We start from the raw sequence: 144,179 nt of genomic DNA on the forward strand, positions 1-144,179 counted from the left end.
TGTTATATTAGCCACACAGTGAATTAGTTCTTAGCACTCAGTGTACATCGCGGGAACTGGAAGTTGCATCTAAGCCTTGGCGACCACTCGGCCGGCCCGCGCCGAAATTTTCGCCAGCCTGCACTTCCTGCGCCGCGCGCCCTTCGTGCTTGAATCATTTACTCCACTGCATATTCGGCTCTTTCTCCGCTGGAGCATCAGGAAGACCCGTGGTCTTCACTTCCAGTGATGATTTTGGCTACTCAGTCTGGACTCCGCTTCTCCTACTTTTCATCTCCTCTTCTACGACAAGCATCGGTCGGGAGTAATTCATCATCATCTACTCCTATACTGGCTACTCTAATTTGTCTCTCACTTCCATCCACAAACAACTGTAAAATTAGCGGTAAGCATCAGATTTTATTTTTTCAGACGATGAATTAATAACTCCCCGAGAGGTCCCTCTGGATACCATTGTGATTTTAGTAATATCTTCACAGGAAATAAATAAAATATACCCCACGAAATGATCGATTTTTAAGGCCTGCTAGGGAAATGTCGACCGTAGGTCCGTCCATTAACAAGGCTGCTTCACTTACATCGTTAAGATTCTGGCTTTATTTTAGGGTATTGTCTCATCTTAAGATAGTTTAGAGAGTTGGGTATAGGTGGCGATGCTTCCACTGCAATGGTTCCGACTCCACCCGAGGGTAGCCGATCATACTTCGGAAGCTCATTTGTATTAAATACATCAATTTTATGCCCCTTCAGAATAACTCATAGACTAAAGCAGAATGCATATGTGTCCAATAAGTCTTTTATTTTACTTTTAACTTCTTGTTATCTTGAATGGATGAAGGAATTATTTAAGCTTGCCGTACTAAATATATTTAATACCGAATGAGAATACTTAAACTAGTAATCCCAGACATTTAAAAAAAAATTGAAGAATTTATAGTTAGTTGAATGTTAGATACATATTTGGCCGCAATAATTTCACAGACGAAAAAACTTTTGACCTAATGATATGAGCTCACATTAAAATGTATTTAAAAAAAATCAATTGGCATATGTAAAATGTACTTTTGCGAAACCACTACCAATTTCTTCGATTTTTAAAAATTGATAAAATAATCTTCTCAATTTCTAAAAATTGATAAAATAAGTCGGTACTATTTTGGTATCTACGATATTATTGTAAAAAATAATTAAGTTTACTGATGATATTTTGTGAATTTTCTGTAAATTTATTTAATAAGTTCCATATCTCAAAATTGCACCATATAAATATGTGATTCTTGTAATATTTTGAAATTATTACTTTATAAGTAAAGAAAATATACTTATTATTACTTCGTGAGTTTGCAAAGAAATTTCAATGGAGATTCCTTTATTAAATAATCCGCTGTGTACATTTTGCGGCGAAGGCAATTTGGAAACTGCGCCCTGGATAGCACTAAACTAAAACATGAATGAATGGCGCAAGTTTTAACTGCAAAGTCGAGATTGCCAATTACCTTAAGATTAACAAAGTTGTAGGAAGCATGGTAACAACACTGTTTGCTGGGATGTGTGGCTATAAATATTGAAACGTAAGAGTTAAGTGCATTTCAGCTCGTACTTGATTCAGACCTTATCACTTGTGAATTATATATATATGTTATTTCGAATATGAATCTGGATCAAATGTATAGTAATAAAAATACACAACCAACCATTTTTTATTACGTCAGTATATTTTATTTTATTTTATTTCATTTCATTAAACTAAATCATATTTTATAAAAAAAACATACTTCTAATGTGTAAATATAAAAAAGAAACATGAAATTCGATAAAAACGTCGCTAAGCACCTAGTGTTTTTGAGTTACTGAGGGCCAACAGAAGACTGTGGGAGGGGTTTCAAAAATTTTAAGGCATATAAAAAATTGTACATATTATATAATGTTACATCTCATAAGAGTTCTCGGTCTAAACTGTGCAAAGCCAATAATACTTGGTGTGAAAATAAATACACAGCAACCACAAATAATGAAACCTTGGGGGCATTCTTTGTTGAGTTTATATTAAAAAATGAGTTAGAAATATTATTTTACATTGACATGAGTCATACATAATGTCTGGGCTGGTGTCAAATAAATCTAGTCATAAACCAGCGTTATTACTAACGACAATTAATAATTGAAATTACGTAATGGGCAATTAATTTCCCCAAATTCATTAATTTAGACATTCGATTGTTTGGATAGTATCATATCGTTGACAGATCGAACTTCCTTTGCCCTGTCAAACATTGATAAAAAATGTTCGCTTTGTTTATTGAGCTATTAACGACTCCTGGCATAACGACAGATCAAATATTGACCACTTATCTTTGACTGAAACGACGAACCCTCGTTGAACAGTTTGATATTTCTTAGGTTTTCAATATTATCTATGTCTTTCAATGCCAAGAGATTTTTTTTTGTAAAATGTTATTTTATTAGGTGCTGTTAAAACCATTGAATATAGAATAATAGAGGAAGTAACCGAATATCATGGAGAGAGAAAACAAATAAATTATTTGCACAGTTGCACTCTCTTCTTGCCATCGCGCATACCTTGATAGACAGATACTATGTAGAATAGTTTAATCGCCAATTTTTTCCACCATCCAAGTTCTTTGTTAAAAACTACATCATCAAATTCCAATCGTCTGTCTAGTATTACGTGTGCCGCCATTGTTGACAGTTCATTACATTTAAACTGTCAGTCGGCTAGTTAGAAAATAGTAGCTTAAAACAGTATAAAGTTTATTAAATAATTAGTCAAGATGCCCTGAAATTGTTAAGCCAAAGAAAGTAAAAATGTTTCGAATAAAAAAAATGGCAGGAACATCATATCACAGGATAGTGAAAGTCAAGAAAACCATTCTGGTCAAATTTTTTTTTTTATAAGTTTTTTTTAAATATAATAGTAATCCAGCGTTGGGCCCCACGTTAGGCGCCAGTACGGCAGGAACATCATTTCACAGGATAGTGAAAGTCAAGAACACCATTCCGGTGAAAGACTTTATTTTCTATTAAGTTTTTTTCGACATAAGTAGTAGTTGGGCCCCCATGTGAGGCGCCAGTGCAATATAAACAGGCCCCCGTATAAGGGTGCCAGTGCAATAATACAGTGTGATGTTCGTAGGATTTAGAACGTAAATAGGTCGACATAGTTGGCATCAGGAGTCATGTCCGTGAGCATTACCTTGGACTAGCTCTACAAAGGCATGATTTCGATTCTCACTCAAGGCGTGGAGCCAGCAATCAGCTTCTGCTACCATCATTCAGAGAGAGACAGGGGTTTAGTAAAGACAAAATATTTAGGTTTCAACGTTATATTATAGCAAAGGGCCACGTTAAAACATACAAAGGGCTCCTCACAAAGATCACATCTTATACATATGGGTAGAAAGGTCAAGTTTACATAGTTTCTTCTATCGGTGATGCGTACGTACGGTGGCCATTGCCCACGTTTAGGGAGCGCGTCGGAACACGAGTGAATAAGGTTAGGTTCTCTGAGAAATCTGGCGAGGGATTTATACTATATTCCTGGTCAAAAGGTAAAGATTTTAGGGTGATTATCTAGACGTTAGTTTGAATATTCTTCTGTAAACGGATTTGGTTTCCGGAGGCCGAGTCGCGACTTCGGGACGACGTGTTGACGCGCAGAGGGCAGAATCTGGAGAGGGCGAGGCCGACGAGCGTTGGGAACTGCCGGGCGGTTAGTTCCGTGATTTGCCGCGAGGACGCTGATGGCGATCATTTAGGGTCGGCAGGTGCTGCTCTTTGCAGCGATCGCAAGATCTAGCGTGTGGCATCTTCGATTATTAATATTATTTCGTATTATTTAAACCGCCATGTAACAATGCGTAAGCGTGCAATATTTGAGTAATTTATTAGTTAATATTGTAATTACTGAGGATATTGTATTTATTCTTAATAACAATAAATCCGATCAAATATTACATTTTATCATTTAAGCTGGCAGCCGTCTTACAAATATTTGCATTGCAAAATAAAAAGACAGAGGCTCAGCAAAAATACGGTTTAATTATGGTTTTACAATAATTTATATTTAATTATATCATTGATAGTATTTATCATAACACCTTTATATTTACATTCATAGAAATATTTATTGAACACCTTTCAATGATTACCTTATTCCAGCAATTAATATTTAAACTGTTCTGCAAAAGATTAAGTTTAGCAAAAAAAATCTTTATTACACTTTAACAAAGGAATATTAGGAAATAACTATTCCAACTCTTATCTAAAGTTCCTACCCAAGTTGCGTTACGATTTGTTTTGTTCAGTGCTTTCCATTTTCATATATTTATATATATATGGTGACCGGATAAATCATCACAATGATAATTCATCACATCTTTAAAAAGTTATATAAAGTCATGGAAAGTGATGAAACAAAAACTATATTAACTGGGTTAAGTAGGTTAGGTTAGGTAAGGTTTAAATTTTTTTTTCGTCGTTTCTAATGACTTTATATCACTTTTTAAAAGTGTGTTGAATTGTCACTGTGTTGAGTTATCATGGAACCTATATATATATATATATATATATATATATATAGGTTCTATATATATATATATATATATATATGAATAAAATATTTGTGATATAAGTGAACTTTTCAGGTTTCCAAGCGGTGACCGGAGTAGTGAAAAAAATGTGTTTCAAAGCTATGCGACCTGAGGGTTGGAAGTCAATGAAGAACTCTTCTGTGTTCAAAACATTTTGAAAAATGTTTCGTCAACATAACATTGAATGTAACATGATGGATGTGTAATGGCTTTCATTACATCCCATTTACAATGCTCTTCCATGCACATTTAAGAAGTTGAAAATAGCATATATTTAGTTATTTTTCATGGTATTGTTTCGTCTTTTTGAAGTACTCCTCTCCATTTTCAATATCGTTGAAGTACTAGAGCTACGCTAGTCTCCCTTCTTAGCTATGTATTTAGTGACGTTAACGTTGTGGTACGTCATCCCTTCAATGTAATCGAATTAATCGGTCACGTTGTGTTATTTTGTTTGTTTCGACCATATGTAAATTCATCGAAGAGTGGTTCGTGGTAACTTTGTTTTTTTAAGATGAACGCGTATAACAAACTGTACGGTTTATGAATAAGACAATGGCTGATTCCCTTGATTCACTCTTTGGTATTCCATTTAGTCGTTGGTTAAAACTACCTTTTTATTCAATGTTTTATAGATATACGGTAACTGTGGTAGACACAAAGAAAAATAACAGAGTTTAATCTCTGATGAACATATAAGTCGAAAATAAATCGAAGTCACGGCGTCAATCGATAATTGGCGCCGAGCAATTCAACGAGCGCAGTATGTAAATTCAATTAGGTTATTTAAAAAAAAAGATTATTCGTTCCGTTTTAGTGTGCAAGAATCAAACTGCAATTGAATGCGTATTTAGGAAAACAAACAGTTAATATATTAATACTTCCTAGAAAATTAGTTAGTTATGAGACTAATTAGAAAATTATCTGACGGATATATTTTTTGAAAGTATTATCTGATTCCCAATATTAAGTTTTTAATTTTCTTTTCATACTTCAGTAAATTGTTTATTAGTTATTGAGGATGTTTAGACCACTAATCGTTACTAGCGTTGTGGTGGTTGATTACACATAAAGTACATTAAAGGAATATATCTAGAATCGAATATTGAATAAATTTAAAGAAATATAGAAAGTATACAATATAAAAGAGAATAAGGAGTATACTTGTATTATTTGAAGAAGTATTTTTACAATAACCATGTAAACATTTTAATATATTTTAAAGATATCAAAATCCTACCTGAAGGAATAAAAATAATTAGGGCATCGAACTATTTTATCCTTCATGGTTTAAAACCAAAAACCGTTGAAACGCCAAGTGTTTTTCTGGAGATAAATTTTACAGCCTCATAAAGTTGATGTTCCCTTTACATTCCCTTGAAGGAAAATATGAAGGCCGTCGGCTATTACAAGATTTTATGTATGCCAATGTAAACGGCATGTTTTGGAAACCTAAGGTTTAAATGAAGCAGCAAACCTTAAAAGGCAGTACGTACCAACGCATTTCCAAAAAATGTTTTTACAAATCGTTATATTTTTAATAAATTACAAAAATATATTTGAAACGTAGGAATTACTATAAATCTAGGATGTGCTGTATGTGGATTGTTTAAAACTGAGTGGTAATCAACAAATGTACCAAGAAAAAAAAAGAAAAAAAATATATGTGATTAATTATTCTTCCACTTTTATTTGGGCATTCACGGTTTTCCGGCCTCTGAAAAATAAATTTAAGTGTCATAGAAATTAAAATTAATAAAATCTTTAGACTAAATTCACACAAAAGTGGTTATACTATGTCATTCTCCTACAACTATAATTTTAGTTGTAATTGACGTTCAAAGAACACTCGATTGCAATTATTCCAGATCTCAAATTAACATGACCATAGAATAGAAATGTTATAAGTATTTAAGGTTAAATTTAGTTGCTGAATAAATTCTGCTTAACTTACCAATTGAATAGTTATGCATATGGGCTTATAGGTTAACCAACATAGGTAAATAAAGTTCCTAATGCATATCAGCATGACATATTTTGAATTCCACCACAATAGGAATGTGCGAGAAATAAATATATATTCGTAATAAAGTAGAATTTTCAAATTAAATAATTTATGTATCACGCCAAATTAATGGTCGGTGAAAAACAGGCATTACTGTTTTCGTAAAAAAATATGTTATATATATCAAAAATAAAGAGGTTCTGATTTTCGAGCGAGCTTTAAAATCAGTTTATTCCCGAAATGTTAAAATAACTCTTCGGGGTAAAGTAATGTCATGAATAATTCTCCGCCTAACGCCATTAAAAATGTGTGAAAGAGCTCAGTTTACAGAACAAGAAACACATTACACAATAATATTGTTACGTTTCAACTCGCAATACGAAAGGTTTACGGCTTTTTGTGAAGCCGAAGAAGCAAATTAACATTTGGAAGTTATAAGCTCTTATGCTGTGCCCTTTAAAATACAAGCTCAAATAAAATGTTTCGGGAATATAAAAAAAACCTGGAAAAACGAGATTCTTTTCACCTTCACCACGATGTGACGTTTGTTAATTTTACATAATAATATTTTTTATTCTAGGATATGGGAAGGTTGGTTCAATCCCACACGTCCCATACAGAACAATATATTTTCTTGTACAATATATATGTGAGAATTGCAATTAAGGACACCTATTTAGGGCGTGGTCGTGAGTGAACTTGGGCCCAGCGTTCACTCAGGAGTGGCGTTTGGTGTTGGTAGGCCGCGGTCACCACCGTGTTAGTGTAGGCCATTAGCCGCTTCCTGGTTCCAGTGACCCGTTGTCTCATCAGGCCGGCAAATCATTTTAGTCCTAATTCCGTGAATATTTTCGATGCGCTGCTGTATCTTCCGTATCAAAATATGATTCTCACAACGGTACTACCAAGGACTGTTATCTATGTGAGGATATTGTGTCAGCTCTTTATTAGCAGCAAACACATGTCAGCGCTTTATTAGCAGCTGACATATACCTGGACGGATGACGAACCTCTTGCTGGCACTGTTGGTGGATGCGGTGGACTCTCTCCCTGCAGCAGCTGGTCCAGTTTCTTCACAACCTAGGATTTTTGCTGCAGAGTCTCCGTTTTCTATCTTCGTCGAACGTCACAGCGGTGCTGCCAAGGTCTGTTATCTATGTGAGGATATTTTGTCAGCTCTTTATTAGCAGCAGACACATACCTGGACGGATGACGAACCTCGTGCCGGCACTGTTGGTGGATGCGGTAGTCTCTCTCGCTGCAGCAGCTGTTCCAGTTTCTTCACCACCTAGGATTCTTGCTGCATAGTCTCCATCTTCTATCTTCTATCTTCGTGTCACCTGTTCCTGTTCTTCATTTTACTTTACTTAACTTCACTTTATTTTGGTAATATTTATAATTTTTGTAATACCTGCATCAACTGTAAAGCGCCCCTGAGGTGATAACTCACAAAAGCGGCGCTATAAAAATTGTCCAATATTATTATTATTATTATTACAGGCGTCATTATATTGAATTCGGAGTCGTTCCATCTAACAAGTTCGGTAGTGACACAATGTCTCACACGTATACAGGCCGATACGGAATGCGTTGCCAATAGTATTGCTGTATTTGCAACATAAGTACTGACGATAATGATTTAATTAGAACGAATGCTAAATGTAATAAATTATATAATTTACACCTACTCCAAATTGATCTCCTCTTCAAATGAATCTCACCGTACACACAGCATCTCCAAAGATGAAATACATATCAGATCCGGGTATGATTTGAGATTTTTACAGCCAAAAGTATAATAGTGATTTGATAGTGATTTAAGATGTATAATCTGATTAGATTACACATCTGCCCTGATGATACACTGCAATGCTGTACGAAACTTCGACTAAAGAAGGAGGTAGCGCAACACGGCATAATACCCCAAAAACAAATCACTATAATATCAGATCCCCTTTCATATAAATATTTAAAATAACGTTTTACAAAAAATTCGAAAATCTTGTTAGATTTTTGCCAGCAAAATAATTTTGAATATTTTAATCAGTAAATGTCGGTTCGCACATTTGCTAAGTTTTCCTCAAATATTTTAACTCTAAGTACTTTCATACTCTGAAAGCACGTAGATCGATTGTATGGATTCTTATTCTGTCCACTTTCTAAATTCGTTCCACAAATTTCAAAGTACAAACGTAATTTGGGCAAAGTTTCTCACGTGTACAACACAGGCACATTTGTTGCAGAGTTCCACCTCGTAAAAAAGTCCGAAATGGGAAAGTTAAAGTAGTTAGCAGTGAAAAGGGTGAAATCTGAGTTTGTTGTTTTCAATGAAATTATGTTGGACCAAAAAGCTGCCACATTAACCCACAAGGGGGCCGTAAAAAGTTCAAATCTGTTTGTTTCGTCCGGACATTCTGAAAGAAAGTTTTGCAGGTACTTCGTTTAAAACACTCTTGCTCAATTAAACAAGGTATTCTATGTAGCTTTGAAGGTAACTGGATTATATAATTTACTTTAAGGCTAATATGAAAGGATTAATGGACTTTATATATATTCAGCGGAAAGATTAAAACCAAATTAAGCGAATTAGTGTTATTATTAAAAGCATCCATATTCCAGCAAATAGTTATCGTAATAACGTTACTATGTTTTTAGCGAACATTATATAAATATTATCCTATTATGATGTATATATTAAGTAAGCTTTTGAATTATGTGCCGTAAGTGTTGTGTCTATATAAATATATTAAAATCTACGGAATTATAAGTTACCGGTTTAAAAATAATTCTTGCCAATTGTATGCCATTCACGGCAGTTTTTTAATTTTATTTTGTTACTGTACTTATTTCTTATTACTATTATATGCACTCTATATTTTAATTTTACATTACATGCTTATTTTTTTAATCAAAATTTAATATATGCATACAAATGCCATGCAAGTAATGTAATAAAATAGAAAATGTGGCGTAAATGAAAAAAAATCTCACCTTTCAGGTGGATATGTTTCAAAATAATTGAAATGATGTTTAATTGTCGGTAATTGTAATCACTATTATTTGTTCTTATTCAACATAGCAACGAGATAACAAAAAAAAAAGAGAATAAACATGGAATATGGGATGGATCCCGTGAGATTTCTTTAACCACAATGCTTCCTAATCCTGCATTTTTAGACAATACTATGCTACTAAATAGTCTACACTCTCTTATGACCTCCCATACTTCTTCTCCATAAAACATTGTTTTTTACATTTTGATAAAAATATAAACGAGTTCCCCTTAAATGCTAAAGATACGTTTTCGAAGAGAACCAAATAAGGGGTATTTATAAACCGGAAAAGCCTTTATGCTTGAATAAAGTAATATGTATGTAGTCGGCTTCAGTGGCGGCCGGTGGTCAAAATATGTGGGGGTTCACCGGATTACAACAGTAAGTCATAAAATAAATTAAATAAAGGTACATACCTATTTATAAAGAAGTTCTATTCTCTGTTCATTTTGTTTAGCAAAGACCTCTATCAATGCTTAACACTGATAGTGCGTTCAGTCTGTCCTGGCTCAACGTGTTAAAAGATTGTATTCTTTTTAACGTTGAGAAACATCTTTAGCTTTCAACTGAGGTCATTCCAAAGGTCACGAATGGTGCACAAAAGTTTTAGTAATTTCACAGTCTCGGGAAAGTCTTCTAATAAACAAGTACTATAAAAAAGTTGTAAAATTGATAAAGCGCCGTTAGCTTTTGAAAAATCGTCGCGGGCGTAAATTGCACAGAGTTTACCTTTTAGGTACTGAACTTTATTTAGGAAGTCATACGTTTTAAGCGTCACATTGAAATCATGTTCTGGGAAATTTGACCTGTATCGATTTTTATTAAATAGCTCATTATGGTGTTTACCTTAGGCACGGTAGCCTGAATCCAATTGCATTCTGATGTCAACTTTTCCTAAAACCTTTAAGCTCAAAACTTTTTGTAAATGTAAATGATAAGAATTATGTTTTTTGATTTTTTCAGAAAGGTGAGTTACATCAGTAACACCGCTGATTGTCCAAACTGAATCAACATCGTAAATTAAACACGTAAAACAAAATAAACTATTCAATTGATCACATGCACAGAGCTACAAGCTTTGTTATACATTGTTTTGTTAAATGATCGAGTAAACTCCTTCGATCCAGATTTGCACTCTTATTTTATTATCAGTTCAGGTTTTAGGTGGACCGGCATTTTTTATTATCACTTTGTTTTCAAAACTCGACCTATTATTCTTAATGTATTCCACATTCAAACTCATTCTTAATTTATACGTTGAACAAACACAAAAGTAATCATAAATTAGTATAACATGCAATTGATATGCCTTATTAATAATTGATATACAAGATCGATATAACCTGCAATTAAACTTCAAAACTTTCTCAGAGTAAGAAAAGTTTTAAATTCAAGAGACAATGCCTGGCAACGGCGAGTACTGACTGAACTGATAATAAGTAATCTGACCATCACTCATCTCTTAATGACAAGTTTTATCCTGTATGCTTGTATCGAAGAAGCGTAACATTCGCTGAAAAATAGCAGATGGTAAATTGAAACAACGATATCGACAATAATATCAAACATACGCGTTTTAGTTTAACTTTCTACTGAATAAACCGTTCCTTCTGATGTGGTGGTAAAACTCCGAACGCCGTTCTTGATATGGTATTATTTGCAAAGAATAGTATGTAATGGTATGGACCCACGCTTTCGACTGTTCCACAGAATATGCGACAAAGCAGTTAAATTTTGGATCGCAATCGAAAACGAACTGCTACGAACATAGGCACAAGTCAAAGTCGGTCTGCAAGTTAAGCGCGCTTAATAAGTAGGTACCTTTTGAATGAGATATTATAACCGAACCGAGTTTCGTATTGTGATTAGCCATGTCGGAAATCTTGTTGGTTGTTCGGCGCTCGGGAGCACATATTAGCTGGCCGCCACTGGTCGGCTTCCGTACCTACCTAATATAATGAATATGGAGCCATTCGCGGAAATCTCATTTGCGATACACACCTTCCCTTCCAGCGGAGGTTTCAGCTACCCTATCCCAACAACCCTCATCCCTTCGGGGGAAAGATTTCGGAAACAACATGTTAAATTAAACTGCATGCATTCGTTCACCGACCTCGGCTGAATTCAAATTACACAATTGCGCAAGATGGAAAAATAATGCCAGTACCTACCCTGGTAACACGATATAGTATGAAATTATAATTGCATTTTATTTATTGTTTCAACCACTCAATTAAACTGCATTCAGACTCATGAGTCTGCATGTAGCAATGCAACATGCATTGCAACATGTAATGCAACACGAAATAAAATTGTTCGAGTTGCATAATATAATATGATAAATTAATTACGTTAGAACTATAAAATTATGTTTTCTTGTACCTTGGCTATTTTTAACAAAGGTTTTTATTAGATTACTAATTAGTGTAATAAAATTCTGATTAGTCCGACACTCAACCTAATGGACGTCCACACGAAATAACCGTCATAAACGTTTTGACGGTCTCTATGGTCAACGGGTTAGGCTCTCGAGCAATCAGGAAGTAGCGGTTCAAATCTTTGATTAATTTGTCTTATTTCACAATTTATTCACATTAAGGCTATGCCATACGTAGTAAGGCAAAATCACGTGTTTTTGGTTTAAAAATTTGGTCGCCTAGAAATGTTTCAGATGCTTTAATTAAATATTGCTAGTAGAATACATCTTGGCCTTTGAAATAATCGAGTATTTTTTAGATAAGTCTTTTGGTAAGCCCAGAAAAAAATAGTGTAAAGGCCTATGAAAACTGCTTTAAAGATTAAAATCTCCTCGTTACGAACCCATTTTCGGTTATGATTTTATTGTATAATGTAGCAAATTAAGTTATTTATAAAATGATCAAAAAAAAAAAAAATTATGCCTCAACATCCACATTTGCGTCTCTGTATGAGGGAAGCGTTGCATGTGTTAGGGTAAACGGTGGTTTTACGGGGTGGTTTGATATCACAAAAGGTGTTAAACAAGGCTGCGTAATGTCACCGTGGTTATTCAATCTATACATGGATAATTGTATGCAAGAATTGAAAGAGGTGGGATTGGGCGCGAATTTGAATAATTAGAAAGTATGTTGCGTGTTGTATGCTGATGATGCGGTGCTGATTGCTAATAGTATAGATGATCTACAGTCTCTCGTGTCTAGGATGAACGAAGTATGCGTGAAGAATGAGTTAATGATGAATGTAAGTAAGTCTAAAGTAATGGTGTTTGAAAGAGAAAGTACGAAAACAGTGTGCAATATAGCTGTGAATGAGGAATACTTGGAGCAGGTGGATGAATTTGTGTATTTAGGAAGCATGTTTACGAGAGATGGGAAGGCTGACAGAGATATTGAAAGAAGGGTAAATGCAGGTAATTCCGTTAATGGAGGACTGAACGCCGTCGGCGCCAACAAAAAATTGTCCAAAGAAGCGAAGTTAGCAGTCCACAACGGAGTGCTGGTACCTACCTTGATGTATGGAAGTGAGGCATGGAACTGGCAAAGAAAGGATGAAAGTAGATTAAATGCTGTTGAAATGAGATCCCTGAGGCGTATGTGTGGTAAAACCATGTTTGATCGTGTGAGGAATGTGGAGATCCGCAAAGAGTGCAAGGCTGATGTAAGCGTAATGAGTAAGATTAAGAAAGGGACGCTTAGATGGTTTGGGCATGTAGAGCGAATGAGCGAAGATAGGAGTGTAAGGAGGATATATGATGCAAATGTGAATGGTAGCAGAAGTCGGGGACGCCCGAGGAAGACATGGCACGATCAAGTGAATTAGATACTCGAGTCGGGCCATGTCAAGAGTCAGAATAATAGAAGAGTATGTATGAGACGATGTATGAATGTGAATGAGGCAAGGAGTGTGTGCCAAGACCGAGTTGTTTGGCGGTCCGTCCTCTCTGCCTACCCCTGCGGGGAAACGGCGTGATGGTTAGTTAGTTAGTTAGTTAACATCCACAAAATGAAATAAAATGCCATTTTTAGCCATGTTATTATCTTGTATAAATCAAAACAGGCGGATGTTTTTAAGCGGGAATTTAAACCTTATCGCCATCTACGTAAGGGTTGTTATTGATAGCAACTCAATTTTAAATATTACACGACGTAGTGCATCGCCTTAAAAATACTTTGTTCGAATCTCGAATGAATTTATCGCCGACTCGCTTCTTAACTTGAAGTTGTTAATAAGTATGTGTATTTATCTTTGTTATTTGTGAAGGTCGTCGAATTTTAGTTTCAAGATTGTGAGTTCCATCCCACGGCAGCACAAAAACATATAAATATTTTTTTGTATTGATCTTGTCAGTTAGGTTGTTTTCATATTGATGTTAAACTTCAAATTAGAATTTATTTTGCAAAAAATGTTTCTAGAAAAACCAAACACTTTATATTCATTTTGAATTTCACCTTATTTGTTATTTTGCTAACAATTATTTACTTATTATTAGTGCAAACCTGTGAAAAATCACCTGATATAAAGTTTTAACAAAAAATGTGTTCATAAAATAAGTTGAAAAAAGTTTATTTAAGTATCTACCTACATAAAAATTTTAAATTTAAAAAAATATACCACGTCTGGGAATCGAACCCCAATCAACTGCTTGGAAGGCGACTATGCTGACTATTTATTATACCACCAATTCTCGTAAGAATGGCGGCATAAATTAAGTGTATATACTGAAAATAAGAATTCAAAATGTTACATGCTCACTTTAGTTGAAATCTTAACCGAAATTCACAGACATAGGAATTAATAGACGAGAAGATAATGGCGAGGGGTAAAATCAACTGTTGAAGAACGAAGGGAGTGAAGCTGACTGTGATTCGTCAATAAATCAATCTGACAGTAAATAGGCATATCGCATTATAATATCACCATTTACTTCTTAAAAGTAAAATCTGCTTTGGAATGAATAGACATTTTTACATGGGAGCGCAAATTACTCGCCACGTTATGAACAAATTTGCGAAGTCCAAATTCGGCAAAAAAATTCGGTTCATTATCAGAGTCGAATATTTCGTTTAAGTATTTAGTTAAGACACTTTTATAAATGTTCATAATTTACTTCCCAGCAACCAACCAGCTTTGTGTTTCGCGTCCAGACGTTTCTCGATGTGATAGTAACAACTGATTCATATTATACGATGTGAATATGCTTAAAATAAAGTAAAATAATGCTTATATATGGAATGTAATACGACAATTGGGTTTATTCTCTTTTTCACATCTATTTTTACAAGTTTTCATAGTACAAGTCAACATTTTGCCGTGTTATTTCGTAAAATGAACCGATGATGCCTCGACCATAGTTCGCACAAGAATGATGACGTCACGTTTTCAAATTTCACTTGAGGCCATACGCCAGCACAGCCGGCTCCAATGGAACCGGTATGGGGAGTGGGGATAATACGTTTTTAATCACTTAGGGCAGGTCTACTAATATTCATATGTCTATGCCGAAATTACATTTTTTATTGCATTTTGAACGGAAAATGAAATCGATTCATATTGTATTGTCGAAGTTTGTACCTTTTGTTACCAAACTTTATTATCCACGGCATATACAAGTTCACGAGGTTGGGTGAAAAGTAATGTTAATCCTACAGAGGAGATTCAAAGATAATAACATAATATTGTGCAAATTAAAGGGAATAGTTTCAAATGTATAGTTTCCACGTAAGTATATTGTTTAGATTAATCCACACTTCCAAATATTATTTTGTTGCATTCTTTCCTTTAATTAAGAAGAAAAAATGCAGAGGTAAAAATCGGTAATGAATATAGCTTGAAATTATGATTGGTACTTCTACGTGATCAAACAGATAAAATTAAACGAAAAAACGGTTGATGTGCGGTATTAATCAATTGTAGCATAATGAATAAAAATATTTATTGATTTGTCCCACTATGGTAGAAATCAACTGTGGTATAATTAATAAAAATATTCATGATCTGCTTTTTTACACTGTGCTATAAATCAATTATAGTATTATGAATATAAATTTGTGTAACTTTCCACTCGGTAGAAATCAATTATAGTACCTACCTATCTATATAAATAAAAATGTAAATTTTTGTTTGTTCAAAATCTTATATCTTTGAAAGTTCTACACCGATTGCTTTGAAATTTTGACACAAAATTGCATTAAAAAATTGCGTGTTTTTTTCGCTTATTCGCTATATTATATAGATGTCACCTGTGAGAGGTAAAAACATTTTTTTAAAAGCTCCTCATGTTGGTCAAACATCTTTTCTTTAAAGAGCGCCATCTGTTGGACGTAAAAGCACCACAAGCTATTGTTTCTTTATCTGCACAGACAGATTCAGCCACAGCAAAGAGTGGTGGGGTACAGCTAGTAATGAATAAATTCCATATAAATTTTTTCTGCCTTTGGTGCTGGATCGGATTAATTGTATAACAGGCATCTTCTTGTTGGTAGCAACTCCATCTCGGTGCAGTGCCGGCCCTGTGCCAACGCGGCACCTGGCGCGAGTAAATTTTGACGCCCCTTGTCAAAATCCGTAGACGCCTCAGCCCTTGATGATCAGTAATATAAGTATGATTTATATTTCTGTGTAGCGCCATGTGTGAAAAGTAATCTCAATGGCGATGTGTTGGGACTGTTAGGTGTAAGGTATTATCAGTGCCTTGGCGCTTTGACAAACGTTGCCCGGAGCGGGCTGCTGCAATTGCGCCCGCCTAGGGCCGGCCCCGTCTCACTGATAATAACAATCACAGAATAATTAATAAAATAGTTATTATTTTTTGGGTTACTATGCAGTGTTACGCTTCTTCTTTCTTTAGCCAACGTTCGGACAGCGTTACAGTGTCCATCATCAGTTTATTAATCACCATGATATTTTTGACCTTGCAAATCTAAAATCATATTATTCAATAGAAACTTTGTTTTATCCGAATATTAAAATATTCTGGCATGATAGTTATTTATTTTTGGGGTATTATGCCATGTTGCGTTACCTTCTTTAGCCAATGTTGCGTACAACATTACAGTGTTAGACATCTGCCTTGATGAAGCAACACGGTATAATTCCCCAAAAACAAATCATTTTTCACCGTGAAAATCTCAACTAATATCATCCTAGCATGAGTTTAAAATAAACGTAGTATAAACAAATTATGAAGAAAAGGTCTCAAGTTAATGAGAGGTCAACATAAATGATTTTATGGTTTTTATTTTTGTTTTCATAAAGGTATAAAAACAGTTAATTAAGAAAATATTTTTTTTTTTACTTGGCTATAAATAAGAATTCCGTAAATATAAAATTATGTTTACATTGAACATTTGTATAGTATTTAAATTAAAAGCAAAGATATATTAAAGTAATGTGTTACGTAGCATTCGTAATCAAATGACATAAATGATAACTAACTTAAATGTGCAACGAAATATTTTTTTAATAACACAACTAAAGAGGAATGAAAAACCAGTAACAAGAAAACGCCTTTATGCGTACAACCTGATATCATACAACCAAAGAAAAAAGCCATATTTTTTATCGTTTCAAATTGGATTTATTCAAGTATAAAGCCTCCACTACCCTTAAAAATGTCAAGTAAATACCAGCAGTAAGCACCTACTTATCCCGTAAACAATGTACCCCGCAGGCTGTGTGAGGTTTTATAGCGTATACCTACTTCCTACGCTGCATGTATAACTACGAGCTATATGTGTCTATGCACCGAGTCTCCAGCGTTTGGGGCCCAACGGGTCTCAGGGGGGTAGTTAGTGGGCGGCACGGACCGCGAGGGGCGGCTAATGTTTTCACGGTTGCCGCCCAAGCCCGCCGCCTACCGCACAGGGTGTTACATTTTTTATAACTTTGAATTAACTGAAAGAATCTAGCGTGCTAATTTTAAAAGGGTTGGCTTTAAATGATTTAAAATTAATTTGTTTCACTCTGTGGATTTTCGAAGGGAGAAATTGAGAATGTAAATATTATTGTAATGTTACTCACGCATACACATTTAAACTAACACAAAAAATTACAATAAATTCATTTTGGAAACAGGAAGCATTTAGAAATAATAAGTAATATTTTTGAGGATGTAATCAGTACATCTGCCAAGATAACAAAATGAATCGAAAAATCACTTCTAGGTGTGGTCTTACTCAACAAGCCAAGCCCAGCTGGGCGTGAAATCTAATAAAATAAAAATTATTAATTAAATTATTTAGTATTTATTTAATGGAAAATTTGTATAGCGCCGATTTTGCGAGATATCACCTCAGGGGCGCTGGATTATGTATTTTTCATGCAATTAATGTCAAGGCTTTACTTAAAATTATAATCATTTCAATCTTTATTTTGATAAGAAAAATATATTTATAAAGATAATAAAAAGTCTTATCAGCAAATCAAAAAAAATCTTATCAACATAATAACTAATGATTTTGTCTTGTATTCAAAAAGCATGTAATCTGTTGCATATAAACAAAAAATCAGGTTGTTTTCTTCAATAATTAAAAGGTTTTCGGAATTCGGAAGGTTAAATTAAGGGTTGTCCCAATAATTTAGTAAATTATCATTTCACACTCTACTTCAACACTTAAAGCAATAAAAGTTTTTGACAATAAACAGACAAAACATACAATTTTATTCATTAACTTCAATAAGAAGCACTCCTTTTCACTTTTATCCATTTGCCCCTACTCTACTCTACCCTATTTGTCCGTACTCTACTCTACCCCTATTTGCAACCACTTGAGCAATAGCTACCAAATTTAGCTTATAAATTTTAGGTTTTTTGGCATTTAAAACCAAAAAATATGGGATAAATGGTAAAATCTAGAATGGCTTTTAACCTCACTGAGCTGTTTATGTATTTCTGCATTAATATTTTGAGGTATGGCATTAATTCATTCGAATGGTCGTATCGAAAACCCAAAACCTGGAAATCTCCTTCCCTCGAGTGGATAAATATGTTAACATTATATTTCACTTATTTTTTCATACTTATTAAAGAACCTCACAAAACAGTAAGGTTTACAAGAAAAACACTCTTTTCAAAGCTATCAATTTGGATTCCACATGAGTAAGCAAGATGTTTTTTTAGGATAGAGATGGAAGCCCTAACAGCCGCCTTTGATAGCTGCCCCAGTTTGATGCACATCGGAGGAATCTCAATCTCACACCGGAGATTGGACTAAGATAGAATCTTCGTGAGAATAATATGACCGAGGCTGTAATAACATTGTGAACCGAGCGATATTATTCTTCGTCATTTTTTGAAATATAAAGAAAATGACCAAAATGATTCTTATATCACCCAACAAAATTGGAAAGGAAGCAAGTTTCCGAACGTAATATTCAAAAGGGTGTACGGAACATACACTTAACATTTTGTTTGTTTAAATATGCTATTTATCGATTTAAATATCAAATCTGAGATAGTAAAGCGCCATCAGCAGAACACAAGTCAAAAACTTTTTTGTATTTTGTACGGTCGGTCAAAATCGGGCGGCGTGGATTTGATTTGTATACATATCTACACTTTTATACAGAGGTTGATGAAAATTAGCACACTTAACATAATAGGTACAATTAACCTCAGTTTCTAGGTCTGATTTTGAAAAACTCTGCGTGAAGCCCGAGCAACGTTGGGAGCCAGTCTTTTATAAAATACTGCTTTCGTGGTGGTTGCTTTGCAAAAATGTGGTAATTCTTCTTTTTTTACTTTCTAGGTATGTAATAGATGGTAATATACTTAATATTAATGTTATAATTTATTAAAAGACCATTTTAAAAGATGTAGGTATATTTATATTATAACTTTTTATTTTTTTTTGCTATTAAAATTTGATATTAATCAAATTAAGTAAGAAAGAATAATATAATACCATTGTCCTTCCTTGATAAAAATTGTAAAATTAGTACTATTTGTGTTTCATTTAAACAAAACCTTGGGAGTTCTCCAGTGAATTCTTAAGAAAACTGTGTTTATATTGGAATTACAAAAAATAACTTTTTGGCGTTATTCAAGGTGCAAAGAGCGTCTGCGAAAATTTCTACGGTTTTAACAATAAACAACGCTCTTAACAGTAAAAAGTGCCTTTGAAGAGAGAAGATAGTACGGAGTTTCCCTTTGAAACCCCCTCCCCTTTTGAACTAGATTTTTTGTAAAAGGTAATTGGGGGCTTTTTATGGCAATCACGGTAAATATAGAGCCTTTGTGATTTAGAAGCATTGTTAAAAAAACTCATTTCGGATATTGCCACTACCTATACAAATTGCCCAATTTAATCCGTTTCGCCTCTAGGAAAGGAGTATAAAAGTCAAGATTCAATATTTACGATGGACAACCTTCGGAGGGTCGCGACTGATGCGGTAATTCAAAAACAAAACATTGTCAAGGGTCCGTAATCCGTAGCCCCTAGTCGGGAGCCTATATTTGATTATGTACTTTCGTGTAAACTATAGTCGGTCTAGACAAGTAGACCTTATTTATGATTAAGATTTTTTATAATTTGCCAGAAAAAATACCCTTTGAAAAACGCGACTTTGTTCTTGTGGAAGTTTCGGATGTGGAGTCGTGGTTCGCAAGAATACTTACTCGGTGCTGCGGGGTCATTGATTCGGAGTAATGAAAGAAATTTCCACGTTTAATAATTTACTAACCAGAAGGTTACGAATAACATTTTAGAGCGAAAGTGATTTGAATGGATAACAACGTGTTGGTCATACGACGCTCAAGAACAGAATGGCGCTCGAGTCGCCGGCGTGTCCGCTCGGTGACTCGAGCGGCCGGTGTTGTCATTTTATAACGGGTGACCATCTTCTGAATAATTAGCAAAATATTGGGGTGCTTTCTTAGATCACGAAATTCTTATATTTTTATAATCACTTGGCTGATTTTTGTAGTAATTTTTTTTGAAAAATCATACAAGGCTGCTGGTTTTTTTTATGTTCGCTAAACTGTCCCAATTGCTCCATCCGGTATGGCATCCCCATCTGGAGTATTTTGGGAGACTGAAGGTAGTGAGAGATGAAGTATAAATTATTTTTTTTTAAATTATCATATCAGATAGTATATTTCATTACACGTGGAGATCAGGAAGGTTTTGAAATCAAGAAATATAATACGGAATGCTTATAATTATAAATGACCGTTAGTACATATTTTAAAATAATTTATAACACGCTGAAAAAACTACTAAATTAGTTTTGTATGTTACCAAGGAATGATGAAAAATGTCTAAGGATGGGGTATTTCACAGATTTGAATAATTCATAAAATTTCAAAGTTAATTTTCAAATTCTGTGAAAGTTCTACTCAAGTTCTGTTTTTATATCATTATCGGCCAGCTACTTCACAGAACTGAAATAATAACAGATATAGCATATAACTCACACAGGGGCGTAGTTTTCCTGGTACGCCTCGTTGGACTTTTGAATCTATGGCGCATTCGGGTCTATTATTTTATTACTCGTATTAAGCGGATTATGGGGAAATAATAGATCTGATAATTTTTGGTAAAATTAACACATTATGTGTAGCTTTGTTGTTTGTAGATGGGGAGGAACCTGGCTATTCAGATCTGATCACCAAATTCGGCTAAGCCATTTCAAGCAGCGTTTCGATTGTTAATGGTGATATTTCATCATGGGAGTACTGAAAGTATCTTCCACTCTGGTACGAGCCACATATATGTAGTATATTTTTCAAATAAATAAATTGTATAATAACACAAATTAACCAAATAAGATTTAAGTAAAGCTAGAAAAAATGTAAATAATAGTAAAACACATACAAAAACTGTGAAAAGTTGTATTTTTATAGACTTTTTTAATTTAATTAACATGCTTTTTCACTAGGCATCATTTGTTTTGTAAAGGTAGTAAGCCGGTACCACAGAGATTATCAATCTACATCAGTCTGTCTACATAACGAAAATGATTTTTTTTGTTTCACCCAATAAAAGTGTTTGGTTTAAAAGGTGGTTAAATCGGTTGTTAAAGTTAAGTAAAAGTCAGGGCAATATTGATTAGAATCATTTTCTGCCATTATTTTCATTCTACCGTCCTTAACTGGCCTAGCAATCTTCAAAATTTTGATAAATCCTTTAAAACAGCAAGTAGCCTGAACATTTTTTGATCTTAAATGATTTGTTTTTTGTTTAATGTCAGAGGTCGCTTTATTTCAGGCAAAGTATACAATTATTGTTTGGTGTTTTCTTATTTCATCCCCTACATTATTCCCTGAAGACCATCGCTCGGCGTCCCTTGTGCCTTTGGCCTTTCCAACCCTTGAGTTGCGGTTGGCAATCAAAAGTTGGAGGCGGTGGAAAATTTCGTCATTTTTAATAAAACACCATTTCAACCCTTTCATCTTCTAAACCCATGTCTTAACTCTAACATAAAACTTACCTTTAACCTATTTCAATGGTATACAAAATAGAGTATAGGAAGGCTCGGTTATACTGGCATTTAGAGCGTATATATAATAATAAGAATCTAATAAAAGGAGAAATGCTGGAAGAATTTCGGAAAGATGCAGTGAATGTTTGCGTGGCCATGTTGACATTTCTAGGATTAAGGATAATGAAAGTAGATATAAAATGGTATTTTTATCCTTATCAAAAGAACGCTTATGTTAGAACTCGTATAAGGGTTACCAAATTTTCCTAAGACATTCCTAAAGCAAAATTACCTACGTATTTATCAAGGATGTCTTGCAAAAATTTTCTTAGATTCAATATAATTTTTTGGGGAACAACTAAGTTGTTTCGGGTTTCGGTAGAGTCCTTTTTGAGTAATCAGTGTAAAATCAATGAGGATTTAAGATAAGGTAAGGTCGACCGGTCGGTGGCTGAGTTTACATCGCGTTTGGGTCCAACCCAGGCGTAGTGTGTTCAATTCCTCGGCTGGCTAAGTTCTTCATCACAACACAAGAAACATTTTCCGCTTACTGTGGTTGTAGTAGAAGATTTTCAAATATTGTCAAGTTATTCGTAACCCGGGAATGTTAGTTTGTCTTTCTTTTAAAATATAAAAAAAAACATTTGTTTTGGTATATGTGCAAAATATATCACAATATGAGTACAAAATTTTAATTTATTAACTGGCAGCATTTTCAGCAGATGAAAACAAAAAAGTTAAAATCCGTAATGATTTCCACCTTCAATCCGCTTTTTTTATTTCTGGTAAATCTTTTTAAAGAAATAATAAGACGTCAAATAAGTTTACTTTATTCGTGCATTCAAAAATCAATATTGTATTATTAATATGTCAAGATCATGTTTAACAATTATTGTAATTCTAGATGCCGTACAAAGCGGCGGACTAAATGATTTAACTTACAATATAGTCTAATAAACCCTTGTTCAAAATTCTCACACATCAAAGTTAATAACATGCAAGCTATTAACTATTTGATCCAACGATATTCTTGCAATGGAGGTGCAAGTGATTTCAACAAATTTATAATTACATCTGTTCGTGAAAGTTATAATTTGCGAAATTACCAATTTCTACACCACCAAAAATAATAAACTATTTATAATTTATTAAAAATAGTTTTTGAAAATTTTAGAAAAACTGTCTTCTTTTATCTTCAAACACTCGGTTACAGTTCCTCAGAAATATCTTAGTCGTGTGTGTTGAATTAAGCGACCAAAACCCACTGATTATGATAATGGCCCGACGTACAACTACATTGTAATAATGTTTGATCTGTCATCCGATCCGCTCTTTGAGCTCCTGAAGGACACATCAGTCGGAATGCCCCGGAAGGGGTCCTGTAACCCGGAATCCCGCCCGGCACCCGGTAGAAGGTAGCAGGTACGGTTTAACCGGGAATTTAATTGGCGGTTGTGAGACTGCGAGGATTAACACTAGAATCCCATATAAACATGGCTTTCATAGAACTACCGCAGGGTAAGTATTTATTTATTAACATTATTGTCTAAAAGAGGTAGTATTGCCAGAGAGCAATTTAATCAAATCATTCCTACATAACAAACTGTAAATTCTTACTTAATACGCTTAAAACACATACCCTAGCCCCAAAAAATAGAATTAAAATAAATTACTTAACTTTTTTGTTTACTATTAATCATTCCAAACTAGACTGCATCTCGTCGACTTTAAAGTACCAAATCGAGCAATTAGGCAAAATATATTTTTCTACAACAATAATTCTGGGTCTAACTATCACAAACACACACATTTATCTCGCCTCAAATAAAACTAACTAACTAACCATCACACCGTTTCCCCGCGGGGGTAGACACAGAGGATGGACCGCCAACATATTTAATATATGCTTACCATTATATAAGATCATGAATCATGACTTTATGTAGCATTATATTATAAGTATTTGTAGCATTATATTAAGAGCCATTACATTTTTTTTATTTCAAAACTTTTTATTGTAAATTATTTGTATTCACTTGTAAATTACGAATTATCAACCTGTAATTTTATTTTATTGCATCTGCACTTTTAAAACTTTTTTTTATTTTTTTTCTTTTCTTTGTTGTTTTATTATATTATGTACATTTAAACGGAAAATTATATGTACTATTTATTATGTTAATTTCTATGAGTTTTACCTATTTTTGTTATTTAAATATTAAAAAATTCTGTTGTTACTGCATTATGCAGTAAATCTTGTGAAATATACTTCATGTAAAAGCCTATCAGGTTGCTTATAAATAATATTAATATTTTATTTTTTTATTTTTTTTATTATCAATATAAAGTTTTTTTACAGGTTTTTTTTTTCGAAGTCTTTCTCACTAGGATAAACCTGTGTCGAGACAGACGTATTTGATACATGAATTAATGTTTACATATTTTTTGATACATAAAATATTTCATTACATTAAATGACATTGTGAAAAAGATACAAAATAATAAATAATAATAATAAATGATAAATTTGTTAATCAGCATCTAGTTCGAGTGCATACTTATGTAGGGATTTTTATAAAATTTTTGATCATGGATCTGTCTTGGCTGATGATCCAAGACTTGATGTCTGTTTTATATTTAAAAAAAAAATTCGTTCAGTCTAATGGCTAGTGGGAGAGCATTATATAGTAAGGTGGAGCGGTCTAGTATGGAGAATTTTTTTTTTTCGTAATATAGAATTCGGCATACGCGGGATTGGTGCTCCGTTATGTACTTATCTTAAATAAAAAATATTTATTTATAATTACGACATCGCCACCACTTTGAATTTTTGATAAAAACACTGAAAACACCAATAATGTTCTCCCGATTCGTAGAAATGTTAATTATTATGTAAAAAATATTGAGTGTATATTTATTACCTATGATATAATTACATTATTATTTTATAATATACCTAATTATAAAGTGGTACTGTAGGAACAGTTAAACTATTCCCACACAGCAACGAATCCTTCTACCCTTGAAGTGTATCGCGTATCATCTTGGCGAAGTTTCCGATCCGCTAGACATTATCTAGTAGATCGGGTACTGACGCTATTCCTTCTTGTAGTTTAAACTTTAGACTCTCAAAAAAATGTGCTTCGTCTTCAATTCCTCAAGAAATAATGCAAAGTGAAGCACAACCAAATAACTCTCACCATGAGGTGAAAGACTTCCCTGTGGTGGCCAGAACATTAGACAGATATTGTATTTCAGATCAAGCAGGAGCTGCAATTGTCTTCGCTGTATTACAAGATATTGGCTTAATTTCACAGAACGATACATCGCGCGTTGTGGATAGGAGTAAAATTCGTCGAGCTCGAATGAAGAAAATAACTGCCCTTACTAGTAAGCCGTTAGTAATCGATTCCAATGAATTTGGTTTATACTTCGACGGACGGAAGGACAAAACTTTAAGCATGGAGGACAACCGGCGAAAAATAATAACTGAAGAACACGTTAGTTTAGTAAAAGAACCAGGTAGCGAGTACATGGGACAAATTTAATTAAATCTGAAGCAATAAGTAATGGAATTATTTCATATCTATCTTCGAAAGATATTGCTATGGAAAAAATTGTTGCAATTGGATGCGACGGAACTGCAGTTAATATGGGGTACAAAGGAGGTATTATTCGGCGCCTTGAATCACATCTCAAACGGCCTTTACAGTGGATTGTCTGTCAATTACAAGCAAACAAACTCATTTTGCTACATCTCTTTGAGAACATCGACGGAACCACGACCGGACCGCAAAGTTTTACTAGAATTATTGGTAAATCTTTAAATAAGTGTGAACAACTTCCTGTCGTGAAATTTAAAATCATTCAATGTTCAATACCAAGTATGACAAATACACAGGATTTAAGTACAGGTCAGCTGTGTCTACTGAAAATGTGTAGAACTATTGACTCCGGATTCTGCAATGAAAATTTATCAAAAAAAATCCCGGTAAAATTGTAAAATCCAGGTGGGTGATTACAGCGAATCGGATTCTTCGGCTTTTCATTTTTACCTTAAAACCATAAAAAAATATGGTAACTTTAACGACATTTGTATTTACAGTTTACGCACCTACGTGGTTCAACATTAAGACCAAACCATTGTGTCTTTCCGGTGCAAGGCATTTACACGAAACAATAGTGCTTTCACTGTATTTGCCCAGTGATTTAAAAGATATTATTGATCCAGTAATCCAGCGTAATGGCTTTTTTAGGAATCACGAAAATATATTGTTAGCCATGTTAAACGACAACCGAAAATACGTAAGAGAGTTGGCGTTGAGAAGAATATTGAAAGCTCGGCAAATGAAAATGCAATCAGACTTTATTCGTACCTTCAAAGTGCCTGTTTTTGATTTTTCAGCAGATGATTATATTGATGTTATAAAGTGGAAAAATATAACCGAGCCACCACTAACCAAATTTGTAAGTGACGAGACAATTTTACAAGCCATTACCGATCACACGATAATTGAGGATGTCATACTACCAATGATAAAGAATTATCAAGCTACAGAGAGATGTGTGAAAATTGTAACAGAAGCCTCAGCCGCTGTTTGTGGACCCTTGAGGCGAGATGGATTAATAAAAACAAGGTTATAGAGTCACGACACCTTATGCCTATTTTAAACACCAAAATGCAGTACCGTTCATAGGAACTCTTGTAATTTTCAAGTTTTTCAATGCGGTAAATAATATATGTACATTTTTTATTTCCACTATTTGTTCCATTCTAACAATAAACGAATGTATTATCTGTAAAATAAATGGTAAAATACAAATTTTATGTGTGTTTTATTTCGCGTATATGAGCTATAAATACTTAGGTAAAATCGTGAAAATGATAAAATATAAAGCTTTGGCGATATCCAGGTATTGTGAATATATTTTTTTTATTATTTTTGTTGTAATTTTTAATATATGGAGCATCTTTCCCAACTATGTCGATTTCGAAATTCTCAAAAAAAAAATTTCACTCCACCTTATTATATATAGCCTTGTTGCAAAATATCTAAAATTTCTCTGGCCAAAAGTTGTTTTAGCGAAAGGGAATATTAAAACATTATCTTTCTACCCGTCTCAAGAAACATTAAAAAAAATATTTATTATTTTTATTATTTTATTAATTAACGCCCTTTGTAGGGGCATTTACATGAGAATATTAAGAAATATACATTTTTATTGTACCCAACTGAATTACTTCATTAACAACATTTTATATTGGTTTAAATATAAATTGAAGATGTCCACTGACTTGGTATAATTGTTTCCCTCTATTAGTGATCTGGGCAAAGAGGAATACATATGGTAGTTAGTCCCAGAATTTTTGCACTGAAATAAATCCTGACTTCTAGTATTAAGTTGTGGAATCCGGAAGCTTATAAATTCTAGCAATACAGGACTATCAACTTAGTTATTTGCAATTTTATATAGAAATATAAATTCAGTGAAAATTCTTCTGTCTGACAATTTGAGCATATTCATATATTTGTTGTGTTGTAGTTCAACATAATTGCAAGAATACCCGTTTTAAAATTTATAAAACGTAAGATTTAGTTTTGTATTCTTTCAAAAGCTTGTACATGTATAGTATAATGTGGGTTCCCGACAGGAGAATTGTACTCAAGTTGACTTCTTTTTCTGGCAAAATATACCAATTTAATATACTTAAATTGCTAAAATTTCTGATTATCCTAGTTATAAATCTAATGAACACAGCAACAACAACATCACTATTGCATAACAAATTATGGTTTATTTTTACGAACAAATTTAAACTTCATAAACTATGAAAAAATTATGTTCAAGAAGTAAGTAAATGATTAAGCTGTACCAGGCAGAAAACGTTGTGCTCATTTTGAATAAATTTTTCGATTCCTCATGGTAAGCTTTCTAAAAAGATATATATATATATATATTAGGGTGTCCCAGGACATAAGGAAGAATTTTTCTTTCATGAATTTAAATATGCATACCCTCTTATTTTATTTCATTTGATCCCAATAACTCATATAATAAATATTATTTTGATTAAACACCGGCAACCCGTGCCGACTTGATGCCAAACATATGGTACAGAGTTAATATGGAAGGATTTTCAACTTTCATTTTTGTCGGATAAATAAAATTTAAAAATGCACAAATGTTCAATTATGTAGTATTTTAAATTTTTTCTTCGTAGTTTGTTTTTTACAGTCAGGATAAATCTTCCGGTGGTCCTGAAAACGAGGAAACAAAAATTATTTTTGTTTCCTCTTCGACCGTGAGATTAAGCCATGAAAATCTTGTATTAACTTAACAGTTATTTCAGCTGTATCATTCACTACCCTCAGCGGCGACACCTTCTTTCTGACTTCTTGATACGAAGCATTATTTGACCACATCGTAGGGAATTCGTTAAGAAAACTGGCATCTGTGTTCAGACGATCAAACAACTACTTGCTCTTGACTGAAATGAAGTCGTAAAGTCGTTTGAAATGAAGTCGTTTTCGTGTCGCGTCGTGAAATGAAGTCGTTTTCTCTGAAACGAAAGTCAGTAAATTATAATATGAACAAAAACCTCAATACAAAACATAATTTAAACTACTTAATAAACTTACCATACAATTTACCATCAAGATCTTCCTTCGATTGGATGTAACGTTTGTCATGGGTTGATAAATTATTTTTTTTGATACTTCGAGCATTTTTATTTTAGTTGTTTGATCCACAGCGTCGTCAAACAGCGATAAAATAGATCCTTCATCGGTCAAATACCATAACTGCTTACTGAGCAGAAATAAAGCTGCCATTGAGATGTTTTCATCAATTTTTTCTTAAGCCTTCAGCGATTTCAAAAAGCACAAGTCCTGGTAAGGTGCTTTAACTGCTATAATACATTGTTACCATGGCTTGACATAGGATGTTACTATGAACAGGCAAACGTCTAAAAGTGCCGCCTTATCCTTACCGGTAATTTTAAATTGCGCACAAATTAATGATATTTTCAAAGAATAAAGCGCCTTTGTCATCCATCGAGCACCTGGAGGCCGAATCTTAAATTTTCTCGCTGTATCTCCTCCTAAAACTATCACACAGAGCTCTAAAAACTCTCAATAGTCATCTCCAAGTATTTTTGTTGTTAGTGCAGTACGGTAAAATTCAAGCAAATCATCGATTTCGGAAGCGGTTAGGCGCAATGTGAGATTTTTTCTGTAGCACTGAATTTTATCGGGATCAACATTTTTACAGTTATCTAGAAACTTTTTGAAGAGTGGTATGTCAGGGCTTGTAGTCACTTGACTGATTTTTACTTCAAACACAGCTTTTAATACCAACTATGGCTATATTTGGTATATATTGACAGTTAAATTCACTTTCCGGATATTGTAGGACAAAACTTCAAGAACTTGTCCATTAGATGGCACTTTAGAACCCAATATTTGGTGTTTTACGACTCCTATTAAAAATATACTCTTTTTAGAAGTGCGTAAATCTAACAACATCTTGTCTGAACGAGTGATTTTCGTTTACTAACAAAATAGCAAGTTACTACAAGCTCATCAACACGTTTGCTCGCTGGCGTCTTAATGTAGAAGTACTGACATCTTTCGATGCAAGTCGGCACGGGTTGCAGTTGTCCAAAGAAAACGAAAAAAAATTTATAATTGTTTTGTCATTATTAAAACAAAATTAGAGGGTATGCGTTCAAAAATAACAACTTTAATTTTTTTGGGACACCCTAATATATATAAAGAATAATCACACTAAGCACGAAAACATCACTATATGATTCGATATTTTTTTAATGGGTAGCTAGGTAAGCTGAAAAAAAATTGAAGTAAAATTCCACAGCAAAAACATACATGCATCGTTAATTTTTTTACTAGAGAGACATGACATATTTTTGGATGCATAGTTTAATGGACAAGATATTTATTTTAAGAGCCAAAATTCCCTTTCAGCATTGTACGTGTTCTGTGTGTTGTGATATGTGATTCGTGAAATATTATTACCAAAGCCACCGTGTGTGGTCGCTCACTGTAACATGATTTGGCCCGTGTTTAATTGAACGGAGACTGATCGTAATCAAAGGCGTAACACCCGATTTGGTCTGCTCTATTATTTATCTAGTGTGGATCAGATAGGCACAGTTATATTCCGGAATACTGAAATCACAAATAATGATATTCCCAAATGAGCCACATCCTGAATGACCAGCATTTTGCTACCCGACTGGTTGCATTTATTTAAAGAAAATATAGTTAATTACTGCTACTCAAATACAAAAATCATTTCTAGAGAGTTAAGAATAATATGGAAACATTTTACTAATTGAATTTTTATATTTTTCCTCACTGAATAAATATACTTGAAAGTGAGATTTAAACGGATTTGAAAGAAAACTGATGTAACCAATTTACATAAAACTGGACTCCCAGGAAAAAAGGAAAGATATGCAAAATAAAATGATTTCGATATTTAAAAGACTTAATTTCAGTCCAAGTAACAGGTGGGGCAAAAATAATGTCGTAATGTGAATGTGCTATAGGTTTGCAAATGGCGTCAAATATCATCTGTTTCGCCTTTTTACATTTCACGGTTATTTTTATATTTTCTAGTTAAATTAATTAAATTCTTATTAATTTTAGTGTGTAATCAATACGAATATATAGAATAGAGATATTATTAAAATTTGTTATAAACTATTTTTGTTATTAGATCACGTCTAATAAATGTTATGCTTGTGTCTGAAGAAGAGTCTCCAGCGACAATATTATCACAAAGTCGAATCAAATGTTTGTGCAAACAAAAATATTGGGTCCGGGCAGCAACCTTTATTTGTTTGAAAAAAAAGCATTGTGGTCCTGCACCAAATATGTTTCATGTTTGCACAAACATTTTATTCAATATTAGAAGAAAGAAATTCGGGGTATAGAATTTCGTGATTTTAGTTTTCATAATTTCAGACTAGCAGCATATTATACGTCATGTGAATTGAACGCTTGAAAGCATACTTTTCACCCTTTTACCAATTTATTGAAGACTCACGAACGTGATTTTGGAAAGTAAGCTGACATTGCTACGAATTCGTCCATATAACCCTGAAATGCCAATTGATGGCGGCTATAATCCCACATCTGTAGCAATAAAGTGCGTCAAGCTACCGCCTACCACAGTGGCGGCGCTCGATCGGTTTTAAGCTGCGATTTCATCAAATCACTTAGAAGGATGATAACTTCATAACTGGTTTATTATGTGGCTTTTATTAGATAAAAATTCCTTTTTATTAGGAGCCGCATATTTTTACTCTTTTAAGACAAAGTGTTAATAACGAATTATCAGAGAAAATTAGAAGAAAACATAAACAAACGTAATGCCTATTTATTTATGCGTGGGTTATGATTTGCCACCTAGCAGAAATGGAATCGAAGAAAGGTTTTAGGTTGCAATGGCAATACTTCTGCATATTCATCAAATAAGGAAATACGTAACCGAAATATTAGTTGCCTCAACTTGTGTTTGAATCATTAGTAAGAAACCCATCTTGAAAATGGTCTTGAACCGAAACAGCTTTCACAATAGTAAAAAATACTACAACACTTACTATTACATTATTAAATTTAAATAACATTAAATTAAAAAAAAAATAATAATCAGTTATATACAGATTTACGGACTATAAATTGACATTCTTCTACATAACAAGTTAACAAGAGTTTAAAAAGTAAAACTTAAGATGAACTAAAATTAAACTAAAGTTAAACTATTGATAAACTTAAGTGTCGCAAATACGTGAATGATCTTCAGAAAAAAATAAGATTATTTAAATATAAATCTTTGTAGATTGTATTACGACACGGGTAACTTTGTATATATTTAAAAAAAGTACAGCTAATTCATTATTTACTATTTGCGAAGTATTTTCTACATATTTAATTTGATTAATTATAAAGAATTGTAAATGTGCGCTCATTGCAAGAGTGATTATTCAAATCAAAGCCAGATTCTGTATGGCCCAAAGATCGAAAAGGTTCTCTCTGAGTACTACGACACCATGAAGCCATTTAGATTTTAAGAACCATGGTAATAACGTAGAAAACATAAGAAGGGTAAAAAAACTTACTTAACCAGAATTCATGAAAAAGAAAATATTTTAAAAACTTAGGCGCCATGTAATAAACTGAGCGTAATATTCGTTTATTATTTTATTTTACAAACAAGCTTTATTAGCTTAACATATTAGCCCTAAGAATTAAATTCTATATAAAATTTATGCAAAACACGAATCATATAATTTTTAATAATAAAACGTATGCATCTCCAAAGAATGTAAAATTCTTTAAAATAATATAGTTCCTCAGACATGATAGGTTGCATCGTCTCATGGAAGCCGATATAACATGGCAGTAAAAAAAGAGTGCAAAAATATTTCCAACGCTAAATTTTGCATCTTCATAAAACCTTGTGGGTATATCGTAAGCAAGATTTTATCTGAATTTCATCTGAAAATATTATTTTCTTGTTCAGCTTGCGATTTTCTCCATCCCGTGGTGGGGGAGCGAATGGGTGGTCATGAAAAAAAATCATAACATTTTTTCAGGCCGGCTCTGAAATTCTATTAGGTTTTATGTGCACCGCAATCATTGACACGGAGCGTGCTAGGCTGACCTTTAAATTGTAAAATTTACCCTCATAAATAATGTATGGCATAAAAACCCATTTTTTTTAAATAATATGATCATTATTGGTTGAATCAAATAAAGTTATTTTTTAATATATATTTGAAATAAAATAGATATAAGTAAATATAGAGTAAAGCTTTAATTTCTACCGAATTATTAATTTGGTGGACACAGTTGTACTTATTTTTTGGACATACCATTGTTTCCAAAGTTTATATGATTATTAAATTAAGATTTCCAAAATTGATAAAGATACCTTATCTTTTATTTTTCAACTAGGAACGCTCGGTGGCTGCAAACTAAATAATATATCAACAAGCAGAGGATGTCTTCGAAAATGCTGAAAATATCACGCCTCGGCTCGTCCGCCATTAATCATCTCGTTTTATGAATTTATTAATCCTTTACAGATTTATTGATTCTATTACAATACCCGTGCAGTAATTTATATAACTTAAGAACAAAAATATGAAATAATAATATGTTTTACAGTTCTTGCCTAATATTCCTGAAATCTTCAAGGCCAATGTTTGAAATGTCAAGAGATCTCGAGGTACCATTTAGCAGCACCTCTTCTCGTGCTATGTCTGGTCAGCACGTCGCGACGCGTCGTTTCAACAATTCGAAATACATAACAGGTCGCGGTGTCGACCCTGGCAGTAAATTTTCTGTACGAATAATTTATATCATTCATGCTATGCATGGGCTATGGGCGATGAAATAGATAATTTTTTTTAATGCCAATTTTTAATTTCATAAAAAAAATCTATGTAATGCGTGAATAACGGGTAATCACCATGAATTTTCATAAAATAAATTACAATAAATTTTTTTTGGTTCCGTTCTTTCATTACTTCATTTCCTTTAATAATTAGTCACTAAAGATTGTTATTTTTCATTTCTTAAGATTTGAAAAAAGTATAACTATAAATAAAGATTTGAAATTCTACTTTATCTTAGGCTTGTGCGGTTTTTTATAGGCGGAGGGCTCATCTAGTATATTATATATGTATCATACTGTTCAATGGATTTACCCGCCCCTCACTGTTAGTACTGTATGTTTGTAGGTACGCCCATGGCAGGAAAATTGACATTTTGGGCTTACTCCAAAACCATGCACTGGAAAAACGTGCAAAGAAGGCGCAAGCAGTAAACAATGTATATGGACAGGATGTCGTGCGTGGGACCTGGGGTGCCCTGACTTTCCCTCGGCCAGCTCAGAGCGGGGCATGAGACGTCTCTCTCATAGTCAGGGTTCGGGGTCAGCGCGAGGCTCAAGAATCCATATCCCACCGTCTACACAAAACACTCCCATACGACTGCTATTCCCAAATGAAAGAGGTTAGGTTTTTTATGAATCAACATTGTATTTGAGCGGCAAAATGGACATTACATGGGTGAATAACAATAGAATACAGGTTGTTACATCCTAACTGGAATTATCATCAAAGGGTTCCCTAATCTCTCTCTGGGGAGTAATTAACAGCTCTCTCTCTCTAGACCGACAGGCAGCGTGGACGAATTTAGGTTATTAGTGGACACATTCAAGGGGTAATAGGAAGCGTAAGAAACTCACAGCGTGGCGTGGTCTGGACATGGGAGTCCTCGGGGCATCCTGTTGATTGTAGGGCTGAGCGCCGTGTTTCAAACAAGCGGTGCCAGCCTGCCGATGTTCAAAGCGCGCCATTCTCGTACATTATGCTTTTCGACCGTGCGGTGCAAAATTGGGAACGCGGGGCCGGAACGCGCACACGTCCAGCTAGGTCAGAGGTCGGGGCGTAAGAGGGGACGAGGCGCTTGGTCGCCGGGGGTGGGGGGAACTCTAGCGGATCTTTTGTGCGTTTTCAACTCCGTTTGGCCCAGCAACCAACCTGATAGTTCCCGCTACTCAGGCTAGCAACTGTAGGATCTTCGCGCCTAAAATCTGTTATATGACACCTCCCCCCGCGCTCGTAAAAAAGGCGACGTGGCAATGGAGCATCAGGGTTAAAAGATCCTCTATATGCCTCCCTTGGGGTTTTTTGACAAAACAAAAGTTGCCCTTAGTTTGAGAGACTTGGATGGCCAGAGAGATGCCTAGCTAAAACATAATGACTAGCTTATGCCATAGGCTAGGTAACAATATTTGTGGGGAGAAATGAGGAAGGGTACATAGCATGTTTGGAGCAAATAATTTTGGGGAGAGAGCAGGTGTGGAAACAACAAGTAAAATTATGCAATTAGAAAACAATAGACATGGTTATGCAATTGAAAGACAAAAGACAAAATTATGCAATTGAAAGACAAAAGACAAAATTATGCAATTGAAAGACAAAAGGGCGTGGTTATGCAATTGAAAAAACAATAGACAACATTATACAATTGAAAAAAAACAAAAGAGCATGGTTATGCAATTGAAAAAACAATAGACAACATTATACAATTGAAAAACAAAAGACGGAATGTTAAGGTGTGATTTTAGGGTTTCATTGGTCTGGAAGCTAAGTTTGCGTTGCGTTGGTTTTTTGGTTTCGAAGAGTTGCGAAGGAAAAGAGATTTCACTGACTCTAAAAGATTACATTATCACTGTAATCTGACCCATTGAGATAACACTCAGGAGTACACTTAGGCCTTGGAAAAACACTTTGCTTCGTTGTGGGCGTTGATGTTTGCGAAGTGGGGCTGTGGTTTGCGGGGCTGCGGCTATGGTTACAGTGGTCATTGGAGAGAGTAGTCCAGGTTCCGTAGTTATGCCAGTACGAGTCCTATGTGCTATTATGGTGGGCACGGATCGTATGTGTTGGTTATCGGAGCATAATGTAGCTCAGGATAACTTTTTAGAGATGCGCAGTTTGTGTTTACTGGAGGGGCAAAGGGTAATTATGTTTCACCCATGACCTGGTATGCGTCACTGCATGACAGAGCAAGAGACGGTATAACTGGCATTGGCATTGAGGGCAAGAATTTGAACTCCGGGACTAGCGTGTCCGAAAGGTAGTTCAGAGTGTCATAAAGTATAGTGAGACAACTCAGCTTGCAGTAGTGCGACAAACGTCATACATATGAGTGGTATGGTCTGTGCTTTCAGGAACAAGATGGAACAAGTGTGTAGCGAGTAGTAGTCGAGGGACCTTTGTAACCACAGCGCAGGCTGCTAGGAGGTGAGGCTCAGCTTGGCTGCCGGAGATGGCATCCGCCTGGGCTTCTTTTTAAATCCGGGGGGAATTATTATTAAAGCAAATTTCTTGAAGTTTACCTGCCTAGGGACCAATGAAGAAAAGTTTGGAGAGAAACAAAATGTGTCCAGAAAAATAAACAAACGAGGTTTAGCTGCCGGTCCAGAGAGTGACGAAGAGTGTGAGAGAGAGGTAGAGAGAGCTTCCTAACTAGTTTTGATTACATAAACATTATCCTTTATTAGGATGACTTGGCGTTTGCCGAATGACAAACTGTCTTGGTTGAAAAAACAACCGGCCTTCCTTGGCCTATGTTAACATACAGGTGGTAACATTTTCGTAGGATTTCAAAGAACAAGACAAAAAATTCGTGAACGAGTCACGGCAACAGCAGGGAAACTAATTCATGAATAAAGGTTGTCAGAAGAGACAGACGATACGCTAAGTGCGTATCATACATATTCAAAATTCATGAATGTGTTTCGTTGAGGAGAGAAAAAAATGACAACATACGTGAAAGGTGAGGTAGGAAGTCTGTTGGTGACCGGAACAATTACCGATTCGAACTCGAAGTGAGGGCGAAATATGGTCGACAACAGATTTTCCACTTCATACATATGCCTGAGGGCATGGGGGTAGGGAGGGGGAGGAAAAAGGACGGGAATTGAGTTACGAAATTTGCTAGAGACTGGACTAATTTCCAATTCAACCTCTATGTGAGAGTGAAACATATTCAACCAGCAGATTTCCTGACTCTTTACATTTTAATAAAGTGGATTAATTTTAAACAGCATTTGAATACACATTGTACTAAAGAGGCTAATCTTTTGCGTGTATTTGGCAAAAGATTAGGGGTCGTTTTAAACTTCTACATGATTGTGAGAAAAGACAGACCCTAGTTCCAATTTCACAAACCTGGGATTCTTCTTATTCGTTTCCCAGACGACGAGTTTAGTGGTTTTGTGCCCATCGATTAACTCCTGCGGCACTATGCCCCATAATTGACAGTGAAGCTGAAAACTAGTCCTTTTGGGATAGTAGATATTCCTGGGCTTCTTTTCTTTTTGGAAAGCAGCAAAAACAGGAAGTCCACGGGCATTGGCGTTGAACAAAGGGGTTTCTGTGAAATACTTACGTAGTTCACATATAAAGGTTTGATATTATTTCGTTCGCACGATTCATGGTGAGTATTGTAACGTCTTCACGTATAGTGTACAAGTATGCAGTATATGCAAGGTACAACTCAATTATAGACAGAAGTCAAAGAGTGTAAAAACAGTTCCTTAAAGGAGATGACGATGTCGATATTATGTCGTTCACACGAATCACGGTAAGTATTATTATTACGTCTCCACGTCTCGTGTACAGGGTTGTACACAATTATACACAAAAGCGGTTCTCATGACATGTTAATGACACACGACCAAATTATACACAAGGGCGGTACTCATGGCAAATTAATGTCACACGACCAAATTATACACAAGGGCGGTACTCATGGCAAATTAATGTCACACGACCAAATTATACACAAGGGCGGTACTCATGGCAAATTAATGTCACACGACCAAATTATAACACATGGTTATAAGTATTAAGTAATTGTAACGAACTTCTCGTGTAGTGGTGGATTTTTTAAGGATCTCTCCTATCGCGTGACAATTTTTACATTTAAATATAATTCAACAAAAGCTAGCAGTATCATTTGATACTGTTTGCAAAGATTTGTTAGATTGACTAACTCCGTAGCCTGGAGAGGCGTACGATGGAACAATAGAGAAGATAAACAATTTTAATGTTACTTCATGTGTTACAAGGTGCAAGATGATGGTAGAAGGTATTTCTACTTACATCGTGCGATGGGTGAGAACATGCCTATAATGGCTTTACATACTGTTCATTGTGGCGTGCAATTGGGTTGCAAACACTTGGTTAAATGGTGAGACAAAGGTTGGGTGTTTATATTATGCAACGATGATCGAACAAAGTCCTGTTGATTTACGTTGTGATATAATTATTTGCGTTCGAAGATCAGGATAACCGTAAGGTTTTACTAACCTGTCCCGTAGGGTTGAAACGTGAGGTACGAGACATACGTGATGTAACAGTAGAGAAAAGAAATCGAGATTTCGTCATACAATAAAAGACCTTAATGGGTTTTACATACTTTTAGTTGAAGCGAGTCCAGTTATTTGTATGTGGTTTTATAGGACCGACATTTGGTTTTCTTTTATAAATACAATTTCCCAAAATGGATGTGTCAAAATCCAATTTTTGGTAAATGTGAGCTTGGGTAGGACGCCATCAATTTTTGAAAGGAAAGAATTGAAAAAAAATGAAAAAATTATATACATACAAAGAGGGCAATTATGTGATTAATTGCTACTTGGTTCTTGCCTTTGAGACCACTATAGGGTTTTACATACTCAAGGTAACGTTGAATTGGACAAGAAAGAATTAATGGCTGTACTTGATAGGTTTTCTTTTTTTTAAAAAAAGGGGTCGGTATTTAACACTTTGGAATTTTACAAAATCCGCACTCTTTTGGATGGCACTCTTATGAGTGATTACCAATCGTTATTTTACAAGGACAAAAACAAAAGTGGGGTGGTTCTTTCTAACACGACGAAGGGAACAAAATGAAACGAAAATGGGGTGACATGACATAAACATTGCATAGTGTAGAAGTTGAGAAGCAAAAGCGGGTTCGCGACTTCCCGGCGATTGTAACTCGAAAACGTGTCTCTATTCTAAAATGATCAGTTTCAGAACAGGTGAGAAAATAAAAGGTAAAAAGGGAGAAAACGATTGTCGTGAGGGAAAGAACGTTATTACAGGAATAATACTTCATGGTCATAATATGTTAATATACATTTATTTACAAAGGTAGGTTAAACTCGTTTTTGACGAATAGGTTGACATGTAGTTGACACTTTACACGCTTAATTATGGTAAGACTTCATAAGCTTACAATAGTTTGTGATAATACACAATGGGTTAGTTTAAAGTTGCTGGGGTGGTGGGGCAGTTTCAACTGTCTCCTCACTTCCAGACTTTACAATGTCCTTAATATGGTAATTACCAGTATGTTTGCCAGAGGAGTCGGACAGGTAGTAAACTAAGTCCGATATTTTTCTTACAACCTTGGCCTTGACAAAACGGGGTGCCAGCTTGGCAGAGAAGTACAGGGCTCCTTGAGAGAGGGTGTTATTCCTTCTCCAGACAACATCGCCTACATTAAAAGTGATGTGTTTCCTACGTAGGTTATATCTGTCCGCACTTTTTTGGTGGGCCAGCAATAGGGCATCAGTAACTTCACTATAAATGGCAGTAAGTTCTTCCAAACGATGAGCGTAATCAACGGCAGGATTGCTTGTGGAGGTGGTTGACGTGGGGAAATTCGTGTTCCAGTGCAATGAACCATGTACCACCTGTTCCATACCGTGTTTTAAAAAGAAGGGGGTGTAACCAGTGGTTAAGTTAACAGTGTTATTCATGGCAGCTTGAATTTTATCTAAATTCTTACACCAATTACGTTGGTCTTTGTCAACCAAAATGGCCAGAGCTGTGTTAATAGTCTGGTTATACCTTTCGACAGTGTTATTTTGGGGAGTGTACAAGGTATTATAATAAATATCTTTAATCCCGTATTTAGCAAGGAAATCTTTAAATTCTTGTGCTATAAACTGTTTTCCGTTGTCAACTATTACGGTTTTGGGTGTTCCGTAGGGTATGAAAATGTGTTTTTCCACAAGTTTGACAATGGCGGCGGCGTTGGCTCTTTTTAAGGGGAAGATCCAACAAAATTTGGTAAAGATATCCACAATGCTGAGTATATGCATGTGTCCAGAATAACTTCTGGGAAAAGGTCCGACGAGGTCCATAGATAACGATTGGAGGGGTCTATCAGCACGTTTGGGTTTTCCCATTAGGCCGGCAGGGGGTGCCGTACTGTGTTTGTAAGCTTTACATGTTTCACATTTGGAGATGTAGTTGCGAACTTGCTTGAAAAGACCAGGCCAGTAATACTTCAAGGAAATCTTTTTATACGTCTTGAAGGTTCCTGGGTGTATAGAGTCGGGAGCACTATGATTGTCGATGATTACTTGTTTTCTCTTTTCGAGGGGCACAACGAGTTTCCAAGAGTAGTCTTCAATGATGGACAGTGGGGCCTTACAATTGCGATATAGTTGTCCTTCTTTTATAATAAAATTGGGAAACTTTTGTTGATTGTTTTTGCACAGTTCATAGATTTTAAGATACCATTCATCTTTTGTGGATGGGGTAGAGGCAATTGTATCGATGTTTAATGTGGCAAGTTCAATTCTTGACAGGGCATCTGGGACAATATTGTCCGCACCTTTACGGTGGATGACATCGAAAGTGTATTGGGACAAACGAGAAGCCCAGCGAGCGAGTCTGCCGGAGGGATTACTTAGAGAGATCAACCATTTCAAACTACTATGGTCTGTGACTACAGTAAATTTGCTACCGTCTATGTAACCGCGAAAATGGTGAACAGAATCCAATACTGCCAGTAACTCTTTTTCGGTGATTCCGTAATTTTTCTCGTGTTTATTCAAGGTGCGGGAAAAATAGGCTACAGGGTGTTCGCCATCGGGGAATTCCTGAGTTAGGACTCCACCGATCCCTACGTTAGAAGCATCCGTATGTAGGGTAAAAGGTAGTTCAAAATTAGGACAATTTAGGACAGGGGCTGTTTGAAGAGCATTTTTTAAAGTCGTAAAAGCTTCTTCGGCTTCAGTGGACCAACGAAAGTTGCTGATACCTTTACGGATACCAGTAATTTTGTTTAATGGGGCCGAAATAGTGGAAAAGTCTTTAATGAATCTCCTATAGTAACCTGTAAGTCCAAGGAAACCTTTGACTTCTTTCGCGTTCTTGGGTCGGGGGAAATTTGCCATTGCTTCCACCTTAGTAGGATCTGTTCTCAGACCTTTTTCGTCGACAATGAATCCCAAATAACGCAGGCGAGACTTACAAAATTCAGACTTCTTTAAATTGATGGTTAAACCAGCAAATTTAAGTTGTTGAAAAACTTTTTCCAGCATTAACAGGTGTTTTTCGAAGGTGTCACTAACGATGATGAGATCATCAAGGTAGCAGAATAGGTTGTTGTCAACTTCAGGGCCGAATAGTTTGTCCATCAGCCTCTGTAGTTCGGCGGGGCTATTTTTTAGACCAAAAGGTAGCCTTTTAAAGTGGAACATTCCCCTACCAGGTACAACAAAAGCAGTTTTTTCGCAGGATTCCGCATCTAAAGGTATTTGCCAGAAAGCTTTGCTTAGATCAATGGAAGAAATGAATTTGGCGTTGCGTAATTTGTCTAAAGTTGCGTGAACGAAAGGCAGCGGGTACGCGTCGGCTTCAGTGCAAGAGTTTAAACGTCTGCTGTCGAGGCAAAAGCGTGCAGAGCCGTCTTTTTTGGAAACCAAGAGGGTTGGGTTGGTCCAAGCACTTCTGCTGGGAACTACCACTCCCATTTTCAACATTTCATCAAGTTCATTTTCTAAAAGTTTCAATTTTTGGGGGGCTAAATTGTAGTAGCGTTGCTTGATTGGTGGGCCGTTGGTTTTAATGTGGTGTTTTACCAAATTAGTTAAACCCAGTCCGCATTTTTCGAAAGATATTGATTCAAATTTATTGATCATTTCCTTTAATTGGAGAGCCTGGTCAGTGCTTAGGTTTTCGTGAGGTATTATTGTACGAATCTCACCAACTTGAGCGACCGGAGGTTTTTGGCCAAGAGTATTAAATACTTGTGGAGCAACGTTAAAAGCCTTCCAGAAGTCAACGCCAAGGATGAAATTCTGGCATATAGAGGGTACTATTAGAAAGTTAATTGTAACTGTGTTATTGTTACATTTAATTGGTAATGACAGAGTACCGATGACTGTCTGGGGAGCATTGTCCGCAGTTGTCACGAGTGTAGGTTTGGAAAAAACTTTAAAACCGTTGTTAACAAAAGGCAGGTGGGCATTGTTGCCAAGGCAACTAACAGATGCACCACTATCCAGTAGTCCAGAGAAGGGGACATTGTTAACGGAGAAAAGGGCATAAGGTCTTCCATCTTTAGCCTGTTTGCAACAAACCGAAGAAACATTTAAGGTCTGGTTAAAATATTTAATGTGTGATAACCAATCAGTCCATTCCTTAGACCTTGGTACAGAATGAATACCTGAGAGGTTATTATTTAGTTTTTTGGTTTTCTCGCATGAAAATTCGGTGGGGGTTTAGAGAAATCCACTTGAGGTTTAACAAAGTGAGGGTCTTGCAACCTTTCCATGTTATTTCTTGATCTTTTGAAAATTTCACGCAGTTCGTTGCGTGGAGGAGAACGATCCCTGGAGCGATGCCTCTTTAAGGTTCTGGGTTCTTTAGCTTCCAGAAATTTGGCCTGCTTGAAACAAGTGGTAGCTAGGTGACCTACTTTTTTGCAAAAGGAGCAAACTTTTTTGTTGTCAAATTCTGGTTTTAATCCAGAAGGACGGCTTGGTACAGTGATATTGTCCGTGGTGGTTTTGTTGTTTTTCCTGTCTTGGTGGGATTCCAAAATGAGGCAAACTTCGTTTAAATGGGCCAACAACACAATTTTCTGTGAGGTGATAATGTTTTCATATCTTTGTAGGAGGCCATCAGTTATAACTGGTAATAATTCGGCTTCCGAGACAGGGTGGGAAAGTTTGATGTTGATGGACTCGGCCCTCTCTATGAATGTTGCCACAGTTTCGTTTACTAATTGTTTAATGGATAGTAACGATAATTTAATTCTGTGTTGGGCCTCTGATTTGCCGAAGCTAGTGATCAGGGCTGATCTGAGTTTATTCCAGTCCTTGCATTTTGATTTTTGTATTCGGTGCCACGGGATTAATTCTGGAGATATTAGTTCTATAAAGTTTTTCTGCAGCACGTCAAATGGAACATTTTTAATTGAGGCCGTTTCATCGATTCGGTCAATGAAATCCAGTACATCAGAAACACCGTTATATTTGATCCTCCAAGGAGTGAGATCGTATGTTTTTTCTTGTGCCGTGATGGGTGCATTGTCTTGTTTTACTGTAGCATGTGTCCTGGTTTCTTTGTTAGAAACGGGGATTTCCAAAACTGGGGTATTGGGTGCCTTGTCTTCACTTGCAACGGATAGGTTTATTTTCCTGATGAACTTCTTGTTGAATAACAAAGCGTATGCTTTCAATGCTGACTTTGATTTGTTTAGTGGTGATATTCCTCTGTCTTTTAAGACGGCTTGTAGGTGCACTTTGGATAAGTTGTGTACATTGGGAATGACACCCATGTCCAAAGATGTAGCCATTTGATTGGAATTCATTGTTAAAAATGGTTTAAAAAGGGAAAAAAAAACTCCGAAATTCTTCTAAGTCTTTTTGAAGAAAAATTGGCCAGGGGGACACTTTAGGATTTGCATTATTTAATTTTTGTGGGCACTATTCGCACTTATATTCACTTCACTTGAGGAAAGGCACGAAAAAAGGCACAAAAAACAGCACTTCAGAAGCGAAAAAACACTTTTGATGGAAAGATTTTATATTTGCTTCATTTACTGGCACTAAATCGTGAGATTGAACACACGTTCTTATTATTGCGTCGAGAAAGCACTTCTTTGCAAAAAAAAACACTGCACTTCTGAAGTTAATTTGAAACAATTCACTTAAAATCACTTTTATAACAGTCAATGCTGAAAAAAACAAGAATATGGACAAACACCGTACCTATATAATTAATCGGGATAAAGAATTATTTGTGTTTTACAGGTTGTAGCTGATATACTTTTTAGAAATCAGCTTCGATGGGCCGTTGGGTGTATTGTGCTTTTTTTAAAAAAAGTCACTTCCGGTGTAAAAATTGGCTTCACAGTTCTAAATCCTGACTGTTATTATTACGGTGCAATTTATGCCGAAATTAAAACAGTGGGTTTGTTTTGTTAAACAAAGAACACAGAATCTAGGTTATTGAAACAAAACATTATGTTCGAACTTTCGTTATCACAGCATTTGGCGGGAATTTCGCGCGTCTCTTTTATTCGTTCGAGAGAATTCCTACCGTTATTTTTTCGCGGCAAAATGCGCTTGGCAACAAGGTCACGACGGGATTGCGTGCGTTTCTTATTTATTCGAGAAGCTTCCACCGTAGTTTTCGCGGCAAAAATGCTCTTGGCACAAAATTGCGCGCTTTGTGTGGACAAAATTGCATAGTACATGTTTTCAAATTGGGGGCAATCGTAAAGATAATTCTGTGCAGTCGGGAAGGATATGTTTAAAAAAAATTCTGCCCCATGTTGGTCGACAGTGTCGCGCGTGGGACCTGGGGTGCCCTGACTTTCCCTCGGCCAGCTCAGAGCGGGGCATGAGACGTCTCTCTCATAGTCAGGGTTCGGGGTCAGCGCGAGGCTCAAGAATCCATATCCCACCGTCTACACAAAACACTCCCATACGACTGCTATTCCCAAATGAAAGAGGTTAGGTTTTTTATGAATCAACATTGTATTTGAGCGGAAAAATGGACATTACATGGGTGAATAACAATAGAATACAGGTTGTTACATCCTAACTGGAATTATCATCAAAGGGTTCCCTAATCTCTCTCTGGGGAGTAATTAACAGCTCTCTCTCTCTAGACCGACAGGCAGCGTGGACGAATTTAGGTTATTAGTGGACACATTCAAGGGGTAATAGGAAGCGTAAGAAACTCACAGCGTGGCGTGGTCGGGACATGGGAGTCCTCGGGGCATCCTGTTGATTGTAGGGCTGAGCGCCGTGTTTCAAACAAGCGGTGCCAGCCTGCCGATGTTCAAAGCGCGCCATTCTCGTACATTATGCTTTTCGACCGTGCGGTGCGAAATTGGGAACGCGGGGCCGGAACGCGCACACGTCCAGCTAGGTCAGAGGTCGGGGCGTAAGAGGGGACGAGGCGCTTGGTCGCCGGGGGTGGGGGGAACTCTAGCGGATCTTTTGTGCGTTTTCAACTCCGTTTGGCCCAGCAACCAACCTGATAGTTCCCGCTACTCAGGCTAGCAACTGTAGGATCTTCGCGCCTAAAATCTGTTATATGACAAGGAATAGTGCATTGTATCATGTTGTTTTGTAGAAATAGCAATGCACTGCTTTACCCACTCATCCCGTAAAAGGCAAATTAAATTAAAGTCTATTTTATTATTCTTAGTACAAAGATAAAACACAATCCGACGTATGTTAACGCTAAAAACAAGAAATCAAAAACTCACTAATTTTCAAACTTTGAATTTTTGTGACCTTAAAATAAAGCAACTTAAATCAAAATATTAGTTTAGCAAGGGGTGCAAAAGAACAAAAAAACACAAAAAAACATTGTTGTTACACACAATTGGTAATTAAGTAATTGTAGGTTTGTAGATCATAAAAAAATATGTTTTAATTTTACACTATAAAACCTTTTGTCTAAAATCTACAATATACTTATTTCGGTTGTCGGTGCGTGAAGTGAAATAGTCATGTGTGAAATTATTCACATTCAATGAACTCAAATTCTATTCGAAATTTATAAACTTGGAAATGATTGTGCGAATTTATATAAGCTATAAACTAAGTATCCATCTACGTATAATCAGAAAACTATTTTATTTTCATAGGTAAATTTCTGGTCATCTCAACTAATAATAATAATAATTGGATTACTTGTATTGCGGCTGTTTTGTGAAAAATTGCCTCAGAGGCACCTTACAAATATGTCTTCCTAGACTCCATCTAATTATTTACAGATACACGACACATGCTTACCTCGCAGGTCACTTAAGATGAACACAATTATTTTTATTAGAAAGTAAAAGGAAAAGATTCGAATTTGCTCGCAGACGAAGCTACATAAAATAACTCAAAAGTTTTGCATGATCTACAGTTGCTATTTTATCTTGCATTACTATTGATATAAAGTTCATTAAATCTCTCTAACTTGTCTAAAACAAAAGATTTAATTAGGTATGTTGTAAAGAAAATTGAAAATATTGGTTATTGAAAGGTAATAAGTGAGGCAAATATTTTACAAATGCAAAGCTTCACAAAGCCCACAATTATAATTCAGCTTTTTACTTGTTTGTAAATTGGGGATAATCCTACTGGCTCCTGTCTGAATCTTTGGAATTCTTATGCGGCATCAAATTAAAGAAAAAGTAATTTGTAAAAATGTCATCATTTTTTGCTAACAGTGTTAAAATGATGATATGTAGATAATCTTGATTCCGTCTAATACTAAACTTATCTTATGCACAGTATTTTGACTGGTGTAAAGTTAAATAAGCCTAGTGTACAAAACTAATAATAAAAATAGGTTGGATAGAATACACGGCACAGTTAACACCGCAAAACAATTTCCTCTGGAGACTCAAACATCATAAATACGTTGTTCTACCAGCCAACAGCTACCAGCCAGGAGTTGATACTCTGAGAGATGGGGCTGCGCAGTGCGGCACCCTATTGCTGGCAGACCCATAACAGGCTGCTGCGCCTAAGAAACAAACAGGGGCTGCGTAACTGGGGAGATTGCGAGCCAACGATGGGATATAATAAAATTATGACAACAAAACATTCACTATATTTAAAAATAAAGATTCGAAATTTTAAAATTGGAAAATCATATGTCATACGGCATATATTCTGGTCTAGTAATGTGTAATTTCCATCACCCAAGAAATTCTAAAAATATAGTACTATAGGATTTATATGTCTTATACTGATTTATAAATGTGGAAATTCTAACTATGCAATTGTAAATGTTCTCCAAAATGCCCTGGAAAGAATCTCAGACTTGTGATGTCCCGAAAGAAACCATTCATCTGTTCTGAATGCAATTACTAATGTTATCCAAATTGACCCTGGTAATAAATTACATCTTTGCAATTCTTTCAAGGATAAAAAAACCACCCTGTCACTTCGAATGCAATCAAAAATGTTCTCAAAATTTGTTTTGACAGCATCGCCATTCCATTGTAAGAATATTATGTACTAAATACACAATTTGGCTGTCCTGAAACGGGAATCCTTCCCAGTTGGACAGACAAAGGTTCATTTTGTTTTGTATTGTTTGTAATTTATATATACATATATAAAATAAATTAATGTGCCCAATACTTTTCTCGATCATGTTCAATTCGAAATTTTTAGGACTATGCCCTCTTAAGCTAAAATTGTGTTGTTTTTTTTATTATTCTTTTAATGATAGTGCGATTGTATTCTACAACGGAATGCCACGTAATTGACAAATGTTTCACATTAACTAGAGCACGGAAGGACAGAATTTAATTTTTTTTGGAAAATTCCTAATTGTTCAGAAGTTATAAGCCGTCGAAATGCCGGCTGAAAGGCGTGGGGTGGGATATCACGGTACAAACGTGGCAGTACTGCAGCACTGATTATTATGATGTCAAGAGACACAATTGCATACATTTTACCAATATTAACTTAACAAACTCAAAACTTTGTCACTTTGGAGATATCGAATACAAATTTTACAGACGTTATTAGTTTTTAAATATAACACATTTTCAAAAAAATAGGGGACGGCCTCATTTCCTTCAGGGTCTATGTCATGAAAACAAGAAGTAATCCTGGGTCTCGAATAGAACGTGTTTGCAGGACGAGGGAAACATAGGCGCCGGCGAATCATTTCACAGCCATCATTATTGCAGTAAGTATGTAAAAATAGTTCTTCCTGGTTATCGAGAAATAAATGTTAATAATTATGCATTTCCACAGCGTGAAAATTGACCGTGCGGCCACTATATTGACTCAAATTCAAATGTGTGTATCACTTCACATTGTAGATCGTCAAAGAGTCTCAACTTAATATCGATTTGTCCATTTAGATCTTAAGAAAATGAGATTCGAATGTGCATACGCACATCGATCCAGAGTAAGTAACCACCATTAAAAACAAAAAGTTGGTTGTATAGAACTCTTACCCATAATATTTTCAAGCAATGAGCAATAGGGTGATTTCATCTATAAATTTAACCAACATTATAAATATTGAATCTTATTTGTTCTTTCATCGTTACCATGACCCCACTGACACTCCCGCTGTACTTTGTACCGTGCCACTGTGAATGACAGAAGAACATTTTATGCGCTGCAGACGTGCAATTGTTTCTCGTGTTGTATTGGATATTCAGGGAGTCTGTTGGAAATTTGCGATATCTTCCGAGCACGTTATTTATTATGCTGTTTCATATTCTAAGGCTAGGGTCTTCGCAGTCATGGGAAAAGGGAGTAGAAAAGTCCATTGTTTAAAAATGTTTTGAGATTTACATTCATTTTATATTAGTTTTTTATTTATTGAGGAAACAAACATTCATTTATATATTTATTATAAACAGCAATTATTTACAAAATTAGACCAATAAAGTTCCATTTATTCTAGTCGTTGATTCAATGTTTGCACCTATACAATATATTTATAAATGACAAAGAAATATAAAATATAAACATTATATTATAAGGAATTACAAAATTTTATAAAAAAATCAAATACAGTTAGTAGTATTACAGTTATTGCATGATTATAATAAAAACAATAAAATAAACTAAAATGATAGGATTATTTCAAAAAATAAAATTTTAAGTTATCAGTTTGGTAAGTTGTATTTTACATGTTTTCAAGATACAGTTGAAAATGTCTACATCTTTAGAGACATTGTGAGTTTTACAGATACGTCATATTGAAGAGTTTTGCACATATTTGGCTTTACAGTGTAGTGTTCCAAATAAGTCGTTCGATCTGGTGTTGTGTTCAGGGCAATGAAATGCAATTTTTTCTAGCAGATATGATGAAACAACAAGATTGTTAATGATTTTGTATAAGAATAGTTTTGTACGAATCATCATATGATTTATATTTTTTAAATCGATATTTAAGCGCTAACAATAGACTCGATTAATTGTGCCTACCCTAAGAAAACAAAATATAAAAATACATTTTTTGTAAGAAATGCATTTGTGCATAGTGACATATGATAATAAAAAGCCAAAAGCAAATATTCAATGCATAGTATTCATACCTAAAATTGAAAAATAAATAAACCTACCTTTGGTGAACCCATATGAATGCTTTTTTTATAATCAGGCACCTAATTGTCGAATATGTAAATACTGTTAGGTAGGTATCCTATCGTGGTTATTTATCGATGTCTATTAGAAAAAAAAACGTCAGGCATTATTAATTTTTCAATCTTGTGTCAGAATTTTTTTTCAAGATCCACATAATTAATTTGTGCTCCCAACATTGTTTTCACGACCTACTATGTTTTGTAAATCCACTTAACTGTCAACAAAACAAGGCATTAAATTTTTTGTTTCATATTTTCAATGATAAAATATTTTCATAAAAAGAGTGTTGAAACTCGGGAAAATCTGGGTGGTGAATCAAGTATTGTAATATTAAATGATAAAGTGTATGACTTCCTACAAAATATTACAAATTTGATTATGGTACCAAAAAAATTTCAGGGAAATCAACGTGTAAGCTCAAGAGCTAGCTCGCAGCTAGCAGTAACGCCGCTCGCGACTTCGATAATTCAATCCGAATCTTATGGTGCTACAAAGGAAAAATGGGTATAATAAAAGGGGATTGGTATTTGGTACATTGTAATAAATACGTTGGCAATTACCCACTGCCAATATAAACAACCGTAAAAGGAAATACACCCTTCACTTCATTACGGCGCAGAGCGGCGTGTTGTATGGGAGGTGAAATGATCCGCTCTATAATAATATGAGTGTCGTTCCGCGGGATGAAGTTGTGCAGCAACTATAAAAATCGGCATTGGCATTAACAGCCCTCTACAATAACAACCATTTTTTCTAATTAAATTCATTCAGTTTTTCTGATGTGTTGTACATGTTTTGATGTAAAGATGATCAATGTAAAGTAGTAAGCTGTTGTATTCCCACAAACAGTTCTCCAACTCGTCGTGGAAGGAGATTATAAATAATTGGTTCTTTGTGATAAATCAGGGATTTATTTACATTTCGCGTATTACAACGGTGACTCGATAGTCGACCAAACTAGAAGCTGGCTACTTGAGATCTGAAACAGTAAGTATGTCTGGGAGCATTCCCACTGGCCCTGGCGACTACTGGCCACTGGCTGCCATCTTGCGGACTTCTACGTAAGCTCTATGCACTGTCCTCAATGAGTGCATCTGTGGAGCTCTTACTTACCAACAAATAAATATAAATTAGACATTCTAACAAATTAACTTCACAATGGAGAATACGCTGACTCCTATACTATAGTAGCTATGGTAACTCCTATTCCTTGTAAAACGGACCAATGAAAACAAAAAACTTTAAGTGGATATTCCCATGGAGAAGGGTTGGAATGTATATTAAATAACTTAATCGATAAAAATATAAAGTATTAATTTTATTAAGAAGATTAATAAATCAGTTAACATGACTTTATTTTTGTATACACAAGCTAAATGTTTCGTGAACAGTTTTCAATCCTCGGGATTAAACGAATCAAAAGTTAAAAATTTAAAATATATCACATTTGAAGAGGAGTGGTAGAGGGAGGTGGAAGGAGTAAGGGTGGGGATAGTTTATTGAAATTAAGAAATTTAATGTCATAAGAAGGTGAAACCCGGTGAAGTGGAAAAATATTTAAAGGAGAATTCATTTAAAAAAATATATAAAATTTATATGTACATCTAAATTTTTAAACAAAAAAGTGAACACTCAACGAAAATGAAGATTGTTCAAAGAAAAATAAAGTGATGTAAACTAAGTTATTTATTTTTTTAATAACATAGATAATGCCATCACGAAGTAATAACCAGATAGAGGAACTTTTCTTCAAAAATAATATATTTTTCAAGATTTATTTAGAACATAATACGACGTTGTGCACCATATTTTAACTAAACGTAAACATATTTTAAAAATAAAATACCTACATTTAAGTATTTTTTTTCGGAGAATGTTTTAAAATATCAATGATATTGTTTGAACACATTAAAAAAATGTTTATTGACGTAACTGGCTTATGAAAAATTGGTCTTCAAATATCATTTTTTCTCACCCTCTTTCCGATTCAAAGGGAAGAACCCCAATTATGGACAAATCGCAAAGAAAATTACACATCTATGGCATCGGTCAAAGTCTAAATGGAGGGAGATTAATGGCTGGATGCTGAAAGACACTAGGAGCGTCCTATCCCTGTGCCACCACCCCGCGATTCCTTTGAAGGTTTTTTCCCTTGTACTGGTATTTTTAAGGGAAAATGTATTATACTCTAAAATACAAAAAAAGCAGGTAATTAAATGAAAACGCGTTTTCAAAAGGACCCTATCAGTAAGGTTTTATCTTACACTCTGTGTTTCTTTGTCATTCGTTAAAAAAATGTAAATGAAAATCTTGTAAACCAGGACTTACCTACTAATTTTAAGTCCAATAATGTATGGACCTATAATATTATATTTGGATGGGCAAAATATTACTAAGGGACATAATGTGACAAAACGATTGTGAGCAATGGAGCTCTCAGTGACAAGTTCATATCATATTATATAATTATGTCAAATGAAAAAGTACGCACAACTTAACGAAATGAAATTCTTAATAGTGATATGAGAATTTCGGAAATTTTTACATTACGTACATAATTCTCATCGAACGCCGCAATTTTTTTGGAAAGTAATTAATTTTAGAAATATTTTATAAAAGCATTGTTCATTTTAAAATTCAGTGATGGTGAAAAAGTTAATTCCATTTTCGCTCTTGGGATATTTATTTATTGAGTAAGTGAAATCTGAATAATTTATTTACCGTCGCTCCAGCCATGTTGTTAACCCAAATCCCCTCGCTAATTAAATTCTCCGCTCGGAGACGGCCGCCCGCCATACTGCACAATCTCGCCACACTCTGCAGAATCTCGCCACAATTCGTGCGATCTTGCCACACCCTGCAGAATCCGACCACAATCTGTAAAATCTCGCCACAATTTGCCGGATCTTGCTACAACGTGCTGTGCCACCCGGCTGATGGCAGTTTCGCTGGCCTTTCCATTACAATGGCCGCAAATCGAGTCCCAACAGTATTATTTGCTCGAACGTAAACATTGATGTCGTTTAATTAACCAAATTCACTGTTTTAGTTTTAGGAATAGGACACTGAAATACGATGTCACAACAATGTTGAACAAGTTCCTAATAAATAGAATATTTCAAATTTGTAGGAGAAGCCTTCGGTAATATTTATTTTTATTATTATTGGTAAAGTGTAAAGAAATAGGCAAGATTAAAATTTTCAAGTTGGTGTATCAAATGTACAACAAATATATGCCAAAAATATACTGTTGAATTAAAAAATACGGAATCCTTTACTAGTCCAGGTATTCATCACATTTGAAAATTATATAAATAAAAGTTATAAAACCACATTCAGACAAAGAAACTACATTTATTTTGCTACAAGACATCCTTCCCCAGATATAAAACAAATGGAAAAGTTTAATGAGTGCAAATCAAGAATACAAATCTGGCTGAAAGAGGTCAATGAAAAAACGACATAGAAGAAAATTAAAATAGGTCTCAATAACTTAAGTTTGCCTCAGCATCGGACGCCTTAGTAAGGAAGACTTATGGCGATTACATAAAAAAGTTACAATTGATATTGATCAAATGCTAAAGCTTTTCGCTTGTGCATGTCTCCTATAAATAATTGATACGTCATTGGTACTGTTCACATAAATAACACACAACACACTGAGCCGCTCCCGACTAAGCCAATCAATGCCCAGCACGTTGTACGTAGTTCGTGGGGATCGAACTATTCTACATTTCTCAGCACGTGCCAGCGAATCTGGATAAGTTTTCAATAGTTTGTTTTTGACAACGCTATCTGAAACTGTCCGCAAAGGGTAAAACCGGTGCAATCTGATATTCTCACGTCATTTAATCGAACTTAGTATTTGATCTTATTTTAAATAAAAGTAATGGTTTGAGACCTTTTCAAAGTGAATTTTTTAAGGATGCTAAAAATCCTGCACAAAATTTTTTTTTAATTAATTTAAGAGGCCCTGAGGAAAAAATACTTCAGGGCCTATTTCATCTTTGAGGATGCTGTTTGAAAGGCCTTTTTAGGGAAAGGAAGGATAGAAAGTTCAGGAAAATAAAAAGGTATAAGGGGTGGGAAAGAATCTGGAAGTCAATGTGTTCAGGAGTGACGGAAGAATGCATCAATCCCTCCCACTTCGATGAAAGGCGATTTGTCGAGAGAGAGTCCGGCTGGAGAGGTCAAACGCATCCACCGCCAAGATTTAGATAAACCTCAACCCATGTACCCGGTCACCCATGCTAAGTCACCAAATGTTGCAAATTACTTGGGTTCACCTATGGCAGGTGTATTGGTTTTCCAAAAATGGTTCCAGAGGGGCGGTCCCCATACCCGCCTCCAAAATTGAGATATTTGCACTTACAGTTTGTATACTCTGTAGTAAGAGAATTCATCGTATGATGTATATTGTTCTACTCAAAAAGTAAAAATAAATATTATTCCGGTACGAAAGCACAAACGCATTTTCGATCTCTGCTATTTTACTGAAATTATCCGTGTTAAAGTCCCCACATATTATTATTATCGCATATCATAAAGATACAAAAAAATGGTTTTGTGGACATGAAAATGTGTATGGCTTTTAATACATTTTCACAGGCAATATTTTAAGAATCTCATTGAAAAGCTGCCCAGCATCTTCCGAAATATCTTTTCTTTTCCTGAAAATGGCGAATTGAATCCTGAGTTTAAGGGGTCGGGCGGCCGCAAGCACCCAGTTAAGAAGTGTTCGAGTGTGGTCTCCATGTTGTTTATACATATTGCCCTGGCAGTCCGCCATTGAACCCTCCATGACTTGCAAATTCGTTGAAGAAAACATAGCCTAATCGAGTCGTTATAAACAATTTTAAAAGAACAGAGGAAACGTAGTTTTAAATGGCCCTAAAGATATCATAAACTTAAATTCTTCAGTGCAAATTATTGGTCGATTTTTTTTAAATTTTGTTTTATTAAAATTCCAAGACAACGTACTAATAGATATAGAGGTTATTGATAATATTATATTAAACTTAATTATAACAACGTTACATATGTTTTAATTTATTTACTAGCGCAGAACCGTGACAAATCACGGGATAGTAGGAAAGGCGCTATTTCATACTAATAATTCCTTTAAACGAGTTCATGCGAATAGCAGTGCGCTGGGACCAGATTCGTTAGTTTCCGATCGTTTGGCGTTAGAGCGTTGGAGGTCGAATTTGATTAATTAGTTGGAGGTATAAAAGTTTAACCAATTCTTTTGTTTTGTATTTCACCTAAATATAATAAATCGATGTGGATAGTCCATATTATCATCAGTTCTTATTTTCAATACGGCAAAAAAAATTAAAGGGAGGTATTTCATTACATTTATTTCTTCCTTTTCCAGAGAAATTCTTCCTATTTTGAAAATAAAGCTTAAATTTAAAGCAAAAGTTCTAGAGTTCATTGAACCGGAGTTACAGATAGAGACACAACCAAAAGTTTAACTAGGCGTAGTATTTCATTGCCGAGTATGTACCAGTTAGTCCCATGAAATCATATTCTTTTATATATTTTTCTAACCTGAGAAGGCATACCCATATAAATAATGTACCAACAAAATGAAAGATTATTATTATTTTATTTTGGCTTTCCGTTAGATAATTGCCATGGGGCCAAAAATGGCAACTAATTTTCAAAGTGGTGCAAAAAATACTTACTTTAAACAATTACTTTTTTTAGGGACTAATTAAATACTTTTCATACATATATTTTATAATTAACAATTTTTTGTTACATAAATAGACACAATTAATAGAACAAGCCTTCCCTTCTTTTCTCGTTTCTCTTAAAACCTTGTTTACCTGAAATAACTTCAGCTATGTTATCTTACAAGATTTGCAAAGCCAAGAGTAAACCTACCTTTAGTACTTATCGCTTCTGATGTCTTATACCCTTTTAAAAAACGACTTCTGGGAGATTTAGAAAATGTATATTTTTGGAATTATTTAATTAGTAAAACCTCAAACTGTAATATTTAATTATTGAAGAAAACATTAGCAATTTTAAACAAAAAAATGAAACAGAAAAACCAAAAAATGATACGCTCGTTAACTTAAACTAACACGTTTAATTAGAAGCCAATGATGCAACTAAAGTAATTCACTCTACAAGTAATAACAAATAACAATATTTATAACGTAACCACAAAGTATAATGGCGCATATTGTAATTCACGTTTAACAGCCAGTAAGAAATAAATAATACGCTAGGTGTAATAATGATTTTTGTAAATAATTGCAAGGTTAATAAACAAAAGTTTTCAACGGTTACTTTGAGTAAATATAACATAACATGAAACAGTTAAATATGACCGAAGGAGATAGGGTCCCATTAGTTATGTTGGTAGAGCGGCGGCCCGACAAGGCGACGGTCATGGGTTCAAGTCCTAGATGCGACCGTATCTTTTTCTGTTTAAAGTCTTCAAGAATTAGATATTTTTCTGTTTGAAAAATATTATGTATGGATTTTATAGAGATTACAATCTTACTTTATTGCAAACTCTATAAAATTAAGTACCAACCTACCACATAATAAGTACTTATTTGAAAAAAAAGACAAGCATACAGACCGACAAACACTGACTACATTTATTATTAGAAAATAACTTTTAAGACTAGAAAACGAACAAATTATTTTTGAAGAAAGTTAGATTTCAAACTCTATCAAATAAGTACCAAACTCCTATATAGTATGATTCAAAAACTTTTTTTTTACAAAATTGTATAGAGTTTGGAATCTTACTTTATTCATTTTTTTTAAATAAAGAAAGTTTGCACACTCTTTAAAATCTATCAATTAAGTACCAACCTGCCACATAAAATTTTCCAAACAAAAAATATATAGGTATTTGATGTTTTCTGTGAGATTTAAAAAATAATAAATGGTAGGTTGGTTGATAGATTTTATAGAGTTTACAATCTCACTTTATTCAAAAATGGTCTGATTTATTCGTTTGCCAGTCTTATAAGTTATTTTTTAATAATATATCTAGGCAGTGTTTGTCGGTCTGTAGAAAACGTTCGGCAGTAAAGTACCAACCATACATTGGGAGCGGCTTCCGTTCGGGTAAGATATTTCCGGGGGATTTTTAAAGTAGACAATAAAACGGAATTACGGGCAAAGAGATCACAAACAAGAATACGAATGGTCAAATTAAAGTCAACTCTCAAAGCACCGGATGAATTATAGCCAAATAAGGAACCATAGACGTTTAAGGTATATCTAAACGTCCTGATCTATATTATAAGGAAATGTCTACAATAGGCATTACAATCATTGAGCGTCGTTCTGCAAAGTGATCTTCAATAAATAAGTAAGTTTAAAAACACTGTAGCACTTTTTTTCTTATTAATCGCAATCTTCTATAATGGTACCAATATATTAAAAATATGGATTGATCGGGTGAAGATAATTGTATTGATTTATCAAAATAACTTTTGAAGGCTTTACCCATTAATGTAATTTTTGATAGTTGAAAAAAGTGTGATATTAATAATTCGAAACGAAACCTAAAACCAGAAAAAAGTAATAGAAATAAGGGTTATGGCTCGGAAACAAACTCAGAAGCTCTGTCTTACCGGGATAACGCCTTTAACCACTCGGCCATTGCAACTTGATTTAACATTTTGGTTTTCTGCTTCATGTTTGGTTCAGATTTATTAAAATTATCTACTACTACAAATATTAAATACTAACGGATCCCGCAATTCTTCGCTATTGATAATGTCATTCTCAGGCGTCTCCGACTTCTTTCACTTTTCACTACTGTATACCACAATGTTACTGTGAAAAAAATACATTTCGACTCCGTATCTCATTCCGGTGCAGGGGATTGAAACCACTTTCTAAACACTCTATGAACTAATGAAATCAAACATGTACAGACTTGTAGAAAAGTCAATAGGTTTACCATTTAAATAAGAATTTGATTGGTGTATTCCAGACACTATCTGGGTTAAAAATAAATTCGGGTATAACTTTGGAATCATAAAAGATAGCAGTCAAAAAAGGGGAATTAGTTGAGAGTACCTAATATTGGTAATTCTAAGATTGATATCAAATCGATGAGAATGAACATATTCGGGTAAAATAATCCGCTAGTAAGTAATTCCGTTTCGATAAATACATACTGTTAAACACATATTTGCTGCGGGCCGTGAGTTTGACAGGCATATTTTTTATATTCATTAATTTTACAGAGCTATTTCGTAATACATTGAGTACTGTTCTAGCTCGATTATCTGGTTATAACATTTTTTTTTTTTTTTAATTAATTTAATTTTTTTTATTTTAAAGAAAGACAAACATTCCCGGGTTACGAATAACCTGACAATATTTAAAATCTCCTACTACCACCACAGTAAGCTGAAAATGTTGCTTGTGTTGTGATGGAGGACGTAGCCAGCCGAGAATTGAACACACTACGCCTGGGTGGGACCCAAACGCGATGTCAACTCGGCCACCGAACGGTCATCAGACATATGTCTGTTTATTTGTTTGTCGTGTTCCGGTTCCGGTTCAAGATGGTTACAGTGTTGAATACTACCTTTTATCCCGCCATATTTTGCAGGATTGTGGTTTCTACTACAAGCTGTCAAATCGGAATAATCAATATGATGGTACCTACCGGCATGAAGAAAGTGTGAAAATAGAATTCTCAATGCGATGGTGACGTTCAAGATTCCTAGAATTAAGAACTGTGAGAACCTTGACTGACGTTTTTTGGACAAATTGTATATAAAATTGTATTAAAATCAAAAAAGTACATAATTAAAAATCTTTTGATTTCAGAGGAAATTTTTGTTTTTATTTATTTAGTAGGAGAAAATTAGAAACATTTTTTTTCTGGACGCGTGGTCTGTTCACATGACTACTGTGTGGTATAATAATATTATGTCTTGATATGGCAAAATACAAAACTTCAATTTTTAGAATATTCCTACGTTTTGCAAATAAAGGCTGAATCTAAATAAGATCAGAAACCAATAAATCTGTTTTATTTTCTGTTCGTGTCTTAACGTGATATTTTTTTAATGATAGTTTATTAACGTTTAGGTAGATTTGATCAAATTTTTTGTGCTAATAGATTTGGTTTAGGTTTTGCTGGCACTTTATTATGCAGAACATTGCTCATTTGATAATTAGTGATGCTTGAAGGAAAAATATACTTTTTGTCTTCCTTTTGCGTAGGAAGAAAATTCCAGATCAAAGAATTTTCATCTGTTACTACGAAGCTGAAGCCTTTTATAATAAGAAATGGTTCTATAAATATCTACTCCCCTGAGTTAATTGCTGCACTTACTCGCAAGTCTTAAGTAATTAATTAAACTCCGTTTGCGAATGCTCCGATGCGCTTTTTCACAATTCTCTTGTATGTTGGAGGAATGGAGCAAATTGTCAAAGGAAGCGAGGCTAGCAGTCCACCTGATGTATAGCAGTGATGCATGGGACTAGCTGATATAGACTGAGAAGAAAAACAATCACGAGAAATGTTTTTGATAAAACCATGTATGATTGTATCATGATTGAGGACACAAGATAACGGCAATGGAAGCTTAACTCTTCAAGCCTCTTAAGGACATTGTTAGCCATAAACAACACATTCAAGCACCACCTACTTCAAGATTTAAAAAAAATTAGTGGCCTCCATATTTTTTAACTTTTTACAATACCATCTATTGCGTAACTTAAAAAGAATTATTACAAATATGATTTTTAAATGAGCATTATTCTATATCTATATATGTGACCCATATCCTATTAGTTCGCTCATTGAAACACGCCCACGAGTTTCCAATGAGCGGATTTCTTTGTTAGCACCTGGATCTCGCGATCCACTCTCAATAATTAATATAATTTAACTATAAAATTAACTAATAAATCAAGATTGTATTTTTGAATAGTAGAAATATTTGCAGCTTTCAGTCGTTGATGTTCTTTTCTTGTAGTTATTATATTTTTGTGTTAATTTTGCAATGAGTTAATGAAATGTTAAAGGTTGATGAATATTGACGCATTATCTATTTGGAATTTCCCAAATTAGTTACTATGTTATGCTTAGCAACAATCAATTTGATTGATTAACTTCTTTTGAATCTTCTCTGTATTTTGTATGTACTAGGAGAAGATATTATAATTATAGGAGATAAATAAGTATTTTTCCAATTATGATGCAGAAAGTAGGTGTGTAACAATGTACGAACTTGAAATATTAAGATGTGATCAGTCAATCTGAAGTTTTCTCCGCCTACCCTTCTAGAGAAATCGCGTTATTTGTGTACGCATGTTTGGAGGAGAATATTTATCCCTGTAAAAAGAAAAAAATATAACTATAATGTGTTAGCTTTAAAATTCGGTACATTAACCCGTTTTTTTCCTTCACTTATGCTGAGCCTCTTCAAGACATTCTCGTATAATCAAATTCATAACTTAATCCTTCTGTCATCAAAGAGGGGGGAAATATAGTTCATCTGCCTCTAGTGTACTCTGTCATCTATCAGCGTGGCAATATAGTTTATATGCCTGTAGTGTACTCTGTCATTTAACAGGATGGCAATATTGTTCATCTGCTTTTAGTGTACTCTGTCATCTAACAGGGTGGCAAGAGAGTTCATCTGCATCTTGTGTACTCTTTCTTCTAATAGGGTGGCAATATTGTTCATCTGACTAGTGTACTCTGTCAAATATGAATTAAGATTTTCACAGCCAAAAGTATTTTTGCTATTTGTTTTTGGGGTGTTATGCCGTGTTGCGCTAACTCCTTCTTTAGCCAACGTTTCGGACAGCATTGCAGTGTCCATCATCAGGGCAGATGTGTTATTACAATAACAATATAAATACAATAAAAAAAAGTGTACTCTGTCATCTAACAGCTTAATAATATAGATTATCTGTCTCTAGTGTACTATGTCATCTAACAGCGTAATGATATAGATTATCTGCCTCTAGTGTTCTCTGTCATCTAATAGGGTGGCAATATAGTTCATCTGCCTCTAGTGTACTCTGTCATCTAACAGGGTGGCAATATAGTTCATCTGACTCTAGTGTTATCTGTCATCTAACAGCGTGGTAATATAGTTTATCTGCCTTGCACTTTGTCACCTAAGAGGGTGGCAATATAGTACATCTGCCTCTAGTGTACTCTGTCATCTAACAGTGTGGTAATATAGTTAATCTGACATTTTTTGTTTTTAATGAGTTTTTATTATTCACAAAGTACATTTGTTACGTATAAATTTTTTTTATAAAATTAGCGACCGGTTTCGACACGTCCGTGTCATTAACTAGATAAAACTAAAAGTTTTAAAATAGCTAGTTAATGACACGGACGTTTCGAAACCGGTCGCTAATTTTATAAAAAAATTTATACGTAACAAATGTACATTGTGAATAATAAAAACTCATTAAAAACAAAAAATGTCTAGAAATTGTTACATAGTGAATGCCAAAGAAATACAAAAAAATAGTTAATCCGACACTAGTGTACTCTGAACAGTACAGTGCAACTATTTTTACGTGGTAAGAACGAGTTTTTGTATTATAAAAAAATGACGACGGTACGCCGCAATTTTAAGTCCTGTAAATGTAAATCTTAGAACTTCATCGATACAACAAAATAAATGTAGGCATAAAGGCGAAGAGGTAAGTTAGGTAGTTATGATATACCGTTTAAACCATTTACAATTTTCACAGCTTAGTAAAGAGTTAAAGCGAACTTAAATACGACAAACTTATTTCAGATGTGAATTTCCAGGTAAGTCGGGAGATTAACTCGAATTTATCGACAAAGGATTATTATTTCTTGGACTTCGTTTTGAGTAACCTTCGGCGGTTGGCACAGTCCTGTCCTCGGCCCAAATTTAATGTTGACTTACAGTTTGATAAGGCAGAAAGTCCGGCCAAAGCTTAATATTTACTTTTAATCATTCACCGGTAAAGTTTGGCAAGTTTTTAATGAATTTTGCTACCGTTTCACTTGTTAAAACAAACTCGCCCCCTATATTTTTAAAGTTTTCTCCGATGGAAATAATGGCCAGTTTTGTTGTTCTATGTTATATTTTAAAATCAGTTTTGAAGGTTTCGAAAATTTATGCAAATATTTGAAGTAATGATTAAATGACTCAAATTAAAACTCTGATGAGCGTACGAAACATTGCTAATTAAATGCAGTACAAAATTTCTGTCAAAAGCCTAAATCTTATACATTATGTTAAAAATCATTATTTGGAAAAAGATCTAACTAGGCATAAGCCTTTTTCCAGGTATCGTATTAAAAGAACTTAGTATATATTTTTTTTAAGGTCAAAAGGACTACTGCTTAACTATAAATCCCAAGAAACGTGCAGCGTAGGTATCATACAGGAATGAGAAAATATCAGAATAAAATTGATAAACTTTGGGGCATTCTGAGTTGTGTATTTATTATATTATTTGGTTGTTATGCATAAAGTTTTCAATCTTTTATAAGATATCGTAAATAGAATGAACGTTAAGGAAGTTGCTATTTTCTCCCGCCCATCCTGTAAAGGTCTCATTATATCTAGAAAAAAATCAGTAAAAGATGGGAACTATTATATTCAGTAGAGTTATTAACCTTAAGTTTATTTCAACTGGGAAATAATACGTAATAGTAAAAATAACTTCATACCCTTCGGTACTGCGTTTAGTACAGATGCATGATTTGGGCTATTTGATATTTTTAAAATACCTGATAATATTCAGTTCATTGATAAAACAAAGGACATTACATATGTTTTTTTTTAAATAGCAGAAAAAGTTGCTCGGTAAAAGAGAACGGTAACGTTTGTCTAAAGAAAAACCGGACAATTTATATGAAAAAGGGTTTGTAACTTTGGAATTGGGAAAAAGGAAAAATGGAAAATACGATATTATAAATAGGATATATATATATTGGAAAAGGGAAAATAAAAAAACAATCATTAGATTAGATAGATTACAAAAGTAAAAATACAGTTGTGGGTTATAAGTATAAGTATTTCATTTCCTTCATAAAACCCAATGAATTTTCTAAACAAAGACGTCGAAGTAAATCAGTACGGGGCTCGCTGATTCACGAGAAAACAGAGCAATAATGGCCCGGAAAATCACAGCAACAAGACGAATAGTTTCATTTACTTTCTCAAAACAACGGATCATAAATATACATAGTTAGTCCGCAATTATATTGTTTGCTGGAATCGCCATGGACATTAATAGCCTAAACCCCGCACAGGACCAAGGATTAAAGAAATGCAAGTGATTTCGCTACATTGATGATGTTGTTTTTTCCTATTTTACAAACGCCCCAAAAATAAGCGAATTGAACCTGTAGTTTGCGACTCCTAACATTTTCGTGACTAACCAATCTAATTTAATCTAACTGTATTGAGCGGTTGGTGGCCGAGTTGACAACGCGTTTGGGTCCCACCCAGGCGTAGTGTGTTCAATTCCTCGGCTGGCTAAGACCTCCATCACAACACTAGCAACATTTTCAGCTTATTGTGGTGGTGGTAGGAGATTTTCAAATATTGTCAGGTTATTCGTGACCCGGGAATATTTGTCTTTCTTTTTTTAAAAAAATAAATAATAATAATATATAGTATCTTACCTAAGCATTAGAAAAGACTGAAAACAAGGTTTGCACAATAATGCACACAAATTTTATTATGAAATGTTCTCATCGATTTCAATGCTCAATGTGGACTAAAGGAACTGTTTTTTTGCAAACGATATATGGAATGGGATTAACTGGGTTTCTAGCACATATAAAATCAGCAAAAGTGATCAGTTAGCGTTTTTTGTTTATGTTGTATTGAGTTTTTTGCATTATAAATATATTGTGTTTCATTTCGACCAAAATAACACTCGCTCGTGAATTACTGTACCATAATGAATACGAGTCTGCGATACGGCTATAGGATACAGCTACAGGCTACAGGGTGTATCAGAAGCGACCCCCTATAAAGCCAAGTATCAGTGTAATATCGGCGTCCGGGAAAATTGCTTAATCCAGTCACATAGTTTCCCCACTTATTTTCAAATATTACTTCGCAACACGTCGCCATCTGCCAGCCCGTTCCAACACTTTCCGCTCAGCGTTCTCCCCTTTTTATCCTTGCGTTTTTTTCAATAATAATGTTTTATTATGGTCGACAGCTATACATATTGGGGATAAATGTGATATGAAGCCTGCGGTTGAGAGGGAAAAAAACTCACGCTTGGAAAAGGAGTGAGGTATTCCATATTTTTGGAAAAAAATGGTACGTTTTTTATACATTAAATCCAATACCACCACGCAATTTCTCTCAAATGATAAGCAAAGAGGATAATGTCTGATGTATTATAATATTCGATTGTTTGAAAATTACGACATTCTATATGTGTGAGATCATATGAATAATTGAATAATAAATATATTTTAGATTTGTATTCCTAAGAATAATTGAACAATGGACATATTATAGATTTGTTTTCCTAAGAATAATTGAATAATGGACATATAATAGATTTTAATTCCTTAGAATAATTGAATTATGGATGTATTATATATTTGTATTCCAAAGAACAATTCAATAGTGGACATATTATAGATTGTATTCCTTATTGTTGGGGGCTGACATCAACATTCCATTTTGCATAGAATTAATTTAATTTACCTTCATTACGACATATTTTTCAAAACCTTTTATCGATCGTTTTCAGTTAGTTAGTTGCTCGCAGTAATTAATATGAAGACCTTAAATCAAATGGCTTTTTAGGTGAGAAAAAAGTTTCCAATATTCTTCAGTCAAAATTTATTGAAAAAATAAACCACAAAATAAATGGGTAGCAGGCCATTGGCATATAGATGTTGTAAAAATGTAACAATTTTTTTTTACACAATTCTTTCAGTATATGTACGTCTACACTTTCGGCTTTTCATAGTATTAAATAATTTGATATTTAAACAAAACAAGGAAAAAGTTCAACTCACTTACCCACTTTAAAAAAAGCTTGATTACGTTTTTATATTAATTATTAGTGACATAAATTCGGTTGAAAACTTTTTCCATATTATGCCTTAGAAGCGCGCGTTGAATCGCTAAAGTGAAATCTCGTAAAAGGGTCTCATTGTATTAATAGTTAATGTATCCAGCCTTTGAGCAGTGGACGGCGCAATATGTCGTCCCTGGAATATCGCCCAGCGCTCTATAAGAAAAAGGAATTTGGGAATAAAAGCCTTCAAAACTACTTTATGATAAAAATTACTTTGTCCCCTTCACGAGGGGTTGACGCGATCAATAGATACAGATTTTTCTGACTTTGGTATGAGCGAAATTCTTTTTGAGCCACTTGGTTCATAGGCTTAATTAATTACATACCAAAAGCAGAGGATAGATTAAATACCAAACTATTAATTTTTCTGGTGGTAATGGTGTTTGGTATGATATTTGAAAGGACGATTGGGTATTAATATAACAGATTTAAAACTCATTTTAGTTCATGGAAGAACCGAACTAGTTTTATTTGGTAGTTTAGGTACATTTATCTCTCCTGTAGATATCGCAAAATTATACTTTTTTTTATTCTCTACAAAAGTTTCTAACTAAGCAAATCATTTGAAGGAACGTTTTTAAACTCCCCCTAGAAAATCCACCCTATATTATTTATTGTAATATATTACTAAGCATAGTTAATCGTAAAATTAACCTACGACACCAAGGCACTACGGTATTTAACAATATACTGGTATTTAAAGTTATGTATTTCGTCTATACCTTATGTAATATGTATGCAAGAAGATGATAAACAATCAAATCAAACGAATCTCCATAATATTAATTATGTTTTCACGACACGATCGTCACATTCAGTATTAATTATAAGCGTTTTTCGCAATAACAAATTTCTTCATAAAACTCTCGAAGTATTAAACGTATAATGACTGTGCTTTTATCATTTTCTTCATTAGGCTGGCACAGTAAAAGAGTAATTTCGAGCGAAAATTTAACGATCGATACTAACAAAACCATGAAAAATTTACGACTTTAAATAAGATCATTTACACTGAGTTACGCACTAATGACAGAAAACCTCCTCCAAGATGGTAGAGAAATAAAAATCTATGTTTTTATCTGAAAATTTAGTATCAAATGAATTATTGGAAAACTGTTAAATTAAATTCGGTCTTCAGACACAAGTGGATTTTTTAACGCAATTAAATCAAGTACCTGTCAAAAAATACCATTCGTACCCTAAATCTGATTATGAGAACCTCGCTAAGTGATTTTAAATGAAAAATCTGAATTATATACACGAGTGAATCGCAGCAGGTGTACATCTATGGGTGGATCAAGAATCTGTGGGTGTATAGGTGACATAGGTGTAGGTAAATATTACATACATTGATTATATCATTAAAATAGTGTCATAATGTCAGACACAAAACTGGAATAGAAAAAAAATGAAAGAAAGTTGTTTGTATAGTAAAAATATTAAAGGCTTGTAAAAATGACTTAAAAAGATTGCAATGTACGAGGATAAGAAAGGGAAATAAAGCTATGGACTGAAAGCGAAGAGTCAAGAAGTTAAAACATATTACACGATTTGGTAGAATGCACGAGGTTGAGAAAGGGACATAAAGATATTGTATACATTTTGTAGACTGAAAGCGAAGAGTCAAGAAGTTCAAACATATTAAACGACTTGAAAGAATACACGAGATTAGAAAAGGGACATAAATATATTATATACATTTAGAGCGGTGGACTGACAGCAAATAGCCAAGAAGTTAAAACATACTAAACAAGTTGATAGAATACACGAGGTTAGGAAAGGGACATAAAGATATTATAAACATTAGAGCGGTGGACTGAAAGCAATTAGCCAAGAAGTTAAGTTCATTTAGAGCGTCGGACTGAAATCGAAGAGCCAAGAAGTTAAAACATACTAAACAAGTTGATAGAATACACGAGGTTAGGAAAAAGGACATAACGAAATTATAAACATGTTTAACAAGTTGATAAAATGCATAAGGTTAGGAGAGGGATATAATGTGTAATTTTTCACAACTTAATCGTTATTGATGCTCAGATTTGTAGTTATTTTCTATATATACTTTTTCTATTTTACATTGTCTTTGCCCTTCACATACATGTACTCTCCATTCACTGCCATCTATGTTTTCTTATTCGTGTCAATATTATGGATTTAATGGACATATTGTCCGTAAATTAATAAATAAATAAATAAATAAATAAATAAAGATATTGTTTAAATTTAGAGCGTTGGACTGAAAGTGGAGAGTCGAGAAGTTATAGAATGCAAGAGGTTAGAAAAAGGACATAAATATAGTGTGTACATTGTATAGCGGGTGGACTGAAAGCGGAGAGTTAAGAAGTAAAACACGTTGAACTAGTTGATGGATGAGGAAGTTTTCAGCAAGTACATTTACTTAATAGCAGAAGATTGTCATGTAAGTTATGTTTTCTGACGAAATGGTTCTCTTTTTAAAATCTGTCATTAATTGATGTACATATACAGGGTCGCATTAAAGAGACTTTGAAAATATGTCATTTCTTCACTAACTATTAATTTTTTTTTTCTTATTTTCAAAAACTCAAAAACACATATAATGTATCCATAATAATATTATTCAGTGCTAAAAACGATGAGTACTTAATTGTTATTTAAAATGACATTTAAAACAAAATTTGAATAAAATCTAGATACACCTAGGTACTATTAAAGTAAAGCATATTTTAATTGCTACTTTAAACAAATATGTGGGCACTTGACAGGGTAATTGAATAGTACCTAAGTAGATACCTACGTAAGCACCGCATGAAGGTCCGTATTACCAAAAAAATAACATTTCTGACTCGTGGAGCGACCATTATTCTTGAAAACCGTTTTTCGTCAACGTAATAAAATTTCTAATTTTCGCAATAGGCCATGCATGCGTATTGTGTATGTTGAAAATGACACGGGATCAGCCATTACATAACGTTGCAAGAAACTAAGCAGAAAAAAATCCTACAGTATGAAATAATACCCGCACATGAAAAACGTTAGATCGTTTACCGTACTAATAGTTTTACATTAACACCGAAATTCGGATTGAAAATAATGATGATTTTGTTATTTTGTTAGTATTTTTAAATAATTTTTCCCCTTGACAAGTATCGATCATTTTCTGTCATAGCACACTAAAAGACTAACGCTCAGCTACACCATCGCAGTGCCCATTTCGAGACGATGATTCGTCATAGATCTAAATTATCAGATTATTCTATTATTGTTTCCCATATTCTAACTTTCGTTCATGCTAGTTACGGACCACACTATATGCATCAAAGCTTTTTTGATCGTGGCCTGTACAAATTTTAATAGTTTAAGTGTTGCACTACGCTATAATCTTTCTATGTGAGCAGGAGAGGGGGTCAGATAAATATGGCAGGAGATATGGGGTCAGATAAATTGGTGGCTACCGCGAAATATAGTTTCTTTTATACTTCTTCACCTTGATATCCAACAGCCGCGTGATCACTGCAGTTCCCTAAATTGATCTGTCGCATCCTTTCCAAACATCGTCTGGCTGGCAGATCACGGCATAACTTCATCGCCAGGCCCATACTTATAATATCATCATCTGTGTGACAGGTTTGTATGGGATTGTATGACGAGCAATATGGAAGTATAGGCCACGCCAAACACGCTTTGTTGCGCATAGCTTAATGTATCAGCACAATCAGCATCACAAATTTGAGTGGCCAAACATCAAATGAACAAACATTTTGTTATATCTATGAAGCCACAGTAGCCAAACTGCAGTTTTCACAGAATTCAGAAGAAGACGGTGTGTAATAAAATTTTTTCATTACTAAAATAGTTGGTTTAAAAGAAAACTTAAATGACCTAATATGCATGCGACCACTGTAGGTCTGCATCAATTTAGTTGAGTAGTATGTGAAGTCACATTAGCCTATTGCAGTTTGGGCCACTATGATTGTTAAATGTGACGCTAAATCAGTTTATTTTCACAATGTTTATTTAGATCACAAATTTATTTTGTCAGGTCCCAGTTATTTTCTATGTGATCGTGATTTTGGGTCGATGAAAGAAGGAAAAAAATCCCGCGGACTCGCTCAAAGTAATAAAAAATAAATCCAAAATAAAAGGTTCTGAAAATGAAAACTATTGACTCTAAAAGTATAGAAAAAACTCGTAACAACGATCTTTAACAGCTCTTGCTTTATATTTCACCAATCCTATATGAGTTTTATCAGAAATTGCAGCCAAATAATACTGTTGAAGACAGTAAAAATGACTGCATAGAAGAAAAGGACAGAGGCCCAGGAATAATTTCATAAAAACTACATTTGTAAAAATAGAGTTGCCCAACTCACAAGCTATTTCCGTATTGTTTTTACTTAGAACACAAATTACGGCAATAAACATTTTAAGTTTGTAATATCATTTTCAATCGACACAAGTTTAAAAACAAAAATAACTGCCGAATTTTATTTTGCTCAAATCTCAATAACACTGAGCGCCTCAATTGAATTTATTGTATTCCTACTGAATCCGAGCAGTTGATACTGTAGTGCGGATTCACGTTAAAAAGGCACAACACATTTTACTATTACAATGGCAAAATCGAACATTTTTAAGCCCCTAGTTCAAAATTGTTAGCGGCTAGATACATACATCATATATGTATTAGGTATATAACGGCACTATTCATTCCATCGCGGACCAAGACAATCTCCGTGAAGATTCTGAAACGATAAAAACTTTACGATTTGCTGAAATGTCGCAAGATGCTCTTCCTTCTCAAGGCTTAGTCCGTAGGTTCCTGGTTCACTCTAGTACTTTGTCCTCTACTAGGTATCTGTCATTGACACACCCGAGAGTATTGGAGCAGATATATATTATTATTATGATGAGGCGTATGGGTATGTGTGTGTGTACCAGAATGAAATAATTTATAATATTGATCAATTAATTCTTTTTTTATATGTCGGCATTTTTGTGAAATATCTTCCAAAGGTGCTTTAGACACATAAGTTAGTATTTTTGTCTTTATTAAGTATAACAGTTTATTGACTGTGGTTTACTAAACTTTGCGAAAACCAGACTAGGCAGACCTAACCCACAACACGGATGTTGTGACAGTCGGTGGCATTGACATTCTTACTATCTTTGTAAAAAAACGTTTCAAGTAAGTAAAAAATATATTCGTTAAATTGTGTAATAAATTAGTCACTTTTTTTATTGTAAAACTTTAATTATCCAAAGAGGCTTATTTATAAACAATACATATTTTTACTGTTTAAAATATTAACAAATAAAATTTTATTTGAGTAAAAGCAGACTTCCGTAGAAAACGGTAGCGAAAAAATCTGACTGCTTCGCGTAAATGGGGGCTGGAATGGTGATTGCCTAATATCTCGCTACAATATCGCACCATTGTTGGCATCAGAAGAAGCGTTGAGCATAAAATTACGATTGAACGGTATCTGCACTTATATTGGTAGCGAATTCATAATGTGCCTCGAAAACAATGTAAATTACAATAATGATTTTCCATTCTACCGACGTGGTTCGGTATTAAGGCCGTTTTACAGAATACCTTTCCGATAGCGTGTTAATAAAATCAATTTGAAAAAGACGATTAAGCAGCTCGCCTCCTCGACTTTGCGATTAAAACGATAAATTTGAATTGGAACTATCCTATAGGCACCTAAATTGAACCATAAATTTTTCCAAGCTTGAAAATTGCAAAGGATGCCGTTTCCCTGCCATCAATTAAAACACGAGTGCTGTCTAGTTTCAAATGAAAAATACAACAAATGGAATCATTAGAGATTCAAGCGGAACAAAGAATTCCTTTAATGAGCTTTCAATTTACATAATGAAGCAATGATTGCTCCAGGCTCGAGGCATTCCGATGCAGCGCCAATACTAATTATTATTTCCCTAACGATGTCATAATAATATTGAGAATAATGATCCAATATTCCTGTTATTACACAACATGGTTTGAAAATCGTTGTTTTTTTTAAATATTACGTGGATGTTCCCGTTTCATAATTTTTTAGAGATTTAACCATCTTACTATGATGATGACGATACAGGTAGATTGCTTATCCAAGAAATGAATAATATTGTTTATTTCTTAAAAAAATTTGGTCGATGAAAGGTAATAATTTATTGGAAAATTGTGAAAAATAGTCTCAGAACATAATGACTACTTTTTTATTGAAAATTATTGTAAAGTTAGAATATTTTAGATTTGGCCTAAGATGCTTTAATTTTATTAATGCATGTGTTTTACGCAGCGTCGCGTCCTTTTAAAAATAATTAAAATTCCCATGAAAAGGGAATAATAGTTTATATTTTGCACAAAGAAATTTTCTTCTGTAAACCTAAAATCTACTGTTTAATTTTGAAACTGAACTTTCACACTTAACCTTCCAACAAAGAAGAAGGTAAAACTACCCAACCCTATCTTGTTAATGATGATTTTTTATAATTAATTTATTTATTTGGATAGTAAATTGATAACATTAATACCAAAGACCATCATTTACAAAAATATTGCGAATTTTTGTAAATAATGATCAAATGGAATAAATTCATAATTCTAATAAAATAATGTTTTTTTCTTTGTCGTTAGAGTCACTCTTTTTTAGTTACACAGTAAAATGGCGAAAAATATTTGGCATTTTGTACATAAGCGAAATATTGGATACTGTGATAGAAACTGCATCCATTTTTTGTACTAACAGTCGTTAATTTCTAAAATTATCAAAAAATCAACCCTTAAAATTAAACTTTTTTTAATAGACGAATTTAAAAATATATTTACCTTGACATAAATAAATATGTTTTTTGGTTTGACTGAGGATTGAACCTATCTCCACAGGTACTTGAGTCAACCGGACTAACAACTGTACCAAATCCTAATTGGGTAGGACCGACATTTATTTCGTGAAAAAAATGCTGTAATGTCACCCAGTTTCAGAGAAATGCATAAATGTCGGCTTATGTATGCGTGATTGCCACCAAACATCGAGTCTATTTGCTGAATTTCAGCTCAATCGGGTGTCGGGAAGTGGATTAATTTCCATTTTAAACATCTGCATTAATTTATTATTTTATTTACTTATCAGGCACAAGAGCTCCTCTTTTCTGATAAGGTATACATGACCAACTATGTACCTAAATATGATATATTGCAAAATATGTATGTATTAATGTAACTTTGATCTAAATTAAAATAATAAAAAAAAAAAAAAAAATTTAGTCACGAAAAAAAATTAAAATTCAAATAAATATTTTTGCCATAACTTAATGAATAAAACCTCGAATTGTTATATTTATTTATTTATTTTGTAAGAAACAGCTTTTACATAATATACAATGATAGATATAAATATACAAGTTAACTGAAGTCAAGCCACAGAAGTTTTTTATGCTAAAGTTCATTGGAAAAGAAGTTTTAATATCTAAAAATTAATTTGGTGTTAAAGGAAGGGGAGAGGAAGAGGAAAAAAGGAAGAGGATACGAGATGCTCCCGATACATTCTTTACTCTCATATTAATAATTACTTCATATCGATATTTCTTTAGGATATTACCAAAAATGTCAATGCTGTAAAATTTTGTATTATATTGTGCACATATACGAGGAATTGGGAATTTTTTTCGAATGTTTGTTCTACACGAAGAAATAAAATAAATCAGATTGTCGGGTTGATCTAGACGGAATAGGAAGATTTATTAAATTGGTAGTTTTGTTGGAGTCCAGACCATTATTTAGGATTTTAAACAATAAGATTTGATCAAAAATTAGACGTCGTATTTGGATGGAGTTAAAATTATGAAATTTAATGGATTCGGTATAATTTGAGAAGTGTAAGTTTAGTTTATAATTTATGTGTTTAAAATTTTTTTTTGTATTCTTTCTTAATTTAATCACTAAATACAATCTTAGCGATTCTCAAATGAAAATTTGAAACAGATAATTCAGAAAAAAGATACGGTCGCATTTAGGAATCGAACGCAGGACCTTAGCCTTGCCAGGACACTGCTCTACAACTGATTTAATCTGACCCTATTTCCTTCTGTCATATTTAACTGTATCATACTTCAACTAAGAACTACCAAAATTATCTTCATTTTCTTAATGCATGTAAAAACGTGGGCATAAAAATGTATGATCGCAAAATTCTTACAATATGATGAGGAAATAGAGTCAGATTAGCTCAGCAGTACAGTAGCGCCCCAGCAAGGATAAGGTCCTGGGCTAAATACCTAGTTGCGACGCTACCATTTTATGATTTTTCTGTTTAAAATTTTCTTATATTTTCATTAATCAAAATTAAAGATTCTATAATGTACTTATTTTTTGACCGCATTCAATAAATGTATAGGTCAGATATGATTTGATATTTTTTTGGCCAAAAGTATTATGGTGATATATTTTTGGAGTATTATACTGAGTTGGGCTATCTCCTTCTTTAGTCGACGCTTTGGAAAGTGTCACATTGTCCATCATCAGATTCGATTATACATCTGTCCCGATGATGAACACTGTAATGCTGACGTAACGCTGAAAGAAGTGGGTAGCGCAACATGGCACAATACCCTAAAAATAAATCATAAAAAATTTATAAGTCGTTCATAACTAAACACGTTCATTATTCACATCCGGAGTGAAGGAACGGAAGTCCAACAACATAGGCTAATTAGACGAAGACAACAAATTTTAATCATTAACTTGAATTTTACTGTGATGTCAAAGATTTCAAAATAATTTTTTAAAACAGAATTTAACCTAATGGAGTTCTACGAATTAATTAAAAATACCAATACCAATAAATTTGTTCGTTTATGTCCTTAAGAGATAATAATAAAGCACGGGTTTTTGCGGTGCGTAATATTTTTACCACACCGATGGTTGATGTATCGTAAATTTCGCGTGCAATATAATTATCTTAAATAATATCATGTGGTGTAGATTATTATAAATCCGAATCTCCATACAATAAATAATGTGCCAACTACGCTCCTTTTGTTTACTGATTACCGCCTTTTGACGCACCTATTAACTTTCAGTTTCAAAGTTCGGGTGGTTTGTCTTTGAAGTTAACCAAACATGACGGGAAATATTCTAAGTTTACGTTACGTACAAAATTGACACCAAAAGTTAACTTTCGTTAATATTCGATTTTAATTATGGCATGCATGTACCGCTCACTGGCCCGGGGCTAGATTCCACAGCGTCAGTGGTGGGAGTATAGGGCGTAGCAACGTAGTGCAGGGGGGTTAAATATTAATAGATTCCCCGGCTTTGGCCGATCCAGTAACAATCAATCGGGTGGCTCTCAGATTAGCCGCCTCTCCCCTAATTGCCTGTCCTTGCCGTAGACTGTATGCTAATCACGTGACCGTACAAGGCAGAGGGGAGATTGGGGCAACACGGAGCCGCCAGATTTACTAAAGGTTTATCTTGAAGACGCCCTCAGGTGTAAGACTGGTTAGGAGACGATCAGGGGTGAAGAAATGGTGAGGAGATGATCCGGGTGAAGTTAGTAGATGATCACGGTGTAGTTAGGTGGCCCGGGGTGTGTGAACCTAAGAAAGGATCGCTGATCACTCGGTGAGGCGAAGGTGCTAAAGGGATAATGTTCTGCCTTATTTATTGGCTCAGGTTCGATGTGTGCACGAACGATGATATAGGTTATTTGGCTTAGCTTAATATATTTGATGACGGGTTAATAATACATAAGATTATATACTATATAATTCGAAACGTTTAATTCCGTGTTTTGAAGCTGTAGATATAGAAGATCCGTCAAAAGGTTACTTTTTTCTTGAGTTTAATGTAAGTGACTTTTTCAATATAATAAACGAATTTGATTAACTAAGTTCTTTATCCTTTGTCCCTTTCCTTTCCTTTTTCTCCTTTTTACCATTCATAAAATATTGGGGTCCCATAGCAGCCATAGTTGAAAATGTGAAATTAGTCAAATATCTAGGTATTTTAATAAATGATTATTTAACCTGGAGAGTGCACATTAAAAATACGGCCAAACGAATACGCAAACTAATTTTATTTTTCAAAGATATACGCAACATTTTTTAAAAGAAAACCATTCAAATTGTGTACTATGCTTTGTGCCATTCAATTATCAGGTATGGCATACTTAGCAGGGGCGGTTTAGCCAAAACTAAACTAGATCCGTTAGCCAAGGCACAAAAAGCTCTAATAAGAGTGATGAATAAAAAACCTTATATGTATCCATCGACACCCTTATTTTAGGAAACAAAATTATTAGACGTAAGACAGATTTATATAAATGCACTCATAATGTACTATACGAACAATCCCAAGTTTCACAGTCTTGTAGATCATAGCTACACAACAAGTCTAAACATAGGATGATAGTACCAAAAATGAATACATCGTTAGGAAAAAGTTTCCATATAATCCTGGCTTCTCAAGTGAAATCATTCTGACTTTATCCCTATTATCGTATATATATATATATATATTTATTATTTTGGTTTTTGTATATCCATTTGCATTACGATATATGTACAAAATTGTATTATTAGTAATAAATAAATAGTTCACGATCTTCTAAGAGTTGGGAATTGTGTTGTTGTCACATCAAAATTTGTGTATCTTTAGTAAACTATCGTCGTATTTGTGGTAGAATATTCTAAATCTTTTAATTCTCACTTAGGACGGGTTGTTTCGAAGAATATTTCAGTTCTATCAAGCAACTAGTCTATAATGATATAATAAGAGAACTTGAATAGGACTTTCACAGAACCCGAAAATGAACGTTAAAATTTGATGAATTGTTCAAATTCTCCGAAACAATTCATCCTTCGTCATAATCCGCACAAGAGTCTCAATTGCTCGTAACCGTCTGTAGCAAGTGAGACTGTGGCTTACCCAATTGAGGTATGTTGCAAGGCTGAAAGTAGATATTTATCGGATAACCAACACCCTGAGGTCACCCCGATTGGTTCAATTCGTTTGGTGACTTAGCAGGGGTGCCCGGGTTCATGGGGTGAGGTTATTCGGGCGGTGAATGCGCTTTCCCACCTACTTGGCGGTCGGATCGTGAGTGACTAGTTGAGGGAGATTTTTTGACCTTCAGCCAGACTCCCTCGATCCATCATCCTGCACCGCAGTTAGAGGGATGGATTCATACGTCTGTCACTCCTGGATACCTTGACCCCCACATTACCAACCTTTCATACCTTTTTACTTTTTATTTTTCAAATTATTAAATAAGAGATGGGAGGAAGATGGGAAGAGGAAGACGGGTTAGTACCTGGCCATTCAAATCTAGCCCCTATACACGGCGAATGCTATTTCAAGTAACGTTTCAATTCTGAAAAGTGGTCTTTCACCTTGGCGATACCGATAGTATCTTCTACTCTGGAAAATGCCGCAAATACACCTACTACAAATTATTTTAAATAAATTAGTTGTAAAACAACACAAATTAAATAAATATATTTAATTTTTGCAGGCCGGGATTTCAATCCGCAGCCTACGTTTTTCGACCACTGATGTGATCGTTGCCCTATTTTTTTAAATAAATCCGCACTAAACGATACCAGCACAAATATCTCAATAAAATATTACTAAGCTATTCCTTTTAGATGTAAGTATAAAATAAGATGAAATTTTTTCACTGTGCATAAAATAAGCTAGGCTGTTGTTTTAACAGCGGAAATCATTAAAAAAAACCTAACAACACTAGTCTATTCTACTATAAGAGAGCTAGGAATCACTCTTGACTCAAAGTTTATGTTTGATGTACACATAAATGATATTATAAGTAAATCAATGAAAATTATTGGATTCATTCATAGAATATCGAAACCATTTAAATACCTCCAATCCATTATAACATTATAAAACTCGTTGGTCAGAAGCAAATTGGAATATGGGAGTGTTATCTGGAACCCACATTATATAAAATATTCTAAAACTATCGAATCTGTGCAAAAAAAAATTCCTAAGACTGTTATCATTTAAACTTGAATTAAATGCCTCACTCAAATCTTATGAAGAACGACTACTAAACTTCAAATTTACAACATTGGAAAAAAGAAGACCATTTGCGAACTTAATATGTTTATATAAAATTATTCAAGATAAACTTCTTACCATTAATTGTCTGGGCAATATTCATATTAAAGTTCCTAATAGACATAATTTAAGGAGCCAAAATATATTCCATATTGAAATATTTAATAACAATAAAGCATATTTCAATCCACTGTCTCGAATGTGTCATCTGTACAATACAGTTGACTGCGACCTTATAGATATATTCGCAAACAGTCTCGCATATTTTAAAAAACAAATTGACAATCTTCTACCATGATATGTCATGGAGAACAGCTGTTAAGAGATATAATTACTTTATTATTTTCTTTACTTTTTTTCCTTATCCTTTCTCTGTACATTAACTATATTTCATATTTAATATTCATGTCTTATATATCTTTTTAATTATTATTATTTATGTTTTTTTTTTCTTTCACTACTAGCATCTTCGCTTAATATCAACTAAACCTTGTTTACGCATGCTGTGAACATTTTTAATTGGGGTGTTAATATCTGTGCACATTCCCACGCAAATAATATAAATGTAATAATTGTTAACACTTTGTAAATGTTTCAAACAATAAATAAATAATATTCTACTCATCCAAACATTTGAACCACACCCGAATCACATACCGCTATCGGTGATTGCCTCAACTTTCAAGGCTGGTACCGAGTCTACTCCTACGGTCCATTAGTCAGACTATCAGACTTGTCAACGTTCGGCAAATGAAACGGTTCGACTAGGCTTGTTTCAAGTTATCAAATATTGACAATCGACTAACTTCGTGAGTTGAAACGGAACCGGTAACTGCTTCAGTCACATTCACTGCTAGAGTCAGTCACTGCTCTTATTGCACTATTTGCTAATGATACAAATCAATGAAGTGATAGGCAAATAAGGCATGTGTTTGCATTACACAAACGGCAATTAGATTCAAACTGCATGTTGATGTTTAGTTCAGTTTAAAAGCAGAGCACATATTATTACTTAATAGTCTTATCACTTATAAGTTTATTACTAAATGCTTCAAGTTGCTTAAAATTTTCAATATATTTACCTGCCTATTTGGAATATTGTTGTTTTCTTTTTTTGCTGCTTTAATTTTCAGTTATGAGAAAGAAAGAAACGAGTACTTAGTAAATTGGCAGTTAGTTAGAGATATTAACTTAAATTAACGCAACAGCTGTAGTAGGATACAATTACCATCTTAGCATCCCCTTCTTAGGATCAGTCGTTTCACGGAACTTGAACAATTCATCAAACTTCAAAGTAAATATTGAAGTTCTGTGATGTAAACTAGCCCATATTGAGATGATTACTGGACTTGATTTTAAATTTCACAGATCTTGAATATTTACAGTAAAAATTGATGAATTGTTCAAGATTTGTGAAAGAACTGGCTCTTAAAGTATTATGAAATTTGGGAGGCGTTTCACAGGTACCGCCGGCCTGGGAACCATACTCTCGGTAACCAACACCCCTTTTAAGGTTGCCTGAAGTGGTTAGTTACGTTTAGTGACTTAGCAGGGGTGCCCGGGTTCATCTGGAACACACTGATGAACGGGTCGGTCTTCTTACTGCGGGGCGGGCTGGGCCGGGAGAAGTGGGTTGAGGGAGACCCTTATCGGAGAAGTCGGTTATCGCTGTCCTGGCTATTGGATAGTATAGGGACCCGATCGTTCGTGACCGGGTGAAGACCCAGCACTCCAGCATTTGCGGCGCAATGGGCGACCTCCACAGCCGTACTCTCCTGCCCACCTTTCTTGAACCGCAGTCAGAAGAACGTACCCTCATTTGGTGTATCTAGTTGCTTTACTGTCCAGCTCCCTACCCAATTTTTTTATCCTGATCCTTTTCAACCTCTCTTTAAACCCCCCAAATAAAACAAATCTAAAAAATAATTAATTCAGAACAAAAAAACATCAACCTTATGACAGCGAACAGCTAGAGTCCTCGGTGTGGACCTCGGATGAAAGTGAATTTCGCTTACATTGCGGCCTGCACACTAACCTAATTCCCATCCATCTTCTCTTTCTTACCAAGACTTAGATCGCCGAGCCCCCAGACACCTCCCATCTGTACTGTCCAGGCTACCATCTGAAAAGCTTTTTCAGGCCAACTGGAGTTGTTTGCCTTACAGCCGTGATGACATCAGCTGCGCTCGTCTACCAAACGTTGAGAGTGCCAAACACGAAGTGGTATGGTTAGCGTAGATCTCACCGGTACTATGAGAATATATGCTGTAATATTTCCGCCTTTTCACCATTTTCTTTTATTTTTATTTGTTTAAAACAATATAAAATTTTCTTCTCTCTTGGCTATGACCGATATTTAATTTTTTCTCTAAGGCTTTGCATATGTGTTCGCAGGGATGGAAAATTCCTCCCCTACAACACATAAGCCTCCATGAAAATTGGACCCTTTTCTTTGATATCTACAGAAAGCTACTTAAAGCTCTCTTGTACTATATATCTTCATAGACATATGTACTCAACTAATTAATACGTTATTTACGAACTTGAACGCAAATATTTCCGTATTTATATTGTAATTAAATTCCATCAAACGTTGTGTAATTTTTTGATTTATGATATAGGATTTTAATTACCTTCATTTTTGTGGTAACCCCCTTGGTTCTGATCGAGGTGTTGAGTTTCACAATTTAATTGGTCTTTCCATTGCAAACCTAGACTTAAATGAATTCTCTGGATGAGCTAACTTTCCTATTGTAATTATTCTGATTCCCTGCACCCTAACAAAGTCGTAGTTAAACGCTGATAAAAGATATTATACATGTTTATTTGGACAAGTAATTAAATATAACTCAAATGGTTAATCGTTAGTAAATTTGATTTTGGTAAACTCTTGGGTCTGTTTGGCGCCACTCCTTTTTGATTCTGCTGCTATAAGGTACATGTAAGGATTGATTTAGTAGGTTAATGTAATTAGTTAATTGCATATTTGACGAACTCGGAATAGCCCATTTGCTGGCATAATTTGGCTCCAAATCCTCCTGCAAGTAAACGAGATGATCGTGAGTCAACAAGAAATTTGCACAATCCTTTGACACGGCTCTTTGATTGATACCTAAGTTATCGCGTCCCAAAAAGCCTTCCACGTCATCATGTACTGCCTTCAAGTTTCCCCTCGGGTCTCGATACCCCCGAATTCCGACCCCTCCTTGGACTACAATTTACTTAGGGCGAACCGGTTTCGTCCTATATACAATCATATACTCACGGTTGGTGTGGACTTACGGGTCGTGAATCCTCATTCCACGTTTAAAAGAAAATGCGAGAGTGGTCTATAAGACCTAAAATGCAAGCTGTATGCAGGTCCGCATTCTCCAGTAAACAGTACATACGAATAAATATATGTATACATACAGTTTGGGAAAGGTTTATAACTCACAATACGAGGCTATCTACCTCGCATTCCGAGCTCGGATCTCGCACGAAGAGTTCTGCGAAACTCTAGGATTGGTAACCGAATATTTACGTAAGAATAAGGTTATACTAATAAATACTAGTAGAATAAGGTCTTATTTGATAGTTTGTTTTGGAGAGCTATCGAACTCCAGGCTTTTGTTTGTTTGGTTTTGACGTTTTTATTTAAGAGAATCGCCATCTCTATTTGATTTGGTTAATGGTCTTGTTATAGGAGCGACCACTGCCTCCTATTGATGAACTGTATTTGTTTTAAATTTTACCTCCAGGGTTCAACATTAATTTTTGTTCATCCTATCCCGTGATTTTCCAATTGTTTCAAGTAGTTGATTGCCACATTAGAGAGTACTCGACTCTCAAATGTCTCAGACAACTGATGGGGTTCTGTATGAGCACCCAATGAATAATATTCAAATGTTTCGTACAATTATTCGATATAATCCTACTAACCCGTGATTTTTCAATTGTCGATTGTGAATGATAGGTATTTGAGAGCACGCATCTTCCAGCTGTTTTGGGTAATTAATAAAAATCTATGCGACTATCTAATCAATGATATTTAAATGTTTCATGTAATTTTTTTGATATAAATCTGGCTAACCCGTGATTTTTCAATTGTCGTTTGTGATTGATAAGTATTTGAGAACACGCATCTTCCAGCTATTTCGGATAATTAATAAAATCCTTTGTGACTATCTAAACAATGGTATTCAAATGTTTTATGTAATATTTCGATATAAATCTGGCTAACCCGTGATTTTTCAATTGTCGTTTGCGAACGATAGGCATTTGTGAATGACCCAAATCGCTGCACATTGCACAATAACATCCTGATGATTATCCTTATAACTCTGATAAGTTATCTAGTTACGGCCAAGGTCGTTTCCAAACTGTGCAGTTGACCCAGTTCCCCGTACGTCTTTATTTGTAAACAAATAATATAACCATCTCCTGACACACTAACCTAAATGTGAGATTTGTTTATTTTAAAATTCCTTAGAAGTCATTTGTGCCTCTTTACTTTTATTGTGCATTGTTAATTTAAATATTTTTAAATCCTTTATTGAAGTTAAACTATTTATTTCATTTCCCGAATTTAGTAAATTTACTAGAAATTAGGTGAAAATAATATAAATATATATATGTACACATATCTCTATTGTCAAAATATGTTAAATAAGAGTACATATATTTATAAATAAATATAAAATATATGATTCTACATAGTCTGGAATATTAATAAATACATATTTTCTTTTTTCAATAATATCGATATGTCCTCGGGTAGGTATTAAAATCGCTACCATTTCGATGCTTCGATTAATAAGTAAAATACATATATATAAATACATTACTCATATATTTATTCTTTATATACAATATATAACTTTATTTTATATAAATAAATACATAATATACATATATTAATGTGTAAAGCTTTGTTTTGTTGTTTTTTAATAATTTAATTGATATACCATAATCAGCTGTATCTCCTCACTCCTAGGTCCTGAAAATTATTTATAAAAGGAAAACTTACCCCCCACCAAGATTTTTCCAGTTGGGTGCCACACAACAAATCTTGTCAAAGAAATCCTACCTAATTAACTGTATTTTCCAAATATTTTCAAAATTAATCTTTTCGACTATTTATTCCTATTTAATATTTTATTCTTGCTCGATTCATATAAATTAGCTGATATTTAAAATTCGTGATATAGATGTGCCGGAAAATTATAAATTATTTAGGTCGAACTATTTTTGTTGTTTTCACTCTTTTTTTTTTTTTTTTTTTTTTTTTTTTTTTTTTTATATAAATTTATAAGAAAATTCATCCCGAATTGCGCAAACTTTTAAATATTTCGATTCTGAATAAATTAAATATCTGTTTAAAACTTTCTTCTAAATTTCACTGTTTTCACCAATATTTTAAAGTATCTACAATTATTTTTTTTTTTCGAATTGTTACTTTTAGAACAAAGGTTTGAGCGATTATTATTATTGAATCCTTTTTTTTTTTTGTGTTTGATTGATGCAAAATTATAATCTATTTTTAAATATCAATCCGCGAACCCGTTCACTCTAGATTAACGATAAAACTCTCCACTAAATTCTAATGTTTTCACTTTGAATGAAATAATTATTTTTAAATTTTAATAATTCACTTTTAACACTTTTTGCACTATCCACTTTTAACACTTTTAAGCACTTCGCACTTTACTTTTAAAGCACTGAGTTTAAACTGTATTTATTTTCACTGTTTGATTTAAATTAACTGACTTATTAAATTTCACTGACTCTAGCACTTGTACTTTTCACAAAATTTTCCTAAGTCCAGGGGCTTATTTAAAATTTAACACTTAAAGATTTTTCACTGTTAATCCTACCAAAGACGTAGTACTGCCACGTAACAACTTTTCGAATCCTCGGCGCGACTGTCTCCTGACTGATGTGTTCCATCTTTTATACCCCTCTCAGGTTCCAAAAGACGTATCTGAATTTCTCTTGATGCTTAATTCTATCTCCTATCAACTCGTAAATCCGAACACCCCTTCCATCAATATCGATTGTGCTTCCATAAGATGTTCTGCTTTCCGGCTCAAGGCGGTGGTCAGTTTCCATCTCACAAATCTAAATCGATAGGGTCCGAATCGGGTAAGTCTGTGTTAATCGCCCAAGCTTCCTTTGTCCTGTGTTCATACAAAATGTAGTTAAATTCTCATGATTTTGTGTTCCTTTTTTTTCTCAATTTGCGATAGGTCCGTCCTCAATAATATATATATCCATCTCAATTTTATGCATCTCGTGCGAAAAATGCCTAAATCCATGTTGAAATCCCTACTATGCAGTTTAGAATTTCGATTTGTTTAAATTCTACTTAATTTTATTGTCACTTATATGAGCTTTTCCATTTCCACCCGCACTTTCTCTTCTTTAAGTCGCAGATTCGAATTTTCCCTTTTACTTTGAATTTTATATTATTCGCGACGTTTTCCTGCACAGTTTTCTTCTTTATTCTTTTGTTATTTCTCATAACTCTATAACTAGTTATTTTCCAAGTCGTATTTATTTATTTCACGGATAAATTTGAATTGTATCACTTTTCTCCACTTGGATTATTCTTTATCTCCGTTCTTTACCCTTTCTTTTATCTTTTCTCCACTTTTCCCGATGTGTGTGGTCTCCAGGAAAATTTCATACTTCATCTATTATTAATTAATATATAATTTTCCACACTTCTATGGGAGATATACCTAATTAGACTCTGGGATATCTGTCATTTTTATTGTTTTATTCAATCTCCGCCCAATTTTCTATCTTTCTCATACCAGGATTCACATAAAACATATGCATTGACATCTGTTTACGTTTAAAATTTTGGTACTAGACTCGTAAATTTAGTTTAATTTCAAACCTATTAATTTTAATCTCTTTTGCCTAATCTAAATACTTCATAAGCCCAACGTTAAAGTTAATCGCTTTTCTAATCGTTTATTACCTTAACGTAAATAAAAATCATGTTCGGATTTCGATTGTTTATCCTTCAAAATATACATGAGACCGCCAACCTTTTATCTTGTTTCGATCCCTCCGTAATATTGGGTAACTCTAATATATATCTAACCTAATAATTATGTAAAATGTCTCCTTTTCCTGAATCTAATCTATCGCTATATGTTTAGTTTTACTGTCTTCTTCTGATACTCGATTTTCACGTCCCTAGGACCTTCGTAGCAGTCCAAAATCTCTGTATTATCCTTCCATTCGATCGCCGCACTTTTCTAAAATGTGTATTTTTTTTGCGAGATTTTTCATTCAAAATTGATTTACCAATATGTCCGTTTCATCTTAAATTGATAACGATTAATTTCCATTGTTTCCAACACTCACTCCTCTCTTTAGTACGATTTTTATCGAACATGACACCCTCCTTCTATCATAAATAATTGCACTACAGTTGAAATTCCGCCAGTAACTTTCCTTCGCTTTTCCCGTCCTTTTTTTATACTATCACGTTTATAATTTTTTTCATTGCATTTTTGTGTGTGCGCTTTACAACTTGTAAAACTTCCAAGCACCCGATTTCAATGGTTCGATACCCCATAAATGTCTCAGTTATTGTAAACATTCCCAGGAGTTTGTCACCTTGAAAGTCGATGTTGACCCTAAAGTGCGTTCACCTCTAATTTCTGTGAGAATCGAAATGTCGTTAATTATCTTTTTTATTGCCCGATCCACAGTTCATTCCTTTGTCTGTATTTGATGTACGCCTCTCCGTTCACTGATTGGTTACTCAAAATTTTATAGCTCTTTGTTCAGATCTATTGGTTGACAAAATTCAATATTTATTTTTAGGCCTAGGAAAGGGGAAGTACCAGTCGTCCTAGACGATTTTACGACCTCTCTGCTTTCGTCCCGGAACCTTGATTTAATTTCAACTATTACAGGTGTCTACTGCAAGCAAGCTGGATCAATTCTTTCTCCGCCAGATGTCGTTAGCATGTCCGTTTTCATAAATAATTTGCATATTTTCTTGCAGCTATGGTTTATCTGTTTTTTTTTTTCACTGTGATTTAAAGCCTTTCATCACAATGCGTGCCTTTATCGCCCACCAAACCTTGCCAAATCAGACACTGTTGAGTTGTTTAAATACCGTAGACATTCTCTTGATCCACTATCCATCTGCGAGTTTGTGATTCTGGGTGATTTCAATGTTCATAATGAACAGTCCTCGAGCTCACCAAACTCGGCCGGTAGATTGGCTGAATTCTTTGCTTTTATCCAAGGATTAAGCGTTTAAACTCGTAAAATCTCCGACGAGAATACCTGGCGTCCCATCACATCAAGCTAACTTGGTCGATCTGTTTCTAACCAGTGAGCCACTCGGGTACAGAGTGGAGGTTACAGCGCCTTTAGGATTCTCTGACCACTGCCTGATTACTGCCTCTGTCCCATCCTCCATGAATAGTCAACCTGACAATCATATAAAAAGGAACATATATCATTACAGAGCAGCAACATGGGACGGCATACGGTCATTCTTCAGTGCCTTTCCTTGGAGTGCGGTCTGATTTAGCTTAGAAGACCCATCAATATGTGCAAGCCTGGTAGGATAGATGGTTAACTACATTTCCCTTCTCCGCCAAATCTTCTGGAGCGGGCACAAAGCCGTGGTATAACCATCGCTATTCTGAAGCGATCAGATTTAATAACACGGCTTATAATGCACTCCGGAAAATCGGATCCATTCATGAGGGTTATCTTTTTGACAAGCCCCATTCCACTTAAAATGTCCGTACAGCTCTGCAAGTTTTGAGACAAAATCAAGCAATCCAATTTATTATGTATCGAATTAACCACTCGATCGAAAACTTTCAGGAAAAAAAATGCACCAAATATTGTACGATAAATTTATAATTTATTTTTATTCATTTAGATATTGATTTCCGACGCCCTGATGGGCCCTAATATGATTTTAAGATCTTAAATGATTTAGTGCAAGATAACGACAGGCAATCTTTAGCAAAAAATTATTAAAATTATTGAGGTTATACAAATTACGTAAGTGCATCACATAATTTAACATTATATAAGTGCTTGATGGAATGAAAAAAATCCATAAATATTATCGGTAAATTTGATTTTTTTAAAAACATCGTTTTATTAAAATGTCTCGTATTATATATATATTTTTTAAATAAAACAACACATTAAACATTTTTTTATTTAAATTGTTGTCTCTAGTATAATCTAAATCTACGAATCCAATTCCATTAGGAAGTCTTTGCATAACATTATTCAAAATCTTTCAGTCAAAGAACTATTGTTGAGTTCAGAAAATCGTGACAGCCTATTAGTAATAGCTTTGTCTATTTATTGAAACAGGACTGTACTAGGGTGTCAACACTGAATAGTGAATACACTAGAAATGCCTTCCATGTAAATTTGAACGTAAACTAATTTCACCAAATGACATAATATCTTTTGAATATTAGATTAAGACAAAAAATCAAATATCACTATCATTTATGTACTATGTCTCTCTTATCGTACATTTCCATTACATTGGACTTACGAAAGTTACATATGGATTACAAAACACTCTTATCGATATTATGCGTAAGGGTTCATAACGTCTATAAATATTTAAATGATATTGTATAAAATTATATATTTCAAGTTTAAGATATTTACGAATCTACGCAAAATCTTTAACAACCAGCGAATGAATTTTTTTTAATTATGTGTTCAGTAGTGAAGAGATAAATTTATAGAAATGTGTTTTTGGCGCATCTGCGTGCCTACATTACGCTCAATGTGTCCTTACTTCTGATGAAATTGATCTAACATTTTAAAAGGTCGAAATTGAAAATTTATAAAAAAAAATTTAATTTATTTAATTTATAAATATACATATAATTAGAGCTACGTAAAAGGTTTCCGCAACCTTTTCGTTTGCCACAATTACAATTTTCTTTAAATATAATTGATTTTACCGGCTACGGTATGAACTGAAATAAATATTTAGTTCCTACTGTAACTTCAATCCATTTTTTTCTTTGCTTCCGCATTTTTAGAAAGATGAAAAAGAAGATACATTATAACTACGTTTAGCACTTTAGCAATATGGAGGCTTAATACTTATAATAAAATTTAGAGTAACTGTGACTACTGATAAATATTTATAATTTATTGTATGTTTATTAATAGATGTTCGGTAATTTTTATTTAATTTCAGCTCACAATTATTGCTATTGTTGGCCATTGGGTTTATTTTCTTTTACAGATATTATCGATTGCAATCCAAACAAATACAAATTCGCAACTACAAATATCTTCAATGTTCCAATGGAATCAAATGGGACATTGAAGGGTATCCACCGTTTTCCCGTCCCGGTATAGGTGACTTATTGTCACCCCTTCGGAGTCTTGCAAGAAGCTAATTTTTTGATATAAAGGGCTCTAAAATTTCATAAAAAGGACTCTAGACCTCCAATGTCCCCGCATACGTAGTTAGGTGACGGTATGCAAGCGCCAACATATACATGAGGGGTATTATAGTTGTTCATAAGACATAAATTTTATATATATATGATAAGTAGGTGGTTCCAGTTACAAAAAAAGTTGTTATGTATACATTTGGCCGGCACTCCGTCTCCTAAATTAGCTAAATTTGCAAAACGAAAATAAAAGTACATTTATAGACTGACACTGGGGGGACAGTAATTGGAGGAGCTCCATCTTTCAGTGCTAGGATATCTCCGGAGCACGGAGCGGAAAATCCGATCGAAGTCACTAGGCCTTTTTACCGCTTCGCTAAGCTGGATACTCGGTGGTGCCTTGAAGACAGTACACGAATACTCAATTAATCATCAACCTTTATCTACCAAATCAGAAATTAAGGACCTTGGGGTTTTACTTGATAGTAAACTGAATTTCAATAAACATATTGACCACGTAGTCACTAACGCATCTTCTATGCTGGATTTCATAATCCGTTCCTGTAAACAATTCAAAGATATTACTACTTTCAAAATACTGTATTTCTCATACGTTCGTAGTATCCTTGAATACGCATCACAAGTGTGAAACCCAGGCTATGGGATACATAAAAATAGAATTGAAAGTGTTCAAAATAGATTTTTAAGGTTCCTTAATTTCCGCTCTTTTCGATCTCATATCAGTAATGAAGACTCTGCAAAGTTCTTCAATATACAGACGTTAACTTTCCGAAGAAATATAGCAGATAGTGTTATTTAAAATTACACCCAATTTAATCGATAGTCCTGATCTTCTTCAACGCCTATTATTCCATGTTCCCAATCGCAACAGCAGACAGTCGCTTACTTTTAATCTCCCTCATTGTAAGACCAATTCCAAACAAAACTCATTTATCTGCAGATCCACACATTCATTTAACTTAAATTATTACCATATTGACATTTTTAACTCGACTTTACGCGACATAAAACAAAAACTCAATAATCAACAAAACTCAAACTAGAAGTTCAATTCATATATATTCCCGTCCTTAATCCTTATCCTATATTTCCTCCTCCTCCCCCCCCCCCCACCCTCCTTTATTTTAATATTTTCTAAAGTGGAAAGTTCATAATTGGCATAATTAATTATATTATTATTGTATCGTTGTATAATTAAAGATTTGCGGTAAACTTTCCTTAAAATATATAAATAAATAAGCGAGAAAAGGGGACAACCCAAGACCCCAAGGAGAAAAGCGTCGAGTTCCAGAGGCAGGACGGAAGGTCGTGGGCCTTCGTTCCCTCTTTCTTCAGTTCCGCATGTGGCCCAGAGGGTGGCGCTGGCAAAGAGCGTGGGCCCCTCCTGTCTGTATGTCGCCTGACCGTATGGGGGACAGGTCTGTACCAACCCCCTTTGGGGATTAGGAAGATAAAATACATACACGGAGTTCAGTTCAGGCCTAAGCGGATGAGAGCAAGAGAAATTTAATGTCAATAAAATAATTAATACCCAAGAAAAGAATTAATTTGTGCATTAAACCAAGAAGAAAAGATAAAGACTAAATAAATAAGTAATAGCTGAAAGCAAAGCGAGTTTGCGTGTTAGATGGTGAAAAAGAAAAACACAAAAAGAAAAGATAAAAGAGTTGTAAAACATACATATTTCATGAGTACATAATGAAATGAAGAGCAGCGTGATAGAAATAAGTGTGAATATAAGAGTGTAGAAACAAACCAGACAGAAGTGTAAAAGAGCAAATTGAGGTAAACCGTGAAAGTTCAGGAACAGATACACCCGGGGACTAAAATTTTTAAGTTAAGCTAGTCAACAACTCTAAGCACAGGTCATCTCTCAACCCAGATCCTTGTAAACTTCCTCAGACATTCGAAATTTATTCTGTTTTGCCGTCTGTTATCAACAATCAAACCGGCCAACAATTCATCACGTGCATCCTTCATGATCTCGCAGTGCCACAGAATTTGCTCGGCTGTCTGGTCTAAGTTACCGCAGGCGCAACTGGGATGAGGGGTTAGGGAGAGGGCATGAAGTCTCCCCCTAAATTCCCCATGTCCACAAAGCAACTGCGTAACATAGTGGTCCCGTGTTAGGTATGCCCCTTCCATTCTGGCTTTAGCTGATGGGAAGAAGGAGTGAGTCCATCTCCCAGTTCTCGAGCTGTCCCACCTGATCTGCCACTCATTGAGTGACAGATATCTCACTCTCCTAGCAGACCAAAGAGATTCCCAGCGTCACCCTTTAAATCTTTAAAATATACTATGGAGAGTCCTATCAACCCATAAGTGATTGGCAAAAAAACACAGCGAGTTTTTGGTGTAAATTTAGTATTTTTTCAATCCCGCAATAGTCCAAATATTGCTGTGAGCTCGCGGGATTGCAAAGACCAAGGATGTTCCGCATTTCTTACTTTCACGGAATTTTTTGTAATTTTTGGCTAATGCGAATTCTTCATTCTCCACCCCTGTACTGGTCCATTGCGTAAATCTATATTATAATACGGGCCATGTAGTGAGGGGTGTAGAAAGTTTCCACGTATTAATTTACAGCTAATGGGGGCGAAAAAAAATAAAAAATGGTAGTATAATTTATCAAGGCGATGCAATTTTGCAAGGAAAAGAGTGCAGTTCCCGTGTAACGAGTATACGTTTTTCCAATACGAAAGGTGTTTTAGGTTTTTTGTTGGTTGTTTCGACAGAGATTGGATTTTTAGAATAAGGTTTCTCCATACTGCATTTTCTATGCATGAATGCATTCCATAAACATTGCTGTATTATTATGTTTTCTCTATTTTACTTATGTATATTAAGGATTGGATACAAAACTAAATAAACAGATCATTGAAATGAAAGAACAATAGAGTTTTTAAAGTATTGAGGTATCCGGCCTTTCCTGGCGACCAAATTTGACTAAATTTCTGTCGCTTTGAACGTTTTCTATTCTGTTTTTCCCAAAATCTTTATAATGAGTATAATAATATGATATTAATAACAAAGTAAGTACTGTATTCATGATACGGTGGTGGAGCTGCAATTTCAATCTATTTGCGATTTTCATTTTATCTTGAGGTGCTTGTAAACGAGCAAGACAAATTACCTATTATTTCTTATTACTTAATATTACTCTTCTTGCCGGGCAAGATGTTGCAGTCAATATTTCCATGTCCCGTCAAGATTGTCGTAATGTATAATACAAAGAAATTTACAAAAAAAATCTCCTACTCCATAAAGGCTGTATAAACATGGGAGCTTAATCGCGGAATTATTTATTAATTTTAATCGCGTTTGAAAGTATAACAGTTTTGGTAGCAGTTAGAGCTTTTGAATAATTAAATGATTTAATTTTTTTTTTAATATTTTCATTTCTTGCTAGAGTTAAAAGAACTTATAATAAATAGGTTGGAGTTAATAGGTACAATTTTACATTCGTATTTTGATATCAAAATTATTAGTTTCACATACAGTAACAATGCAAAAATATTATAATTATAAGTGTCACGTACAAAACAATACACAAATAGAAAAAGGGAATTATCGAAGAAAGCAAACACTTTGCGGCTTGACATTATACAAAATGAAACAAACACTTAGTTTTAAACCACTTATGCCTATCTCTAATGTGAACTGAATTTTTGTGTGGAAGGAATTAAGGAGTGATAGGATTAGTATTATAATTTAGTATTATATTTTATTGACCTGAAGAAGATTGAGTCCAATCGAAACCGGTCGACGAATATACCTCAAAATAAAGTGGTTTAATACTAAGTGTTTGTTTCATTTTGTAGAAAAAGGGAAGTTAAGTAAAATAAACCAGAAGAAACAGACAGGGATATACCAATAAGCATAGAGCCAAGGTAGGAATTTAGAAGAAGGTACTTTACCCACTTATACATTGGTAAAAATAGATTATGCTCAATTACAAAGACAGGGGATAGAAAAGGAGAGAGAGAGAAACAAAACAAAGTACAACAAGACAAAAATTACGTATAGTATCGTTACTAAATAAATAAACTTACTTTGAATTTTTGGATTATGCTGGCTGTTTTTATACATATCTGAAAGAAAGTTATAGAGTGTGTAGGCAATATAGTTAAGAGATTTCATTCCGATACCGGAAATTGAATAGATGTCCTTCACATGTGTGTCCCATGAAAGACCAAGAACATTTCTGAGAGCTCGGTTTTGGACCACTTGCAGGTCAGTTATCAGTTTCTTTGAGAAAAAAAAACCCAAATACAGCAGAGATAGGATAGGTGTGAATGTACCATGGCATAATACACCGAATACATGGCATAATACACCGATTTCGTCGCCAAATTTGAATTTGTCACTAGATGAAAATTCTTTTAAACTCTTTGAAACGTTGTTTTCTCCTTGGAAGTGCGTCGTTTGGATCGACGTGAGTGTTCAATGGAGAACCTACCTTGATTGAAGAAGGCTTGCACCTTCATTCCAAAGGGCTTACTGGATTTGAATTTCGATGTCATTCCACTGTGGAGTCTCACCGTTAACAGCCTTTTTATATTCCCGAGGTAACTGTCTCCCGCCTTGCAGTGGGTGGGTCGACATTCGAGAGGACTGGGGACATGCTATTAGAGTCGATGGAGTTGATGTTTTACCTTTTGCAAAGCTATGTTAAGTTGAAAATCGTTTTTTTATGTGTGCGCTCCTGGTCCACGCTGGAACAATGCACGACAATGGAGTAGGAACGCCAAGGTGAATATTGATGATCCTATTTTTTCTAAATATGTCAATTAATACCGCACAAGAGTCGTAACTTCTCGAAGCCAGTGGAACTAAGGTATCCTCAATATGCGAAATGTTGCGAGACTGCAGTTAGTTGGGCGATATTATTATTATTAGTTCATTTAAATAGCCCAATTTGTTAGATAAATTTTTATTATATTTGGAAGACATAATCTAACTATGTTTTATTTAAAATGACAGTAATTAATTTAAAATGTAGATATATACGAACAAAAAGCGCAAATTACATTTTTCTTAATACTAGTAAAAATGCAGTAAAAGTTTGCTTTCATGTATTATTACTTGTGTTTCGTGGAAAATGATCTATCTTATTTACTTCAAGTGAAAAAATGGTTTTACAGACGAGACATTAATGCCGAAACCTTTAGGAAACCACCTGTTGCGGGCGCCAGTATCGCATGAAATAATTTTAAAATTAGAATTGTAAAGAAGGTGACTACCGCCGCGATGTGCGACGCTATAAGCCAGAGGGAGTCAGCGCTCCGGGCGAATCAGAGTCCGGATATATCAATTTGCTGCATAATTATCCCGGCTTTCCTTGTAAAAAAGTATTTATTTTTTCTTTGAATAAATCACCACCAAGTGATAAATAGCTCTTTTTTATATAGTGGTTTAAACTTGTAAAAATTTTTTGTGATTAGAAATTCCACGAGAGCTAATGACAGAGTGGGAGAGTCTAATTAACCAGTTAACTACGAGGTCTTATTGTCCCTGTTTCCTCTTTGATGTGCGCTACTACCTTTAAATTTAGGTTAAATTGGTGCAGGAATTAGGATTGAAGAGGAACGCTTCGCAAATAAATCCACTGCCGTGTATTGGTTGCTAAGTAGTGTGACTTTTAACTCTTTGGGACAGTGTGTATATAAGTAGTGTGACTTTTAACCCTTTCGGACTGTGTATATATTTGAAAATACATTCAGAATTTTTTAGGTTGAATAAAAATGGGCTGTTTTGATTTTTCAATTGCTTGTACGAGTATAATTGGCTTTGAGTGATATTTTTTAATCGGATTTTAGCTAATAGTTTAGGCGGTATCTTTTTTTGAATTTTAAAATGTTATTTTTCAATTTCAACCGAATTTTTGCAGATTTTTTTTAATTTCATAAGTTTAGAAAGTGTTTTTCAGGGTTTTTTATGTAATTTTTTAATTTTAATAAAATGTTACATATTTTGTAAGCAGTGCTTTTTTTGAATTTTGAAATGTTATTTTTCAATTTAAACCAAATTTTTCCAGATTTTGTTAAATTTTATAAGTTTAGAAAGTGTTTTTCAGGGATTTTTATGTAAATTTTTAAATGAAAAAAAAAAAAATTTTGTAAACAGTGAACGAATTGAAATTTTATGTGAAACATGGCCTTTGAGACCCAATGTTGTTTTAAATAAAATTAGCAATAACTTCTAAAGTATTAACAAACATCACTAAAAAATTTCATATATCTCTACCAAGCATCGAATATGTTATATCACTGCCAGCTTAAAATCAGGTCTGAAAAGACCAGGATGTTCTAGGGATTTTAATGTGATATTTTCATATCGTTATGACGACACAAGATTCCAATAAAAGCAAAGATCGTCAATTATGGTATTAAAATATAAGCGTAATTATAACATGAGTGTTTTTCAACGTTATTTTGCCCTGCCTACTTTGCCAGCCTCCTAAAAAGACATGCAACGTACTTACAATATATAAACGATCAGTTAAAATTGTAAAAAAGATACGCAAAGTGTCAGTTTGTTCAAATCGTCCTCTTTTTTCCACCCTAAATGTTACCAGGTGAGGGGCTGATAATCAAAAGATTTATCTTAAACTGTAACATTTTTTTCGTGTAACTATAGCTTTTTTTATTGCATCTCGCTATACATAAAAATCAACCTTACTAGGACTAAGCCTTTATCGAGGTTAACAATTTACATTTGAATGAAGCAAACATAAGATTAATCACAAAGATAAAGTATATTTACGTACTAACACAAAATATTTCAAAATCAAAGAAAAAATAAGTATAAGATGTGTTACCAGATTGGTAATTTGACAGTTTATTGTAACAATATTTGACTATAACTAATCAAAAATCATTATTCAAAAGAAGAAGCAAAGTAGATAATAAAGACAGATAGGGTGACATTCAGTTTTTAGCAAATGGGACTTATATAAAATCTTTTTATTTAAGAAAGGACAAGGACGAAAAAATATTAAGACAATCGTCTGTCAATACAAAAACATTAATTAACTTTTTAAATTTAACTAAGGAATTGGTAGACATAATATGATTTCGAAGAATATTAAACATGAGTGGTGCCTGATATAAATAATTTCTTTGACAAAAAGAAGTTTTAGTATGTACCGCCACAAAGTTAAATGTAGAGCAAATTCTTGTTGTCCGCATTTGTTGTGTTCTTTCAGCAAATTTATTATTGATAAAAAATCGACAAAGTATTTGAGTGATATATAGCTGTTTTATACACATAATATAACATTCCTTATAAAGTATTTTGGATGGATAACAGAATTTTTTTTCGTACATCACTTTAAGGATCAATTTTTGAGTAATATTTAGTGGTTCAACATTGGATTTTAGACATGATCCCCAGCATATTATGTTACAAGAAAGTTGAGATTGGATTAAGGCAAAATAGACAGTTTTTAATTTCTCTTTGTCCAATATGTGTTGAAATAGCTTTAAGCTTTAAAAATAACTTTGCGTTTCCATAAATGGCAGAAGATGACGAGCAGATGAATGAGTAATAATACGACGTTAGCTAAAGAATGCACAGGTAGACATATTTGATTCACAAAAAACTTTTTTATTATCAGCCTGTCTTACTTTTCAAACTTTTTTATGATTTTCGAGAGTTAAGAGAAAAAAATCTTAAGAGATTACCAGTGAAGTCTGGTATACCGAGAGAATAGAGTAGAAAGAAGCAGCTATCCAAGTTCCTGGGCTGTGTTTTTATTTGAGAGTTATCTCGCTGGGAAGAAAGCAATAATAAAAGTTTGCCGAACAAGACGCGTTCTTTTGAATGTTCAAAGTGTTGTTGGAGAAATTCTCCTGCATGTAGTAACGATGCTGGCCGCCTATTCAAAAATGGGAAACTTTGGAAAGTTCTGCCCGCTACCTATCTTTCTTGCAGTTAACGGCGTATTTTAAAATTAAATATTAAGTTTTAAAAATATTCTACAAGAATATTTTCAAAGGTATTTAATAAACATTTTTATTTCATGGGTACCTGTATTTGATGACCGGATAAATCATCACAATGATAATTCATCACATCTTTAAAAAGTTATATAAAGTCATGTAAAATGATGAAACAAAAACTTTATTACTTAATTAAGTAGGTTAGGTTAGGTTAGGTTTAAAAAATTTTTTTTCATCGTTTCTAATGACTTTATATCACTTTTTAAAAGTGTGTTGAATTGTCACCGTGTTGAGTTATCATGGAACCCCTGTATTTATTATTACGATGTTTCCTTTGTTCGGAGTCTACCAATATTGCTATTTTACATATAAGCAAAATGTTGCCAAGCAAAATAATTTTTAATAACTTTTTTGCGCGCATAAGCAGTGAATTAGTTCTGTTCCAAGTTTAAATGCGTACAGGACGATATTTTATATTAAATAAATCTGAATGTATCCGATATGTATTTGTGTAATTATATACGCTCTTATTTTTGTAATGTTTAACCAATTGGTACCTTTATAGATTATACCAATTGTATCTGCATATTTTGCGTGTAAATAATAAATATAATATACGGGGTATCCGGGGGATATAGAACATAAACTTCAAAACGTGATTCTTTATGATAGTGAAAGTACAAAAGATAAATAATTTTTTTCGAAATATGTACATTTTAACGTAGTTTTCAGGTACAAAATTGAATTGTTTGTTTAGAAAAAATAATATTCTTCCATTGGAAAATATTTTTGAATGAGAAATAAACAATGGAATTTCATGTCGAATCACCTCCCGAAGTTTGTGCACTTTACCCCAGACACCCTGTATACATATATATATGTTATGTAAATCTTAAAAAAAAAATCTTAATATGTAAAATTGCCATCATCATTATTTGGTACCCATTAATTATTATGTATGGTTATATTTATTTTTTTTTAAATTCGCCACTTTGACAAACTAAAAAGTACCAGTTTAGTACATATTTCAGTTCAATGAAAAAATAATATTTATATGACTATATAAATTTTATCTCATAGATAATATTCTCAAGAAAAGCACCTGATTCAACACAATATGTATTACGTTGTTTCATCATGTATGGTTTGTTTAAATTTTCTTTCATTATCACCTACATTGTTGTATTTTTTATTTCATGTACATTTTTAAAAATTTTTTTAAATTTATTATTTAATATTATATTTTTTGAATTTTACTAAGCCGTAAAATGGGGGCCTCAACATATTTATTTGAAAATTTATTTTAATATTTGTATGTTTTTTACAATAAATATACAATTATACATATTATACAGTGTTATCAAGGTAAATAATAATAGCTTTTCCTCACCATAAAGAGACGAGGCTCTTGTGTTTGGTGAGTGAATCCTAGCTCAATTATATGGAATCATGTAAGTAAGTAAATAATATATTTGCAAAACCAAAGGGATAAGTAAGAAATAGGCAAGATTTATCAATAATACAGTTTCAAGATTTGAAGGAAATAATAATTAGAGTAAGATATGGACTTTTATAGTAGTTATAGGTAATTTTTTAATTTTATTTTGAATTCCTGAATATCTTCAATATTTTTTTTATATATAATGGAAGGATGTTAAAATATGTTATACCTAGATAGAGATAGGTATTTTGTGTGTGATTTGTATTAAGTTTTGGGATTTTGATAGTTTTTTGATATCTTGCTGATGAATTGAATTGTAAGTTATTTAACTGTATTTCTTTATAAATTTGTAGAATTGAATATTTTTTATATATATTGTCTATTGTGGGTACATTGAATATTCAAAAGAGAATCTCAGTAGAAAATTTGGATGGTTTTTTTCAATATTACTTTAATTATCAATCTTTGAACTATTTTAAGTGGATCTGATAATATTATTACTCCAGCGTCTGGACGGTGTAGGCCCTGTGATTGGTCAAATTAAAATTGTGTTTAAATAAGACTTTAAAGATTAAGACACGATTTCATACTGAAATAGAATCGCCACATGTAATACGATATTTCTTAAAAAATATCGTTTCTGCTCATACAATTTTTGGATAATATCGAAGAAAATATGTCTTAGAAAGTTCATAATCCATTGGATTAATTACATTACAGTGAAAATTATCCACAATTACGTGATTACGTTTGACGTTTGACGAAAAAAGCACGCGTTAATTCAATATGGCCGATACCCGATACGCATCGCGGCTAGGTGGCCGACAGAGCGCCCCTCTGGCGGTGAAGAAACGAATCAAATGACTGGCGCGTATATTTAAATATGCAAAATTACTTGAACATCAAGCGTTTAATAATAAGATTTCTTCTGGAAGTTTAGTTCTACTTTGCAATGGCATTTTTAATTATTATTTATAATTTTTTTTTTGCTTATTAATTACATCTGATTTTATATTGACATGTTTTCTAATTTCTAAAATTTCTAAATTATTTATTTGCGATGCTTTAATCCTGAGTGAGGTATTTTAAGACCTGAATTTTTATCGAAAGTGTGATTCAAAAGATGATTTGCAAACTCATATTCACTATTTCCATTTAGAACCCTGAGATGTTTTTTAGTTCTGACTTCAAAGTTTCTATTGGTTCTACCTTTGTAAAATAAATTACAATCCAGCCCAATTGAGTTTATAAACTCCTGATTTTTTTGTTTGATTTTCGCAATCTATATTATTAAGAATATATTTATTCATTCTGTTATTAGTGTAAAACGCCGGTTGAATAGTACCAGGAATGTTTATATATATAATTTTAGAAGTGTCGTTATCCACAAACAGAATTCTACGCCATTGTTTATTTATATCTTAAGAACTAGGGTAAAAATACCGTTTGAAGATAATATGTTTAATTATTTTATTTAGTATTTCAACTATCAATTTATTAGAATAACCGTTATTAAATGTTATTAGTCTTATGAATATATTGTTTTATGGTTATATGCAAAAAAAATTTTCAGGTCTTAAAATACATCACACAGGATATAAAGCATCACAAATAAATAATTTCGAAATTTTAGAAATAAGAGAACATGTTTATAAAAGTAGATGTAATTAACAAGAATTTTTTTTTATAAACTCTCTTTTAAATATTTTCCCACTTAACTGGTCTTTCATATTGTAATTCCTAATTCTTATAAACCCAGCCTACTCTTACCCCTCCCCCCTCCTTCCACTTCTTTTTTCCAATTGTAATCTATATTTAATTTTTGACTTCGGTGTATACTTCGTTCATGAAACATGTATTGGTTGTATATAATAAAGTGAAGTTAAAAAAGTTATTTGTTTTTTAATAAAATAAAGTTTAATCGGATAACATTATTTTATCTATTTCCATTGTATATCAATGCATACGTACATAATAAAATGTAAACATTATATTTATTTATTAATTGGACAATTTGCATGGCGCCGCTTTTGTGAGATATCACCTCAGGGGCGCTATTTTGTAATAATCTACCTTTATATATAGATTTTTACTCTCCTGATGAAGGTGTATATATAATCTAACTTTAAACTTTATTAGATACAGTAACAGTTTTAGGAAAAGAATTACCACCAGTTGGAGTAAAATTCACACCTTTTAATTAAACCGACTGCTAATCACATTGCACAATTACCCTCCTTTTATCCATAAACACGGGTACAATTAATCAATATGTAATAATGTATTATTTCAGTCAACTTTGTTGTAACTATCTTTAATTGTTGTGACAAACTATACGATATTGATTCAACTTATAGACATTGACGGTTGTAACACATATTTAAGCACTGCAAGTCTCCTATGAGCAAATTATATTAGGTACCATAACAGTTAATATCAGTTGTAGACATGTAGTCAATAATAGTTTTTCATTTGAAATAATCAATCACAAATACGTAAAATTTCATTTATTCAAACAACTGTCATTCTTATTATGCCTAAATTGAGCATGTTATTATTCATTAACTCCTTCCTGTTCCGTGTTTTAACAATATATACTCACCCTCTCTCTGTGAATGACCTAATATCTATCTATTAAATGTAACTGTTGTTAATATCACTTAAACTGGGCGCAGCCCAACCAAGTGCCGCCCGCAGGGCCTAGCAGCAAAAACCCGCGGAGCGGGTTTTTAACTGCTAGTTTAATATATTGTTATAAGTTCCTCCCCAGCCAATAATACCATATTGTAATATATATTGTACAATTGCATAGTACACTCTTTTAAGGTTTTCTAGTCAAAGAATATTTCTAAGTCTTATAAATATATAAATACATTTTCTAATTCTTTTGACAAGTTCACAAATTTGTTTTTTCCATTTAAAATGTTGATCTATATATATACCAAGATATTTAATTACAGAAGTTAGACTAAGTATAGAACATTCTTGATTGCAATTAGTTCTGTTACATTTAAGTTGATGTATTATAATTTTTAATTCTGGTATTGATTTAAATTTGTTGATAGAGAATGGGATACATTTTGTTTTTTCACTATTTAATGAGAGGAGGTTTTTATCGAACCAATTTTTCAGTATATTAATATCAGTATTTGCTAAGTTATTAACATTATTCCAATCAGTACCTTCAATTATTATGACAGTGTCATCAGCATAAGATATTATTTTTCCATTTAATCTTTGATTGAATATGTCATTTACATAAATGATAAACAGTAACGGTCCCAGGACTGTACCTTGAGGTATGCCGAAGTGACTAGTTTTTTGTTGACTAAGTACATCGTTGATTTTTACGACTTGAGGGCGTTTGAAAAGGTAGCTTTTTATCCATTCTATAGCTGTACCACTTAATCCAATGTTTCTTAATTTACTTATAAGTTTGTCGTGTGATATGCTATCAAAAGTTTTTTTAAGATCTATGAAAATTCCAATGCATTTTAATGATTTATCTAATGAATTATGAACAAGACTAGTTAATTTTGCAATTGCATCCTGAGTGCTTCTACCTTCCATAAAACCGAACTGATTTTCATTAATTAATTTATTACATTTTACAAATTGGTTTATCCTTTTTTTAACTATCTTTTCAAAAATTTTCGCTATGTTCGAGATTACTGATATGGGTCGGTAATTGCTAACTTCTTCTGGGTTACCAGATTTAAATATTGGAGTAATGGTAGTTTGTTTGTAGATTGATGGAAACACTCCGCTTTGGAAACTTACATTTATTATGTGTTTTATTGGTTTAAAAATTTGATTTTTATAATTTTTTAAAATATTAACTGTTATTCCATCAAAACCCGGGGCAGAACCTCCTTGCATACCGTTTATAATTGATTTTATTTCGTTCTCTGTGGTGACTTGGAATGTTGCTATATTATTGTCAGTATCAATACTACAGTCTGGAAATGTTATATTTGGGTCAGTATGAATGAGATTGGCAAGATTTTTCATATTTTTTAATTTTTTATTATATTGTAACAAATTTGAATCTACATTACACTACGTATATTTTTTTATAAAATATCTAAATAACGATGTCATCGAATTTTTAAAAACTACGTTAATCAGTGTACTTTGAAATTAATTATATTTATTAAGAAACAGGTATTTAAAAAAAAAATAAAAAGGTAGCATACATAAAAATAGTATTTAAATTATGCTACTTGATAAATATAATAAAATAATTAAAATTAAAATGATTTATTTGGTAATATTAAAATTTTCTCTGTAATCACAACACATAAAAACAAACGCATTTTCGATTTGTGTTCATAAAGCGGATGTTTCCTGAAACTATTTTCTATGTATAAGGTGGTGTTAAGAAAACTTTAGTATTGGTGTTTAAGTAGAATAAATATTGTCTAGAAGTAATTAATTCAGACCATTTATTTTTTTCGTGTAATTTGAAAGAAGCGGGTCAAAAGGATTAACTTAAACGGTCATGGTCAGTTCACGGACAGTCGTATCCTTGTACCTTTTGCATGTTGCCTTATGTACAGCGCAGGTTTTAAGAGAGGGTTAAGTCGGAAGCCTTAGGCAGAGATTCTCGGAGTGATACGTATTATTCAACGATGTTTCCGACTTTTAAAATCTCGATGTTTATCTTATCAATTTTTAGATGTTCTTTGTTGTCCCAATAAGTTCGATGTTTTTCGGGTTTGTCTGTTTATTAAACTTGCTTTATATCAACATTCCGATTTGTTCGATGAACCCAAAACATAAACAATGTTTTTGTTTACGGAACGCATTCCTCTCGAGTGAATGACATCATTAACCTACTTCTTTCATATTGTTTATATTATCGTATGAAAGGTATTTTTATTGACTCTAAAGTTCACGGTCATTTGAATTAACACATTTTTATTTATAAGGACACTTTTTGTATTATAAGATTTATTCGTTAACACTTTCTTTTTGGATTATTGTTTGTTTACGTTAATCTATTATTATTTTTAAATTTTACTGTATATTTATGTAATGTCGCACTTTTCTGATAAAATTTTTTTTTTTTTTTTGTTAACTCCTTAATTAATTTCGTCCTATTTATTATTATTATTTTCTCCGTTTTTGCAATAGGTTGACCAATAACTTTGTTTTTTTTTTTCTCTCAAAGACTTATAAAACCTGAACCTCCTGGACACGGCTATTCAGTTGTAATGTTTTCGCCTTTTCCCCATTTTCTTTTATTTTTTATTTGTTTAAAACAATATAAAATTTTCTTCTCTCTTGGCTATGACCGATATTTAATTTTTTCTCTAAGGCTTTGCATTTGTGTTCGCAGGGATGGAAAATTCCTCCCCTACAACACATAAGCCTCCATGAAAATTGGACCCTTTTTCTTGATATCTACAGAAAGCTACTTAAAGCTCTCTTGTACTATATATCTTCATAGACATATGTACTCAACTAATTAATACGTTATTTACGATCTTGAACGCAAATATACCCGTATTTATATTGTAATTAAATTCCATCAAACGTTGTGTAATTTTTTTGATTTATGACATAGGATTTTAATTACCTTCATTTTTGTGGTAACCCCCTTGGTTCTGATCGAGGTGTTGAGTTTCACAATTTAATTGGTCTTTCCATTGCAAACCTAGACTTAAATGAATTCTCTGGATGAGCTAACTTTCCTATTGTAATTTTCTGATTCCCTGCACCCTAACAAAATCGTAGTTAAACGCTGATAAAAGATATTATACATGTTTATTTGGACAAGTAATTAAATATAACTCAAATGGTTAATTGTTAGTAAATTTGATTTTGGTAAACTCTTGTGTCTGTCTGGCGCCACTCCTTTATGATTCTGCTGCTATAAGGTACATATAAAGATTGATTTAGTAGGTTAATGTAATTAGTTAATTGCATATTTGACGAACTCGGAATAGCCCATTTGCTGGCATAATTTGGCTCCAAATCCTCCTGCAAGTAAACGAGATGATCGTGAGTCAACAAGAAATTTGCACAATCCTTTGACACGGCTCTTTGATTGATACCTAAGTTATCGCGTCCCAAAAAGCCTTCCACGTCATCATGTACTGCATTCAAGTTTCCCCTCGAGTCCCGATACCCCCAAATTCCGACCCCTCCTTGGACTACAATTTACTTAGGGCGAACCGGTTTCGTCCTATATACAATCATATACTCACGGTTGGTGTGGACTTACGGGTCGTGAATCCTCATTCCACGTTTAAGAGAAGATGCGATAGTGGTCTATTAGACCTAAAATGCAAGCTGTATGCAGGTCCGCATCCTCCAGTAAACAGTACATACGAATAAATATATGTATACATACAGTTTGGGAAAGGCTTATAACTCGCAATACGAGGCTATCTACCTCGCATCCCGAGCTCGGATCTCGCGCCAAGAACTCTGCGAAGCTCTAGGTCTGGTAACCGAATATATACGTACTAATAAGGTGATACTAATAAATACTAGTAGAATAAGGTGATATTTGATAGTTTGTTTTGGAGAGCTATCGAACTCCAGGCTTTTGTTTGTTTGGTTTTGACGTTTTTTATTTAAGAGAATCGCCATCTCTATTTGATTTGGTTAATGGTCTTGTTATAGGAGCGACCACTGCCTCCTATAGATGAACTGTATTTGTTTTAAATTTTACCTCCAGGGTTCAACATTAATTTTTGTTAATCCTATCCCGTGATTTTCCAATTGTTTCAAGTGGTTGATTGCCACATTAGAGAGTACTCGACCCTCAAATATCTCAGGCAACTGATGGGGTTTTGTATGAGCACCCAATCAATAAAATTCAAATGTTTCGTATAATTATTCGATATAAATCTGGCTAACCCGTGATTTTTCAATTGTCGATTGTGAATGATAAGTATTTGTAAGCACGCAGCTTCCAGCTGTTTCAGGTATCTAATAAAAACTGTGCGATTATCTAATCAATGGTATTCAAATGTTTCATGTAATTTTTTGATATAAATCTGGCTAACCCGTGATTTCTCAATTGTCGTTTGTGATTGATAAGTATTTGAGAACACGCATCTTCCAGCTGTTTCGGGTAATTAATAAAATCCTTTGTGACTAACTAATTATGGCCAAGGTCGTTTTCAAACTATGCGGTTGACCCAATTCTCCAGTGATCCTTTGTTTTGTAAACAAATAATATAAACATCTCCTGACACACTAACCTAAATGTGAGATTTGTTTATTTTAAAATTCCTTAGAAGTCATTTGTGCCTCTTTACTTTTATTGTGCACTATTAATTAAAATATTTTTAAATCCTTTATTGAAGTTAAGCTATTTATTTCATTTCCCGAATTTAGTAAATTTACTAGAAGTTAGGTGAAAATAATATAAATATATATATATGTACACATATCTCGATTGTCAAAATACGTTAAATAAGATTACATATATTAATAAATAAATATAAGGTATATGATTCTACATGGTCTTGAATATTAATAAATACATATTTTCTTTTTCAATAATATAGATATGTCCTCGGGTAGGTATTAGAAATCGCTACCATTTCGATGTTTCGATTAATAAATAAAATACATATATATAATTACATTACTCATATATATATTCTTTATATACAATATTTTATTTTATATTTATAAATATATATATACAAATATACAATATACATATATTAATGTGTAATTCTTTGTTTTGTTGTTTTAATTTAATATTCAATTGATATACTTCCACTTCACAGCCCTTCTGTGTCTCCTGGGACCTGAAAATTATTTATAAAAGGAAAACTCACCCACGTCAAGGTATTTCCGGTCGGGTAGTACACAACAACCTTGATGAAGAAATCCTACCTAATTAATTGTATTTTTCAACTAATTTCAAAATAAATCTTTTCGACTATTTATTCCTATTTAATATTTTATTCTCGCTTGAATCATATAAATTAGCTGATATTTAATTTTTCTTCCGAACGAAATCCTAATCCAGAAAACCCGTTGATTTAATAACACCTTTCTAGTTTAGGCTTTTGAATGATAGCTTTTTCAAATTCTTTTTCGAAATGATAGACTGATGATTAAAATTCCGGTTAAAACGACAAACACTTTTAACACTGTCGCTATACGCACGATGGATTTTTCAATTGAACAATTTATTAATTCTAAATTTCTTTTTATATAAATTGATAAGAAAATTTATTCCAAATTGTGCAAACTTTTAATTTACTCGACTATTATTAAATTAAATTTTTTTCTAACTGTTAATTTTAGAACAAAGATTTAAACGTTTATTATTATCGAATCCTTTTTTTTTTTTGTGTTTCTTTTAACCTAAGATGAAGTATTTATTACTATTATTATTATTTTTTAACCAAATTGACGTTAAATTATAATCTATTTTTAAATATCAATACGCGATCACGTTCACTTTAGATTAACGATAACAAACTCTTAAATTTAATTTGAATGTTTTCACTTTGAATGAAATAATTATTTTTAATTTTTTAATTAATTCACAATTCACTTTTTAGCACTTCTCACTTTACTTTTAAAGCACTGAGTTTAAATTATATTTATTTTCACTGTTTAACCAAATTAAAATGATTTAACAAAACTTCACTGGTGGGGTTTTCAGAATTTAGAAACTGAATTTAAGACTTTTTACAAAACTTTCTAAGTCCAGGGACTTGTTCAGAATTTAACACTTAGATTATTTCACTAGAATTTTACCAATAGACGTAGTACTGCCATGTAACAACTTTTCAAACCCTCGGCGCGACTGTCTCCTGACTGATGAGTTCCATCTTTTATACCCCTCTCAGGTTCCAAAAGACGTATCTGAATGTCTCTTGATGCTTAATTCTATCTCCTATCAACTCGTAAATCCAAACACCCCTTCCATCAATATCGATCGTTCCTACATAAGATGTTCTGCTTTCCGGCTCAAGGCGGTTTTCAGTTTCCATCTCACAAATCTAAGTCGATAGGGTCCGAATCAGGTAAGTCTGTGTTAATCGCCCAAGCTCCCTTTGTCCTCTGTTCATACAAAAATGTAGTTAGAATCTCATGATTTTGCGTTCCTTTTTTTTCTCAATTCGCGATAGGTCCGTCCTCAATAACATATATACAGATCTCAATTTTATGCATCTCGTGCGAAATTGTTTAAATCCATGTCGAAATCTTTACTACGCATTTTTGAATTTCGATTTGTTTAAATTCTACTTAATTTTATTGTTACTTATATGAGCTTTTCCATTTCCACCCGTACTTTCTATCTCCATGACGCAGATTTGAGTTTTTCCTTTATCTTTGAATTTAATTTTTATCCGCGACGTTTTCTTGCACAATTTCTTCTTGATTCTTATGTCATTTCTCATAACTCTTATAATTACTCATTTTCCAAGTCGTATTTATTTATTTCACGGATAAATTTGAATTGTATCACTTTTTTCCACTTGGATTATTCTTTATCTCCGTTCTTTACCCTTCCTTTTATCTTTTCTCCACTTTTCCCGATGTGTGTAGTCTGCTGGGAAATTTCATACTTCATTTATTATTAATTAATATATAGTTTTCCACACTTCTATGGGAGATATACCTAATTAGACTCTGGGATATCTGTCATTTTTATTGCCTGACCCAATCTCCGCCCAATTTTCTATCTTTCTCATACCAGGATTCACATAAAACATATACACTGACATCTGTTTATGTTTAAAATTTTGGTACTAGACTCGTAAATTTAGTTTAATTTCAAACCTATTAATTTTAATCTCTTTTGACTAATCTAAATACTTCATAAGACCAACGTTAAAGTTAATCGCTTTTCTAATCGTTTATTACCTTAACGTAAATAAAAATCATGTTCAAATTCCGATTGTTTATCCTTCAAAATATACATGAGACCGCCAACCTTTTATCTTGTTTCGATCCCTCCGTAATATTGGGTAACTCTAATATATATCTAACCTAATAATCATGAAAATGTCTACTTTTCCTGAATCTAATCTATCGATATATGTTTAGTTTTACTGTCTTCTTCTGATACTCGATTTTCACGTCCCTAGGACCTTCGTAGCAGTCCAAAATATCTGTATTAACCTTCCATTCGATCGCCGCACTTTTCTAAAATGTGTATTTTTTTGCGAGATTTTCATTCAAGATTGATTTACCAATATGTCCGTTTCATCTTAAATTGATAACGATTAATTTCCATTGTTTCCAACACTCACTCCTCTCTTTAGTACGATTTTTATCGAACATGACACCCTCCTTCTATCATAAATAATTGCACTACAGTTGAAATTCCGCCAGTAACTTTCCTTCGCTTTTCCGTCCTTTTTTTATACTATCGCGTTTATAATTTTTTTTCATTGCATTTTTGTGTGTGCGCTTTACAACTTGTAAAACTTCCAAGCACCCGATTTCAATGGTTCGATACCCCATAAATTTCTCAGTTATTGTAAACATTCCCAGGAGTTTGTCACCTTGAAATTCGATGTTGACCCTAAAGTGCGTTCACCTCTAATTTCTGTGGGAAAGAAGAAGCCATTAATTATCTTTTTTCATTGCCCGATCCAAAGTTTATTCCTTTGTCCGTCGTAGACACACCTCCCTCCGCTCACTGATTGGTTACTCAAAATTTTATAGCTCTTTGTTCAGATCTATTGGTTGACAAAATTCAATATTTATTTATAGGCCTAGGAAAAGGGGAAGTACCAGTCGTCCTAGACGATTTTACGACCTCTCTGCTTAAGTCCCGGAACCTTGATTTAATTTCAACTATTACAGGTGTCTACTGCAAGCAAGCTGGATCAATTCTTTCTCCGCCAGATGTCGTTAGCATGTCCGTTTTCATAAATAATTTGCATATTTTCTTGCAGCTATGGTTTATCTGTTTTTCTTTTACTGTGATTTAAAGCCTTTCATCACATGTTTGACCACCATTCAGAATTGAAACGTTGCTTGAAATGACTTTAGTTCTATATGATGACCACATCTGAATAGTCAAATGCTACCACAACGTACTCTTCCCCATCGTCTTCTCCTCTTCAGTATCTTCAGCCCCACAAAATACTTCAATTGGGGATGTCATGGTATCACTGTCTCCAGACGGCTGGGAGCAGTTGGGATCCTTTCGAATATGTTTATTTAATTTTTAATGCATTATAAAGCGGATGAACTACGAAAGGAGTGTAAGGAGAAGGTATGGCGTGAATGTGGTTGGCAGAAGAAGTCGGAGATGCCCGAGAAAGACATGGCACGAACAAGTGAACCGGCGCCCTTGAGGTGATATTTCACTAAAACGGCGCTATACAAATCATCCAAATATTATTATTATTAATATAAAATAATTGAGTTGGGCAGTTTTAAGTCGGTATCATCCCTGTCTTATAATTTCTAAGTATGTAAGTTGTTTATGTTGATAATTATTGTTATTTGAAATAAACGAGTCTCAGGTTTCATGTGAAAATGATAGGACTATGAAAATAAATGGTTAATTATTATAATTTGATAATTAAACCTATCTTTAACTCCCTTTGTTTTATTTTTCATTATATATGTTTAAATAGTAGCTGATGTGTAGCTGAAATTGCTGGAGATGGTCAATGGTTTATAGTTAAGTTTTGGGTTGTAAATTCTAGTGTACCTGAAAACTAATACAATATTGGTGAATTATTTGTAAAATCAACGTGTAATATAAAGAATTTTTATTTTATATTCTCACCATTTTCAAGTTCATTTTTAAGCAAAATTTCGTGGTAGACCTAGCCTTTTAGTAGAAAAGGAAAGGCAGCCGGCAAGCTTGCAGGTTTTTGGAGTATTACCGTTTGAAGTAAAATATCCCATAATGAAGGGATTATATATTTTCTTATATACCTACATAATATTTTCAGGAATATTAATTAGTAAGTAAATGAAAGCAACAAGCATATTATCTTAATTTAGCCCAGCGCACTAGATACAAATGCGCTGGACCTGGGAAGAAACTAGTTTGTTTTAGATGTTTGTTCATTTTTATTAGATTTAAATTTAAAAACACAGATTTGTAGCATTAACTTTGCAAAATAGTACATCTTATTTAAAAAAAAACTGGCCTTATTTTTTTTCAAACCAACATTTGCCCAATTATAGTAAAAACCGGCATTCAAATGAGTTTAAAATGAGAGAATTTGGAAAATATTGATTGCCCTTTTAAATTTTCATCAAATCTCATTCAACTTAAAAAAAACTTTCTTGCATACTTTCTAGAATAGGGATTTTTTTAAATCATTTTATTTATTTATTTCTACGCTCGCTAAAACAGCTTTCAGATAAATATAAGATTTGTGTAAGTCATACAAAATTGTTCCTAAAATAAAAAAATAATCAGTTACTGTATGTAAATGATTAAATAAATATGATGTTTTGTGTACACCTCAGTAGGAAAACCCAAGCTGAGCTGTTCGCATGTTTTGTATATAGTGTTAATGTATACTAGGTAAATAGCAGTTAAAGTATGTCATTAGGCCAATAATTAATAAATTTCATGTATGATATGTGCGCAGCACCGGTGCATACGGAGGTTTAACAAATGAAATTAATCCATGGAGATTAATTTGTTTAAAAATTAAGAATGTCAGTGCGTATTATTGAACACTATTTACAAATAATACGAATCAAAAAGATGGTTGTCGTATTGAAAGAAATTTTGGAAAAGTACCCGTATTTAAGACTTTTCATGCTTTTAACCACAGCTTTGATATTCCCATAAATAACTTACTTAAAGTTGAAAGGAAGCGTGTGGGTGTAGTACTTGAATATTTTTTATTCGGATCCTGTTCTGCGCACAACTTTGTAATCCCATTAATGCACCCATTTTGTTTTAATAACGGCGCGGGCGTCTCGGAGAACGCGGCTTCCAAAAGCGTGGCGACGCTAAACACGCTCAAGCCTGGCTGAATTATTGAAAATGCGTTTTATAATAATTACAATAATAAAAGAAGTATTTAAGAAATATGTTCATATTGATTTGGCACGCAAGTGAATACAAGGCAAACTGTATGAAATTCATTAATTGTTGCCGCTAAATGTATTTTTTTTTTAATTTTCGGAATCAAGAAGGTTCTTTAGCTACAATTTCTTTAATACATTATTTAAGAAAAATTAATAAATCGACAAACATTTTATGGCTTTTTATAATCTTTTACGATAATTTTCAGACTAGATTCATTTTTAATTTAAGTTAGGCATTTCCCAACGCAAAACAAACATTTTACTAAAATATCAGGTATCACTATAGACCTAATCTACATCAGTAAACACTACATATTTCCTAAAATATCCGACACCATCCATTTTTTACCGAGAAATCTGTCTCTATATTGACAAACTAGGCGTAGGTAATATATTCTACTAAAAAGGTGAATCGTAAACTTTTAACGAAACGCTCCAAATATTAGTTACCGAATACAAAAATTTATTATAATATTTTTTTTTATAAAAACCTCACGATGGGCGCCAATTAATAAAATGATTATTTACGAAAAACTAATTGAAACAACGTAATTTATCTGTGATCTGATTTATAAATACCCTTGCAAGGTCGTAAGGTGATTTTTTAAACTGTAGTTGAAATACAATTCCAAAATAATAAACTTTCATTACAAGAAACTAACATAAAGCTCCCATGTTCAGAAATAAGATGGCACCATCTTCACTATAACTAATAAATTAATAGTGATGCATTTATATTCTGTCTTTATTTTCCGTGCCTCAACTCGTTTAAGGAAACTGTTGGAGTTTTTCCCCCCGGTCATAGATGTCAGCGAAGTGCAAACCCATGTCCCGTAACGGCCACAGGCGGTGGCCCGAGCAGCTATTGCTACTAGCTACTGGTAGCTAGGTATTCTCACGACCTATATGTATATATAAGCTATTTGCTAGGTACTGCTAGCTAGCTGCCCCACACCTCCAGCTAGGGAAGGGGAGGGCCTCCGGAAATGGACTGGAAACTGGATTGGCGACGGGCGTGCGTGTGTTAAGTGTTGATCATTCATCAATTAGAACGATTCAGAAAACCGCAATCCGAGTGCATAGTGCTTCCGGGGCGGGGTGATTTGGAAATGGATTTGGTTCGTATATTTATAGGTTCGTACCATCAGATTGCTTTTATAAAATGGTAGACATGTGAGCTACATATTGATTTTATTTCTGCGTAGGTCCAATACTGATAGGCTACACGAACAAATATAGTAAAGTATTATTGAAAAGATTGTAGGAACTTAAATAATATTTTTATTCGTATTGAATTCGTATTCGTTCCACTTTGAATGATTCGGGTTTGGACTACTGAAAGTAAGGTTTATTAGGAGAATGAGAATGAGAAACAAAACAGTTAGGGACAATGAACCGTTAGAAAAGTGTTTTTATTATGTATTTTTACATTAACTTCATACGTGAGGCCCCGATGAAAATAATTTCTCGCAGAACCTATCTCATCTTCTAATGCTGAGTCAAGGGTCTTTTTTGGGTGAATGGGTCTTGAAGAGACACATAGACCGGTAAATCGTATCGTTCTCATTTGTCAAATATTAACCGTGATAAATGTGTTGGGGGCACGTTTGGCTTTTATTTTCACCGGTACCGAATGAATCAATGCCGCTAGTTCCTCGGAGAGTTTTCCATTGAAACACACCACCTTGAGAACAGCATTTCCACCTGATGCCTATTCTCTAAACACTTCAATCTTTTGTTATGATAGGAGTATCTATCAAATGGATAACTCGTTTCTGCGCATTGTCATCAGTTACCAATTTAATGTTTAAAAAGCGGATTGTAGAACCAGCAGTAATCAAGGCATGGTAAGTTTCCGCTTGATATTATAAAATAAATTACGACTTATCCCTACTGCAATAATAAGATCTGAAGAATGTTGCTAGTGCAATGATGACGGAATTGAATTCGCGTTGCCTTGGTGCAAACCCGATGCTTTAGATCAGTCAAATGAACTGAAATAGAGCAAAAAAAAAATCACCTCCCAGAACAACCCAATATAAAATCATCGCATTTTTTAAGGATTTTATTGCATCGCATAATCTTAGTGAATGTTCATTATTCATGGTAAGTATATATAACCTAACCTGATATTGCCTGAACTCACCAATTTTATACTAAGCCATAAAGTCAAACCCGACAAACCGATTTTTGCTTCATGCAAAATTCATGCAAAAAACCTAAATAAACCTAATACCTAAGGAAAAACTTTCCAATTTTATACCATAATTTTCAATAATATCGACAACCTTAATAATAGTTTCCAGAAATATCGAAGTGACGTAATGCGTTCAGTCACAAATAATTAAAGCATGAGTAGAGAATGAATTAAAGCATGAGTAGAAATGAGCATCTCCTATTCCTATCATATCTTTTCTTCCTACTTTTCTTACCTTTACGTCATTGTTAGTTTAATCTATCTATTTATGTAAAGGAGAGTGTCTGTGCCTTGTAACAAACATCCGCGTGATGGACAGCGAGAGGGCGGCGTGAATTTGATTTTTATACAAATCTATAGTTAAATTCCGAGATTCGTGAAGTTTGTACACTTCAAAATAAGAGGGAGGTCACTGTATACAAGAGATTTTTAAAAAAGTCTTCGAAAAGCCCGGGCAATACTTCAGCTAGCGTAAAATAAAACTCCAATTTACAATGCGCTGTGGACAGTATTTTTCATTTTAATTTTATAATTATGCTACTTATTCGTTATTAATTGAGACAAAATGTTAAGGTAGACACTACGGATAAGCAGCCATGTGGCATGTTTGCAGGAACACCATTTTTTTACAAAACATCTATAATCGAAGAATTATAATTAAATAAACTAAAAAAATCAACGTTGGCAAAAGCTTTTTTAATACCTTGTTTATTATCGTATTTGTATATTAACCATTATATAAAATGCTATTGTTTCTTACAAATTATTAACAATTTTTTTATAAATTTAATTTAGATTAAATTTGATAATATTATTATTAAGTTCTGCAAGTGTTTTAGTTTTTTATTATTGTGACAGCTGTTTCGGCTTACAAGGCCATTTTAAAACTGTGGTTAGTCCACATTGAGACGACGTATTTATACTATTTCAAATGTAAATTTTGAAGGTGCATGCATTGATTTATTACTGGTTAAAGCGATGACATGATCTATTGTTGGTTAAACCAATCTATGTTTTCCCCTCAGTAAATGGTAATGAGTTCTTAATTATTTACTAATGACTTTATTGCTATGAATTATTTGGGTGCATTATACTGCTTGGGTTTTATGAAAATACTGAGAAGTGGTGAGTAAATTATTTTCCGTACTTTATTAATTAGTGTTAAATTTGGGTCATTCGTTACATCATTAAACACAAAAACAATAAATAAATTAACAAGTTTTATAAATTGCTTCACTTTTGAGGGATAAAGCAAGAAAACTCAAATGGTTTTGAGGAAGTTTATAAATAACGTCTAGGAATTCAATATCGGATCTCTCGAAAGCAAGTGTATTGATGTTTGTTAGGTGGTTAACCAGTGTTCACGTTTACTTGACCCACGACTCCTGCTCACTAGCAGTAATAATACGGCCCGCAGTATACCCGCAATATACGGAGACCAATAGAGCGGAATATGAACTCCAATAGAACTTCCCGGAGATAATTTGCTTTTATAGCTAAAGGTGGTATTCGCGGTAAGAAACGTTCTAAGATGGAACCGAGGAGGTGGTTCTATTATAAATGGTAACGGTAATACAGCATACAAAGAAACAAAAAAAGCTGTGGAAAACTATTTTTTTTTTTAAAACGAATTGAAATAAGCAGCATAACATCAAATCATTAAATATAAAGATATTATTAATAAATCTTAATGAAATATATGATGAATAATAAAAATATAATGGTCGCAACTGGGAAATGAACCCAGATCCTCTAACTTACCAGGCCAACACACAACTAATTGAACTACTGAGACCAGGTTGTTTTGCGTAAGCAAATTCTAGAGCTATGGAACTACTGGGTTTCACGGCATTGGTGACTGTTTTGAGGCGAAGATTATAGGGTCACAAGAGGAGAGAAGGGTTAGAAATATATCATGTTCATGACGTTCCGATCTGGTTACGGACAGGGAAAATCATTTTTCATTCGTGATATTTTTTTGCCAAATTCGTTAAATAATTTAAAAAACGGACAAAATTACCTATAAATATAATGTAAGTATGATATCATAATAACGACCCTTTTTCAGCACACATGATATTTTTGTTAGATGAACGTGTATACTGTTGCAAGGATTTCAGAATAATATTTCCCAGCTCCCAGTATGCGCTCTCAAAGCAGTATTGCTTATAAGTGCTCATAAACTATGAATACATGTGCCAGGCAATTACTTAGATATGGGAGCATTAAGGGCAGAGTGTATGTGTATCTCATCTCAGCGTGAAATCTGAATTCACATTAATGTCTCAACTTGCAGTGGTTGTTAGCTAACTGTTAGCCCCGAAATATTTTAAAAATATATTTTTAAAACATTTATTAAAATTTGAAGCAACTAGGTTTGCGTAAACACAAAAACTAAAATAGACCGTTTACATAGCAGCCACACCAGAACATAAATATTGATAGTATATAAATTTTGTTTTTCGATTGATACTTTGGGGATCTGGTAGTGAGACAAATGAAAGATATAGGTTGTGATGTCACAGTGTTTATTTGAGTCAGTAGCGCAGTTGTGTGACATAACTCCAAACCGATGACGATGATACCAGGTATAAGCGGCAGTGACGGCGGTGGAGTGGTCGAGGCGGTAAAATCAGTGGGCCGATACGGCGTTGGTGGAGACCGGACTTGAGGATGTATTCAGCAGTGGGGATTACGTGGAGTCTTTAAGGTACTCCAGTGCAAAACAAAGTAGCCGAAGGTATAACGGAACTGGTCAGCACATACGCAGACTGGCGAAGGTGTCCCAGGGTAGATGTAATCCCGAGGAGTCCATAGTAATCCGTAGCCTCTCTTAAACGTCCGTGTAGAGCCGGGCGTAGGTGAGTATGTCTGTTTACGCGCCCGTTTTATAGCGCCCAGAGAGTTAGCTATAGAGAGTTCTAGCTACGATGCGTTTGCACGGGCGAAGGTTCCCAAATATTCTAGTAGCATCGCTACATAAATCATCCGTCGCTTTATCGTTTATCATGGCATTTTTTAAACAAGGTGTATAACTGAAAATTGGAGAACACACAGATATTTATATGCTAGATTAGAAATTGCTTTTGAAAATTATACGAGTTTTATTTTCAAGCTTCGTCATTGAAGTAGGCATTTTTTATTAGTTTCAATGGCAATGTTTGTACATGATATAGGTATAAAGTAAGTATAAATTCTTTTTTTTCACAGTCTTCCTCACTAGGGTTTCCTGTTCTGAGGCGGCATGTAATTTTTTAAGCTTTTGTATTCAGTTTCAAGTTGTCTTTATAATGTTAGTAAGTTGATTATCATTTTGTTCTTTTTGCCATGTTTTTACTTTTGTTTTAACTATATACTTTTCCGTTATTTTTTGTTTGATTTGGTAGAGCATTGTTTTATTTCGTAGCATAGAATTTAATATTTTACTATCCAAAAGATATATTCAAACTAGGAGTAACCAGTATATTTTGCTTATTGCTCTGGTTGAATATTTATATTGGACAGTGGAGTATTCAGATATGATTTTTTTAGTTTAAATAATGTATTTACTGAATAATATTTCTTCTGTCAGAGTTGTAACCGGAACGTTTAGAATAGTCTTTAGTACTCTCTTTGGGCTATGTTTTGCCGCTGTGCGAGTGCTCAAGAAAGACCCCCAACTAGCATATTTTGTCAAAAGGCAAAAAACTAAGAAACGCGAAATCTTTTTTGAATTTGTTCATTCCATTCCAATTTGTTCATTCCAATGTTTTAAGGAAAAGGAGGAGAGGAGAGAGGAAGATAAAAGGTATGAGGGGTGGGTAGGAATCCAGAGATCAGTGTGTTTAAGAGAGATGGACGTATGAATCTATCCGTCCCGCTGCAGCGCAAGGCAATGGGTCGAGAGAGAGCAGTTGGAAAGGTTAAAGAATATCCCCAAACCTGCCTCATGAATAAAAATGGTAAATAAATCTGGGAAATAAAGAGTCAAATAAACTATTATTTTATCATACCGATTGATATACCAATGAACATACGTTTGATCTGTGGGTTCATATTATATCTACTTTCAAGCTTTTAAATTATCCTAAAATCCTCATGTAACAATTGGAAACTCCTGGCCTCAGTGGAATGGCGCTCGGCTAATTTGAATTTCGCTCATCACGCCGGTGATAATAATTATAAAATGAATGCTGTATGCGGCAGAGGTAATCAAGTGTCACGGCGCGATACAGGCTCCAGATCCAGTGCTGTGCATGTGATACAATCATTGTAATGTGATAACAACCTTGCGCATGCTGATATTCTGCTGACGTCCTGCCAGTTAGGGGCTGGTATAACTCATATACAGATTAGGATATTTATTAAAATGACTTAAATAGATATGAGATAAGTGGAGTGGTCTTCTCAATGTAATCAGATATCCCTTACAGATGCAAAATGCTTTCAAAAATGAGAAGACCGACACTTTCGTGGATAATTCCGGTATGCGCAAGCATTTCAAGTTCAATTACTGTGTACAATTGAATCTTTTTTTATTTTATTCATTTATTATTTCACAATTAATTTATTAAAATTAATATAAAACATGTGTACTTAGTATTTTTGCGTCAACTTCCAGAGTTGAAGTTACTCTCAGTATTTCCCTGATGAAATACCACAATTAAAATTAAAAAAGTTGCTTAAAATGGCTTTAGCTTGATTTGATGACCATATTTGAATAGCCAGGTACTTCTTAAAATTTCTATCTCCATCTCCGTCCCCTCACCAATCCCATCAGCCTCACTCCGATCGGTGATGCTAACGTCTGGCTACAAACGGATTAGAACAGTTGGAACTCTTATGGCATAATCACTTTAATAATATTTTTTGCAATGAACCTGAAAAAATCTCTGATTTTGAGCGAAATCGGACAATTCGTTTGAATGATTTCCCTATCTGAAAGGAAATTCTTTTGAAAGTAGAAGGTCCGAGAAATTGCACAGAAATTCGCGCAATTGAGAAACATACAATTCATCTTCAACATTAAATTTGTAGACGATGGATAGTGTTAGTCACACGATATTCCCAACATGCCTTCCATTGATATACTTATTGTAACAAATAAATGACCAGCTCAGGCACGGAGGCTCCGTCGAACCCAGAGTCAAGTTAGCCCTACAGAAGCCGGATGTACTGTACAGGGCCCGCAGAAACTTTAATAGTGCACAACTTCTGACAAATTGCAAGTGCGCTCTACTGCTGAATTTGGAAGCCACCTCTGCTCTGGAGCCCCAAAATGAAAAAAAACCTTGAATCTGTGCAGAAACCGGCGGTCCGTTTAAAATATTCCCCTATCTTAACAAGCGGATTACAATCTTTAGAGAACAGGCGTCAGGTAGAAATGCTGTGCTTGTTCTGCTGGTATTACAATAGGAGATGACATAAGGAACTAGCGTCATTGATCTTTTTGGCACACTGTGCATAATCGGTAAACACGCCAATCACGCCCCCAATATATGTACACGGTTGACATTTGTCAAATGTGAACGTATCGCTTCTTCGACTCGTTCTTGTGCTCATCAGTTCGGCTGTGGAACGATCTGCCGGCGTCTGTACTTCCTACCTCCAACAATATGGGTCTTGAAGAGACCCATGTTGTCACTCCTTCATCTCCTCAAAAAGACCCTCTATAAACATCCCACATTCGGCTATTGAACGACGTGCTGGCTTTTGTGTTTCCTACCTCTGGCAATCAGGATCGTCACTCCTTAGAAGTATGTCCTGGTGTTTAACTGTTTGGTTTTGTAAGAAAAAAAAAACATTTTAGTAAGTTTTCCAAGCGATTTCTATATTGTTTTATTTACTTTCTGAGCAACTGATGACTACTACTCGTAGTGCTCCAATCACACCAAAGCTCTCATAGACTGCACCATAATGTTGATTAAACATTAAACAGGGTAGTATGTAACGTCAGCATTACAAAAATATTTATTACGTCACTAGCAAGTATTTCTGTAAATAATATTGTGAACAACAATATATAGAAACATTTAATTTAATGATTTTTTTATTTAATTTTTATTTATGCATGATTAAAATGGGATTGTGAAACAATATTACTGATTTGGGTTATGTTGGGGATTTTGTAATTGACGTTAATATTTTTAATAGCTTTTACAGTCAACTTTAACAATTTTACTAAGAAACCACATAATTATACATACGAGTAGTTTTCAAGTAACAGCTTCAGTAGTTGTGACTTTTACTTTCATAATGATGGATATTCGTCGAAACTTTTCAATGTTTATAAATAAAGCAAATTTTAATATCGATAAAATATTTGCTGCGGTTTGAAAGTGATTTTACAAATTACAAACAAGTTTTTTTTTATATATTTACTAAGCGTGGCGAAGCTTTGTTTAACTCTAGACGTATTTCGTCTGTCTGTAAATTTGTTGTAGGTTCCGTTTCTGGTTCAAGATGCTGGTCGTTTTAATGTATCAGTAAAGATTTACATTTAAATGTGAAATAGTCGTGTTTACTTGGACACTTTTATTCGCATTTTTTTCAAAATTATTGTACCTTCCTGCCTGAAGTAAGTTAAAAAAGTATTGTCATTGAGATATCGTCACGTTTCCATTGCATAATTCTTTATTTCCAAAAAAAGTTACATAATATTGTTTATAATAATTTGTAATTTGATGCCCTAGGGACTCTAAGAAGATTCTATTCTACTCTATTCTGTCATAGATCCTTATCGCTAATTTGTTCTGTCTACAAGGTTTCATGAGAAACATAAAAATTCAACTTCGTGTGAGTGCCACTAATTCAACGCAGGTCACCTTTCTGATTTTAAGACGAAAATGATATGAAATGTTCACCGTAAGGCCTGCATACAAAAGACTCTCAATATCCTGTAAGCAGCTTTTCTCCTTTAGGGGAAGATTCCGCATTAATTTAAAGCTCTGATTACTTCAGCACCTGTGGCGGACTTCAAAACGATACCTTTCTACCACCAAGTAAAATCGTCCACTCAACAAAATGCGTACTCCTGAAATAAAAAAAATTTCGGTGGTTGTGGTCCAGAAGTGGACTTTTTGACGTGGTGGCATGGAATATCTAGTTAGTTGCCTGGCTCTAGTGCTAATGTCGCTGATAGACCAAGTTTTGTAATATATCCTGTAAACTTGACGAGACTCTAAAAAGTTTGTAGTCGACGCTTTGATTCTCAACCGTTTTTTATATTATTTAAGTTTCTTTGGAAACGTATACAAATTTTAATGAACACTATCAATATCTATTAAAAACAAAACCAATAACGTTTTCTCTGAAGAATTTTAATTTTAAAAAGAAAGCAGAACTTCTATTAATGGTCAACTATCTCGTTATAAAATTAGATGTTGGACTGGCTGAACTTTATAGGTTAACCCAACATCAGTATTTATACTTAAACTTTGAAAGTACGACAAGCTGCCTTATTATTTGTCCTATTTTTTCAATAATAAAAAATTTAATGTACCTAACTACTGTTGAGATGTTGGACGAGGTCGAAATATAGTATTTTAAGGGTGTTAAAAAAGAAGGAGTAAGTAAGAGTTGATCTAATCAACGTAAAATACATTTTGTGTGAACAAAATATGTTAGATAAGCTTCTATGAACGGCTTTTAAATTTTATATTTTGGTTTTGTGGTCAAACTGAAAATCATAAGTACAACAATATTATTTTTTAATCGTTTTCTAGAGAAGCATATAATACACCAAACTGGACTACTCTAATTTAATATTTTTGCATTCAACAGTTTGAGTGACGCCATCTTTTTTCATAGCGTCCGCTGGATAATTTGTTTACTTATTCTGTTTCGATTTAATTGTAAAGGGAAATATCAGCTCTTCTTTATCCCATGTCTCGTCAGATTGGTGCTAACCGACATCGCATTAGTCAGGTACACGTGATGTGTTGCCTCAAGAATGACTCAGATTTCTTCATATATTATTCAGGTTACTTGGCAAACTTAGCTATGCGAATAGTATTCAGATTACCGAGCGAAATATGACTTGCTAGCACCTTGTTCATTAACGCTTATCTGTGTAACTATATTAAGCGGTTGCCCCAGTCTGCGTTACTATTTTCATTCGGTTGGTTAAAGCTTCAATGACAAACACAAGGTTAATATAAAGTTTTGATTGATATATTATTGACTATGTAAGTTAATTAATGAAATAAAGGCCCAGTTCTTAAACAGAAATTCACGTGTGACAAAGTCATCAAATGGCCATTCAGCGCCGTTTTTATATATTTTTAAAATATTTTTGTATTTGAAAGGACCCCGTTAAACTTTGATTCTCGGTGCATTTCAGCTTTATATCAAATTGTAATAAGTTGACAAGCTTAGCAACAAGATGGATGTCCTTTTCCATTGATCAACATTTGTTCAAAAGCTGAAACCAACTTAACGGCAAAAAAACAAAATGGTGCTGAATGACCATTTGATGAGAATGTTACATTTTAATTTTTGAGAAACAACCCGTCCAGAGAGTATCAACAGGCCATACGTGACAGCTTTAAATATTCCAGGATATGTTATATTGCGGTTGTCTATATATGCCATTATTATAGCATTCAGCCTAGGTTTACACCAAAAATAGACCGTTTGGTTTGTATTTAATATAATTTCTACAAATCTGTCTTTTTTTAATATTAATTCCACACAGTAGGCCCTGAAAAAAAAAATTTCCCTCAGGGCCTATGTCATCTTTGGGGATGCTGTGTGGAGGGTCTTTTTGTGGAGAGGAAGGAGTGAACATGGATCTTGAAGAGTCCCATGTTGTAGGAGGGAGGAAACACAGAGGCTGGCAGTTCGTTCCACAGCCGAGCTGTTGAACTTAAGAACGAATCGTAGAAGCGACCCGTTCTCATGTGACAAATTCAACCGTGTACAAATGTTGAGCGCGCGTTTGGCGTGTATCCCGACTACGCACCGGCGCCGAAGGGATCAATGACGCTAGTTCCTCAGAGCATCTTCCATTGCAATATCGATAAAATGATAGTCTAAGTGCGATTGCAAAACAAATTACTACAAGTATTTGCTTTGCGGATTATTAATTAGGTGTGTAGGTACAACAATTACCGGCAATTTTCAAAAGACTAATTTCACCATTAATGCTATACAAATGAAATGTGTTTCACAGTGTTAAACAGCGAACTTCATTAAAAGTCCACCAATAAGTTCCTATTATTAAGCACTTCTATACTTTTCACGTAGTCAGTTACACAAAGTACTTACTACGCTCAACAATGTATTAAAAATATTTATTTCACCCTTGGACATCCCCAAAGTAAAAAGAACAACGTTAACATTGCATTTAATCCCATTAGTTAGAAAAAACTTTGAATTAAACAATTGTTAATGATATCTGTTCGGATAATAGAGTAACACATAAAAAAGGATCACTTGTTGTCTTAATTCTGATAATGTTGATGATTTTGTTGGAATAATAAAACCAGTATTTTATAAATCCAATCTACTAAAGCGTTATATTAAAATGCTTGAAACACTTGAAAAAATCGTATCGGATTGGTTTTAATAACAAAATTACCCTTATCAAGTGCCATGAGATTAACAACGCAGAGATTAAAAATAATACCAGTCAATCAGTGGTGAAGTCGTACGACCATTATTCCAGGAAATGGTCATTCAACCGGCTATTCGGAGAAAAATTATTTTTTTGACATTGATATCAACGCTTTTATTCGTTGAAATTTATAAACACTATTGTTAAAAATTATATTCATGAATAAAACCAATCACAAAAACTTCATTTATGCCATTTTCAGCAATGAATAAATACTAATATATGTAAAATATTGCAGTCCCGTTTTGTTCAACCAGATATTTACTATGGATATTTATGGATATTAAATGAAATTTACTGATATTTTTAAACATTTATGGATATTTGTGTATTTTCGAGTATAATAACTGAATTGTAATTGATATAATTAATTAGTTCTTCAAAATGATTTATTTTTAATACTTTCTAAAACATACATTTTTAATGGGAATGGCAACTTTTTATTTTTTATCTCCCTACGTTCCCTTGTAACGGTCGGCTAGATTGCTTTTGCTTACACTGAGATTTCAATAAATATAAGAATGGTCGTAAATTGCGTCTTGCAAACCAATGTGTGGCGCTTTGGCTACTGATTGTTGTTTTGATCTTTTTTAAACTATAATATTTCATAAATAAAAAATATTTTTCTAAATGTTCTAATAAATAATTTTTTTAAAATTATGTGAGAACGGAATTGCTTTAATCCGCAAGGATGCGCTGTCGGCGGTTATTTTGGTATTCCTTTACCGCCGACTTTTCCCATATATCCTTATGTATGGGTAGGCGTTTGGAATTTGAAATTCTTTACTGTCAAGAGTGTTTTTCAGTATTTTTAAAAATATTGCATGGTTGACGTTTGTAATTTAATATCATTTTATTGTGAATCGTTTATTTGCTGACAATTAATTGTAGTTCTCTAATAATATACGTCAGACATTTTTATATTCGCGAATACGCATTTTGCTAATTTTTATGCTGAATTTCGACAAATTATCGTTATTTTTACAAATTTTGATATAAGTGTGTACGAGTAGGTACTTTGATTTGTATTTAAAAACTTCCGTCAATTAAAAAAAAATAATATTATTGAAAATAAAATAAAATTTTGATTAGAATTACACATTTTTAAATCAATTTATAAATATAATTTAATAGTGTGATATATTTACAAAGTTAAATTTAGTATACCTAGTTATTATAACGAACTACTAATTACAAGTCTTCTTTAAAGACTTTTGGCTCTCAGACGACCACTGCCACATACCAACATCATAACTCTAACACAGTACCATTCAACAGTGTTAAATTATATAAAAATAAAGCTGATACTAAAAAAATATTAATTTTAAGCCCCAATACAAAAAAAAAATATTTTTTAATGTGTACCTATGTTTAGATAATACTTTTCATCTAATAATATGAAATGTACTTTGTTACCCGCAGTGCCCACTGTATATTCTTAGCAGCTATGTTGACGCGACGCGGCGCCGGTGCGCGACGTCGTCATAGTCTGCGGCGCAACAAGGCGGCCACGGCGCCGACCCCCGTGCGTTTTAATCAAAACCTTAATTAAAACCTAATGAGAAGATATTGTGTTTACACGGGGACGGTATGGGGAGATTGCTATTATTGCCTCCGTCTTTACTTACCCCCCACTGCCCGGACTTACCCACGTTATCACTGCTGCCGTGTTATGACGTGGAAGGGGTTGTTTTCCCATCGGGGAGAAGGTGTAATTTGATAATGAAGCATCAGTGTAAAATGTATGAAGAGTATTATACAAAGTGTGCTGGTACATGAATATATGTTGGTGAATATTTTACACAAAAATATCGTTTCGACGAACCTGGTAGAAAATAGCATCTTGGTAAATAATGGTTGCAAAGTGAAATTGGTTTTAAAATGCGGTCGTATTGTGGAGGAAATCTGGTGGAGGTCATAGTGAAATACTTTGGTTACTCAGCAGACTTAATCTGGTGGAGGTCAAAGTGGAAAAAATATGGAAAAAACCTTGATTTATTAAAAAAAACAGTTTTAATAAAAAAAATGATTTATTTTTAGTCTGTGCTAGTTCAGAGACGATATCGGAATCGAAATTCTTAGAAATTAAATCCAGTCTTCAAATATTATATTGACACTTCACTCGAAGGTGAACTCAAATTTCTGAGGAAAAACGTTTTGTCATCTTATATTGCACTAATTAATTCATATTGCTGGAAAAAAATCATAAGTGTAAAGTATTCTCGCAATTTCCTACCAAATTTATTAAAAATTAACTCGGAACAGAAAGGCGTTTCTTAATATACGTTTATAGTACAACGTATGTAATTTGTTTATCAATAATTTTTATTTAACGAAATCATTTATTACCCGACTTCCATCATTGTCAATATTTTTATATTATTTTTTTTATTTATTTATAAAAAATATTGAAAAACTTCAACAAACGATGAAGTATCGCATCTTATTTTTTTTAGTAAATTCAAATTTAGTTCTATAACTCGCAGTGGGAATTGTTGCATTTGCGATCTGTCAATGCTTGGTATACCTTGCTAACCCATAAACACCAGTAGTGAAGCAAATGTTAAAGTCTTCATAACACAACATAGAGAGTACGAAAATTCTTTACACCGTACTTTTACAAAGCATTTGAAACAATATCAACTGTGACTAGGAATAGGTACATAAAAAAAGAACTTCATTTTAATCATTCCTTTCACAGTTTTTTTTTATTTGAATAACAATTTAAGTTTCATTTATGACGAAGAAAAGCAGAAACTTAACGAGCAATATAAACTCGATTAAAAAAATATAATTGTTTTCTGTAACTGGAATTTTCTTGCTCGGGTACTCAAGTTAATGAAAATTATCTGAAAGTCTTCAACAGACAATTGCACTACATACTTTAAAGTAGATACAGAAAAATAATTGTTTAAAAATTTAATTTATTTATTTTTGTAAACAATAAATTACACAGTTGTTTCTTGTATTTATTACTAGCTGAAGTCCCAATCGTGTCCACCGCTGCTGCCACAGACACTCTTCTTTACATACACCGTGTTCCACGCTCATACCGTGAAACTTTAGGGGGTGATTATTCATGAAAAAGTTTTTTTTTATTACCTTGAATGAACACCCCTAAAGTTAAATGGTTTAAGCGTGGAATACGATGTTTATAATATAATGCAGATATTTTAAGATATAATTATTCAAGTATTTTCTTAATTTAAACCTCAATATTTTTTTGTTGTTGTTTTTTTTTACATAATTGAATTTCCAGTGGTAATTGGTCAAAAGTAATTCATTGCTCCGCAGTCTCCATGTAGCTACGAATTACGTCTTTATTTTTTTTCTATGTCCTAATTTTGGTTTCTTTCCTCGTCTCATGTTATCATTTTATATTATATAAATTCCTGAAACGGGAATCCTTCCCAGTTGGACAGACAAAGGTTCATTTTGTTTTGTATTGTTTATAATTTATATATATATAAAATAAAATAAAATAATTATTAGGAATTTCACCATCCTCTCGATAAGCAGTGAAAAGTACCATTCAGTTATATTGGTATGCCATATTAACAATACAATACAAAACGTAGTTGACTTTTTCCGCGATAGAGGATTGATATAAAAAAAAAAATCTTGGGACCTAAGTTTTATTTAAAAATAAAGTTTATTATATAATAAGAGTTATGATTTGAGAAAAAATTTTTAGATACTTTGAGTATCGCCCTGTTAAAAGACAGTTTAAAAAAAAATCAAAATACTGTTAAAAATTTGACTGCATGACTATTTCATAGTAAAAATATTAGTCATTCAGAATATATCTACCTTGTCCGAATAAATTTAATGGACAAGATACGAAAATATAATTATTTTGAAGAACACTTGTTCCGACGTCCTCATAACAGTCGTGCTTTACCGATAGTTTATCATGAAATTTGTCATATCCTTCGTTACAAGCCACTTATCCCGTTTTTAACAGGAAAATGAATAATTTTACTGGATTTTTAATAATTTAATAATATTTCGTATCAGCAAGTTTTCAGAATGGAAACTTATTGTTCTATCGGTATTACAATGGAAGATGCTCTGAGGAACTAGCGTCATTGATCCCTTCGGCACCGGTGCGTAGTCGGGATACACGCCAAACGCGCGCCCAACATTTGTACACAGTTGACATTTGTCACATGAGAACGGGTCGCTTATCTGATTCGTTCTTAAGTTCAACAGCTCGGCTGTGAAACGAACTGCCGGCCTCTGTGTTTCCTCCCTCCTACAACATGGGACTCTTCAAAACCCATGTTCACTCCTTCCTCTCCACAAAAAGACCCTCCACGCAGCATCCCCAAAGATGACATAGGCCCTGAGGGAAATTATTTTCTTCAGGGCCTCCTGTGTGGAGTTAATATAAAAATAAATAAAAAATGCTTGAAAGCGTGTTTACATTATTGTGGAAAACCATTGTTTCACAAAAAAATTAAAATTGAAGACATCCATATATATTACTTATTTTAATGTATATTTTCATAAAACATGATTTATACTGTCACTTTGCTACGTAAATTTTCCATTATTACTCAAGACTACGATTTAAAATAGAAGTAGTCAGTACTACCGCACTACCTACTCAAATAGTTTCAGTTCTACATCATAATAACTAAAGGAAGGATCACATCGTTATAAAACTTTTTCTCATTAAAAGTTTAAGGAAGAAGTTTATATTTACTGAATAAACATTTCTTTTTAAACTTGGCATCACAATATAACTTCATGTTTCAAAGAATTATAAATTAATCTTTGAATCATTTTATTTTACGAAAAGTTGACTTGATTTGCTTTCAATGCATCCTTCTTTTTAATTAAATTAGTTACTTACCCATTTTAAATAGCGTTACTAAATGTGTGTTAACATAGTAGCAATGATTGCATTGCATTTGCGCTTGTTTGTTTATTGATAATAATTTACACTGAGTTTTTACAAATTGATACCTGACTTCCAAAGTATAACAACTAAAACAATTACAGTTTTGAGTTAATTATGAGGAATTGCCATGAATACTAATATCTACCACTTCCAAAAATGTAACGATTGATCATCTGTGATTATTATCGATTGTAGGTGCTTAATTTTTTTTTCAATAATTATAAGTTCTAAAAATATTAACTAGTTCCATACTATAATAATTCTAAAACACCACCATGGTCCCGAAATATCATCAATATTACTTTAGATTCAAACTGTTACAACTATGATAATCCTCTGAAGACTCATTAACGCTATGAGAAAAATGTTAATTATATTACAATTAATATAGATATATTTTTAAGAAATTCTAAAATTACAATAAAATAGGTAATTTTACAGTAAAAGATTACACTTGCCCAAAATCTCGTTTCTAAATAACTGCACTTTTTTAGTTATTAACTATGGAACTCGGGAATCGAAATTTCATCAAATGGGTACGCATGAAAAATCCAGTTACAAAAATTCAGGAAACATAATACCTATCATTACAAGAACTCACTCAATAGCTACATTATACCTTTAAATATTTGTTTGTATTTATAATAAATTTAATTTATATTTCAAAGCAAAATACAAATTTTGTATGTATCTGAATTTTCCACTTTACCTAGGAGCAAGTGTCAAAAAAATGATCTACGCATTGTTTTCTAAGAAACTAACAAAATAGTACGTTATTCAGGTATCAATATGACTTATTCGATAAGGACAGATATTTAAGAAGCGTTATAATAATGATATAAAGAATTGGATTAAAAAATATATGATTTTAATTATATAGCACCATTTTACGATAAATCCCCTCAAGAGCGCTTTATAAATATTACTTGCTAGGTGTAATCTTATTATGTACAAACAGATACAGAAACATACCTACGCAAGTAACTTCAGAAATACACAATTTTATTAGAAATTGCTTGGATTGCTTTTACATGCAAAGGACACAATATTAAATACACTACATTTTACAGTTGCTATTATATCCACCTATACTATTGAAATAATATTTATTAGAAGATTGGTGGCAAAAGAAGATTTGATATTATTTTTGAATATTTATACTATAATTATTTTATTATTTATCTTAAACTTGAGGTTTTTAAAAATGATCTGTTTTTAATAAATGAAATGTTAAAAATTGTACTTAGGTTTAAATACGATACCTTTATGAGTATTCATGTCTGAGAGGATTGAAATTTGATCACCATTCAACATCTCATTTGTGTGGTATCCTCTCTTATCGGAGGTTGATTTTCCTATCATTTTATGATCAAGATACAGGATCTTGTGGGCTATAACCAGCGAAGAATAACGTAGTCACGTAGGTTTCAAAGCCATGTAGTGCGGCGTGTTCCTCTATCACATCTTCCAATCATCCAACTACGCTTCTAATAAGCGCGAATATTTTTTCCGAGGAAGGATGTGCGACGGCTGTTGAATGTTGAATAACGGATGTAATATTCACTATTCCCATCGACACTCGCGTGACTTCGCCTGTCAAATTGACATTTCGCAATTGAAATTCCGCACGATCGCTGGCAACGAATCGCTTGGTTCGGAGCCGCAAATGAGTCAAATTTAACCAGAGAGGTCTTCGTGGTAAAACCTTTCTATTGTGATTGAAACTTTTAAACCTTTTTGAAAACTTTGTTTAAGTTAATGATAGATTTATAAACAGGAAGACCTCACAATCGTTAACGTGTAAACCAGTGACAAAACAAAAATAATTGTGGTATTCTTGAACTCAACATTTTTATCTCTTACAATGTTTTAGGTGATTTATTTTTCAGGTATTACGCCGTGTTGCTCTACTTCCTTCTTTAGCCAATATTTTGGAAAGCATGACAGTATCCATAATCAGGGCAGATGAATAGTCATTGAATATCACAATCACGTGAATAATCATTCATAGTAATGATGACTTTTTACTAAAAAGTTATCAGCTTTTAGAATATCCATTGTTACGTGTTGGGCCTGATAGTTTGTGAATGTTTTTGGTATGGTCCTATTACCGAATATATATACATATATATATATACCGAATTAAATGTGTATTCCCTTTACTTATGTAATTAACTTTAAGTTGTTAACTTAACTTTAAGTTGTTTATGAATTGTAAATAGTGTCAATCAACACAGCTAGCCTGGACGTCAATAAATAATTATGTGGCTTTTGCCATACGTTTCATTGTTCATACGTATTCTATTATGTTGTAATTTGTCCATGCCTGACTAACAGAGTTAATGAGACAATGGCGTTCTCAATAAGAGAAACGATTTAATGCTGAACAAAGTTGGTAAGGGAAGGAGATGGGTATGAGTCAGAATAGGAAGAACCAGGTTATTCAGATCTTATCAAAAAACACGATAACAATCATAACTAGCAACGTTCCAATACTGAATGATCGTTCTCTCACGAGGGCAATACTGAGAGAATCTAGCACTTTTAAAAAGTGAAATCAATTACTTGAACAAAACAAAGGGTGTGTGCAAAGGCCGATTTTAAAATTACGAAAAAGAGTGGGAGTACCTACGTAGAATACGAGGTAAACCGGAAACGGCGTGGTTGTTAGTTAGACAGTTAAGTAATTAATTTACATCTGTGGGCTCATGTAGTGCAGTCAATATCAATGGTGGCCGCCATGTTTCCGTCACAAACACGTACACGTACATTACTGTTTCAGTATTCAGCCCGTGTGTGTAATATTCATAAACACATGCGTACCGTGGGCTTGTCAGCTCATTTCACGTTGGGGGATTTTCTCATTATCAGATCACAATGTGCTGCATAAATACATGCCAGGGAAGGGGGTACAGAGGGTGTTATGTGCTAACCACCCTCACAATGCGCATTTACGCAAGCTTTACTAATTAATCACAAAACAAACTTAACAAAATCCAGCTTTTGCCATATAGTATTACCGGGCTAATTACGTATGTAGGTGTTATGTAATTAATAAGGCAAAGGTTTTTTGTACCAACCTTGTATTTAAACCAGGTGTTCGCCTTTCTATGAACTACTTAGAACCAAATGTGGAAACAACAATTTATTCCGTTTTTCATTGAAACTCACACTTTAATGAAATTCTTTCCTTGCCCTTCAAACAGATAGACATTACAGTGGGTGCTCTTGAAAAAAACATGTATGTATCAATATCATATATCAATATCTCTAAGACTTAATCAATATCTATAGACTAACTAACTTGAAAATGTCTTTAAAACCGATAAGAGGCAATCGCCACTGCTTTTGGCAAGGTAATTTGAAACTGCACTGATGATGGTAAATCATATAATGAGCAAATGTCCACCCTTTCAGCTAAAATGCAAGGCCTTGCATTATCATAACTGTCTTCCAATTTCTTTTCCAGACACAGTATCACGAAAAATATCAAATAATTTTGATAAGATAAAAATAAATAATAATTGCCTCTATGTTTACGATATTTTCCATTTTACTTGAATGTACTGCATTTGGTGCTAATTTATTTTATTCACAAAGATAGCATTATTTTTAGCGTTAAAGACACTGAGGTTAATATTATGTTAGTCGGTTAGGTTCCTGTTTTGGCAAAAGCGGCCTTTAAAGCCTATGAACTGACAGCAAGTATTTTATACATTTTTTAAATAATATAAAATTCTTGATAATAAGTTTTTTGTCAAAAATAATTGAACAATTATTAACCAAAAAGCACAATGCAAAAACTTTTTTGTCTTTGAAATCCTTTATTTCCGTAACTGAAAGTTTAAATGTAGTCAAGTAAACAAGTATCTGATTTTATGAAGCAATTACAAACTTTTAGACTTCAACCAAATCACGAGACTTATTCTATTGATCTGTTGGAACTCGCACTCGGTAATAGCGTGTCTCTGTTTCTTAGGGTTCTGAGTGAATAAGTAAAGCTTTGAGGCAAAAGTTAGTGGGCTGCCGTGGTCAGATAAGGGTGTACGTTCAGTTAGAATCACCGCAATTGTTGGTTCAATTCCACCACCGACCGTTTTTCAACACCCCTAGGGATGATGAAAAATCCACCTCGATGGAGAGGTGGTGAAATCGTATTCTGAAGAATAGAAGTGTACGATATTGGAGCTTTTGTAAGGGTTCTCTATACTCATATATTGGGTACGTAGGTAAAGCACGACGTAATATGTATTTGGGAAGTTGTATGGAATATTTCATATCTGAAAAACTAGGCATTATATATTGACGACTATTTATAGTAAACGAAAATCTAGAATTCAAAAAGCTCTGTGGTCTTTTCAGCAAGCATCTGTTTAAGCAGCTTACTCCGGTAAAAATGTTCTTAACACGCTCTTGTGACATATTTTACTCAGAACCTTAGGCATAAATCATATTGCTAAGTTAAAAAATTACAAAACCATGTTATTATTATAATATTTATATTATACGATAACGGTAACACAGGTTACATACAGGAAAAACAAGTTTTTTTTAATTTATTTATTTATATATAATATTTACAGTGTTCACATAATTATTTATATTTGTACATGATATATTTCAAACTTATAACTATAATGTGTTGTGTGTAAGGTAGGTTTGAGAAGGTGAAACTGTATGTTTCGTGAACACCTCACTATTAGAACCTGTCCTGAGGTGTTTACGTGGTTATGTATAGGTGCGACAAGTATGTATCTGTTGTAGAAGAAAGTTTTTATTTTTTATAAGTTTTAATTTTTTTTTGTTTTTTTTTTTTTTGGTTTTTGTAAATTGAATATTCATAAAATTTTAATGGTTTTTGTAGATTGAATATTCATAATAAACACGTAAAAAAATATTAATATATAATTAACATATATGTAAGTGCATATATTTGTATTGTAAGTGTGAGTATAGTTGGTAAAATCTCGAAAAACGTGTTTATTTATTATACACTTTTTATGGTTTAGTTATGTTTGGTTTAGAGTTATTATGTTTCGAAAAAATTAAATATCTTGATTTTTGATCCAGGCTGTAATATGTTTTTTGTGAATGTTTGCGGATGTATTTGTAGTTAGTAGTTGATTCAGAGTAATGGGCATACAATTAAACAGTTTAGTAGCGTAGTATTGAAAGTGTCTTTGTCCGTGTGTGGTGTGTGTTATCGGTATGTTTAGAGTTTTATTTGTTAAGGATCTGGATTTTAACGAGGTTTTTAGTTGAATTGGAATATGGAGTTTGTGTTGGAGGAGGTATAGTAATATAGATTTGGCATAAAGTTGTCTTATTGACAAGACTTCTAATGTTTTGTAAATTTCGCTTGATTCTGTGTCGAATGGTACTTTTAGGATTATTTTAATTATCGCCTTTTGAATTTTTTGAATTGGGTCAATTGTCATTCTTATAGCACTTCCCCAAGCTAGTATTCCATATGTTGCAATGGATTGACACAGTGCAAAATATATGGATCTGAGTATTGTTAGAGGGAAAAGGTTTTTGATGGACTTCATTAGGTATATGACTCGTTTTAGTTTATTAGTAATGAAAGTGTGTGGTCAGTCCAGCGTAAGTGTGTATCAATAATAACCCCTAGGTATTTTATTTGTTTTACCCTTTCTAAACGTTCGCATTGGCAATTAAATGAAATTTGTTCACAGTCATGTAGTAATAGGTCTATGTTAGTTGGAGGTCGGCCTCCTTGTGTTATACTGTGTGTGATGTATTTTGTTTTAATTGTATTAATGGTAAGAGTATTACTGTTTAGCCATTTTTTTACAATTGATAAACTTTTTTCGGCTATTATAAATACATCTTTCCATGTGGCTGCTTGATACAGAAGAACTGTATCGTCAGCGAAGGTCACAATTTTACCTTCAATTTTAATGTCACACGGTTCCATGATAACTCAACACAGTGACAATTCAACACACTTTTAAAAAGTAATATAACGTCATTAAAAAAGATGAATTTTTTTGAACCTAACTTAACCTAACCTACTTAACCCAGTTAATAAAGTTTTTTTTTCATCACTTTCCATGACTTTATATAACTTTTTAAACACGTGATGAATTATCATTGTGATGATTTATCCGGTCACCTTGACAAGTAAGCTATTTTCCTGTGATGCAATTAATTAACCTAGTAAGCCTTCCCATCTGCATCAGCATTAGTATGTTAGTTTTGCACCAGAACCAGAAGCCAGAGCTGGCGGCCTCGCGTGAAATTATCCAGGACAACAGATATCAGGTTTAATAAATCCCTAGATTAATTAATCTAGTAAACCTTCCCGGGGGCATCACTATTGGTATGTTAGCTCTGCACCTGCTAAGAACTAGAAGCCAGTGTTGGCGGTCTCGAGTGAAATTATATGGGACACCCTGTTTCAGCCATAATACATCTATAGATTAATGCTGTCGAAAACAACAATTGATAAAAACCGAATTCTCTTAATTAAGAGTTCGTAAATTTTTTTTTAAAATTTTCTGGATCATTGGTGCAGAGACGGTATCCTTTTGCCCCATACCTGAGATCCACTCTCGAGAATGCTACGCACTATGCTTAAGTACAGCAGTCGTTTACCGGAACTTTTGTAAATTCATAAGAATTGTGTATGACAAAACTCAACGTTAATGGCTGATTTATTATCTTTTCAATGTAAGCATGAAATGTTATACGAGCGTCATACATAGTTTCTAAGTCCCTACAAGTCGTCATGCGATTCATCGACGTACCTTTCATTTTAATTAACTACCAAAAATGTACAACGGTTTTAACCAAAGTCAAAGTTAAAGTTTTTAAATATCTTTTCAAGTCATCAAAAAAATTTAAAGTGAGGACCAATTTGATGTTTGAATCACTGTTCAGATAGTTACAAAAGGGTTTCAATAAAATTTCAGAAAAAACTATTTCTCCACGACAAATTAGGAAAACTTAGCAAAAAACTTTGTTAAAATCCTTCGTAAAGTCATGGTATATGTGTAAACTTGTTCATTGTTTTAGAGAGTTTTCGACAATATCATATTTCTAATCTGTAAATATTTCTTTGAAACCGGTTACGGTCCAGTGGAAAAACGTTTTATATTTGTTTTATCATAATATATTATAACGGAATTTCACCATGAATTGTCAGTTTCAAAAATAGAAATATTATTAAATTTGGTTTGTGCATGATTAGCCACGTCTAAACTTATGATGTTCAATCAAATATGTTTCAAATTTGACTTACATGCGGAAGTATAGCTACAGGTCGGTAGTTTGATGCTTGACATTTGTCACCATATTTGTATAAAGGCATAGCCTTTGACATCTTCGATAGCTTAGGCAAAAATCATTTTAGAGATTAAATAGGTTAGTGACTTAGATAATGCTTGAAATTTTCCTTTAAAACGGGGCCACTATTTTTTTCCTGCTGAGCTGATATCAACGGTTTCGACGTTTTAAATACAAATGTTTTAAGCCATAATTGCTGATCGAAACAGCGCCCTGGCACATAAGATCAACTTTTTCCTGACTATAGTCAGATTGAAAATACTTTGCTAAGTTTATTTCCATCTCCTAGAATAAATCTTATTGTGGTTTCAAAAAAGTTCTGAAAAATGCATAAATTTCTAAGTCGAACGTTTAAGTTTTTTTAGAGGTAGGGTTTTTTTAGTGTTGACTAGTGCTCTTCTCTATCATCTTGCATAATAGATAAAATATTAAAAACATCCTATAAAATCATTATTATTATCTTACAAACAATGGAATTATCTAGAAGAGAATTTTCTATCAATATTCCCATCTAAATCTGTAGGTCTATTACCGAGGCGATACTGACAATAACTTCCAATCTACCTTCTATTATTGCTGTCCACGAAAATATAATCATTTAAAAAATTAGTACAGTTTTGAAACAATGGAATTATCGAGGACGATCTAATCCCTCTTCACTTCTATTATTGAAGGTATTAGAAGTTCTATTTACCCGGAATAGTAATACATTACGGGATTGAACAGGGCTTATCGAGTTATAATTGAGTACCCAGTCTAGCGTAAGAAACCGCTAATATGACCTCCTAACCGAGTCTTGATTTATGTAGGGGCAAATTCCTAGTTACCTGTTCTCAACTCTATTGCATTCGCGGAACGGTATTATTCCAACCATTCCAACTGATGTCTAATCCTTTTGGGTGAAATTCTATTATCGTCCCAAAACAATATTTTGCGGTTGCCGCGAACCGATATCCGAACAGAATTGAATAAACGTGCTATTGGACTATAGTAAAGTGATACTATTTGTATAGTAGAGCGGTCCGCCCTCTCTGCCTACTCATACGGGGAAAAGGCGTGATGGTTAGTTTGTTAGTTAGTTAGTTAGAAACATTTAATTTCTGTAGAGATGCGAGGATATTTTCATAGATTTTTTTATTTGGATAAAGAAAATAGTACATATCCGCACTAGATTTTTGTTACACCTTTTGATTAAAAAAATAACTTTTCATATTGGTTGGTATATGGTTGGAATTACGATATGTAGGTTAGATGCGACATTTTGTGGTCTCGTATGTTTAAAACATCTTTGTTTATCGTTTACGTTACATATATTTTTAATTACTTATCTATTAAATTTCTCTTAAAAATATTATTAAAAATAGCATTTAACTCAGTTTAATAATATGATTGATTTCTTATGGCAAACAAGTGACTATCTTCAATTCCTTAACATGTTTAAAAGCATCTGTTACCTTTAACTGTTTAAATGAATTCAAATATAAATGAAAATTGACACCATGCATCAGTGCTGCATTTTTTTTCAAAGTTTTTTACAAATATATCAAACTTCTTCCGTTTTGGTTTAATAATATCGTTTTAATCAAATAAACCAAAAGATGTAAGGTGCTTGAAACTTTCCACTAGCCAAATTCTTTGTTGACTTTAAAAAAATTTATCCACTCAAGCTCACACTTTGTACATTAACACTCATTTTTTTGATTTGCACCGTCCAAATGATTGCCCTACACAATTATTCCATTTGCGCCTTATGGCTGCGCAAACTAACCAAGGGCCTGCAAATAATAATGTTTTCGTAATAGCGCTAAAATCAGGATTCAGCAGATGGCGCACAAACAGGAAACTCGCATTAGGATCGGTCACCAGCAAACAAATAACTCTAATAATACCCAACACTGTTTTAAAAAACCGTTTCATTTGTACGAAACAGAATTCTATTCAAATTAATGCGAGGTGCCTTTCTACGTTACATTGAATACTATTCTGAAAGTTGATGAGTGGGGCTATAATTGTCCATTAAAGAAAGCAATTGGATGGCTATGTGTTGTCTCCCTAATACCACCTGAGGTGCTTATCCCATAAATTACTTCAGTAGTTAATTTCTTATCACTTATCCAGTTAATCATACGGCGGACGGGAGGGAAAGGGATGTCCGATGAGGATAAGCTTGTTAGGAAACTTGTCGTGTGTAATAATCTACAAAGTTCTAACGAGAAAATTCTCATTAAATTAGTAATATTTTTTGTCGGAAAACGGTAATTATAAACGACAAAATATTCTATAACACCTGCGATAGGAAGTCTTAATAAAAAAGAAATAACTACAATTTTTATTTTTCTTAAACTTTGCTACCATTATTATTTTTTTAATCGCTTGCTAAATAATTCTATTAGATTTCACCTGCTACCAGGGAACTTTTTGTAGTGGTAGGATAAAATGAATAGGTAAATAAGATTTACTATTTAGCTAGTAAGTAAGTACATGGAGGTAAATGAGATTTATTACTTAATGGTGTTAAAAATTGTTGTTGTTGTTTAATTTATACTTATTAAATATTTTTTTTATATTGTCAACATCTAATGCTAAGAAAATTTTAATTTCCGAAGCTTTAAGACATGTTTAAAATACAATATTGAGTATTTATAATTTTCACACAAACGGACTTAACTCGTAGGGTATCCGGCCTATTCTGTCAAAAGGTTAGAGTATTTCCGCTTTGCAATAAAATCAAAATAATGGAATATCTCTGAAGGTATCCGAAAACCTTAAGCTATTTTTGAAAGGTGATGAAATACGCTTTCAAATTTTATTATTGTAATAAAAAAACATATAATTTTTTAAAGATAAAAATTTTTATTGCAAATATAATACGTGTCTTGAAAATGGATCATAATGCGTTTTTTTTTTTAATAATAAATATAAAAAAAAATAACGTTCGAACCGTGTGTTCTAGAAATAGTATTTATATAGCTATTATATGGTATATTGATTTCTTAAGTTTGAATTGTATTTTGACACACTTTATTAAATCTATTGAATGTTAAGTTATTGTGACGATACTAAATTTATTGTGTACTTATATTAGTCCACTATTTTTATCAAAATCTATTTTTGTTGTAATATGATTATATTTTGGTAAGTAATGAGAAGGTGATGCGTCATTTTTTTAGGTTTCGGATTACACTATCAAGTTTGATGTCTTCATTTTGTTCAAATAAGTCTTCAGGAAAATTTTCTTTAGTGTAGTCTTGTCCTTTTGATGATCACACAAGGGTTTGATCTTATTATTTCCGCCATTTTTATGTTTTTGTATAGTTTATTATTTTTTTCCTAAAAGTTTTGTTGCCTCTAGTTTTTCGGGGCATGTTATGATAGTAATATTTTTGTTTTCGCGTACTCTTACTCCCATCATTGATATATATATTTATATATTATATATTTTGATTTTTTCTTTAATTGGCGTGTTTGTGGTATTTTTTTTATTTTTGGTAGAAGCGTTTGTAAATATTGTATTGTTTTGTGATCTCAATTACCAAATGATAAATTATTTCCATAAAGTTTTTTATTTCTTTCATTATTTTTGAATTGGTTTCTTTTGTGAGCGTGGTTTCATTTTCTTTTATGTTTAAAACAAAGTCTGTTGTATTTTGTTTCGCTTTTGTTATATATGCATGCGGATTGCCCGGATATTAAATAGTATTAAACAAGAAGACAATATTTGTAAATCTGAACGTAACATTAAACAGTACAATTATCAAGATTATAATAAGAATCAAACCCAAGATATCTTGTCTTACGGGACAGGCGTCGTAACCTACTTCTCAAGTTGGTTAACCTGAGAAAAAAAATAATACGAACTCATGTAATGAAGGTCGCCCACCAATGGCCTTATGTCAGTGAATGTCAAGAATCTGTCATTTTTATTTATCAGTAGGTTTGTGGGGATAAAAACGTTCCCCGATATAATAAAATATATTGATTATAGCCACGTTTCCATTGCAGGTGTTCATACAATTGTGATTTTGTTGAAATATTTAATTAAATGCTATTATTCTATTGTTACGAGTTCCAGTGAATATTAATAATAAGTTGTGCTCATTACCATAAAAACACTTTTAATTTGAGAAAAACTCTTCATACCTATATTCCACAAAAGAATTTTCTGACGTTCAACTAGCGATGCTAGCGCACTGCGCCGTACTACGCTTTGCGGGAGACCAATGAATTTGAATTATTTCATACTCTCGGGTAAGGAGCACTCGAATAGAAGCTATTAAAATTACAATAGTGCCCCAACAATAGACTGGATCCTGGAACCGAATTTCATGTAAAACACTGGACAAAGGCGTAGAAGGTAAATGATGTAACTAAAGTATATCTATCCAGATATCAAGTGGAATTTAGAATAGACGCTTCAGTTCTCTTCCTCCTATAGAATTTACCTATTGTCAGTTGTACTTAGGTTCCTGAGCATATGGAGCATAGAACCAATGAGTCAAAGGTAAAATGAAAGTCATCGAGTGATATTGCATACAAGGAATTGTATGATCAAATTGGAATTCCTGGACAGTCGACTAAAATTTTTGAGGCTTGGAGTTCAATCACGTAGGTACAGGGGAAAATAACAATTTATTCTAATTGTATATAAAAAATAATTATCAACGTAATCATTACTTAGATTCCGAAAAACGTATTTTTAAGCGTAAACCCCTGTTCACTTACCGAAAGCATTTTCATCCTGTCGAATCGTTTGACCTTGCGACGATTTGATGATGTGACGGTTTCATTATTTAACACGTCAAGTCAAAACAGCTACCTTTTATGCAAATGAACATACTTTAATTAACATATAATTTACATTTTTTCAAAAACATGTTAATAGGTTGTACAAAATAAATAGAGGTAAATCAATTTCACTTGTTTCAAAAACAACTTGCAAAATATATATTTTTTTAACAGAAGTTGCCAGCTTTGAACTGTTACTTAAAAAAATGCCGTTATTAGAAGTAAAAGTAGGCAAAAGCATTCAATGAAAGTCTTTTACGAATTCGTTTTTAGCTAAACGATGGACAGCTCGTTTTCTATTAATACTCGTTTAAGAAAAGTTATGATAACTACCCTACTATACGATCTGAAAGTGTACGTTTTGGATCAAATGTGACTTTGAAGTTCTTCATGAATTTCATTGAAGATAATATTTTATCATTTAGATAATAATCGAATTTATTTGAGTTTTTTTAACGCGTATTTGTCTTGCAATCACATTTTTTTCGAAAAGAAAAGCTTACTCCCATGAAAATATTTCCATTATCAAGTTGTTATATGTTTCCGAGAAAAATCACTTGGAGATTGATGCTCAAAGTAATCATACTAGTGATGGTAATGAACACGTTTGAATAACGTTAATCCGTAATATGGGCGGTGACAACAGTACGAGCATCGACTAGTGACATCTGTCTCACCTTATTAGAACCTAATTCTATTATCTGCTTTGTGATGTTTGCCACCATAAAGGGGAAATTCGGTTTTAATGATGTTCAATTATATCGTTTGTATTTGCTCAGAGGATTATCTGCAATTTTGCGGTTGGAGACATTATCTCAGCTAAGCCGTTTTTCCTCGAACCAATATTCGTATAATTATCCACGCTTGATAAGACTTTGATCCATTCTGTATATTCGGTGAAGTAGAACGAGCTTAATTTGTATAATTTCTAGTAGTTATCTATTGTTGTGGGTGCTGAAAAATTACCTTAAATATTATACATAATTTAGTAATTGTTGTTCATACTTCAATCAAACCCAAAACGAGATTCTACGTTATCTTCAAAATCCTTATCCAATCCGTTGGGATATCTACTATTATAACTTTGTGCTGAAAGATGATAATGGGGCAAAGTAATACTATTTTAATTTATTGGAAACTAGTAGCTTCTACCCGGCCTTGCACGGGATTCAACGAAATGGAAATTATAAAGTATTTTAATGAAAATTTCAAAGTGTCTGTACGGGTCTCTTCCAGCTTTCTGAAGGTCAAGAGTCCGGTGTAAGTATGTGGCGGCAAGAAGTAAGATTAGGATGCGATGATGGTAAACATCTAGTAAAAGTCACTTTTATTTTTTAATTAATGATGATATTTGCTTTTTTTTTGCCAACACAAATTAGACTGTTAAATGCCCCTTTTGCAATTCATCGAAAGAGAAGTGAGACAACGCATTTTATCCTATAAATTTAAAAGCCTTCTGTCACAAAATGCATAAAAAAAATAAATGGTGAAACTCACGCGATCATGCAAATAATTTTTAAGGTAAAAGGTTTCATAGACAGTAAAAAACGGTATGTGAATAATTAAAATACATTAATTTATAACACTCACCAGCGTAAGAGTTTATTACATAACTTACAAATGGGCTGAAAATAGTCGCCTTAAATTGCAGATATTAGGAGAAATTAAAATTATGGTGAAATTTTGGAAAATATGAGAGAGGCCTATGTCCAAAGCTGGGCGTCTGAAGGCTCATGAAGAAGTAAAAGATTCGGAGTAAATTTGGAAAGTTGCAAATTTTCTGCCTATTAATAATTTTTTTTTTTTTAATTATTTAAAGAATAAGACAAAAATATATATGACAGTAAATAATAAAATAGAATACAGAAAAAAACAGAAAAGTTCCAATAAACTACTTTTCAGTAGTTTGTCGATGGCAACTTTTCAGATAAAAAATATTAAAAAAGATAAAACTTATTTTACTTAATGACAACAGTGATAACAATAAAAAATAACAATTTGTTTTAAAAATATAAAAATATATACACAACAGTGATAGTATCTACCAATAGTTTGTATTATACTCTAATACAAACCATTTCTTTCACCGAGCCAATTTTTCAACATAATGTTTGTTTTTTCATTTGTACATTTTTTTATTTCACCAGGTAACATATTTAAGCAACTAGGTATCATGTAGTCCAGTGTTCTTTGTCCATGTTTGTTTAAATGCTAAGGTACAATTAGTCCTTCATTTAACGTAAAACGAGTATTGTAAATGTGGTCCAGTCTATTTATGTATATAGGGCTATTCACATGCAGAAATATAATTTTCTACCACAGAATTGATCTTACTGATAAAATTTTAAGTTTCTGATAATGACAATGATTCCTCAAGTCTTGCATGGAGAAGGGAAAAGTTTAATATTAATCTTATCGCGTAATAATTTTCGCATAATTTATGTGGACATCTACAAACGCTGTAAGAATCGTCACTCCCTTATCAGGCACAAGAGTTTCTCTTTTCTGATAAGGAATTCATGTCCGAGAATGCCGTTCAATGTGATTTTTTGTTAAGTATATGTGTAAAACTTAACGTAATTCATACATTTTGTTTGCAATAAAAAAATCTGTTTTTAAGTACTTTTAGAATTCGTCGTATTCCACTCTGGCAGTTATTAGAAAGTTGGTGTTATTTCATCTTCTATGAAAGTGCATCGCCCGTAAATTAATTGGTTACGATTAATGCTTTTAAGGTTTTGAAGCCTCTAAACGTCAAACTAATTGATGATTAAATTTAATGTTAGACGAAACGTTCCTATAATTACTGTATTCCATCGGAGACTGACTAAATACAGATGAAATTTAATATTTCGTCTGTATAGTTATGACTGAAAATGAACCGCTCATAGTGATGCCTTATTGAATATTCTTGGAATATTCTGTCCAATGATTAAATGGTTGATTTAAAAGCTTTGTAGTTAAATGATTTTTTTTTTATTTTGACCTAAAAAAGTTGTTCTCTTATATTTGTGAAACGTTAAAATATTTTTAAAGTACAAATTTAACTTCCAGTTAATTGTCCAATATTAATTAATACTTTTAAAAGTACTTTGTGGAATCATTTTTATTATTTAAAAATGAAACACAGCGTGCCCACCAATATTTATTCGGTTGTTCATTTAATAATTCAAATCAAATAACATACAATAATACTAATATTTTTGCAATTATTTTTATTTAAATTAAAAACATACGATTTTAATCAATACAAATTCCATGGTAACTCAACACAGTGACAATTAAACACACTTTTAAAAAGTGATGTAAAGTCATTAGAAACGATGAACAAAAGTAATTTAAACCTAACCTCACCTAACCTAACCTACCTAACTAGGTTAGTAAAGTTTTTGTTTCATCACTTTCCATGACTTTAGATAAATTTTTAAAGATGTGATGAATTATCATTGTGATGATATATATGATATCATCCGGTCACCACAAAATGTATATACCAACTTATTCCTTGGTTGATCTTATTATCGGTATACAGTATATTATAGGTATAGTTTAGTTATATAATAGGTTACATATCTGTCATAAAGTATCAAAATGACCAAAAATATATTTTGTAAAATTTAAACTCAAAATAATATTTCGATCATAAAAATCGGTTAAAAAAATTTATTAAACGTTCACTTAAAAATTCAAATAATATAATGGGTTTGCCTCCCCTGTGCTTAGAAATTCTCGTATAATCCAATATTATGCAAGCAAATCGTTAAAATACATTTAAACGCGTTCTAATGGTCAAAGTAATGTAATTTAAAAAAAAATGTAATTTTTCATAGTTTTTGACAGATTTCGTGAAAAGAGGGCGAGATTTATGATTTTTGCATAATTAAATCGACTTTTTGCCTGGTAGAGAAATATATGCATTTAATTTGTTTACAGTATTTATTTATTTTATTTAAGTAAAATCAACAGTTTCAATATGGCTGGTTTATATAATATGTGCAATTTACTTAACTGATAAACTAATTATAGATTTCCTCTGACCTTTTACCAGAATATGGATGGTATAAGGCATCTTTATTCTGTTATTATAATACTGATAGTTAATTTTTGCATTGTCGCTCCTGGCTATTGTACAGGTTTTCCAATAAGAGGTGTTATTTTGAAATTTAATAGTAAAAGATCAATGGTTTCGCTGCTTGTGTGGCACGTAGCGCCGTCTCGTTGAAATTAAACGTTGTCTTAATCAATACCATCTAATTCCGGCCATAAAAAAATCATTAATCATCTCTCGATAGCGCAATCCATTCACCGTAACTGTTGCTCCAGCGTCATTTTCGAAAAAGTAAGGTCCAATGACTCCGCCGCGCCGAACCATAAACCGCACCAAATGGTCATTTTTCTTGTTGAAGAAGCCACCGAGGTAGAAATGGGCCTCATCACTCAAGATGATTTGCATTTTATTCACTCAAGTGAATTTGAATAATTTCAATGCGTTGTTGAAGCGTGTATCGTTCCATTTTTACTAATGGCGTAGTTTCTACTTGACAAATGTCAAAAATGACAGCTTCAAAAGTAAAATCTACCGAAATAGCGGGCTATTCAAAATAACACCTCTTATTGGTGCTGTAGTTGTACCCATTCTTTAATAACACATCATACTAAAGAAACTTAATAAGGTCAGTAAGTACTTGTTTCAATTGCGTCACAATATAATAAGGTTAAGGTACCTTACCGATCTTGAAACCTATCCCATAATTTGTGTGATACTTATCATCCCGTAAAGTTATTAAGTTAGTATGACGCAATCGATACTATAAAAGCTAACAAACACTTCACGATCCACTCATTCCAACACCGGATATTATATCGCTCAGCGAAGCGTTGGCGCTGATGTTGTAGCTGACGTAACCATTGTTTCGTAGCGATATACTGCCTAGTGGAAATATTGTCGTAACCTATCAATGTTGACGTGTAATTGTAGAATATTTACGCCGTAGTAGCTCGCACTTGTACTTGTAGCTCGCTTTAATGGATTAATGTACTTAATAATTACTTATTCCTTGATTATTAGTAAGGTACTTTTCAATTATTTCAAAAACTAAGCTGTTTTGCAAAATAGTTTGTGACACAATTCAAAGATGTAGGATATGGTGGTTTACAATGTTTTGTTTCTTGTCAAATAATTTAAGTGAGCTTTGCGATCATAATACATATTGACAAATATAAAAATGAAAGCATTGCGATTGCTAGATTGTAAAACAATTTTCAAATCGGAGGGTGAGGTGTACCAGCTTACTTACATATTCAGTCAGTGTCCGTACTGTTGTAAATTTTGTGCAAAACAAAATCTTCAATATATTGCTAGATTTTTATACTTTAGAAGCCCTAATTGATAAATTTGTAAAGATTTTGGTGGTATTCAAGGAGGTCAGTTTTTAAATTTGGTGAAACGAATTTTAAGTTTTACTGTCTAATTATTGTTACGCGTGACATCATACTGTTGAAAAACCACTTGAAGACGATCCATTTATGTTATTTTTAAATGTATATGACGGATACATTTTTCTAACGTTTATATATTTACCACGTTTTTGGCGTTTTATTTCTTCCCAAGCAAAATTTTACTGAACACTACAATTTAAACATTTAAACGGGACGATTTAGTTTACTTTAATACTGGGAACAAACTACCTGCAAACTGAAAGTATCATTAGTTATAATATTTATACCGCTGGTGATGTTTACTTCCCAGTTAATTTACACTTTACCAATGTACTTAATATTCTGTTAAACTAATACTCATGGGTTGTAGCTTCATAGGTCATGTGTGGGAATCATTATTTTCCTCTTCTTTTTGTGTGCTTACTCAACTACCTTTATTAGTCTTTTCAATTAATATTCAGTAACTCTAAGCGATAAGGTCGTGCTCCAAGGAGAGATATCAATATCAACGCCTCTTCAACGAGTATGTACCTACTCTATCTTCTGGTAGTTCACGCGAGGTAAAAAAGCAGCATTATGATTTTTTTTCACCTGGCCAACTTCATCTTGATATTTATTTCGTTATGGAGTAGTGTTAGTTGACTTTTGTAACTCCTTACATACAAAGGTACATTCAAGAGTACAGTGCACTAACTTCGGAAAGTGATTTTACACGATGATGACTGTAAAAAATATAAAAAACTTATTTGAAATTTCATTGTTTCTTAAAAGAAGGCAACCAAAACATATTTTTTAAATTAACAGATATTCAATGTGAATGGTAGCAGAAGTCGGGGACGCCTGAGGAAGACATGGCACGACCAAGTCGGGCCATGTCAAAAGTCAGAACAATAGAAGAGTATGTATGAGACGATGTATGAATGTGAGCCAAGGAGTGTGTGCCAAGACCGAGTT

The sequence above is a fragment of the Hesperophylax consimilis genome, chromosome 9, assembly GCF_061612785.1.
Source record: "Hesperophylax consimilis isolate HC1 chromosome 9, BYU_Hcon_1.0, whole genome shotgun sequence".
Taxonomy (NCBI): domain Eukaryota; kingdom Metazoa; phylum Arthropoda; class Insecta; order Trichoptera; family Limnephilidae; genus Hesperophylax; species Hesperophylax consimilis.